Source organism: Rosa chinensis, chromosome 2, assembly GCF_002994745.2.
Source record: "Rosa chinensis cultivar Old Blush chromosome 2, RchiOBHm-V2, whole genome shotgun sequence".
NCBI lineage: Eukaryota > Viridiplantae > Streptophyta > Magnoliopsida > Rosales > Rosaceae > Rosa > Rosa chinensis.
The window spans coordinates 5,306,360-5,449,243 of NC_037089.1; the positions used below are offsets into that span (position 1 = coordinate 5,306,360).

At 37.5% G+C, this 142,884-nt stretch overlaps 9 protein-coding genes across 27 annotated transcripts; 7 read left to right on the forward strand and 2 right to left on the reverse strand.

Annotated features, from left to right (window-relative positions):
- The first annotated feature begins 10,759 nt into the window (after nt 1–10,759).
- LOC112190869 lies at nt 10,760–11,813 on the forward strand. Its single transcript, XM_024330378.2, has one exon. It carries the CDS (start codon nt 10,845–10,847, stop codon nt 11,502–11,504), a length of 660 nt encoding a protein of 219 aa, XP_024186146.1. The 5' UTR covers nt 10,760–10,844; the 3' UTR covers nt 11,505–11,813.
- A 12,208-nt stretch (nt 11,814–24,021) lies between these two features.
- On the forward strand, nt 24,022–31,302 carry LOC112187373 (golgin candidate 1). Of its 3 annotated transcripts, none has more exons than XM_040514752.1 (20): nt 24,022–24,301; nt 24,930–25,010; nt 25,361–25,413; nt 25,500–26,177; nt 26,290–26,352; nt 26,566–26,643; nt 26,746–26,949; nt 27,231–27,287; nt 27,383–27,457; nt 27,557–27,628; nt 28,001–28,063; nt 28,164–28,262; nt 28,359–28,430; nt 28,554–28,622; nt 29,471–29,518; nt 29,613–29,785; nt 30,318–30,363; nt 30,440–30,538; nt 30,624–30,678; nt 30,783–31,302. In XM_040514752.1, the coding sequence occupies exons 1-20, from the start codon at nt 24,274–24,276 to the stop codon at nt 30,794–30,796; spliced, it is 2,127 nt and encodes a 708-aa protein (XP_040370686.1). In that variant the 5' UTR covers nt 24,022–24,273; the 3' UTR covers nt 30,797–31,302. The 3 variants fall into 3 exon arrangements, with proteins under 3 accessions (XP_040370686.1, XP_024181904.1, XP_024181905.1); XM_024326136.2 differs by having other exon boundaries at nt 30,634–30,678; XM_024326137.2 differs by having other exon boundaries at nt 25,364–25,413; nt 30,634–30,678.
- Nucleotides 31,303–37,680: 6,378 nt separating this feature from the next.
- LOC112187799 (probable RNA-dependent RNA polymerase 3) lies at nt 37,681–51,085 on the forward strand. 6 transcript variants are annotated; one of them, XM_040514634.1, is made up of 20 exons: nt 37,681–38,102; nt 38,186–38,237; nt 38,456–38,576; nt 38,655–38,784; nt 39,281–39,355; nt 39,930–40,122; nt 40,571–40,769; nt 40,856–40,943; nt 41,057–41,200; nt 41,773–41,838; nt 41,962–42,033; nt 43,122–43,228; nt 47,149–47,315; nt 47,491–47,719; nt 48,540–48,765; nt 49,190–49,338; nt 49,878–50,034; nt 50,175–50,322; nt 50,433–50,589; nt 50,665–51,085. In XM_040514634.1, the coding sequence occupies exons 2-19, from the start codon at nt 38,231–38,233 to the stop codon at nt 50,528–50,530; spliced, it is 2,376 nt and encodes a 791-aa protein (XP_040370568.1). In that variant the 5' UTR covers nt 37,681–38,102; nt 38,186–38,230; the 3' UTR covers nt 50,531–50,589; nt 50,665–51,085. The 6 variants fall into 6 exon arrangements, with proteins under 6 accessions (XP_040370568.1, XP_040370571.1, XP_040370569.1 ...); XM_040514637.1 differs by having other exon boundaries at nt 50,668–51,085; XM_040514635.1 differs by having other exon boundaries at nt 38,192–38,237.
- LOC112187800 (ATP-dependent zinc metalloprotease FTSH 2, chloroplastic-like) lies at nt 44,198–46,795 on the reverse strand. Of its 6 annotated transcripts, XR_005806485.1 has the most exons (6): nt 46,723–46,795; nt 46,436–46,595; nt 46,215–46,293; nt 45,461–45,587; nt 45,330–45,384; nt 44,198–44,717 (listed from the first exon to the last, which is right to left on the reverse strand). XR_005806485.1 is itself a non-coding variant. In XM_024326738.2 (5 exons), exons 3-5 carry the CDS (start codon nt 45,540–45,542, stop codon nt 44,447–44,449), a joined length of 408 nt encoding a protein of 135 aa, XP_024182506.1. In that variant the 5' UTR covers nt 45,543–45,587; nt 46,215–46,293; nt 46,436–46,783; the 3' UTR covers nt 44,198–44,446. The 6 variants fall into 6 exon arrangements, 4 of the variants coding, with proteins under 4 accessions (XP_024182506.1, XP_024182507.1, XP_024182508.1 ...); XM_024326738.2 differs by having other exon boundaries at nt 46,436–46,783; XM_024326739.2 differs by having other exon boundaries at nt 45,461–45,601; nt 46,436–46,783.
- A 14,644-nt stretch (nt 51,086–65,729) lies between the features above and the next one.
- On the forward strand, nt 65,730–76,843 carry LOC112187801 (probable RNA-dependent RNA polymerase 5). 5 transcript variants are annotated; one of them, XM_040514641.1, is made up of 29 exons: nt 65,730–66,335; nt 66,538–66,669; nt 66,753–66,884; nt 66,965–67,090; nt 67,176–67,304; nt 67,378–67,518; nt 67,590–67,745; nt 67,830–67,952; nt 68,036–68,164; nt 68,240–68,365; nt 68,446–68,586; nt 68,703–68,823; nt 68,930–69,059; nt 69,532–69,606; nt 70,182–70,374; nt 71,183–71,381; nt 71,484–71,571; nt 71,686–71,826; nt 72,473–72,547; nt 72,674–72,745; nt 73,013–73,119; nt 73,344–73,492; nt 73,695–73,782; nt 74,364–74,589; nt 75,021–75,169; nt 75,710–75,872; nt 76,001–76,139; nt 76,238–76,407; nt 76,502–76,843. In XM_040514641.1, the coding sequence occupies exons 1-29, from the start codon at nt 65,993–65,995 to the stop codon at nt 76,733–76,735; spliced, it is 4,197 nt and encodes a 1,398-aa protein (XP_040370575.1). In that variant the 5' UTR covers nt 65,730–65,992; the 3' UTR covers nt 76,736–76,843. The 5 variants fall into 5 exon arrangements, with proteins under 5 accessions (XP_040370575.1, XP_040370574.1, XP_024182512.1 ...); XM_040514640.1 differs by having other exon boundaries at nt 65,735–66,335; nt 73,695–73,920; XM_024326744.2 differs by having other exon boundaries at nt 65,736–66,335; nt 67,390–67,518; nt 73,695–73,920.
- Nucleotides 76,844–94,600: 17,757 nt separating this feature from the next.
- On the forward strand, nt 94,601–96,442 carry LOC112189884 (uncharacterized protein DDB_G0271670-like). The gene is made up of 5 exons (XM_024329262.2): nt 94,601–95,129; nt 95,385–95,534; nt 95,631–95,756; nt 95,994–96,295; nt 96,415–96,442. Exons 1-4 carry the CDS (start codon nt 94,796–94,798, stop codon nt 96,131–96,133), a joined length of 750 nt encoding a protein of 249 aa, XP_024185030.1. The 5' UTR covers nt 94,601–94,795; the 3' UTR covers nt 96,134–96,295; nt 96,415–96,442.
- Nucleotides 96,443–98,195: 1,753 nt separating this feature from the next.
- Nucleotides 98,196–111,616, forward strand: LOC112189880 (probable RNA-dependent RNA polymerase 3). Its single transcript, XM_024329258.2, has 14 exons — nt 98,196–98,330; nt 98,424–98,509; nt 98,668–98,808; nt 99,437–99,514; nt 99,613–99,684; nt 107,098–107,204; nt 108,031–108,179; nt 108,354–108,579; nt 109,138–109,366; nt 109,743–109,888; nt 110,398–110,560; nt 110,670–110,814; nt 110,909–111,075; nt 111,157–111,616. Exons 2-14 carry the CDS (start codon nt 98,474–98,476, stop codon nt 111,415–111,417), a joined length of 1,920 nt encoding a protein of 639 aa, XP_024185026.1. The 5' UTR covers nt 98,196–98,330; nt 98,424–98,473; the 3' UTR covers nt 111,418–111,616.
- Nucleotides 111,617–112,414: 798 nt separating this feature from the next.
- On the forward strand, nt 112,415–118,264 carry LOC112189881 (NADP-dependent malic enzyme). The gene is made up of 19 exons (XM_024329259.2): nt 112,415–112,788; nt 113,178–113,298; nt 113,479–113,553; nt 113,673–113,824; nt 113,912–114,017; nt 114,128–114,193; nt 114,325–114,420; nt 114,513–114,584; nt 116,156–116,239; nt 116,325–116,423; nt 116,553–116,600; nt 116,691–116,744; nt 116,838–116,936; nt 117,015–117,104; nt 117,204–117,281; nt 117,386–117,460; nt 117,548–117,638; nt 117,747–117,875; nt 117,967–118,264. Exons 1-19 carry the CDS (start codon nt 112,637–112,639, stop codon nt 118,053–118,055), a joined length of 1,776 nt encoding a protein of 591 aa, XP_024185027.1. The 5' UTR covers nt 112,415–112,636; the 3' UTR covers nt 118,056–118,264.
- A 393-nt stretch (nt 118,265–118,657) lies between these two features.
- LOC112189882 (2-oxoglutarate-Fe(II) type oxidoreductase hxnY) lies at nt 118,658–121,596 on the reverse strand. 3 transcript variants are annotated; one of them, XM_040514288.1, is made up of 12 exons: nt 121,326–121,596; nt 121,053–121,248; nt 120,844–120,945; nt 120,666–120,717; nt 120,290–120,411; nt 120,105–120,205; nt 119,940–119,998; nt 119,634–119,690; nt 119,418–119,463; nt 119,117–119,196; nt 118,942–119,032; nt 118,658–118,821 (listed from the first exon to the last, which is right to left on the reverse strand). In XM_040514288.1, exons 1-11 carry the CDS (start codon nt 121,578–121,580, stop codon nt 118,942–118,944), a joined length of 1,161 nt encoding a protein of 386 aa, XP_040370222.1. In that variant the 5' UTR covers nt 121,581–121,596; the 3' UTR covers nt 118,658–118,821. The 3 variants fall into 3 exon arrangements, with proteins under 3 accessions (XP_040370222.1, XP_024185028.1, XP_024185029.1); XM_024329260.2 differs by having other exon boundaries at nt 118,717–119,032; nt 121,326–121,595; XM_024329261.2 differs by having other exon boundaries at nt 118,717–119,032; nt 120,844–120,942; nt 121,326–121,593.
- Nucleotides 121,597–142,884: the final 21,288 nt, after the last annotated feature.

Consider the following 142,884-nt stretch of genomic DNA (forward strand, 5'->3'; position numbering starts at 1 on the left):
CCTTTGGACCAACTTGTTTTCTTAATCAATTTCATGTCGTCTTTTGTCTTTTTTTTCGTTTTCCATATGTTTTGAAAAGCCGCTAATATCTCAATGAATTATATGAGAGTGTGTCCTTGCCGTCTTGATAATGTTGTTGATCTATCTGGTTGTCAAGTTTATCTCTATTCATGTTTTTAATTCTTAAATTTGTAAATTAAATATACGTGAATAACTTATATTAAAATCTTAAATGACATGATACACGTACATAAGTAGAAGTTAAAGAACTATATCGAATCTTAAAATATTAATACTTACAATCATTTGAGTGACTCATAGATACTCTGACTCAATACCGCTAATCCAATTTCTTAGAAAATAATTGCATACAATTATTAAGTGCTTAATTGCGAGTACTTTATTAAGTGCTTATCAGAACTCTTTTTCTTGTTTAATTTTTATTTTTTAGATGGTATGTTGCAAAGACATTATTAGTATTAGACCATTTATGTTAGGTCAGCTAATTTTCCCACACAATAAGGTATCCTCGTCGAAAGCCAAAAAGCATTTCAAGCCAATCCTAATTCCCAAGTCTCTTCAGACAAAAAACAAAAATAAATAATTCCCAAGTCCCCACATAAAGGGCTCTATTTGAATAAAACACTCCTTGTTCTGCAATTCCACTAGCAGCAAAGCCGAAAAGTGAGGCACCCAAATGGATATATTAATAGTAGTAAACATGCATTGCCCTACTGATGTAAACCCCGACTTTGTTTTTCCTGAATGCTAGATATGTATTGATTATTGGAGTACAAAATAATTATGAATTAGTCATGCTTGTCTGACCCAATCAAATGGAGACCAATTTGATGTGCTTACTCAAATTAATTAATCTTGAACTAAGAAAATTAAATCAAATCACACTTTTCTACCACCCTCAAACCCTTTTATTTTCTTTCCGGAAAAAGGAGCAACCAAGAGATAGCAGTAATACTATATTGGAAACCAAGGACAATTGCACGCTTCCACGTTAACATATAAGCAAGCAACATGGCGGATGCAATGGCGGACGGCCGGTGAAGGTGGCGGTTAGACTAAATTTGTAAGTATATGGGACTATTACCATTCAACACATACTTTCCCAAGGCTACTAGGAGATCGGAGGCTGCAAAGGACTAGGAGAAGACTTCTCCAACTTTCCCGGTAGTTCAAGGCAAATAAAGAGAAGTGGAAAACATGAAGAGAAAATCAAGGAGAATCAAGGAGAATCACTATCATTGATTTTGGGTTAAAGGTGGGATTCATCTCATATCATTTTATATGATTTAAATTGATTTGCATATAGGTTAAGTTGATTCGAGATACTTATCTGCATTAAAAGGTTTTTGAAATGCATATCAAATAGAGATTGGATTTGCAAACAGTTAGAAAGTATTGAGTGTTTATCAAAACCAGTTTTAAAAAGCTTTCTTTGTTTATCTTGATTGATATGAAAAAGAGATTTGATTGAGGGGGAGTCTTGCTTCTCTATAAAAGGTTTCGGAACTGATTTTATCATGTAGAGTTTTTTGTGCATCAAAACTTGTCGTATTAGTGCTGCATATGTTCACTAAAATCATTTTCTGAAAAACTCTCTTTACATGTTATATGTTTCTTTTCCTTGCATACTGTCACTAGCATAGTTCGTTCTCAAGATCAGTGAGACGTTGAGTGCAAGGAAGAATGGAAGATTGACTCGTTTGAATAGGGTGATAATTGAGTTAGGAGTTAGAACAGTTGCAAAACAAATTAGCTATTTGCTAAGTGAAAGTGATTGTTGTGAACAACACTACTTGTATACTGTAAACTCAGTTGATTCATAGTGGATTGATTTTCTCGTGTTTGCTACGTTAAAAGCCACGCAGTGAAGTTTCCTCAGTGGAGAGGTTTACACTGCGTTAGCAATCTAGGTGTTGACTTGAAAGTTCATATTACAATTGCAAAGCAGTTTTCTTAATCATTTTGTTCTATATGGTATTTACAAAATTAACTTAGGTCAGTATTTCAGTTAATTCATAATTGTACTAATATGCACTATTATCAAGAAAACTCACTTTATTAGTCAAACTGAGCATAAAAAAAATGAAAACCTCTCACACCATATATTAATTTTAAATAAATTTTAATATTTGAAGGTTATTACAGTAAATAACAAAATACTGACAAAATAATTTTTAAAGATAGTGATGTTATTTACACACTCAATTTACTTTTCTATTACTTTAATTCAATTTTTTTTATCATTTTACAAATTACCATAACTACTCTCTCTTATCATAATTACAAGAAATCAAGAAAAAAGGAGTGAAACCCTAGGTTTCGAGTCTAAAGCGGCACTGCCTTTCTAGTTGGATTATGTCGTAGCTTAGCGACGTCGACCGTCGAGTCTTTTGTCAGAGAGTGCGACGTGGTCTGCTAGGTCGAGATTTCCTTTGCCATTTCGTGAGGAGTGGTGGAATCGGGTCCAGGTGCTAATCGATCGGCGTTAGTGTGTTTGGGCGGTGCATCGGTCGGTGATCGGACTCGACCTTTGAAATTTGGTTGGCTGCTTTGTGGTACCTTACAGTTTTGGTGGTCGGCCGCGTCGTTGGTTGCAACGGCTTCATCAAAGGTTGAGTGATGGCGGTGATGGCAGCCTAGGGTGGACGTCCACCGGATAGCGAGCGCAACGGTGCGGCAGTCTCTGGTGGCGCGAGATGCATCAGCACCGCATTTGGGCTTGGGCTTTCTAGGGGCATCTTTCGGGCCCTTGTGGGTTGGTTTGATTCTTCAAAGAATTGGGCCATGTGGGAGGGTATCTTGCCATCCTCATATGTTACTAAGTGGGCTGGGCTGGCTTGACCCGAGAATGACCTACTTGGGCGGTTGGGCTTGTTTACAGTCATAAAGTGCCAGTTTAATTCAGATCATGATTATGGTGGAATTGGTAATTATCTCTAGTTTGACTGGAGAAAGCGGCTTATGGATAAGGGTTGGCTCCTATTTGTTTGCTAGGAAGTGGCTCTCTGTTGGTACCACAATTGCGCGCCTGGCTAATGGGGATGCTAATCAATGATTTTACCCTAGAAGACACGGAGTTGTTCTTTGTCTATGGGTTCTCTTTCCGAAGTGGACTCAAAATTGAGTTGTAATGAGTTTACATTACTTAGATAGGAGTGTGGTTGTTACCCCGCCATTTTTCTGTCTTTAAGTGTATGTTAGGCTCTGGATTTTTGGCTGGTCATCTAATGCAATGAACCTTTGTTTCAAAAAAAAAAAAAAAACTACCTTCTCTTGCAATTTTTTTTTTTTTAACATTAGGCTGGAAAAAAAAATCTTCCAGTATGTAACAAGTAGATTATATGCAATAATATCTCAAATGTTGCAAAATAGCACTAACCAGCATAAAATGATCAAAGCATCTTATAGTCTACTAGCCAAAAATCCACAGTATACAATGTCATAGTGATGAATATGTGATTGCTAATCTCGCAATCAAAAAATTAAGAATATATTATGCAAGGCCAGAATAATCAAAATAAGATAACATACAATTGTCAACAATGTTAGTCAGCATCTTCTAAATCATGTAGAATGATAACCTCAGCAAAATTTCATGATAGCACCAGTATGTACTTTATACTACAACACTATAGTTACTCTAGTTTACAATATCCTGATGAATCTCAAAAAAGACTTTGGAACCTTTATTTCCAATCTCAAAAGAACATGAAAAAATAATACATATATATATATATATAATTGTTGATTGCAAAACTGTAGCAATCTTGCAAATATAAAAAGTTACAAATAAATAAGACTATAGTTCATTTCATGTCTCCATTACAAATCAGATGTAACATTTTCTCCAAAAATGGGTCTAAATTTGCTTGTTCTGCCATGATTGAACGTCAAAGCGTCACATTAGAGAGATAGAATGACTATGCTAGATAAATTTTTTATGGAAAAGAAAAGACGGAATTGAAAAGAGTCATAAAGTCCTATATGTCTGCGGGAAAATAAGGGTTTAGGATTTTGGGACGATTGACTTGCCAAATAGAATTAAGAAAAGAAAAAAAATGAAAGATAATAGCAAAGGAGGGTAGTTAGAATAATTTGTTTATAAAAAAATTTAAATTAAAGTAATAGAAAAATAAAGAGGGTGTGTGAATAGAGAAGAGGGGTGTGTGAATAACACCACCCAAAACTTGCGGAGCGACCCGGTAAAGCGAAATTCCTATTTCATGATGGCAACGGTGAGTCTTGTGCTTTCCAGACCATGCAGAGGCGAGATGGCAGCGGCTTGGGCGTGGAGAGACCGTAGTCTCTTATGCAACAACACTGGGATCAAAATCAAGGTTCTCAAAGGCTCTGGTTAAGGCGATTCTCAGCTGAGGGTGGTGTTTTTGGACGTGGTCTAGCGGATCATGTCAAAGTTGCGATGTCAGTGTCGGCGCTTGAAGCTTTCGAGGCACTCTGGCTCTGAGTAGTGGGGCGGTGTCGATTGATTGAGTTTAGGGTCAGGTCTGGGTGGCTGGAAAGGCCGGTGGTGGAGTTGCGCGGGCTGTAGTGAAGCAGGTTTCCAGAGATATGTGACGGCGACAAAAGGGCTGAAATAGATCACTGTAGCATCGACGGTGGCTGGGTTGGGGCTAGGATTGGCTGGGACTAATTTAGCAGCGCTGGTGATGAGTGCGCGGTGGCAAGTTGCGAGTAAGAAGCACTTCCGGAAAAACTAAGGTTTCCCGCTGGTTTGACCTAGCTGGAAGCAGCTTATGGGCCAGAGGTGGATGGGCTTGAGGCTGCTTTCTATGGGCCACAGGCGACAAATGGGCTTGAGGGGCTGCAGATCTTCAAGAAGAGCCCTAAGAGCAACCTGTTGCTGAGGTTGTTGGCTAATGAGGAGGCTGAAAATGGTGTTGGTTCCAACCCTAAGGGGGAGGGACTAGTGCTTTCTTAAGTTCTCTAGGCTTTTAGACATTTTGGAGTCAAGCCTTTTGGGGTAGGGGTAATTTCTATAGGCTTTTCTAAGATATTTCTAGTTAATATTTGTACCACATTTGTGTGATTGATAGATTAGACTAGATGAATATATTTTTTTTAGAGAGGAATATTATTCTTGCTTAGTTTAGGCTTGTTGTTCAGCGAGCGTCTCTTTAGATTCTAATAAGTTTAGTTTTGGCATAGATAGATTACCCGGTTCGTCTCCTGATTACTTATGTAAGTAATGTTAGGCTCTGACATGTTTATCATGGCTTGATTACTAATAAAATCAATTATTATTATAAAAAATATAAAAAAATAAAATAAAATAAAAACACCACCAAAAAAATATTTGATTACTACTTATTTGCATATATTTATCCCCTAACTCTATATGTACATAGATAACCTCCCACTATCATCATCTTTGGATGACTTCCAATTATTCTCATATGTAACTTCCCATATTTATCTATTTTCAAATAACTAGCGAGATATAAATATTATATTCATAATTTATAAATTTTAAAAAAGAAAAACATTAAAACTATAAATGTGCTTTGCGGGCAAGACATGATGAATATGACATTGACGGATTGACCTGTCCCCAAGTTTGTCCAAACCCCACCATGAACAGAAGACATTTCAAAACGAAATACTGAATATGCATGCATGATGATCAAGCATGAGAAAAATCAAAAGCCTTCAAATTAGGGAGAGCAGTAGCAGCTAGGCAAGTTATTAAGGTAGTAGTTGACTGATGGCAACAGGTCCCCGCGCCTTCGGATTCCATTCTGGCTAACTAGCACCTACCGATTGGTTTAGAAGTTTGATGTCGATGAAAAGCAAGTTAATTCATATCATATGGCCCAACCATAAAGCTGCCGCGGAGATTTTTCAGCTTCCTTTCCTAAAGTTCTAGAGCTGAGTGCATCCATGATTGACAAGTAAGAAAACTCATTATGGAAGATCGATCACTCACCACCTCATTCGCCTTAACAGAAAGTGGTATATATGTGGCTTCCGGAAAGCACCTGATTTTTCCTAGACTCCTAGTTCCATAGTGTGTGCCTAATCAAGCTTCAATCATTTTCACAAGTCAATAATTGCGTGAATCGCCGGCGCTTTCAGTTCTAAGAACGCGGCAGACACGTGCCCAGAGTATGCATGCAGTACTAGAACACACTGAGATGGAAACAACTAAATAAATCACGCTAAACATACACACAATGTAAAGTTTCCCTGAAAATTACCCACATAGACCACATTTTCCTTGTTTGATCGTGATTTCTTTACAGTAAGAGTCCTTTAGCATAATTACTGGCTAAGCTACATCTCTTTCTTACATTTTAACATGGGTCTTCTACATCTAAGAGGATTGGGAAATCATATCATTTTTTTAACAAATTTAACATTTGAACATAAACTATAGAACAATCGCGCATCTTTACTAGCAACACTCTTGAATAAAACATGAATCGATCATATGTGGGCACTTAGTTTACTAATATGTAAATCACAGACTATCAATAATTAATTAATAATCTAACATTTTTTTTAACAAACATATCGTTATCAAAATAGCTATCGCCATACATCGTTCACACAAAAGAAAATACAAATTGATTTTCAACATTACATTTCTTGACACCCATACGATTACTAAACAATGATCGATAATAATCTTGTAGATTAATAGTTAACAATTGTGTATGAGTTGATACGATTATTCTTAGTCTCCTCCATCAGCAAAATAATAATATGTAACACCCACACGCAAATCAAAGGTATTGTTGCACAACTGCATTTCCTAGCGAGCACGGTCGGTGGAGTTGGTAAAAGGAAAAGCACTCGTACGTTTGGGGTTGAAATGAAGGAAAAGCAATGGCACCATTTGTGCTTTTCTTGATCAAGTTGACAAAGTTTTCTCAAGCATTTCCACCTTGAAGCATTAAAACATCAATATTCTAATGGGTTAGCTACTTCGTGTTGCGTTAAAGATCTAATTTATTGACCCAATGTCCTTAGAGGAGAAGGAAGAACAAGACAGTGGAATATAACTAGGAACATAATTGGGGTTAGAGGTCCCAGCTGGGTCTCTTGCGTTTTTCAACAGAATTGGGTACAGTACACTCGAAGGCTGGTTTTCGTATATAAGGGTGTTCGGTGAAAGATTCAGAAGATGGCCACGTGTTCAGAGTTGGTGCACTCATTGAAGCCTGTCAACCTTGTCAGGCTGGCTGGCTGGGTCACTCTCACTCCATCCATCGCTCTCTCCATGGGAGGGCTGTTACTTGTTAGCTGTAGCAAGCAGGATTTCCACATGACTATTGAGTCTATTGTAGTGCCCTCGAGAAACTCCTCCAATCCTGTCACACAAAAGAAAAAGAAAAAAATAATCCTTAATCAATTTTATGATCGTAACTCACATATAAGAGTAATTATGAACCGATTAGCACTATAATGGGAAGCTAACTATAAATTTATAACATATCACATATAATTTGAGTTATTCGTCGATCTTTTAGATCGATCGGTCTTTCATTAATATTTTAATAAAAAAAGAGTAGACAACTAAAATTCAGTATGATCAAGTAAGTTAAAAGTAAATTGAACAACTTAATTTGTTGACAATTAATAGCAGAAGTAATCTATGAAAGGGGATCAAAATATGAACTAAACGATTCAAATTATAATTTCATATCAACTAACAAGCTCAAATGATTAGATAATTTCTGGATCCGGCTCCTCTAAAGTGAGGAAAGTGTGAATTTACTTCAATTTCATAAAATCTAGATGCTCCATATAATCTAAAGGCTAGATAGGTGACACATCACTCTACCACAATTTTTGGGATTTTAGTCTAAACAATGTTAACTTGCTGTTAACTCCAAAAAAAAAAAGATTTGACGTGAACTTCCTATGTATCACTAGTGCGTTTGCTATTTCTCTATGCTTCTATGGAAACAAACTCGTCAATTGTTGAAGAAAAAAATCTCTGAAAAATCTTTGATGTGCAGATATTATAGAATTGTAATGATAAATTCGATCGAGGTATAGTTTGATAACTTTGAATTCTCTCATTCATATTACAATTTAAGAAGAATACTAAATCGATCTTGGTTAATGGTTTTTGGCTTTTTTCTTTATCTAAAATATCCAGAATTTCTAAAGGCTGTTTTTTATTGAATCCAATTGTACAGAAAAGTGAAATACATAAGCAAAATTGGTTGTTCGCGACCTTTGGTGCTTTCGTTCAAATTCGCTATTTGGTATTACACCAATCAGAACCAGGTATTACACCAATCTGATTTGGTATTGGTTGAAACACTTTTGTTTGTTTCAAGTTATTGATGGCATTGTGAATTGGCAAACTGAGAAATCATATTTTGTGCTGCTAAACTATATATGAGATATAAGAGTACATGAATAGTTTTAGGGTTTATGGGTCTAGGGATGGATATAACAAAATACCAGTTCTACATACTGGCTTTATTTTTCTTACGTTATAGGCTTGATTGTGTTCTATACATCATTATATCCAAGTAACGGAAGCAACTGAAGGCATAGTTGTGAGCCCTATTTGTTCACGCGACCATAAGGATGGAAAGTACATGAGTTATCAACAATGGACGAGTTTCCATGGAAGAAAGTCTAAACGTAGCAGTGATACACAGGAGAAAGATCACGTTAATTTTTTTTTTTTTTTAAATTTTGGGAGTTAACGGCAAGTTAACATTGTTTAGACTAAAATCCCAAAAATTTGAGGTGGAGTGATGTGTCATCTATTAAAGCCTTTAGATTATATGGAGCATCTAGATTTTATGAAATTGAAGTAAATTCACACCCTCCTCACTTTAGAGGAGCCGGATCTATAATTTCTTATTATGAAGCTGACACCAGTTTATTCCCAAGTGTACGTTTTTAGGTCCATATTTGAAGATTTTACCTTTAACATCAACATAATTTGATAGTAATAACCTTGTTTCTTTATAATTTAATGATCAGCTGATTGGGTGAAGATTTAATATAAATGTCAATTTACTTATAAATTCCCGTTAAATATATCATATAACGCAAGTAGTTTTTTAAATGTAATTATCTTTGACACAATTTGTGAATTTTTAGGTTTCTTTGCATGGACAAGATATTCCTTTTTAATATCAGTGGTATTACTCGGTGTTTGAAAAATCGCGTTACCTGATTTTATGCATGCTAATTATGACACTGAATTAGTTTTATGCTAAACCCTACAACTTTAATTGTCTTGGTACATAAACTCGAGAATTAAATTTTGATTGGACTTCTTGAGATGAATGAAAGAGAACTACGCGCAAATCAACGTGTGAAAATGATTTGAAGAAAATCGTACAAGTTGATTGAACACCACCGGCCTATACGAAACAATAACAGCAAGCTTTGGATCGATATCCCACCCGGGTCTAATTGGCTGATTTCATCGAGTTTCGATCTGCTACTTGCTAGCCACCCAGCCTCTCTATTGTGCCCAACTTGTAGCCACCTCTCTATATTCATTTATTTTTTTCACTCAAATTTAAGTATTCATTTTGAAATAGTTTGTGTCGGGATGGATTTGGTTGCGTATATAAGCATAAAATAGACATAGATTTATCATTTTATCCCATTTCTACCTAAATTTTTTGCATTAAAAACATTGATTTTAAAAATAAACGATTATCCTTCTCCGATTCTTACTATCAATCGAAATTCGGATGATATCGTTTTTTCTTCGTTCGGTCTTCATACATATATGTAATATAGTGTTATAATTCATATAGCTCGATTTGTTTCAGCTGGATTCTACTATGATTTATACATTCTTGTATCAACTAGAGCCTTGACTGATGGGGATAGAGTAACCCTTGATCATTTACATTGCTTTAATTCGTTATAAAAATAACTACATTAATACTAGCCTATTTGTCTAGTCTCAGTCTCTAACAACTCAGCGATTTTCTAGCTAGTTATGAGCAGTTTAATAACGTTTGGCTAAGTGGAAATTATTCTATACACCGACTGTGCAAATGACCCAACACTTATAAGATGCTCTCAATCCTTGTATTTATAATTAATAACGTAAGAGTGTATTTAATATAATCTACCATCCATTTATGTCGGTGCACTAAATCCTCCCCTTTGGCTAAGATCGATTAAAATATTTTTTGAGACTATGGACCAACAAAAATTAATTTAGGTATAATCACTATTTGGAAATAAATTTTGTTTTCCCAATTATCCCTACTTTCATCTTCTCCTTTCCAACTCCATTTTTGATCACATTGTATGATGTAGTTACCCTTCCAAGAAGGGTAAAAGAGATTGCAAGTACCTTACTATGTAGAGCAAAACTCTTTATTTGACATTTGGGACCTTCCCAAATATCTTTAATCATTGAATGTGATGGCATCCTTAGGTAATTTGGCTCTCCTCTAGGGACCTTCTAGTAATCCTTCATACCCCTCCATTATACAAACCACTACCAAAAGAAAAATTCAAACCTAAATTATAATTCACAAACCCTCCGAATTCCTATCACTTAGGAACCCTAATCACCTTCCTCACACACAACGCGTGAGAAACAACTTCCTCTTGCATTGAATCTCTTCCGACAAAATTGTATCCACGCGCTATAGGAGAGACTGGAACGTGTCTCCACCATTACATAATTTGAGAATTAAACGTTATTAATAAAATAATTATTTCAAAGGCCTTTATATACCTCTCCCCCCTCCCCTCACAAGCTCGTACCAACAAAACCCCTCTAATTAATCTTCTCTCTCTACCCCTCCCCTCCCTCCCCCTCTCTCTACAAAACAAAACTCTCTCTCTCTCTCTAAAAAATGGAAGTGGAACCAAGCCCGCCTGTGGTGGCCAAGAAGCTATGGAACCTAGTACGGATAGTGTTCTTCATGTTGCGAAAGGGCTTGACGAAAAGCAAGTTATTAGTCGACCTCCATTTGATGCTCAAGCGCGGCAAGCTAGCCAGCAAAGCCATCGCAAACAACCTCATCATGCTCCACCACTCCTCCAACTCCGCCTTCAGCTGCCGCTCTAACGACGCCGTTTCGTTCGTCACCCCCCGTGAATATGAGTTCAGCTGCAGCAACAGCCCTGCCACCCACAACCCTTTCCTTTTCCACCACAAGCGCAACAAGCACCACCACCACCACGGATACTTTGCGAAAAATACTTCTGCCACAGCCGCCGCGTATCAATACGATGATGTGACCACCGCGGCGGCGGTGCAGAGGGTTCTTGAGATGCTGAACAATGAGATGGTGGCGGAGGCGTCGCCAATGGTGACGCTGCCAGGGTTCGGGAAGAGCCCGATGGTGAGGCAGCTGAGGATAACGGACTCGCCGTTTCCGATGAAGGAAGAGGGAGATAGCCAGGTAGACAAGGAAGCTGAGGAATTTATTAAGAAGTTCTATAAAGACCTCAAGTTGCAGAAAAGGACATCTGCTCTTGAATCACCATACCGTGCTTTGCGAAGTCGATGAGATCGACCTTGAAAAACTTACCACCTGGGTTGAGTCTTAAATCTAATATTCCATGGGATGATCAAGCAGCTAGGGCTTCACGCACCTGCTTTGACTGCATGGTTAATTTATTTTCGCTTTTATGATTTGCACATAAGAGTACTCACACACGCAAGGAATTTTTGTATGTGCCAGATATATGTATCTTTTGTAATGTTTCCTTTTTTCAGAAGAACATGTATGTGAATTTCAGTTATTTACTTAACGGTGAATTCAATATACATGTTGCAAGAAGAAAGTTTAACTACAAAAAAAAAAAAAAAAAAAAAACTGGCGGATACAATAATCTCTTACACACGGATCGATAAAATTTTCCTTTACTAATATGGCGTTAATTTATGAATTAGATGAATTTAACCTGAAACCCAGGCTCTTGAATTGAGCAATAAGTGTGATTAATTTTTGTATTTTGGCAACGTGTTAGCAAGTAAATTTGTTCCTATCAATCACTTTATGTCTTGTGGTGTTTGTAACTTTGCATGGTGAAAGAGAAAAAGGAAAAGGCGACCTCTCGTCTTTTCATAAAGCTAAACCAATATTGTACCTACTGCGACTAATTGCATGGGTTAAAGGGACTTTAAAGGGATCGTTGTGTTTGGCATGGCTTGATATGGGGGGCGGAATTTTAATGTATTGCCTTTCGAGTTTGGTGAGTAGGAGCTTTGGATTTATTAGGGTTTAGGGTTTTGTCTGTGTAGTGTTGTTTTGAAAGTGACACTAGTGGTTCTGGTCCATTTTTCCATTGCGTTGTTGAAGGGTCACTACCATTGCATAAAGGGCGCCACAAAATTTTCACTTACAAGTTATATATAAGGGCCTTTTTCATCTATATGGTGGCCAACATTGGACAGATTGATTAAAATTTGGTTAACTACAGTCCTCTTGTTATTTTCTTTTTGTGGGTTCGTAAACAAGTTAAGCAAGAGAGTCTGTTATATATGTTAATCAAACATGGTTTGTCTTGTAATATCAATAAACTGATTGGCCGGCAACAATTTTGTCTTGAGCTAGTGATGTTGCGTTTTCATTCTTATGAACTAATAATAGGCCTAACTTACAACTTGGAGCACGTTGTAATTAACGCAAAGTGTGTATAATTAGATATCTCCTTAATTTTTTGGTAAAAGAGTAGACATCGCGCGATCCATTTGTTTACATGCATGAAGAAAAATATTGAAATTATTTTCGATAGAAACAGAAATAATTAACACTAATTAAAATGTACGTGTATACATAGACATTTATAATTAGTACGTATATGTACATGTGTATATATACTTTAGTTTAGTTGAACAGCGCAATGGAATTATAGAACCACAACATGCACTTTTCAAATATAATGATCATCGTGTGATATGAAAATAAAATATCATTAATTGTCTTGCACAAAAAAAGAAGAAAAAATCATTCTGGTCAGGGTCCTAAACTTTCTTTTCCTTCGCATTTATTCGTCTCTGCCTTTTTTTATTACAATTCCTCTTTGCCTTTCATTTCAACTATATTTAAGATTGTGAGGTGGCAGCTGAAGTGTTCATCTCACCGTTCCTGTATTTCATATTTTGACTTCCAGAAACTAAAAACCAGAAAGCACACCTTTACCAATATAGAATGAAGTAACTCTGCAATTAATTGACTGTGAAATCAAAACCCTATATACAGGTAGCTGTTGATGAACATGACTAACTGAACAAATCCAGCACCATTTAAAACTTAAACAGAGAAATCGAATTCGTTGAATGATAAGAAACCAGAAACGAAGAGAAAAAGAAAAAAAGAAAAAAATACGAAATGAATCTGATTCCAAGTTATATACAGACGGGAGCTTATTACTTATAATCATTGCGGGCTTTATAGATCTAGAGGGGTTAAAAAAAGGTGGTAAATAAAAATTAAAGAAGCAAAGAAAATGACTAAGAATTATAAAGAGTAGGTGAGACTGTGAGAGATTGTGATGTTGTGTTGCATGATTCTTGAAGAGTCTCCCTCAAGCACTAATGAGGCGCCTCTCGATCTTAGTAGTCTCTCTCCGCCCTTGAATGCATCAATTGCATTTCTGATCAAACTTCATGAATTCAAGCTCATCTTGCATTATTTGCAAACAAACTATCTACATAGAGTGATCATCTATTCATCATAAGGATATTAAGAATTCTATTCTTGATTGACTACTTTTATTTTTATTTTCATTTTGTTATATAATGATTATGAACTTCTGGAAATCTGTAGAGCCAATTGGCATGCATGCCAGCCTTGTAGACGCGTGCCATGCATGATTGCTTGATATGGACGGTTTGATTTCGACACAAAATTAATTATCAAGCACAACTTTCTCTTTCAGTTTTCAATTTTTATTCGACTAATATTGAATTGTACGTGACTTATCATTCAATCAGTAAAGTTTTCTTTTCATTTGTTTTTCCAAATTACAAAACATCATAAGTTTTTGGTTCGATTCCAAATTTTGAGTGTTCAATTTAGTGAAAGCGAATATAATGTCAATGTTAACAACATGTATGCTTTTATGTGCGAGGTGATTTTTTTTTTTTTGCTTGGGTCGATTTTGGCGGTGAAGTCTTTCGGAAGTAACCAACCACTAAATCAATGCATCCTTCAAAAACTCAAACCACGACGGGTGGTTGCAACCCATAAAGGCATCTCCAATAGACTAGCTAAATTCAATTTTTAGCTATATATAATTATTTTTAAAACAAAATTCAACTCCAACAGACTAGCTATAGCTAAGTTAATAGCTTTAGCTAAAATGGCTAGCTATATTTAGCTAGAGAATCCTACATAGCTAAAGGAAAAGGAACAATTCTTAAGTTCACCCCTAGGGACTAGCATATTCACCCCCATTGTTGACTAACATAGTTTTGCTTAATAAATTTATAATCCAACGGTCAGGGGTGGAACTAGGATTCGTAACGTAATATGGAGAGTTTAAAAGTCTTATTATGTTTACTTTAAAAAATCTGTTAATTAGAGATGTTTTTAAGTTAAAATATTATTGATTTGTTAAGTTAACTCTTTCCTTTTCTCATTTAAATGCATCTCACTGTACTGTATTGTGAGTGGACCAAGGACTGGGGGGGGTCTAGTTAATTGAATATGTTCATATCCAATTTGATTAGCTACTTTTTGCTCTATGAAATTGAATCTGCAAAAATATCTGGGGGGGGGGGGGGGGGGGGGCCGGACCCTTGCATCCATTAAACATGGTTCCGCCCCTGCCAACCGTCCATATCTTAAATTAGTATTTAAATATCATATTTGTAAAAAATCAATCAAATCAGAAATCGTTTAATTATCTAATTGAACCAAACAAATGGATGGTTCTAACAACACTTACTACTATTATGATGAACCGTCCATGTATTTCATAGAAATGAATAACTAAAAGGTCTTCAATTTGATTGATTTTTTACAGAGCTAATCTTTGTATTACGTTATACAACATGAATAGTTGGATTATAAATTTATTAAATAAAAGTATATTAATTGACAATGAGGGTAAATATGCTAGTTCACCCTAGGGGTGAACCTAAGAATTGTCCAAGCAAAAGTTATATTTTTCTCTCTTCTTTTGTCAACATGTCAGTTTACGATTTGGTAAAATATAGTTATTATTTACAAATAGCTACTATTACTGGAGCAACATTGCTGAATCAATAGCTATATTTCACAACTTTACCTAAATTTAACTAAAAAACAATTTTTACTGTTGGAGATACTCTAAGTTGGCTAGTGTAGTTCGACACAAGTTTCTATATCAGCTGTCAAGATCGACCGATGAAGAAGAACCGATCGACCTCTTCAGTTTCAATAAAAGTATTATTGGTACATCACGTACATGTAAGGCGGTTTGTTGATAATTGGTGGGAGAAATGTAACCCCCAAGGTTTTTGTCCATTTTGAAAGGAAATGTGAACTCATATTTAAACAATATTGACTCTTTTGATTGAGTCTGATATGTTGTTTCTTCTCAACGGAATTTTGGTATTACGACAATTTGTTTTTCTTTTCATTAAATAACAAATGTGTTGATTTAGCTTCCTGTCGCATTATTAACCACAAAAGTAATAAAGAAAAGGGTGATCCTTTTATTATTATTTTTTTTTTTTTTTTATGAAAAGAGCTCAGCCCATTATATAGATTCAGCAAGCAGTACAAAAATAAAACACCCCTAAGCGGTCGACATAAATAATCATTCCTCTCACCCAAAGACCCTACTCTAACACAGAATAGGAACCCAACATACCCCTAATACACCCACCTTTTAGAAAGCTCATGCACTTTTATTATAACAAACACCTACTACTCTGTAACTTGGATAAAATGTCCCTCAGAGTTACAAGATTTTTGCGATATCTTTCCTAGAAAAAAGAAAAAATAAAGCCCATCATCTTTTCGTGAGAGAAGCTGTGAACTCAAACCTATCTTAAAAAATAAAGAACTAACAATTCTATGAAACCAGTCAGACCAGGCCCACACTACTAAGGCCCAAAATCGAGAAACCCTAGCACAACAGACTCAAGCCCAATTGAGTCCAGCCCCAATAAGAGCTCCAGTTCGCCCTAGGAGCACCATCTCTGTCACCACCACCACCTGCACTGCCTCTATCGTGTTCAGAGGTGCCGCCGGTGGCCATGCCACCTTTACCACCACCAAAGCAGAAGCAACCCACGATCCCGGCAAAAAGTTGAGTTGCCAAAGTCGTCCTCGAGCAAAGTTGAGCTGCTAGCATCGCCTAATCCAGTATCCCACTTCTACTAAAACCGGTTGTGCTAGACGAGAGAGTAATCATACCAACACGAGAGTTTCCAATCTCAGGTCCAACTAGCCCTAAATCAACCCCTGGATCTCCATCACATCCATCAAATGGTAAATCCCCATATGATGGTTGAATACCAAACCAGTCGTCTTTGCTACCAAACCAGCCACCACTGCAGGGCGAGACGATCCCTGCCCTCATTCCAAAATACCTCTGATCCCAAATCTGATCGGCCACACGCCTATCACTGCTATCACATCCAACAGCTATAGCAATGAGAAAAAGCCAAAAGCTTACGTTTAGGGGATACCGACGAATAAGCCCTCCCCCGCCACCGCAAATTAGACGAGAGAAAGGAGAAAGGACCCCCTTTCCCTGTTAAAGAAACAAAGCCGCCACTAGTCGAAACCAACCGCTGTGGAAAAGCCTCTCTTGCGAGAGTCAGAGAAGAGAGCATTTTTTTTTATTCAAAATTGTCTGTTAAGACTAAAGAGTATCTCTAATAGTTTTAGAAAATAGTGATTCTAGTTAAACCTCCAAATTTAATATTTTGATCTCTCATATTCACTAAATCTCTAATTCACTTTTTTGAATACTTAAAAAGCTAAGTATATCTCCTTCATTTTACCAAAAAACCATTGACTATTTAAATATGTATCTTTAATTAACAATTTGTTGTTCCTTTTTTTTATTTTTTTATTTCTATCAATTCAGCCACGAAGGATTTTGTAAGGGATTGAAATTACATACATCTTTGATGCATTTTCATCCAGCGGAGGAACAAAAATTGATTCTTGGAGGGGCCAAATAAGTAGACAATTATAAAAAAAACATAGGTGAATCCAAATAATAGTTTTTTTTTTTGCAATATGAATGGTTCTAAAAAAAAACTTCGGTTCTCATATTGATTAAATCTTAATTTTTTTTTAAACCCTTAGCCCACTCTATCCTTACATATGTCAGTGAGAATTGAACCTATGACCTTTACAATGTTGGAATTATAAAGTACCAACATGTCACCTTGGATATTAAATTTTTTTTTGAAATAAAGATTTATTGCATTAGATGAGCAGCCAAAAAGCCAGAGTCTAATATACACTTAAAGACAGAAAAAATGGTGAGGTACCAACCAAGCTCCTATCAAAGTAATATAAACTCATTACAAGTCAAATTGAGCATGCTTTATAAAGCGAACCCATAGATAAAGACCAACTCCGTGTCTTCTGAGGAAAAATCATCTTCTAGCCCTCCATTGGCCAGGCATGCAATTGTGGTACGAACAGAAAGCTACTTCCCAGCAAACAAATAGGAGTCAATTCCTCCTCCACAAGCCGCTTTCTCCAGTCCAACTCGAGATAATTACCAATTCCGTAGAACCATGATCCGAATTATGACTGGCACTTGACCGACCATAAAGGCCCAACTTCGCCTAAGTAGGTCAAACTCTCAGGCCAGGCCAGCCCAAAGCACTAAGTAATAAATAAGGGTGTTAAGGCACCCTCCAACTTGGTCAAATTATGCAAAGAATCAGACCTACTCAAATGGGCCCATAAGAGATTAAGCCCACATAGTCCAAACCCAGAGGCCCAAATCCAATCAGTGGCTAGAGCACCACTCTCCCGCTGACCGCCTACCGCCGTCGCCAAGCCCTCTGGCGGCAGACCCTTCCAGCTTCCCATGGTGAACCCGCGCCTATCCACCACCAGCCACACCCAACGTGAGTCCAAAATTACAAGAACTCCGTTCAAATGCTGCCCAAGATCTATTCCGATCCTTGAGCTTGTACGCAATGTCGTCAACTGATCAGAAGCGGACCAACCCCACCTCACTCCTAGATCGAAACAATCCTTTTTCGATTCGAGATCAAATCTATCTCCACCCCTAAGGAGAAACCCAGAGACGAAAGCGTACGGCCTGGCCGAGATCGACGCCGAACTTCTACGTCGCCGTCCACTTTGAACAACTTCCGCTCTGAATCGGAACTTGCTCCCTCTCCAGACTCACCGGTCACCTTTGTTGCCGTGACCCACATTGAGAATCCTCGCCGTTGCTTGAACAGACAGCAACGGGAAAAGGCTTCCGCCGTCGCCCACTACTAAACCTTAGGGTTTCTGTGCTCTTCAGATTTTCATTTCTCTATCGATAAGAGTTTATTAAGTTTTGATACCTTGGATATTAATTAATAATAACTACACCAAAATATTCAATGAATTTAGTTTAAGGAAATTACAAATTAAATCGTTTTGAATTTTCTTTTGTATAAAAAAAGGAGGCCATGTATAAAAATTAATTATTTTTACTTGATTGTTTTAGGTAGCTTATATTAATGGGGGATGTAAGAAGAGTACTTGTTTTTGTTTTTGTTTTTTTTTTTTTTTTTCTATTTGTCTTTATTTGTCTTTTTATATGAATTGACAAAATCTAATAACAATTGAAAAAATATGAAGGTCCAAATATTAAATAACAATTTCCATATAAGTTATTGACAAAATATGACTCAACAAATACATCATCTAAAGATTGAATTAAACATATAAGGACTAAATCTTACAAATAAGGACAATATGCTCTCCACTTGTCACATGCATGTCATGAGTTAATTTAATTTTTTACCCTTAACTACTTATTTTAACTTCTAATCCCTTTATAAGGATCAAATCTTACAAATAAGGACAATCTGCTCTTCACTTGTCACATGTCATGAGTTAATTTATTTTTTTACCCTTAATTGTTTCTTTTGACTTCTAATCCCCTTATGTTACTTTTTTTTTTCCTTGAGAATAATCTTTTTATGTTACTTCACAAAATCTCACTCTCCTACTACTCTCATCTCATTATCTAATCCTGCTACTGCACTCATCCAATCCTGCTACTGCACTCATACTCGTCTAGTTCTGCTACTATACTTGTATTTGTGTTCTGCTATTGCACTTGTCCAATCCTGCTACTGCTCTCGCTACACTCATACTCGTTCAGTTCTGCTACTACACTTGTACTCGTGTTTTGCCACTACACTCATTATCACCTAATCTTGCTACTGCACTCATCCAATCTTGCTACTGCACTCATCCAATCCTGCTATTGCACTCATACTTGTCCAGTCCTGCTACTGCACTTGTACTTGTGTGTTGCTACTGCACTCGTCATCGCCTAATCCTTCTACAGCACTAGTCCAATCCTGCTACAATAATGGCATGTTTACTTACTTGGAATGGAGAACAATCATGAATCAGAGACAAGTGGAATGTGAGAAGAAAGGAATCGGTATTGATTCCGGAGGAATGATTCCTAAACCCATCTCCCCCCTTCGTAATCGAATTTCTGAGTATTCAGGAATCGATTCCTGATAAGGAGGTGAGACCTACATCCATTCTGATTCTTTCATGTGTTAGTAAACGCATAAATTCTTTTACCCGGAATCATTCCGATTCCTTTATATGTTAGTAAACGCAGGAATGTTTTTACCCCGTAATCATTCATTTTCATTCCAAGTAAGTAAACGTGCCCTAATACTCACGATCTGCATTGTGTAGCCAATATATTAGTCTTAGACACACATAAGCAGCAAACGTAAAATTTCAGAACGATGCATTTGAATTATAACACATATGTTCCACAAACTTAACACAATGTTAGCCCATCAACAGAGATGAAGAACACAACACATCAAAGCTCATCACAAGACTTCTATCCACTAAGCTATTCCGTCAAATTTCAAAACATCACAGAAAAAATTCGATCATTATTCATTTCCAAAACTAAGCTCAAAGATCAAGATCATAATAAAGCTAGCTTCCATTACTCGAAACCGAAAAGATCAAACGATCACACATAATTCTATGCATGTAATTCATTCACATAACAAGAACACCACGCAACACAAATTTCCTAAATCCATAGTCCGCAACCTCAATCTAATTTCTCAGCAAGATAAATCCAAATCCTCATTCAGTCAATCAGATTGAAAAAAAAAACTCACAAAAAACATAAAGAAAATGCGAAAATAAAAAAGAATGAGAAAGATAAAGATTAAAGAGGAAAGGGGAAAGAGAGAAAGTGATTGACCTACATAATCACCCATGAAAAGGTAATTAGTATTAGGAGCATTGCCTTCTATCCAGAAAAAGGCTCAATGAGGTCGTAGAACTGGCCATCTCACAGAGTATGATAGAGGGGTCGAGACTCGACCCAACCTCAAAACGACTCATTTTGGTCTCCCGATCCGCAGCAACGCTTAGATCTTTGTCTGGCCGGCGTGAGCATCGCTGCGCAACCGTCAGATCTACTCAGAATCGACGGTGGTTTGAGATATGAGGAAAGCGCGGGACGAGGAGGTGAAACGTTGTCGTCTCACGGGGATCTGGATTGTCAGATCGAGCATCTGATGGAGTGCAAGACGTTGCCGGAGGCGGAGGTGAAGACGTTGTGCGAGCAAAAGGTTCAGTCAAAGTAGTAATGAGTTTTTGTTTTAGGGGGTTGTTATTGGGTCAGTGGCATACGTGTAAATATTTCATCAAACTGAACATTTTGGTCATTTTTCATTAAAATTAGGAGTCAGGCTTGCATTATTTAATTTTTGGGCCTGAGCTCATGTCCTTATTTATATAAATCTTATTGAAAGTGGGTTTTCTGTGTTTACATCTTTGGTCTTGTGCTATTATGTAATTTTCTATATAACTAACAAATGGGTGCGACTATTTCCATGCACCCTACTGAATGCTTTGTTCACCCTACAATCAAATTTTTCCTTTAAAATTCCAAAATTGTCCTCAAGTACAACTATTAACAGAAAAAATAATTGTAGTTAAGGACAATTTTATGGATAAATAAAATTTTACCCAACAGACATCTCAATTAGGGTGGTTCTAGTTGGACATCCAAATTTGCTATTTGGACCTCTCATACTTAGTACACCTCTATTTTACTTTTTAGAATACTTGAAAAACTAAGTAGATCTCCTTATCTTTACCAAAACACCATGAACATGAGATACGGCAATCTGTTACTCTATTTTTTATCTGTATCTTTAACCACGAGAAAAAGAATGAATTAAAATCATATGATATTGCTCTCTTATAAGTAGGTCTCTCCTCCATCAAAATTAATCAGAGAGTTGGTTCTCGATCTTGATATGTTGCTGGAATCCCTTTGAATTTGCTAAAAGAAGGATTTCAAGGGTTTTGGGTTAGAAGATCGAGTAATGACTATATCACAATATTGAATGAATTTAGTTTAACGAAATTTTATATCAAATTGTTTTGAATTTACTTTTATATTAAATGATAATTAATTATTATTTTTACTTAATTATTTATGGTAAAAAAAAAATTATCATCTCAGCTTATTCATCGCTAATCTACCAAACAATTAGTTAGATGAAATTTTCAAGCTATAGTAGCAAGTGAAAAGAATTGTTGGTTAGTATTATTTTGTTATACTTGATGTGACTCGTATTTGATTGTACGTCACAGTAGCTGATGAAGGGATATGATAGAGAAGAGGGAAAAAAGCGAAAAAGTACAAAAAAAAAAAAAAAAAACTAAAAGGCATGGGGTTGCACCACGATGGTGTGCTTATTTTCTTTTTATTTTTTCTTTCCAGTTTTACAGTTTCAATAGTGATATCTTTTTTTTATTTTCTAAATTATTTGAGGGTGAAATTGGAAGTTTCAGGGTAAAGTTTAATTGTAGGGTGAACAAAACATTTGGTAGGGTGGAAATAGCCTCACTCATATTAAATTTAGAGGTCCAACTAAAACCACCTTAAAGAAAAAAGTTTTTCCATTCAATATCCTTAGGGCAACTCCAACCTTGGGACTAAAAATCAGAATTTGATCAAGTTTGAGACTTCTCATCTCCAACCTTGATTTTTAGGGGGGTCTGGTCTCATAAAAATGAGACTTGGGGCCATTTGAAGTCTCAAAATTGAGACTTTTCCAGGACTGAGACCCATGAACAGTGGTCTGGGACCACAAGCCCGCCTGACCCAGCCCAAGAGAGAGAGAGACGCGCTGGAGATTGAAGAGGAGAAGGACGCGCGGAAAAAAGAAGGGGGGAGGAAGAGAACGCGCGCAGACGCGCTGGAGAGAGAAAAGTAAGATTTTATGCTTTCTGCTCCAGTGGGCCCGCCATGCTGGGCTGTCTGCTGCCTACCGTTGGGAGATGCAACGGTCAAAACATGAACGGCTGAGATCGCTCCATTTTGAAAATGGACGGTCTGATGTGCCTTGAATTTTTTTTTTTTTTTATTCAAACGGATCTATTTTCAATCTGATGGCTCAGATTTGGGGGAAAAAAAATTTATCAACGGCTCTTATTAAATGAAAGGTTATTGTGGCCTATTTGTTCCAAAAAAAATTAAAAAAATGACTAGAAAATTGTGGGAAAAAAATATATCCGTTGGAACAGTAAATTGTAGAAAATTCTATAAATACCAACCCATTCTTTTCTATTTCCTCACACCAAATATACTCCATCTCCTTTACAATTTTCCATTCATAAACACATCTTCTTGTTCTTAAATATATCTATATATTTTTTTTTTGTCTTGTGAAAAATGGCTCCAAGAGGGGATTCATGGAGACACAATGAAGAAGTTATTCTTTGCCGAGCTTGGATCACCGTTGGGGGTGATGGTGCTGTCGGAAAAGATCATCAGTTATTCTTTGCCGAGCTTGGATCACCTTTGAGTCGAAGATCCATCAGCTCTCGATCCCTGGCCTTATAGGTACGACCTTCTGAAGAACCACCCCATTGTGAATCCTCATCTTCCAGAATTTGGATTTGCAAGGCAGCGGCAGACATCATCAAGGCTCGTCGACGGCTTCTCTTGACGGCCTCTTCTTGATCTTTCTGCAACCATTTCGTCAAACGATTCATTGCATAAATGGTTTGACAAAATCAAAACGAAAAAGAAAGAAAGATTTGTGTGATTTGGATATGAGAAGTGTTTGTGAATTTGTGAGAGATGAGGATGACAATGACCCCATATTTATGGACGGTTTGAGTTCATATCATTAGATCAGATATGACACGTGGCGGACAAAGACTCAACCGTAATTTGGACAGCCAATTAGAAATTGACACGTGGCGCTGAAATCACATCGAAATTCGGCTGTTTGGCATATATGCCGACACAAAACATCAAAATATCTTCTCAATAGTTAGATTCTTTGTCGTATATGCCGACACTTTTGTCGTATATGCCGACACAAAAAAAAAAATTCAAAACTTTTTTTAAATTCATTAAATAATAAAAATAATTTTTAAATATTATGATAAAATGTTAAATTATTTTTTTTACCTTATTTAATTAAATTAACATATTTTTAATATAATATTCATCAAAATTATACTCATATTATATTTTAGTCAAGAATAGTGAAAATAGCACCCCCATATAGCACCTCATGGTTGGAGATGAGAATTGAGTCCTATATGAATAGTGCAACAAAGGGGTGCTAAAATGAGAATAGCACCCCCAAATGGTGCCCATGGTTGGAGTTGCCCTTAGAGTTTCTTGAAAAAAAAAAAAAAACAACCTCTACACTTGGGCCTTTGGTTTGAACATGGGACTAGCTTTGAACTCCATGTATATGTTTCTGATCATTTGCAAAACTTGGGCCAAGACCCAATTAATCCAGCCCAAAGAATTGTCCGTACATCTTTACCACGTGGCAAACAAAATTCCCCGGGGTACGTCATGAACACCAACAACCATCTCTCTCTCTCCGTTTTTCTTCAGTTTTACTCGTTAACGCCCAAACCTTCCCCCAACTAACGAACTCCCCTTCACCTCCTTCACACCTGTGGTGAAATCGGCGGACTCAATTCGGAGCTAAATCGGACTTCAAACGCCGTCGTTTTCTGATCCCGCGCATTAGAGAATGGAAGCTCCATTCGTCGGTCGCTAGGCCACCGTCGTCGTCGTCGTCGCAGATCCGAATTCGGTTCGCCTCTAATGGCTTCGTGGCTCAAAGCTGCTGAAGGTTCGATATATTTTCTACTGTTTTTGAAATCCTATCTGTTTGTTTTGTTGCTGTTTGATTTGATTTGGTTGCCGCTCGGATTTGAAATGTGTTTAGATTTGATTATTGTGCTTGAAATGCTCCGGAATTTTGTGGATGATGCAATGTGTGATGATGTTTGGGATTAATGATCTTGTAATAGGATGATCGGGTTAGGTTGGTTAACTTGGTTTTGAATGCAATACTGGTGGAATTAGTGTTCAATGAAGGAACAAGATTAGTAGAGTTGATGATTCGGAAGAATAGTCTTTGGAGTTCGTATGAGACATTAGCAAGAGTTGGAATCTCAGTGTAGCTATATAATTAGTAGTTGCCAGTGCTTTTGTACAATTCACAAATTTCGTGAAATGAGCTAGAGAAATTTGGTGTTATTTGGTTTTAGGACGTGTTCTATTATGGCGATATTCCAACGAGGCTGCACTACTGCTTTCCACTTACCAAAAAACTCAAATCACAAAAGAAAATAAGTTATATAACAATCATAATTCTAATACCTGCACCACCAGATTCTACTACTCATGATTATTCATCCTCTTTATCAGTCCTCAGATAAGAATTCTGTACATTATGATGCTTTCTTTGGCCTCAGATTTGTTTGAAGTTGTTGATCGAAGGGCAAAGCTTGTTGTCAATGAGTTGTCAGATGAGCAGTTGGCTGCCCAAGCACTAGGTATTAACTTTGATTTGTTTTAGCAACTTTTATATACATTTTTTTTCTCTTTCGCTTCATTCGAATCATTGCACATATGCGTTAGATAACGGCTCTTTAAATCCTTATAAAAGGCACCAGCCCTTTCCTACGTCCTTGGGAATGGGGATGGCTTTAAGTGACTTTACCCACCAAACTAGCTGGTGCCTTCTCATCTGTTATCAACATTGTACTGTTAAGATGAACTCTAGAGCCTTGATAGTCTCCCCTAGAAGATTCATCCTTTAGCAGTTACTTTATCAATTTATGTCTGTCTGTTAACTTGAAGACCATCATCCGTTGCTAACTGTTGTTTGTGTCTTCCTTATAAGAAGCTTCTAATGGGCAAGGACCTCAAGCCAAGCGGGCAAAGAAGAAGACCAAGGTATTGCCATTTTACTTAATTAGATAGCTTGTTCACACAGAAACATAGATATCTTTCAACTATTGTCTCACATGTGGTATTTTCAGGCTCAGAAGAGACAGTCAATAAATGAAACTTCAGAAACAAGTTCTCATAACAAAACAGAGTCTCTAGAAACAAGTGATTCTGCACATGCACAGATTAATATACTAACTCCACAAGTAGATTCCACACCTGAAAAAGCTAGTGATGTTCATTTAAATGACAATGGTGGGACGCCCTCTGAAAATCCTGTGATCCAAACAATTAACGAGCAGCAACAGGATCTTGAGAAAGACTCCACAGCTAGCATTCCTATAACAGAGACACCAGGAATTGGAGTCAGTGAAACGGATGCTGGTCAACTGGAAGCTTCACCAATTCTTACTGATAGGGAATCTGCCACATCAACTTCAAATGGTGAGCTTGTGAATGAGAATGCCGCAGTTGGTCGGGAAGAACATCCTTTGCCGTTAATTGTCAGAGAAGTTGAGGTTGTGGATGAAAATAATCAAGTTCAGTCGGTTGATGTTGGCCAGGATAAAAGATCCAAAGATGCAGATGTTCCTCCAACCCTTGTCCAAGAGAGATCACAGTCTATAGCTACTGATGTCCCCAGTAACAGAAAAAATCAGTCGGAAGTTGCTGATGGCAACGAGGAACCAGTCCTTGAGAGAAGTAAGCAACTTGAGCATAAAGCTGGTAGCTCTCCCTCAAAAGTACCGGAACAGGATCAACTTGAGGAGGTAAGTTATTTATTATGGGGAGAACATTCATATACTTCATTATTTTTGGATTTGAATCTTGTTACCTTACCATTTAGGCTATTATTGACTAGTTTCTTTAGTTGGTTTGCAGGCTCAAGGATTGCTTAAAACGGCTGTTTCCACTGGTCAGTCTAAAGAAGCAAGGTTAGCGAGGGTAAGCTCTACTAATACATGCTTATCTTTGCTACTTTTGTAAGTTTCAATTCAATGAAGTAGGAATGCCACTTTCTTTCAGTAGTCTCTAATAAAGGTCACCTTAAATTGATATTTTAGACATGAAGTTTTCTGACCCTCGAGAAATTCTTACTGATTAAGTTGAAAGTCTTCTCTTTAGATGCTTTGTTAATCCTTTGCTTTCCATGGTTAGGTTTGTGCCGGACTTTCATCCCGTCTTCAAGAATACAAATCTGAGAATGCACAGCTAGAGGAGCTTCTTGTGTCAGAGGTGAGATACTTTCCAGTTTCTAGTTCAGGTATTATGTGAACTTAAACATGAATAAACATGATATACAGCTATTGATATCACATGGATTGCCCGTTTTGATAGAGGGAGCTGAGCAAGTCATATGAGGCTCGCATAAAGCAGCTACAAAAAGATTTGTCAGCATCCAAAAGCGAGGTGACAAGAATAGAGTCAAATATGGTTGAGGCCTTGGCAGCAAAAAATTCTGAAATCGAGGCACTTGTCAGTTCCATGGATGCACTTAAGAAACAGGCTGCTATATCTGAAGGAAATCTGGCTTCGCTGCAGGTTCGTTACACTAACCTAATATCATTATTCATGCACAGTCTTCCTTTCACTTTCACTCTCTCCCCTCCCTGCCACTGCAACTGTCAGTGGCACGTAGACTTTAGGAATACTTGGGGCTGGTTCATGTGAAGCACCTTGTCATTTTTTCTTTTTCTTTTTTCATTCTACTCCTTTGATCTACTCTTTATAGCACTCAATGCAATTATGGATGCTCTAAACTTGAATTTTTGTCTAGTTGATGATTTGGTAATAGTTGGTTTATTATTTGTATTTTTAATCAGGCAAACATGGAATCTATAATGAGAAATCGGGAACTGACGGAGACAAGAATGATGCAGGTTAGATTTTATGATGCTTCCTTGCATGTATTTGGATTTGTAGCTTATACTGTTTTTATGATTAGATTCTGAAATAGTGAGACTGTATTCTTCAGGCTGTACGGGAGGAGTTGTCTTCTGTAGAACGGAGAGCCGAAGAAGAGCGTGCTGCACACAATGCTACCAAAATGGTTTGCACCCAGAACAATTTGTACAATTAATAATTAATAATTATCTCTTTTTTCTGGTTGTTTTCTTGTGCTGGTGCTGATCATTTTATGGTAAAACAGGCTGCTATGGAAAGGGAAGTAGAATTGGAACATAGAGCCCTTGAGGCATCCACAGCCCTCGCAAGGACTCAGGTGAAGTAGCCCTTTCCAAATTTATAACTGATTGCCTCAAGTAGCAGCATTTTCATTAATGAGAGCAGTTTTCTGTTCTTTCTTATTTCTGTGGATATTTAAGACTACTGAATTCTTAGGCTTCGATAACAAGCAAGTGCATATATATATTTATCTCAAATGTGTAAGATCTTTTGGTTTCTTGCAACTTTTTTTTTTCGTTGTCGAGCTTTACTTACATGGTGATTTTTACTTTGCATACCCACCTCAGAAGCTACGTCTATGTCTACTGAGGAGTGTCCCACTTTTCTGTTTTTTCTTTTCTTTAAATGATTTTTCACAATTTTGAGTTTGAGCATAGTTTACTGAATATTTTAAGGGCTTCTCATTTAGAGAATAGCTGATGAGAGGACTGCAAAGGCATCAGAACTTGAGCAGAAGATGGCATTGCTTGAGGTAGAAGAGACATTTACATTATTTTTACCACAATTTCTGTTGAATTGCAGAAACAATACTGTCTTAAGCTTCTTTTATAATTAGAACTATGTGGTATCAGGTTGAGTGTGCCAACTTAAACCAAGAGCTGCAAGATATGGAAGCTCGTGCTCGGCGCGGGCAAAAGAAGCCACCAGAAGAGGCGAATCAAATGATTCAGGTATTCCTTGACTCAGTTTTACATTTGACCCCTGGTCTCATCACCATAGTATAATTGTACTTACAGCTGTATACTATGATGTATACTATGATGCAGGTGTGGCAGGAAGAAGTGGAACGTGCACGCCAAGGTCAGAGGGATGCAGAGGGAAAGCTTTCTTCCTTGGAGGTAAGTGTCCTTTGTTTCTTGCATAATACCGGTGCTATGCTTCATTTGTATCTTTGAGTCCTGAATTTCTTTGCTTCTTTGATCTACTTGCTTTCTGAGTTCTAACACTTGCTAAAATTTTAGGCTGAAGTTCAAAAAATGAGAGTTGAAATGGCTGCCATGAAGAGGGATGCTGAGCACTACTCACGTCAGGTAATCTGATTCTAAAGCTCAGTTTTTCAATACCAACCTATCACAAATTTGATATCATTTCTATTTTTGACAGGGGTGCAACCTTCTATTCAATCCATGTTAGGTGTCGAGTAGAATTTATAACATCGTAAGCCTGTAAAATATAGTTGATCTTTATTTCCTCTGGTCCTAGATCCGCTGGAATCGATCCGGGAACTTTTATCTCAAAGACAAAAAATTGTTCAAACCTTTGATTTTTCACCCAAAACTGTGAACACATTTTTTTTCGGCTAAAACAGCACGTTCTTAGATTCTCACCAAAATCTTCCCACCCCTAATTTATGATTTTTGAGCAATTGTCGAAGTGACAGAACTCAAAAGTTCCGACAGGATATTTTTTTATGATTTTCTCGGTTTTGGGTGGGAAATCATGGTCTCAGACTTTTTTTTTTTGGTGGTAAATATGGAGAAGACCAAACTTCCAGCTCTATATAGGTGGCTGCATACATCATATAATCTTTGTTGTTTTTGTTTTGCCGTTCTCTTATTTCAATATTTTCACAAGCCTTAATTATGGGTCTTGATCAGTTAAATATAAATTACTGTGTTATAGTGCTGGTAGATAATTTAGACAAAATAAAGCGTTGTTCAGTTGCTAGCATTGGCTACACATTGTCTATTTTTGATTCAGCATTACAGTGCCATGTAAACTGTCGGCTGTTGTTCGCATTTTCTTAACCTTCTTCTGACCAACCCTTCTCTGTCTCTCTCTCTCTCTGTAGTTATCTTCACCATATGCATCTTCATCCTATAATGAATTCTGGTACTTAGTCATATGTTAATTCTTGGTTATATTTGCCATTTTGCAGGAACACATGGAACTAGAGAAACGCTACCGTGAACTAACTGATTTACTGGTAATCTCAAGTCTCAACTCAGAAATACAAATTTTACATTGCCAGTTACATATCAAGCCGTTTTGATAAGTAGTTTATTCCATGTATTATTCAGTACTACAAGCAAACACAATTAGAAACCATGGCCAGTGAAAAAGCTGCTGCAGAGTTCCAATTGGAGAAGGAATTGAAGCGTCTCCAGGAAGCACAGGTAGAGGCAGAAAGAAGTAGAGTTTCCCGCCGGGCATCAGCGTCCTGGGAAGAAGACACTGAAATGAAGGCACTTGAGTATGTTTTTATTTTGTTTTTTGTGATAACCATTACTTTAATCCTTGTAATGCCTTATGCTTGGAGCTGCCCCTCCTTTCTTCTTTGATACAACAAAGAACAAGCAAAGCTGCCCCTCTTTTACCAGTGTGCAACCCTCTCCTTAACAAGATTGAGACTATGCTTTAGCTATCATCACCAAATCTTACTACCTTTCCTAAGCCCTTGGACGCTTAGGCTAATAGATAAGAGAACATCGGTGTGTAGCCTTCATTTTACAATGCTCCAAAAAAAATGCCTCAGACAGGATGGGAATGCCATTTAATTTGACTTTCTTCATCTAGTTCCTACTCTCCATAACTTTAATTAACAAGGAGCACATGTTTACTTTATAATTAGCCCTCATATATCCGCACATCTTGACTTGGGTGCATTCGTATACCGTCTAAGTTTATTGCATCTGTTATGTGGCTTTATCTCCATATAACATATGTGGCTTTATCTCCTTATAGTTATATAATCTTCAGAAAGTAACTAAAACTAATTTCTGCAGGCCTCTTCCCTTGTATCACCGCCATATGGTTGGGGCAACCATGCAGGTAACCTAACTTATAATTCACTATCATTGTCACCCTTTGTTGTGCTCAACTCTAAGTTTCCCCTTGTCTGATGCAGTTGCAGAAGGCAGCAAAACTATTAGATTCAGGAGCTGTCCGGGCCACAAAATTTCTCTGGCGGTATCCAACTGCTCGGATTATCTTGCTATTCTACATGGTAAAACAGTTGAATACTTGTTTGAAGAGTTTAATTAATCAGACAAACTTTGTGGAGTGAATTATCACAAAATAACTTTAATAAGCCATCCGCAGGTATTTGTGCATCTGTTCTTGATGTATTTGCTGCATCGCCTTCAGGTACGGATATCTTCGCAATTTGTATGAAAAGCCAGTATTCAGCCTATACAATGTGTATAATATACATAGCTAATTAGCTATTCTGAATGTGTACCTTTGTGCAGGCACAAGCAGATGACTTTTCCGCTAGAGAAGTTGCAGAGTCGATGGGACTTGCTAACACCAACTTACCATGATTCAGGAGTTGCTCCATGTGAGAAACTGCTGCAACAAAAAAACCTTCAAAGTTCGACAAAGCATAGAATATGCCTCGAATGATGCATTTAATTATGAGAAGTAAAGAATCATTGGGTGAAGGTACATATAATTTGTTTTATCTCCATTTTTTGTCGAGGATGTGCACAGAAAGTGTTGGTGTGTTGTTGCAATTAATAGACAAGGAGCCAGCCTCTTTCATCCTAACAACGAGTGAGGCACTGCCTAGTACGTCCAAAACTTGCATCTGCCTTGCAGATGTGAATTTTTCATATACATACTTAGCGACCGCCGATTCTTTCATTATATTGTTGTTTTGAATTTGGTCAGGAATTGCTTATGTGACTTGTAAGTGTGAAATACATGTGCATATTCGTCACTACCAGCTACAAAGGTTCATAACTTGTCATTATCACTCCTTTTGAACTGATATATAGAACCTTATTATGACAACATAAGCAGTTTCACATGCTTTTGAGGAACTAATAACTTGAACAGACGGTGTACGGAAACAGCACCAAAGGTTCATACATTGTTCAACGAAGGGTGAGGGAGAGAGATTTGAAGATCCTAATATCAAGTGCGAGAGATTCAACTGCAATTGAATCAAATGGAGAATAAGTTGGCCATTTTCGCTGGTCCGGTGCTCGATCAGATCAGTCAACTAAATTTAGAAAACAGAAAGTGCTTGTTCAGAGCAACGGTTGTGTATGATTTTCACGGTTTGAATCCGGTGGCCGGTGGACGCCCCCCTACAAGTGTGTGCCCAAATTGGTCGTCTTCCAAAACCAAATGCGACAATGTTTATATTTGGGCGGAAAACATGCCTGATCGATTTTTGAATCGTGTTTTGCCGCCTATCTTCAGAGGTCAATAACCAAGTCAGTAAGTAGGCCCCAAAACCACAATACCCCTTTCATGTGATTAGATTAGACAAGACTAGAAAAGCTTTTGCTTTGCTTTCTCTCTTTGGAAAAAAGATATAGACCAAGATTTTCTGATAATGTGCTATATAGACCTCGCACGTAACGGCTCTGTTAGCAGTAAAGTTGCTTCTGCCGTCATGGAAAAAATGAATGTTCACCAAATGAGAAATTCTTGCATAGGGGCTTCCGCACCACGTGGCGGTGCGGCCCTCTAATAAAAATAAGAAACTTTTATCTCTTTTTTAAAACTGTCCCTACTTATTAAAATAAAATACTCAAAATATCCCTCTGCTAAGTCCTTATAGGTCAGCCCTAAAGCCACGTGGTGCGAGTGTCCCACGGAAGAATCTCTTTTACCAAATAAGCCATGTCACCTTGACACTCAAATCATTTCTCAATAAGCCATGTCACCTTGGCACTCTTGAAAAATTCTTAGGTAGGGGATTTCCCATCACGTGGATATAGGACAAGCCAATCAGATATTAGAAATTTTTTTCCCTTGTTTTGAAACTGCCCTTGCTTTTTAAAAGTGCAATACCCAAAAGACTCCACTGCTGGGAGTTGATTGGTCTGCCCTATATCCACGTGGTGCGGCTGCCCCACGCAAGTCTCTCTCGGTACTCTTACCAAAATCAGGCTTTGGAAACAAACAGAGGATTGATGTTATCCTATCCAAGGGCGGTTTTTCTTTGTCATCGTAGAAGAACTTTAAAGTGGAGTTGAGGCCCTTTAAAAAACTGAATCTTCAAATACCGTTCTTCTCATGTCTTTATAACACTCTTAGGTGGTGTTTGTTACACGGGATTGGACATCCTTATCTAGTCTAATCCCAATTATCCCATATTTGGCAGCAAGGATGACTCTTTTTAATGAGACTCCACAGTCCTAAAGACACCTCCAACACCTTCTACCACAAACCCACCAAAAACTATGGGATTATGGAAGCCACTCTCACTCGATCTACTCTTCCCTTCTGTTTGTCGTTCTCACATCATTCTCAACCTGCAATTCAACCCCCCCCCCCCCCCCCCCCCCCCATCTATTACACTGAAAGAATCTAAAACACAAGAAACAAAATCACAAATGACTCCAAAACCACCACTTTAAAATTGTCTCTCATCTCCCAAATCGACCAAATCCATGACGCGAGGCTCAATTTTCAGAGGCAGAAAGTTCAGACTTCGCCGGAATTTGAAAGTGAATCTTGATCGGATGTGAAGAGTGGGTCGGAAAACATGAGCATCTCCTCCACCGTGAGCATCGGAAATAGCAGATCGTAGAATGATTGGGTCGGAGTTCGCCGACAAGCTTATGCAAATTGAAAGTTGAGAAGAAACCAAACTGAATGATTGGGAATCAGATGATTGCAAAGGTAATGAATCAATGAAAGATCGTATTTTGAGAATTGAGTATTGGATGTTTTGTTGTTTGCTTAGATCGGTATTGGTTGGAATTGCATAATTTTGGATTTGGGTGAAGGATTTCGATTCTGGAAGTTGAATTTGTCTGGGAAGAACTATAGGCACCTTGGCTTGACTGGAAACCCATATCCCTTGATGAAGAATGCGGGCACCTTGGCTTGACTGGAAGAGAAATTGGGTATGGCTTTGATCTGAGAAGTCTGAGAGAAATTGTTGATGATGTTGTATGTCTGTGGTGTCGATGGAGTCTAGGTCTTCGTGTTAGTGTTATTAGTCCCTCCAGCACCAAACATGAGTCAGGACACAGTAAAGCATAAGCCCATAGGGGTGGGTTCGCGAAACCGAAAACCGAAAAAAACCGCACCGAAACCCGAACCGCAGCTGAAAAAAACCGCACCGAAAAAAACCGCACCGAACTGGAAAAAACCGCACCGCACCGAATCTGTTCGGTTCGGTTTTCGGTTTTGCCACTGAAGAAACCGAACCGAACCGAAAAACCGAACCGCAAACCGCCCCGCAAAAACCGCACCGCAACCTCAAAACGTCGTCGTTTTTGAATAGGGTTTAACTTACCCTAAAGTCCTAAACCTAATCCTCTCGGTCTCGCACTCTCGCCTATTCCGCCTAACCCTCGGTCCCTCGCAGTCTCACACTCTCGCCTATTCCGCCTAACCTCTCGCTCCGTCGCTCGGTCGCTCCTCAGTCTCGTTAGCGATCTCTGTCTCCGGCTCGCACTCTCAGTCTCCTCAGGCTCGCACTCTAACCCAGTCAACCCACCCTCTAACTCTCTCAGATCGGCGACCTCTCTCTCTCAGACCGACTCGGCGACTAACGACCTGTCTCTCAGACCGACTAACACCCATCGTTCTCCTCCACAGCAGCAAGCGAGCAAGCCACCTCCGGTCCTCCACCTCCGGTCCCCTCATCCGATTCTTTACGCCGGTAAGGTGACTGGGACACTCGGTTTGGGTTTTCAAAATTTGGGTTTTCAACATCATGCAGTTAGGCTGTTAATCATGAGTCGATTTGCTGATCTGCCTCGTTTAAGTTATATGTAGTCCATGATTTTAGCATCCATAGTTGCAGCTCGAAACCTTTGGAAGCAGATAGGACTGTGTTGTGTGTACATGAGTTCTTGTACTTTGTCATTCGGTGGTGTAATTGTTCAGTATCATCAGCTTCCATGTTACATGTGTTGTCTGTTTTAAGCTCCCATTTTGTTGGTTTTTTCCATCATGTTTAAAGAAAGTGCTTTGCTGGGTTTGCAGAACTATTCTATTCTATTTTCTCTTGGTAGCCACAGAATTACTCTATCAGTTAGGCTGTTAATCATGAGTTGAATGGAGGATAAAGAAAATGTGTTGTCTGTTTTCTTCTCTGTGATGTTCTGATGTGATTTTTCATAGTTTCATACTCTTATTCATGTTCTATAGTGATGTTCTGATGTGATTTTGCAATTTTTATACTAGACTATATATTACTGTTTATATATGCAGTAAGCTAATTGCAGTTTGCAACTCCTTGAATTTGAGTAGGAATGATCAGTAGCAAACATTATGAAGAGGCAATCAAAATCTGCTGCTACTAGTTCCGGTGCTAATCCGAAATCAACTTCTTCATCTCAGGTACCAATCTAAATCTCTGCAGTTTGTTTTTCTGTAACTATCAACTATGTAGTGCTATTGGTTATGGTTATTTGTTTTTCTGGTGCGGTCTTGGTTTCAGGTACTTTGATTTGCAATGGTACTTCGAATCTATGACAACTCCAATAACAAATAACCATGACCCTTTTGCATTTTCTTGAACCTGTGACCAGTTCCTCTTATTCTGTTTATGTTTATACTTAAAAAACATAAGGGTTAATATGTGTGGAAGTAAAAAACTGATGTTAATATATTTGTTAATGAGTTGTACTTCTTGTGTGTTCTGCGAGTCACTGCAACCTTAACCTCCCTTCCTCACTGAACTAAACTTAGAACATAAACATTTCTGTGTTCTTTGATCTTCTCCCACTTATCACCATGTCTGTTGGTTTTCGATCAGTTTGTCACAGTTACTTTGGTAGTGCAAATATTTCATATATGTTGCTGTTGATGTTAATATATTTGTTAATGAGTTGTACTTCGATCTTTTCACTATATCCAGCAAATATTTCATATATGTTGCTGTTGATGATCCTGTTTTCATAATTCGATATCTTTTCAGTTTTAAGATGTCATGTTGTAATAGCTAGACTAGTCACTGTTTTTGCAGTATGTAAGCATGGGATATTAGTATCATGTATATATGTCTTGTTGGACTTGAGATTGCAAAGTAGAGTACTAGAGTAGTGCTATTGTTATTCACTTTTGATGTTATTCACTAGAGTAGTGCTATTGCTATTCACTAGAGTAGTGCTATTGCTATTGTTGTTCCTCTATGCGTATGTTTTCTGCTTTCTGTTTTTCTGTTCTGTTTTGTTTTCTGCTGATGTTTGTGCAGTTTCTGTTTGTGCAGTTTCTGTTTTGTTTTCTGCTTTCTGTTTTTCTGTTCTGTTTTGTTTCTTATTGCAGTTTCTGTTCTGTTTTGTTTCTTATTGTAGAGATGCTTAAGATGTCATGTGGAGCTGCAGTGGGGAGTAGTCGGAGCGGAATGTTACCTCCAAAGTCGAAGCCTTCAAAGTCGAAGACTTCATCTTTCCGAGCTTGAGATTATGCTGTTGCCCTCATTCATGTAATGATGGACTTTTATAATGATGGACTTTTATAAACTTTGGACTCTATAATGTAGTGTTGATGTAATGATGGACTTTTATAAACTTTGGACTCTATATTTTTTGACAATTTCATATATTGATGTTAGAATTTGATGGACTATATGAATTGAATTATATGGACTATGGAGTATTGAATTAGAGATTATTGTCTAGTGAATTACAAAACATGCATTAGTAAACTTGTAAACTTTTTGTTATAGATTATAATTACAGGTTTGTAGAAACAAAAATTTCTTGAGTTACAATACCAAATGAGTATATTAGGTAAAAATCTGTTAAAAAAAAAAAAAAAAAAAAAAAAAACCAAACCGGGCCGAACGGACCCGAACCGTTTGGTTCGGTTCGGTTTTCGGTGCCAACATTCCAAAACACAAAAACCGCACCGAACCGCACCGAATGTCATTTCGGTTCGGTTTTCGGTTTAGGCTCGGAACCGAACCGATCGGAACCGAACCCACCCCTATAAGCCCAGCTTGAGGAGTCTTGAACAGTTATAGAAATTAAGGCAGGGTATGACAATCTCAGGAAACAAACATCACCTTAATATGAGTAATGTACTGCACTTAAACCAACAATGACCTACATGAGTGTTAGTCCACCTGTTAGCTGGATTGTTACATCATCATCAACCACTTCAATCGGTCTTGCTCACGAGAGTCAGAATAAATCATTGATAAACGAGGTTGTAAATTGTAATCCCCCCTTGGATGTTTTTGAAGGTTTTCTTTCAGCCTGTTTGACTTTGGATAGATCTATGTATTTTCTTCTTGTTAGGGAATTTAATCCCTCAACCACGCAAGTGCTAGAAATAAAGACAGAAAGAAGAAATAATCAAGCCAAGAAGACAACAAAATTTAACGAGGTTCGGCCAATATCCTTGCCTAAGTCCTCGGAGAGTTTCACCTTCATTAATGAGAGAATTACACAAGTAGAAGATTACACCGCTCAAGTTTATGCCCAACCCAGCCCTTGTATCCAATAGGATACCCCTTATACACTCTCTCTCAACCTAGAAGATCACTATATCCCAAGAGCTATTCACACTTTCAAACACAACTCACTTTGCTTCTATACACGAAGACCCTTAGAGTTGCTCTTTTCTTTTCCTTACTTGCATCCACACAAGTTTCATCTATTTATACCATTGATAGAAGTCTCTAGACTTATTTCATCAATGCTCATACATGAATCAACTACCAATCTCCCACATTAACTCCCTAGGAAGACTAGAGAGGTCAAAATATGAATTTAACTATGCATTTATTCCTAATGCATCAACTTGATCATGCATTTATACCCAATGCATGCACTTGATCATGCATCAATTTTTCATGCATAAGTTGTCAGCTTCACAAATAATTAATACCATGTATTCATGCCGTGCAAAATATCTCTACCATAGACACCAAACCCAACACTTCTTTATGGGTATGGCTGCAAACAAGAGAGGACGAGAGTTTCGCTTTGTAACAAGCACGTGCACGTAGACGGAAAAAACGTAACCCCGTCTGGCCGGGGTGTTTGTTTTATTTAGGGTGCATGGTGCAATGCTGACTCAACCTTGGAAAAGCACCATAAAGAATGACGAAGCTATCAATAATTGCATGTCTCACAGTTCACAGTGTACGAACCTATCAATATTATCAATCCCAATCAATCAACTCTACTCCTACTCTACACTGACGAAGCTTACACAACACGCCATTCACCATTTATTAATCATTACCCTCTGAAGATTTCGTAGCCATATTTTGCTTTCGGCACTAAAACAGTAAAAACCTCACTAAAAAGGAAAGAACAGCAACTGAACTCTATGGAAGAAGTGAGATTACCTCCCGCCGGTGTAGGAGTTGCTCCGTAGAATCTGTACTAAGAAAAAGCTACCATGGCCGGACGCCGGGGTCCGGCGGGAGCTGGCCTCTATCAGCCAGGAACGTGCACATGAGGTCCTGGTTAAAGTCTTCAACAAACAAGATATCATAAGTCTCGGCGGTTTCATCAAGCACTTGATCCGTAACCTCCCTGCTTCTCCTCCTCCTTCGACAGCTGTCCGCGCTTATTATGATCAAAGCCCCTCCACTTGTCCAGTTACGCCACCTTGTTCTCAACTTCAGTACAGCTCCGCAGGTAGTTGATGATGCTTGCTTCTCATTGTGGTGTCCATTGGTGGTTTGATCATATTCGAAACTCTATATAGCCTCCATGTGTAGTTGCAGGTCAGGCATTCAGTGATCGGACCGAGCAGCCTGTGATTAATGGACGGTAAGGACCATCACCATATTCTTCTGGTTGTAAAGCCATCAGCTCTTTCTTGTATCCAACAATACCGCTGGCTTGTAACATTGCTCCAGTGCAACTTGATCATAGGTTTCAAGGTCATATTCTACTTGTTTACTTCATGCATTTCATTAATCTGTGATGAATGGTGTTTCATGTTTGTATTGAAGTCGTTTCGGGCTATATTTGAGTTGGTGGTGCAGGTGAGGTTGTAACCAAGTCGCCAGATCTAGAGAAATATGGAGGCCATGGACAAGCACACTTGGCAGCTCTTGGTACTCTTGAATTCAGAAAACAATTTCTGATCTTGAGCTACATTAGAGAGTATGGAAGTGTTTTTTGCCTTATGTTTTCCTTTGCCTATTTGGTTTTGTTGCTCATCTTGATTACATGATTTGTCAGGGAAAAGTTAAAGAATGTTATAGTCGCAGAGGATATTAAGCATTTGAAAGATTTGCCAATGGCAGAGTTTGAGTCGAAAGTTTGGCTACTCTTCGGACATAAATATATCAGCAATGGAGACCGACAGTTGGTGATTATCACTCTCTCAATCTTGCTCATTTGTAAATTAGTTCTATAAAACACTGAGTGATTGTGACTGCTTTTCTGCTCTGCTTATTATTCACGTCTTATGAAAGACCGAAAGTGTCCCATGAAAGAGTATGTAATTAAAGGAATCCACTTCCATATGAAATCAAGCATTTCCATTATTTTTTATTTTTTAGAAAAGATCCCTGGTAGTTAGTTATGGAATATCTTTGCATCAAACAGATCATTTCAGCTACAGCTTACACATTTTCAAACTCTTCTGCTAAATAGTTTTATCCTTGTAAGACTCAGATTGTATGAAGTAGTTCTAAACTTGGCCAGACTTACTCCTTAGGTTAAACTTTTGATGATAACTTACATAGTTTTCCCTCTTTCTCTTTCATCTTAAGCTTCATTTTTAGCACCTATAATACAAGCATAAGCTGACCTTGTATCCATTATCTGCTTGATGTCCCTTTTATGGTTTTCTTGCATTGTAGAATTTCGATTGGGATGGCAGACGCACACATTTCTATGAGTGCCATGTTACCAGAGATGGGAGTTACACATTCAAGGTTTGTATGTCTACCCACCACAGTATATGCTTAATCATACAGACAAGGAGCAAACTTTGATAAGTAGCTTAGAGAAGCGGTAATGTAGGTAATTATACCAATCATGAAATGTGGTATCAGTAACACCATGCATTTACTGAAAGAATCAATGAGATTGAGTATTCGGGTCAGGCCTTGTTTCAAGTTCGAAACTTATTCACCAAAAGTAATTAGAAAACTTGTAACTTTTGGATTTAATTATGTGAGTGGCATTGTTCATTTCAATGCACATTAAACGAGTTTAGTAGTGGCAACCTGGAATCTGCCTGTTACATGTATAAAGTTACAATGCTTTCCTTTTTCTCCTTTTTCAAGGGGAAAGCTTGTCTGGATACTTAGTTGTCTGCAATTCTGTCGCGGAAGACAAAATTTTATATCTTACTTGTTTTACTCTAAGACTTCTCCTCAGTTTACACTGAATACATGCATTTATTTTCTTTCTGTTGTATTCGTGTTGCTGTTGCTATGGTTGATTGCTCAGTTGTAGAAGTTGTATAAGAAATTCACTGTCATTTCATTTGATTCTTTTTTTCAGGGCCCCTATCTACAAAATGAAAGAAGAACTCTCCTACAGAAACTATGTCAAGATGACAATGTTTTGATTGTGAAGTTTGATGAAGAAGGGACTCAGACAGGTTCTAGGACTTCTTATGATAATGACTATTCTACGTATATGAAGGTTGAGAGACAAGGGATTTTTGTTGGCTTGCGGCGCTATCGTTTCTTTGGTATGCTTTCAAAGCCTTCACATGTTGAATTTCAATTTCCACTTTTTGAGATGTTTTAACTGCCCTATCATTTCTTTGGTCCATAACTGCAACCAGGGATCAACCAAGATTAACAATCCTAAGGTTTTTGAGGATATTTTTTGTTCTCTTCATTCTTCTCCTATCGCAAAACACACATTCAGATATGAATTTGCATACTGACTGTCTTGTTTTGTTGATTAGATAATTTTTTTAGGATTACCTATCCTTGAATGCTCCGCATACTTATAGTTGGATAGTAAAACATAATTATTCGTAAACGGCTTTTAAAGCTATTTTTGCTGTCTTGAGGTCAACCTACTTTTTGATCCTTGAACATCTGTGTTTACTTTTTAGTATTGAGTTGTTGAGAATCATAGTAAGATTGATTATCGTTCTTTTCTGTCTACCTTCAATGGTTATGAATCAGGTTTTAAAGATGGTGGTAAAAGAGATAAAATCAGAAGTCCCACGTCATCACCCGTAAAATGTTATTTTGTTCGTGTGAGCTCTGATGCAGCAGTAGACAGGGATGTAGGTTATTGGTTATCTAACAGAACAATTCATGAAGGAAGACGTCTAATTATGCATGTTGATACTCTGCCAAGTGTGGACAAGGTCATGGCTAGGTATCTACTTTTATGGCACAAAAATTTCTTTCCAGCTTCTTTATAAATCTTTTTTCCTATGGTTCTTAAGTTTGTTGGCGAATCAGGTTGCCACTCATTTTTTTTAAGACAACGACCTTGGACGTAGATTGGTCACTAGTGAAAGTTGAAGAAATTGTTGACGTCAACTGTTGCGTTTGGTCCTTGAACTATTTTTTCAAATGAAACTTCTTGCATTGATGCTTATGTTTACTTTCTTTGGTTGTTTTTTCCATTTGAAATGCGGTTTGTTCTTCTTTGAAATGCAGGATGAATCTGGTAACTGTGTTTATAATGAAGATGGAAAACCTCTTCTACATACAGATGGAACTGGATTCATATCTGAGGATTTGGCTTTGCTTTGTCCAAAGATAGAAGCCAAAAGAAAGTTTATGAGTGAGGAACACATGGAGGTCCTCATTCTAATTTATAGTTTATGTTTACTATATGAAGCATAGCGATAAATGACAATTAAAATCTACTATGATCATAGTTGAACTGTCCTCAATATTAGTGGCATTTGACTTATCAAGATAGATATTTCAAAATGATTTCTTCCGAGAAACTAAATCTTCAGTTATGTGGTAGTATTTGAAATTATAAGGTTCTCGCAATATACTGTCATTTTCTGTTTTAAAAACGGGCCTCTTAATAATTTGAGAATGGGTACAGCTAAATAGTATGCTGTTAGACTACTTAGAAACTTGGTATGCAAGACTAATATGTATGATTGGCTTTTGTGCCTTCCACCAGTATGAATTTTCACTTTTGCTTCAAAGTTCCCCGGAACTGGACTATTTATTTTCTTCCTATGTCTTGGTGGTGGAGCTAATCTGACTTTGTGACTTACAACTCCATGTCATCTTCTTATGTTGTTTTTCCTGATTCAAAAATGCCGTTCTTATCTTCTGTTTTTTCGGAATCTAAAGATGAAAATGTCTTCTGTTCCTCTCTGGACATGCTTATCCTTTGATTTGTGATTCAGGGACTTCCGGATCCTGATGAACTTGAGATTGAAATGAAAAAATCAGATCTCCGAACTCAAGAACCGGTATGTGTTTGCATTATTGCAATTTCAATTCTCGTTTTGAGACTGTTGACCTGCATGAGTTCGTTTGTGGGATTCCAATATATTCTCACTTCCCTTTCTTTTGTTTTCATCCTCATCTTGTAGCCATTGCTCATACAGTGCTGCCTATTTCACGAAGGCAATGCTTATAAAGGAACTTTGCTTGTCAATAAGCGGGTATGCAATCAATCATTTTCTTATGGAAGGACATCTTATAAATTACTTTTCATGTTGGTTTTATGATTTGTCATTGCAGCAAATTTCCAATATCCATTACATTGATTTTTGGACTGTTATGAATACAGTATGCATTTGTCTGTTTGTCTCTGTGTGAGTGAGTGAGTGTGAGAGGGTAGAAAGGAGCTGTTATTGTTCTTCATTTATGAATCAATGATTTCTTTTTGATAGATAGAAAACCACACAGAGACAATAATTGAATAAAATAATAACAGGTTCATGTGGAAGGATTTCAAAGGAGATTCGGAATTGATTTTCTAAGCATACTGCTAAATTGAACTTAAGAAATAATTTTATTTCATGATGAAATCATACAGTGTATAGTTTTAACTAAATTGAGACAGGAGGAATTTGAAATAACACTCTCTCGATTATTTGAAAAACATTATTAACACAGCTCTCTGAAATTTATTAACCGAAGAAATTAGTGTTTTTCAAAGTTCATAAGAAGGTACTTACACTGAAAACTCATTCAAATTCCAACTTTCACATCATTCCATACAAATGAGACTCAAGGAAATCATCATTTCAATTATTTATATTTTAAGCCAAAGGATTCGTCTCCGAATTGTTCACTAAAGGAGTTTTTGCATGCACATGGCAAGATACCAATTCTGAACTGAATACAATCTCAACTGTTGTCCAGAAACATTTTCTGTTGGGTTTAATTAGTACCGGTTACAGAATGCTCTTATTGAAAGGGATCAGTCTGACCTTTGTCAGGTCATCTGGAGATAGAAAATTACAGACATGAACTTGCCTGTACAATGAAAAGAAGCTTACTGTTAATCAAATTGTCTCAGTTGAAACATTCTTTTTTTCTGTATAGTTCTGGTGGAGGTAACACTCCACTTTTAATTCAATTCTGGCTTCATTACTGAAGTAAATTGACCTAATACAACCTAGCATGTTCATGCTTGATAGCAGTGCAATTTTAGGGAATAGTCCTTGTTCTGGTTACTAGTCATTTCTTTATTCTCGAACTCTTTTGCATTGTAAATAATTTTCTTCTATATCAAAATTTGCAGCTTCCCCCGAAAACACTGCAGATTCGACCGTCAATGTGTAAAGTTGAGAAGGACCCTAAGATTTCAGATAATGAAACCATCAATTCTTTGGAAATAGTTTGCACAAGGTAAATCCATCATCTCACACTTTTATTTGCATGAAATTTCATTCCTTTTGTTACCTGCTATGGACTTGAAGTTCTCCTGTTTCTCCTGTATCAACTTTAGCATATATTGGATACATTCTCTCAATCACAGATTTCAAGTGTTGAATCTTGAAATGCTTTCAGGGTTAACAATTGAACAAAATAATTTATATTTGATTGTCTATAGCTTGTGGTAATAGGATATTTTTAAATATTTTTGCTCATAAATTACCATCAGCGTTGGAAAATTTGTGGTATTGTGTATACTTAAATTATTCCATATGAAGTATACTCAAATTTTATGGTATGAATTTTGCTTGTTGTTGAGAATATATGTCATCCCACATGGGAAAAATGGGACCTTGCCTCTTATGAGTTTATAAGGGTTTGGGCCACTCCATCAATTGCCAATTGGTTTTGGATGTGAATCCCAGATTCCTTTATCATGGTATCAGAGCGGGTTACCCACGTGTGCATGCCTAACGGCCACACGAGCTCCAAGTCATCCAAAGTTGTCCACGTGTTTGGCTTGAAAATTCGCCACACGTGCGGGGGCGTGTTGAGAATATATGTCATCCCACATGGGAAAAATGGGATCTTGCCTCTTATGGGTTTATAAGAGCATCTCCAATGGCTTTGTTATTTGGCTTTGGTCAAATTTGAATTTGACATATGACATGGCAAATTTGATATAGCAACATTTTGACAATTTCTAGCTCCAATGGAGATGTCAAATTTGAATATTACTTTAACATATAAAATTCTATTTATGTTGTTTTTCCTTTTTTTTTTTTTACTTGTAATCTAAGATCATACAATGAATGGTTCCATTTAAGAGATGCATGAAGAGATTATGAGAAAAGATATGCAATTGAGATTATGAGAATACATCAAGATGGGAATACATAGTAGAAAACAGAAACTGAAACAGCAAAAAAACTAGCAGTCAACTAGCAACAAACAGAAACAGCTTGAATTTGATAGCAACAAACTGATACAAACTGATATATAGCAACAAACTGATACAAACTCGAGATCCCAGCAACAAACTGATACAAACTGATATATACTGATATATAGCAACAAAAATGAGCTACACTAAAGAGCAATATAGTCAGAGTTATAGGATTCATTTCATATGTAAATCCCACAAGATATGAAATCTCTTTCAGGAAAGTAAGGATCATAGTGCTGGACAGTTTAAATTCCTATGTGCAGATAGTCATGGCGGATATTGGTTACCTGTTTGGCTAAACCAGTGATCTGCTGCAAATCACCAGCTGCACCTGTTGTCACCTCTGGCTCACCAAAGATCACTTCCTCTGCTGCTCTACCACCAAGCCCACCAACAATTCTTGCAAATAGTTGCTGCTTGGAGATCAAGGTAGGATTATCTGCAGGAATGAACCATGTAAGACCACGTGGAACTAGGGTCACTTTCTGAACGGCATCGTGCCCTGGAGTCAATGTCCTGTATTGAAGAGAAAATGAGAACAATAGGTGGGTTATTAACTTTCCTTGAGAGTTATTAGAGCCACCAGCAGAACCAAAAAAGAAAACTAAGATGAGTTTGGATATATTGGATGAAAGCATGGGTGAGCGAGTGTATAACCGAGTTTAAGATGAACTTGAGCATCATCATTGTTAGAAAACCCATAAAAGATTGAAGAACCATAGAATTTGACTACAATTTAAAGCCACAAAATTATTTATTGATTCAACTTCATCAACTAACATTTGATAATAATGCATTTAACTGTGAAGGTTCATGATTCAGTTGAATGTTTTAGGCTCACTAGCTCAGTGATAGTCAGAATGAGTTCAAACTTAAAAATACCAAATCTGTTTAAAATTCTAATGCAATTAGTAATATTATACTCAACAAAATTCAGACAGTTAAATAATTTATATCAATATAAATTTACCTGAACAATAAAGTAACAAGGCAAACTCACCAACAAAATAATCATTGGTGCAATATGAAGAAAAAACTAGTACAAAGAATGTACCATGGTTTGCTGAAAACTAGCACATAGAGAATTCTAAAAATAAATGAAAAGTCAAAGACTAAAATGTGACTTACCCACAGATGGCGTGCCCAACTTCATGGTATGCTACCAGACTTTTGCTCTTTCCGTCTGTCATTACAACATATCAATCCCCTCATATTAAAACCCCATATGCAGAAAACTTTTTATGCTGCGAGAAAAGTACCTCTGTGCTGCTCTTTTGGTAAACTGTGAAACGTTTGGTCATGCTTCATCCGCAAATGATAAATCAGGCTGCATCTTTTCATATCAAGACACACACAGATAGCCCTCCTAACTTATGTTGAACAAACCTGCCATATCGAAACTGATCACATACACAGGTTTAAGATTGAGCAACAATGTGGAATGAGATATTAGGAAGATAACCCAAAACTGTGAATGAAATCAAAGCTAACATCTCAGATGCAACATGTATTGAAGTGACTCAGAATTGATATATTGCGCATTTCAAGTAACCATATATGTCAAAAATGTGCCTTTTGTAAGTTAAAAGAAAAATTGAAAACGTTAACAGCATTATCTTCACATAGCAAAAGTGGGTAGAAAGTTTTTACTTGTTACTTTTTTCTCTGCCAATTCAAGTAATGATTGCAGGAAACTCATAAAAGAAAAGCATCAATAACAAAGATCAAGTAATGATTAGAGTGAATATATAAGGAACATACTGTATAATAAGATACTTGTTGCCAGGACTAAGATCAAGAAAAAACCAAGCCCACTTCATCTAGGAGACTTTGCTATACTCATCAGTTGAAGAGTGTGCTAACTTTAACGTGTAACATGTAAATCTATATTACATACCCTCCACGACTCCAATGTGTAATTCAAATCATCAATGACTCCCACTTTTATTTCAGAATTGTCCCTTTGTATATGGAATATGATAAGATGAGATTAATGAGGGGACTAGGAAATACCTGCTGCAACAGTTAAAACAACAATATTTGGATGAGGGTTCTTGCATATCTGATATATCAGCTTCTCTACCACATCACCCTGTAAAGCCACCAAACCTTACATTCAACTGAACAGTCATCAAATTAATCAGAACACAGAGCCGAATAAGCACACTCGAGGAAGCCATGAACAATCAGCACATCCCTAACAACTCAGCATTTCAGCTAAAAGAAAACCATACCTCTCCAAACTCTCCAAGCTCACTATCAAATAACAAGTCACCCAAAATCCTAATTCCCTCCAACACCAAAAAAGTTCCTTCCTTTAAGCACAAATAAACTGACCCACTTCCGTCTTGCTCCCCACAAAATCACAATTCGAAGCATTGATTCCAGCAGCAACTGAAATAAATAGCGAGAAAAAGACATTAGCAATTGCTTTCTTGTTTTCTTCACAAGAGCACCACAACTGTTATTTGATCTTCCTAATTGTTCCGGTAATTCAAGAAGAGAGAAGAAATTTGCAGACATGCAAAGTGGCTGCAGGTTCTGGGTGAGATGAAGGAAGAAAAACGGTGAAAGGGGAGAGAGAGTCGACGCACCGAGAGAAAGTAAGAAACAATAAAAAATTAAATGACAGAAAGAGAACAGAGGAGAGAGTTTGGTCTAATCCACGTGTAAAAAACAGACGGGTTGGAGAAGGGTTTGGGCTGTCAAATATTAACGTTGGGCTTCCACATCGCAATTGACATCTCCGTTGGAGATGGTCTAAGGGTTTGGGCCACTCCATCCATTGCCAATTGGTTTTGGATGTGAACCCCAGATTACTTTATCTCTTGTCTTGACTCTTGATGGTGAGTTTGGTAATACTAATTAGTCATGAATAAGAATATCATACAGTTCAGTTACATTTTTGTTGTTGTTTATTAATCTGATAAGATTCTTTTAACTTCAGTTTTTCATCATCCTCCAGTGCTCCTCCTAGGAAAGCTTATTTGTCAAGGATTATAATTGCACTTCTAGTGTATGGAGGTGTACCGAAAGACTTCTTTATGAAGATACTTGAAAATGCTTTAGAAGATGCTCATCGTGTTATCGGGAAGACACGTGCAGCGCTCAAAGGTGGTTGATCTGAGAGTGCTTACAAGTTAGAGCTGATATATTTTCATCTCTTTTTTCTTTCCTTTTGAACAGTTATGGATCAAATTGGCAGCTAATTTCTTGTTTTGGTTAAATAAAATTGTAGCAATTTCGTAATTTTTATGTTCCACATTTTTTGTGGATTTTGTGCCTACAGTTGCTGAGAAGTATGGTGAGATTGATGACAATTTCTTGGGAGCAACAATGATCAGACTTGGTATTCCTCTAGAAGAATCATATTTGCAATATCGTCTGTCACACTTAATGCGTGTGCAGGAAAGCACTGGTCTTAGAAAAGGTAGACTTCATATTCCTGACTCTTATGTGTTGATGGGGACAGCTGATCCAACAGGGATTCTGGAAAGAGATGAAGTCTGCGTTATCCTGTATGTATAATTTCTGTTGCGTTTTCCCTCCCCCTGTTAAATGATATCTGTTGCAATATAGATAGATTAGATTGAGATATTCCTTTGGCTGTACTTCACATTTGTCTTTTTACTTTTGATTGGATGTGCCATTAGCTATAAAATTTCTTAAGTTACATGTTGTGTGATAGAAGAAATAGATTGATTCAGTTATCTTTCAATGAGACCCAGTACTTTGCAACGTTCCTGCATAAAGTTTATCAGAACAATTTTGAAAACTGACAGACCTAATTCTTGGTCCATGTCACAAGTGTTAGCGTGAAATGCATTGTTGGCCTGAAAATATATGAAATTATGGACACATCAGGTATCATTTCCTTGGTTTGTAGGAAGTCATGAGTTTGAAATCCTCAATCCTCAGTGTTAACATTTTTTTTTTCTTTGTAAGGTGTACGGTTGGGCTGCATGCCTCCACCCTTTTGTTTCTGGTCCTCTCTCTCTCTCTCAACTTGATCCGTGTTGCATGTCAGGGAATATGTTAGCTTATTATACAATGTTGGTCTATTCTGTAACAACCTTGGCTTATTCATCTCTAATAGTATAGTTCTTGTTAGATCCTTGCTTTGTGGAACTATTTATTTTATGTTCTTTGAATTGTCAACTAATTGTTTCTAGCAAATGATTGTATCTGCTCTCTTTTTTTGCATATCAAAATTGCTTTTGTTACATTTTTGCTGTCTTGATAATCGCATGTTGTTTTTCCTCTTCTATATGGAGTAGTGTCAGAAAATAACGTTCGCTGATCCTATCACGACCTCTTTTGGCCTATTGATATATGTAGTAAGGACGGACAAATGTCGGGGAAGGTACTTGTGTACCGGTATCCTGGTTTACACTTCGGGGATATTAAAGTTTTGAAGGCCACCTATGTGAAGGAGTTAGAATCCATTGTGGGAGATGCCAGATATGCTATATTCTTCTCTTGCAAGGGACCACGTAATGTTGCTGATGAAATTGGTGGTGGAGATTTTGATGGTGATCTTTACTGGGTCTCAAGAAACCCTCAGGTTGACATTAACCTAAGCATTGTTAGTTATCACTATTATGAAAGTTCAACATGCATAGACTCCAGAAATACTTGGCCAATTTATGCATAGGATTGCAGTTTATTTTTTCATACTAAATAATTATCATTTGTTTTCTCACTTTTCTGTTACTCCATATTTTAATAATGTTCTTACTATCAATTAATTTTATGTTAAGAAAATAATGATGGTATTTGAAAAGATTGGGTTGTTAGAGAAACCCATACTCTAAATCTTTGTAGACATTAGTTTGAGTGGTTTGTAACTTTGTAAGGCTTTTAGATGGTTTCATATCTTGTCTATTTCTTTCTCTGGTAGTACACCAGAAAGGACAGTTCTCATTATATCAGTGATGTTATCCAATATAGTTTTTATATTTAATCACATATTATTGGAATTATTTCAGCTATTGGAATGGTACAAACCAAGTGAACCTTGGAACGAAGGATCAATATCAACTCAAAAGGTTGCCAGTAATAGACCAACTGAGCTTTCCACTGAAGATCTTGAAGCTGATATGTTTAGATTGTTCTTGAAAAATAGGTTTCAACCAAGGTAGGCAAATAAACTATCTATTCACAATTATTTGGGTTATATTGCTCTGGTTCTAATTAGGTTCTTAAAGTGTTGTAGCTTATTTTTGCTCAATCTTTTAGTATCTTTAAAACCTTTTGATATACTTTCTAGTTAGCATGCGATGGAGCAATGTGCATATTGACAAAAAGAAACTTCAAATGGTGATTCCTTTTATTTATTCTAAGAGCTGGTGACCATTAATTTCAAGTAATTTGTTGAACATCAAGTTAACAGGTTTACTGGTGTAATTACTATGCATATAAACCGGGCTAATTTAAAAATTTTGTTTAGAAGTTACATAAATGAATTGAAAGTAATCTACCCTGCTTCGTATGGTGCAGAATATAGGGTGGATCTCTATGTCTTTTTTTTTGTGGATACCGAGAGTACGAGCTATCATTATCTGGCTATAGTTCAGGGTTAACGTGCACTGTTCATTCTGTGTTATTAGAGTGTCAATTTTGTCTTGCAGATATAAATCCATTGTGTCTTACTGCACTAAATTTCTGCTGTTTCAGTTTTGCTATGAGTGAGGCAGCTAATAACTGGCTAGCTTGGATAGATTGGTTCTTGACTTTGGGAGATAGTAATGAGAAGAAGGACGTAATGGACAAGATACTGAGGTTGGTTGATATATACTACATCGCTCTAGATGCAGCGAAGAAAGGTGTAAAGGTAAGTTCAAGCATTAGAAAGGGAAATGAATGGTAGTTTTTATATTTTTAGGCTGCTTTGCATGATCCTTGATCTTCTTTTTTCTTCTTTACAAAGTGATTGGTTGCGTCTTAAAACTGGGTTTTGTCTTTTATCTACAGGTTGAAGTTCCAAAAGATTTGAAGGTGTCACTTTTCCCTCATTACATGGACAAGAAAAAAGAAGAAGAAACTTACATTTCATCTTCGATTTTGGGAGAAATTTATGATGAAGTTGATAAATGTCAAGCAAAAATAATTCTTCTCAAAGGTGATAGAAGAAGCGTACTCTAGTATTAGCCTGTCATCAACGTAAAAATTAAGATAAAACATGATTTGTTTAAACTTTTTAACGTGCTGATTTCCCTCTGTATCCTTCAGAAATCAAGAAACTTCCTATTTTTTTGATATTAATCAAGTCCCCGAACTCTGCTTGGCCAAATGGAAGAAACGTTATGGACGGTACAGGACTGAAATGAGCTCGGCCATGGATGAGGATGGAGATCAGGCTGCCATTGTCATAAGAAAGTATAAAAAGGTGATGGTTGAAACATTGCAGTTTGAGACTAGTAATATTTCATGTTCATGTTTGCTTACTGCTTTTCATTTGTAGAAGCTGTGTATAAGGCTGATGACTTTGAGCACAGTTCAAGGCCGATGGATGAAATACTGGACGAGGCACACGCTATATATCATGTATGTTATGACCATGCTATGGATAAAAGAGATGTGAAAAAATGTTCCTTCGCATGGAGAGTTGCAGGTAAAGCTCAGTGCGAGCTTCACGCTAGGAAAAAGGATGAGAAGTGGTTAAACATTGCCCCTTCTGTTTTGAAAGAGCTCTTGTAATGAAAATGAGACGTACGTGACTATTGTAGAAGTATGTCGTATGTATTTATGTGTAATATATGTATGAATTTCCCATTTCCAACCCAAGACATAGCCTTTTCCCATTGGGCGTTCACTACTGTGTAGACCGAAATGAACTTCTTTAGACTGCAAAACTTAGATACCTGGCTCTCCTGAGTCCTCTCCACTCTACTGTTGAGAATAAACTTATTTTGTCTGACATATCGTTTGCATGGTCTCAACTCTTTTTGTCTTGATTGCCAAAAAAAAAAAAAAAACTCTTTTTGCCTTATCCCCATCCGTTCCCTTGCTCTCCGTTTTGACAGTTTCCAAATGCCATCTGCCATTCTGCCTTCACCTACTATGCTCGTTGATTGCCTCTTCAAGTTTCCTTCAACTATGTTTCTGTGGTCTTGGTTGCTGATTGTTATTGATCATTGTCTTCGGGAGTTTGGGTTCTGGACTTCTGGGTTTGATAATGCTACAGTTATTCTTGTTCCCCACTTGTTTGCAATTTATGTGATTATCCAAAATTTTTAGAGAGATTATTTAGAGCACCGCCGTCGTGCACTTGCACCAACATAAATGCATGGTTAGATTGCATTAAATACACTTTTTGTTTATTAAAAATAAAGTTAATAATAAATATCAAGGGTTGAGATTATTTTATAAGTGTTGGGTCACTTACACCGTCGGTGCATAGAATAATTTTCAAAAATTTTAATCATGCTTTGGGGTTGTATTTGCCACGTACCTCTTTCCCTTGCCATGTGTAGTCGTTTCTAATGTTTTTGCAGTACCCAAGATCAACCTCTGTCATTTCAATGGGCTCAACCTGGACTTTTTTTTTTCCCTTAGTCATAGTTTAAACTCTAAAAAGTATAATGGTTTGATTGGTTTCCTCCATTGGTTTATGAGAGCGGTTACCAAACTGACGTCTCCAAGTAAAAAAAAAAAAAAAGCACATAACAAAATCCAGCTAATATAACAAAAGTCAGCTCGACAAGAAAAGAAGAACAGAAGTCAACACTGAATCCATATTATTGTTTTTTTTAAAAAAACTGCTATTGGGCTGATCTCAAACCTTGATTAATGAAAGTGTAGAATACCGAGGGGGTGACATGGTGCCTAAACTATAGATTATAATGAATGTCTCAAGATATTAAGAGGACCCAATGCTAAACCTATATATTTTAAAATGCACTAATTAGAATTGGCTGCATCATTGACAACATCATTTTTTTTTTAATAAACTAACGAGGATTAGGTGATATTAGCTCATATGCAATGGTCTGAAAGGGGTGCCGAAGCACCCACACAACCCCGAAGGGGACCACTATAACCGGGGGCCCACCGCTCTTCCCTCGCTAGGAATCTTATTAATAAAAGGTAGCCGAAAGGCCAAAGTACATGAGGAGGGGGACTAGGCCAAAACCACCTCAAAAAAGAAAAGCTACAAATATGAAGGTACTGCACTAGGCCACTCGCTAACTTGAACAAGAAATTAACAACCCGTTTAAGCAAACCGGTAATCTGTTTTAGCAGTAAAGTCATGACCAAAAGAACTCATTAAAAATTGGGGAATTATGCTCCACCAATGTGTACCAATATTCAGGGCACCGTAATTTGCAAGCTTATCAGCAACACGATTACCTTCCCTATATGTATGAGAGATATAAACCTGCTGTTGGTCAAAGAGTTCATGGAATTCCTCCAACGGGTGCGGAGACGCCATGGGACCATGCTATGATGCCTGAAATAATGCAAAACCAACATGGAATCTGTCTCAATCCACAAAGGAAACCAGTTCCTCCCACGAGCCACCTTAATTACCTCAATAACTGCTAGCATCTCAGCATCAATAGCCCAAGAGACAGATGCTTTACAAGAGAAGGCACCCAAGAATGTTGCATCGCTGTTTCTAAAAACTCCACCATATCTAGCATGGTCAGTATCATGAAAGGAACCATCTGAGTTTGCTTTGAACCAACCTACTGGTGGAGGGTTCCAGACCACTGGGATGTACCTAGGCGCAAAAGATAGCAAAGGAGATAGGCCCAAGAAAGAAAAAATAGGCAGTATTGATGAGGTGGTGGAAGAAGATGCAAAAGCCAAGCCTGCAGATTCTCTTAGAGATAATACAAAGAATTGCTTTAATCTGACAGGATTGATTTCTCCATTGTCAAACTTCCTTTTATTCCTTTCAAGCCAGAGGCACCATAGCAAGTTACACCCCGATATGTACCACAGTAATTTTGAGGAGCTATTAAGAGAAGAAAGGAAAGGAGCTTGGAATAAGTCAAGTAGGGACACACCTGGAGGAGGATGTAACCGAAATAATTGCAGAAGCCAAGCCCATAGTGCCGCAGCAATGTCACATGTAAGGAAGAGGTGCTGTGTGGTTTCTAGACTTTTACTACAAAATAAGCACCGTGAGCATAGACTAGTGCCACGTGTTTGAAGGAAATCATCAGTAGGAATCTTGTTTATCAGAATTTTCCACGTTGTAAGACTTTTCCTAGGCTGGATTGCAGCATGCCAAGTGTACTTACACCACAAGGGCCCAGGTAAAGGAGGAGCAAGGGTGTTGTAAGCTTCTCTAGTTGTCAGAGAACCAGATGTTGTGGCTGACCAGACCACTTGATCCGCCGTAGGCGCAGTTGGGACTTCCGCCGAATGAATTGAATGAGCTGCTTCTGGAAATGTGAGACAAAAACTTGCAGGAAGACACCATTGCCCATTATTAATAAAATCGCAAACTTTGTCATTGAGAAGCTCTTGGACCTCCAAAGCATAATTGGCAGAATTTACTAGAACCTCCCCGAACCAATTATCTCTCCAAAATCTAATTGAAGTGCCATCCCCTACTAACCACTGAACTCCTTTGAGAAGTGATGGCCACAGCTTCTTGAGCCCTAGCCAAATTTAAGATTTTTTATAATATGAACAAGGCTGCAGACCCCCTTTAACAAATCTGTCATAAAGATACTTGGCTGAGCTCGATGCGCAAGACACCACATCCCAACATCTCTTCAGTAATAAGGCTTTATTCAAAGTAAAAATATTTTTTAGTCCTAACCCCCCTTGTTCTTTTGGGGTGCAGACCTTGCTCCATGTGATAAGCGCGGAGCCGTCCTTGAGAGGATCCCCATTCCAAAAGAAATTTCTAATCCATCTTTGGACTTTCTTCAACAATGCTTTGGGCCACTCATACACTTGGAAACTATAGGTCAAAATGCCATGGACCACAGAGGAAATAAGCTGCAATCTACCAGCCTGAGATAATTGTTTCCCCTTCCAAGAACTCAATTTACACCGCACTTTGTCTGCAATCGATACCAGGTGCGCAGATTTTGGGTGCCCAGAGAAGATTGGGACTCCCAAATACATAAAAGGCATATGATGAACTTGGATCCCAAGAACTCTGCAGATTCTATTCTGTCTCAGCGCAGCATACTTCCCCAAGAATAGATGGGACTTTGCCTTATTTATCTCCTGACCTGAATTCAAGGCATATTCATCCATGAAAGAAAGTAAATTACGCAAGTGAGAAACTTTACCTTGAAGGAACACCATGATGTCGTCTGCGAAAAGCACATGAGAGGGTGGTGAGATGCCCAATGGTGATGCAATATTCTTCATCTTGTTACCGACGATCAAAGATGAAAGGCCACGACTTAGAACTTCCTCAGCAAGACAAAATAATAATGGGGACAGAGGGTCACCCTGTCTAACCCCTCTAGAACAAGTGAAATAGCCACATGCTTGCCCATTGACATTAACTGAGATATGTGCAGATTTCAGAATATTATGAATATAAGTTACAAAGTCCTCGCTGAACCCAAAGGCCATTAGAACCCGAAGCAAGAATTTCCAATCTAGTGTGTCGAAAGCTTTGCGGATGTCAAATTTAACTGCCAAATTCCAGTATTTGCACTTGTGGTCCAATAGATTGACACACTCGGAAGTGAGAACGATAGGATCAATGATGGAGCGGCCTCTGACAAATGCACTCTGATTAGGAGAGATAATCCTTGAGCCAATGGGACCAAGTCTATCTGCCACAATTCTAGTGATGATTTTAAAAACGAAATTAGCAAGAGCAATTGGCCGGAAATCCGAAATGGCCTCAGAATCTTGCAGCTTGGGAATAAGGACTAGAACATTGGAATTGAAGTGCGGCATAATAAACCCATTACTAAAGAAACTTTGAACTGCAAGGATCACATCTTGCGCCACCACTGACCAACAGAAAGTGAAAAACTCCCCCCCAAAACCGTCGGGCCCAGGAGCACTCTTCCCATCCATGCTTTGTACCGTAGTGAAGACTTCCTCAGGAGAGGGAATAGCTAAAAGTGTTGCATTGTCCTCTGCAGTGACTAATGTAGGTATAACTCTGTCAACTAAACCTGTGTCTAAGATGTGCGGATCACTAGTGAAGCAACTTTGAAAATGTTGCATAGTATGGGCAGCGATTGCGGATTGATCAGTGATTACCACATTATCTACTAGTAAAGAAGATATTGAGTTGTGAAGACGCCGAAGCTTAATCATGTTATGCAGGAAAGCAGTGTTTCTATCCCCATTCTTTAACCAACGAATTCTAGACTTGTCCCGTAGTAGAGTTGCTTGAAGAGATAAGTCCAACAGATACTTGGTGTGAGCAGCATTTTCAATAGCAGACCTCTCAGTCGTTTGCCCGTGTAAGGATATCTCAGCCTGAATGGTATCCAAAGCTGCTCTGGAATTAGCGACCTGAACATGCACATCACCAACGTGCTCTTTGCTCCAGGATTGCAACATGCCTTTCAGTGCACGCAACTTTGCCGCCAAAACAAATTGCGGGCAACCATAGTATTGCAGAGAGCACCAAAATGTCCGGACTAGTGTAACGAAATCTGGTTTGTGTAGCCATAAGCTTTGGAATCTGAAGGGAGACCGTGGAACAACAGCGAGCTTGGAACATGATAGCAAAATAGGACAATGATCTGATGTAGCTTTTGTGAGGGTGCAGCAGTCCATTGAGTGCCAAGAATTCAACCACTCCAGATTACCTAAAGCACGGTCTAACCTTACCTCAGTGTACTTATTGGACTCTGGTCACAAGAATCCGAAGACTGATCGCCCGATAAAATCGAATTTCAGCAACCGGAGTCCCGCGAAGTCTCCAATGACTTCTCTAGAATAAGTTCACCATTTTTGATTTTTTGTTTTGTTTGGTCTTTTGGTCTAGTGCTCAATGAGATCACTCAACCAAATTGAGAAAAAAAAAAACTTAAAGTACTTATTCAGAACAACGGTTGTGTATGATTTTCACACTTCAATCTGGTGGCCAGAGGAGACACCTTACAAGTATATGCCCAAATTGGTCGTCTCCCAAAACCAAATGTGACAATGTCTAAGGAGACCTGATCAATTTTTGAATGGTATATTATGATTTATTCAAAGGGTAAATAACCAGTTAGACAGTAGGCCGGCCTCACAACCCCAATACTATTTTCATGTGATTAGACAAGACGAGAAAAATTTAGGGATTCTCTGACCTCCACAACCGGCAGCTTTTTCTTGCTTCCTCTCTCTAGAAAAAAACCATAAAAATGGCGTTGCTTGCTTCATAGTGTACAACCTATCAATATTAATTTATGAACATGATGGTGAACTTAATTGTGACGCGGTTACATGTATGAGTAACTGTATATAATTTTAAGTTAGGTTGGAAGGTTCTTGCTGAACCCTTTAATTGGTGGGTTAAATTAGTTACCTATATAGGCAGTGGCGGATCCAAGATTTTGAACGTACTGGGGCACAAAATTAAGAACACTAATAATAATATCAAAATATTAATTTTTTAAAATAAAATTTATATCAATTACATAAGTAAATGTCCTTGATGAGATTTCATATTTGGAAATCGTCCATATTAGTCTCATCTTCTATACTAGTAAAAGCATCTTTCTCAATATATAAAATCAAACAGATATTTTTTATAGGAGAACTATATTTTTATACATGAATGAAGAAAATAGATGCAGTGCCAAAAAGAAAGAGAAAAGAAACAGCTATGATTGATAATACAGAAAGAAAAAAAAAAAAAAAGGACCCCTATTATATAAACACTAGCAGGACCCACCCACTATATGTGTGGAGATAAGTTAAAGGTAGTGAAAAAACTCTTCATACAACTACCACATTTTATGCTTTTTTTATTCTTTTATTTTTTATTTTACAATTTACCATATTATCCCTATTGATCAATTATATTTTATAGTTTTTTAATATATAAAGGTTAAATTGGTAAAAAAAATCAGTTTTGAATAGCAAACTCTCTTCTCTTAATAATAGTATAGATATATAGACATAAATTACTAATATTATATTATATTTTAACATCATTAGACAATTGCACAACTTAGTGAGCACTAGAAACTTCCAGTTATTTTTTTTCTTTTTCTTAGAGAATAGAAGCCCTTAGTGTTAATGAACGAGACGAAAAGTATATTAATTAGTCTGCATGTTAAGTAGGAAGTGTATATGTTTAATTAATATAATATATATATAGGTTAAACAGTTGATTGGGGCAAGGGACCCACTAGGACTCTTAGTGGCTCCGCCCCTGGGTACCTTCAAAATCATCATTTCTTAACTTCTCCAAAAAAGTCTTCTTGCTCCCTGACTTGAATCATATACTTTCGCAAACGTACGAATTGTATCAAGTAAGGGAAGTATTTAGATCTTAGTTATCGTACCTCGGGGATTAGGTGGGGGACATGGTGCCTAAACTCTAGATTATAATGAATGTTTCAAGATACTAAGAGGACACTATGCTAAACCTATACATTTTAAAATGCACTAATTAGCAATGGCTGCATCATTGACAACATCGTTTGCTTTACAATAGGAGTGACATAGTGGAAAGATGACACTTACATAGAGCAATTAATACAATTTTTTCATTGTGTTGCAGACCTGACTTTCCTACCATGAAATAAAGAAAAAGAAGTGCAAAACGCCAAAAGCACTTTGTCGCCTAGTCGGTAAAGTTTTGATTTTATTTGACACTATCTGCATCTCTAAAGGATTCTCATAAAAGTTGATGTTATTAGACAAAAGAAAAGAGAAGAAAAAAAGAAGATGAGGCCCATCAATGGAGGCTTTGGTATAAAAGGCAAGTAGGGGTGGACGTTTTGAAATCGAAAATCGATATTTCGCATCGAACCAACGCTTGCAGTGCGATTTTTAGTTACAAAGGCTCTTGACCAAATGCCCAAATTTGTCTCAAGAAATGTCCACTTACTCCACTTAAAAGATTTGTGTGCCCACTTACCCAATTTAAAGGTAACACTTACCCAATTTAAAGGTAAAAAAACAAGTTTGCCCTTCAAATAATTAAAAAGTTATTAGAGACTTCGCCGTAATCCGGTCACCAGTCGCCAGACTCTGGTCACTAGCCGAAAGTTGCCAGAGGTCCCCAAAGAGGTGGTCGGAGATCTTATAGGTCACTCGAGAGGTCACCGGAGACTTTTATTACCCCCCAATAAAAGCCAATAATTTTTATCGAGGGCCAATAAAACCAGAAGCCGGAATTCGGTCACTGATCCGGAGGTTGCCGGAGATTTTTATTATTACTAATAAAACCTAATAAATTTTTATTGGGGGGCAATAAAAGTTTATTGGGTATTATCAAGAGGCAATAAAACCAGACCCCAGACTCTGGTCACGGGAATCTGAAGACTGATCGCCCGATAAAATCGAATTTCAACAACCGGAGTCCCGCGAAGTCTCCAATGACTTCTCTAGAATAAGTTCACCATTTTTGATTTTTTTTGTTTGGTCTTTTGGTCTAGTGCTCAATGAGATCACTCAACCAAATTGAGGAAAAAAAAAAAAAACTTAAAGTACTTATTCAGAACAATGGTTGTGTATGATATAATTTATAATTCACTGCGTGTATGATTTAAATTATAATTTATAATTTATACTCATGACTTATAATAAGGAAAAGAGGGGAGAGTTAGCTTGGTCACTCCTAGTTATGAGCTAGTATAAACTAAGAATTTCTTCACCCAACTACCTAAAATAAGATGTGCTCTTAATGATTTCCTTAAAGCCTTGAGTGTCCAATCCCAAAAATATGAAATTAAAAATGAAGAAGGGAAAATGAGAGAGTGTGAGGTGATGTGGGTAGTGGACGAGAGAATGGGAAAGATGGAAGTGTGGATTGTGGACGTGTGGTGGTGTGCGGCTATCCTCTGTAGAGTGAGAATAATATGGTTTTTATAATTGGGTCTCTAAGGGTCTCGGTGTTGGTAAGAGAGAGAACAGTGATGGGTTTAATCATGTGTGGCCACCGTGAGAGCAAATGAAATTTGGTGATGGATGAGGTGTCAGAACCTGATTGGTGTGGTGAAGAAAGAAAGAAAGAAAATGGTGGCTGATGATGCATGGCACGTGCATGCAGCTCCCACATAATTAAACTAAAGTTTAATTAAACCAAAGTTTAATTAAAACAAAGCTTAACCGTAACTTCTTTCTATATATACATTTTTATTTTTATTTTGTTTTTTTTTCTTTCTTCATAATCTTCTTCCCATCAAGATATAATTTATAATTGCACACACTATTTTCGGGTTTTCGGGTCCGCTTTCTCGTTGATGTTGACTAAGGTTGACTTTTCGTCCTTTTGTTGGAAACGGGAAACCCCATTTTCCTCTAATTTCGCACAACTTCTTCCAAAATCCACAACTTCGCTTATTTACTACAATATAAATAAAAATCGATTAATTACATAATAATTACTCTGGAGATTAGCTTAATTATAGTGTTTAGAACGTAATTACGCATTTACGCGCATAAAAATGCATGTAATCACTCCCTTTTACTTGGAAAGATACTTTGGATTCAAGAGAGCTCTTACTAGATGATATGAGATGGATTGTAGGTAATGGTTAAGGTATTTATTTCTGGTCTTTAATTGAGTTTTACCCTTTTCTTTATATATTATAATTCATGAACAAGATAGGAATTCTTTAAATTGATCTTTAACTGATGCTGATTTTATTGATAATTTTACATGGAACACAAATGCTCTTCCTTATCTGTCACCTAAGGATATTGTTCAAAAAATTACTACTCAGAATAATAAATGGAAGGTAGCCCAAATGACTAAGGTTGACTTTTCGTCCTTTTGTCAGCAACCTTATCCTCGAGCTCTGGTAAGTTAACTATTAACAGTGCAACTTGGCTCAAGCTCATAATATTCCTTCTCATTCTAGAGCCTCCTCATTATCCAAAATTTGGAAGCTAAAGATTCCTCCTATAATAAAGATACTAAGTTAGATTCTTATTAGAAATCGTCTTAGAACTCGAGATAAACTTTTTGTTTATAATAATAATATTTCTCCTAACCGTCCCTTCTGTCATTCTCAGATTGAAACTATTGATCATATTTTTCAGAACTATTCCTTTGCCTCACAAGTTTGGCATCTTACTCATTCATTTACTCCTTTAAACTAGCATGGTAGTTTTATAGATTGGCTTCAGCATTTGTTTCAAATATCTGATATTTTCCTTGATATCATACCTCATATTTTGTTCATTACTTGGTATATTTGGAATTCTAAGAACAAGTTGGTCTTTCGGCTGCTAGTTACTTCCCCTCATTAAACCTTTTATGGGGCTGTTTGTTTTGAATAGTTACTATCAGGCTAATCCTCATGTTCCTGAAAAGAAATTTTCAAAATCCTTTCATATTAAATGGTAATCTCTTGATTCCTTAATGGTTAAACTGAATTTTGATGGCTCTGAGAAATGGTGTGGCTTCTATTGATTTTGTGATTAGAAATGAAGATGGTAATCCTTTACTTGTTGCTTCCAAGAAGATTGGTCAGACATGTGTTTTGATAGCAAAGGCAACTGCTCTTTGTGCTGGACTTAGTTATGCTCTCCTCAATCATTTTTCTCACATATGGGTAGAGGGATACTCTAAAGTTCTTATTGATAGTATTCTTAACAGAACTACAACAACTTGGAGAATTAAGCTACTTGTTCGGGATATTAAGCTCTTAGCTAGCTAATTCCAATTTGTTCAATTCATGCATATTTTTCGGGAAGTGAATCTTATAGCTGACAAGTTGGCGAGTCTTGGCCATGACAGAACTCTTCTTGCAGTTTGATTTTTGTCTCCTTGTTACTATGTCCCCAGTGTTCCACTTGGATCATATAGGTGGAGGTTGTCTCCATGGTTTTTCATTGTAGTTTTTAATTTTCTTCTATAAAAAAAGAATGTACATAATTTTGCTTTACTCGTAGTATTAAGATGGTGAACTTAACTGGGACTCCGTTAAGACAGTAAACTTATTAGTTATTATTAGAGCAACTCCAACCCTTTAGTCAAAAGCCAAAATGACTACCCTAGCTATTTTTTAGCTGGTCCAACCCAAAGAATTGTAGAGTCAAAACTTGAGTCATTTTGACTAAGAAACGAGGGATGAAAGTCATATTGGCTGGGTGAGACAAGTGATGGGTCCCAGATGGCAGCTACATAAAAGGAGACACGAGCTCTTATAGGCCAGGTGAAGAAGACTTCAACTATCGTGCTACGCGACAAAATAACAGTCCAAATCTTCACACGCGCTGGAGATGCATCATAAATGTGGCTGACATTGGGCCCAGCTAGTGCAGGAGCCATTGTGGGCTTCCAACGGTCAAAAAACAAGTGGCCAAGATTCACTCTACATTGATTCAATTCAAAATGGAGAGCCTAGATTAATTGGTATAGAAAGTAAAAAAATAAATATAAAATTACTTAATTTCTAATCTGACGGCCAAAAAAGTGCAATGGGTAAATATAATAAAGTAAAAGATTTTTTGAACAAAAATAATAAGAAAAAATAAAAGAAAAATTTATGAAAACTTAGAAAAATATTTTATTATGATGATATATTATATATAGTAGTTATATATGATATATAAATTTAGAAAGCCCTTCTAATGAGAACCACTAAAATGAGGACTGATTGATGACTTTTTTTTTAGACTCACTTTTCGATCACATTTTCGCAAATAAACATTTACATGTTTAGATATTTATGTGTAGATCATTTATGCAATATTTCAATCAAATCAAAAATCGTTAAAGCATTCATATTATGATTTATTAGTTATGAACATGAACATTTCATGTTTGACAGATTTGATTCGTCCATTGATTTGATCTAGTTCGGTACCTTAACTATTAACAATTTGGAATAAAATTTTCAGAAGTGTTCTACTCATGCATACATAAACATCTAAAGGTTGATTTGCTGTAATGTAATCAAAAAGTGGGTCTCCTAAATAGTTGATTAGCAAGTCTTAAACTAGTTCTCATTTTAGTAGTCCTCATTAGAAGGGCACCCTGTAAACTCATATTGTAGTTAAATAATTGTCTAAAATGATTAAATTTTGAAATGACTTGAAAGGGCTATTTACCAATAAGGTAAAGTCTCGCGGTCAAAAATCCATGCGGATGAAGAATTCAAATATGTACCATGCGGCCAATGCATACATAAGACACGCTAGAATAAACATCAAAGTTTCTAATAATTTCGTAACTGCCATTGTATCTTCAAACGGGCTTTGAGAGCTTGTAATTACCAAATTAACCCTTAAAAGATTCCCAATACTATATATGTATGTCATTGTTCGCCAAACCATTTTTCAATCTTACAAAAACCATCAACTATTCACAGCTTGGTCTTTTATGGTTTATAACAAGGCAAGTAAAGTATTACAAATCTGACTCCAAATAATTACAAGCCATCTATATATAGCAACCCAAAACATCTCTGCAGCCACACTTCTTTCGCAATGATATCTCAATGTTATTGATCTTCAATATTAATAGTCATTGAAGACATACGAAATAATGATGTTATTTTCATTTCAATGTAAACTGAGAAAGCCTGTTAAAAAACATAACAAGATAATTGTTAGCGATAAAAGATTAAAAGATATGCAAACAGCACTGCAAAATAACTCTTGACACTTAATAACAAATAATACTACCGAGATTCAATAGAAAATAATACTACTGCGGTTTAGTAGAAATGCTACTGCGGTTTAGTAATAATCCTACTAAGGTTCAATAGTAAATAATGCTACTGAGGTTCAGTGGTAAATAATGATATTGCATATTTAAAAGTCAATACACGAATTGCTTTCTCAAAACAAGCAAAGCAATAGTTGTGTGTTGTATTTATTTTTTTTAACAAGATAAGATTTGTAATTGTTGCTAATAATCATGACAAATATGCAACTTATGGTCAGTCAAATAACAAGTGATGTTATTGATGGTCAGTAGCAAATAATACCATTGAAAGTCAGTAACATAAAGGCTCACAATCCATAACAAATAATGCTATAAAATGTTAATGATAGTTAGTAGCAAATTTCATATTTAGTAGCAAATCATGTTCAAACCATCAGACAAACAAAAGTAAATTCGCTATAATATCTATGACATCTATATTTTCTAATAGAGAGCAAGAAACACTTTCTTGGTATGATCTTATTTACATATTCTATAAATCAACTCTAATGAAAGTGTGAAAACAAACGAAAGAATCAAATCAAAAGCATGTAGCCACTGCTGCTTCTACCTCCGAATATGATTTAAAGGATTTTAAATACATTCACTTCTAATCAGCTATAGTAGTAGTAAAAACCCTAGCTACATAATAGAACACGCCTCACGCGTGAGAGAAAAAAGACAGGAAACCCGAAGGCGTGCTTTCTCTCCTGGCCAAACGCCGATGGCTCCTCCGTCTATGCGTTCCGGTCCGGGAGGGGAGGCTGTGGAGGGGTTCCAAGGCTAAGGTGTGGCTCTAGGTTGGTGGCTGGGTTGTCGTTCCAGTGTTGGCGAATCGATCTCGATCGGCCTTCTCGGTTTGTGGGTGATGGTAGCAGTTGGTGTAGCGGCGGATCTCGGGCTCCGGCGGTGTTTCTTAATGTCATCGTCCCGGCTGGTTGGGTTGTGGCTGTCCAGATCTAATTGCGGCGGTGCCGATCCCGGAGGGATCTAATGTCGATCTCGCATTTGGACCTAGATGGGATTGTCAGCTTGGTGCTGGGCTGTTTGTGGCGTGTCCGGGCGGAGCATCGGCTATGGGTTTCGGCGAGGTGATGTTATGGCGCGTGGCGATGGCGTGATGGCGTTGGGGCTCGGTGGTTGCTGGAGGTTTTGCTTGCTGCGCTTGCCCTCTACTGGGGGTGGTGGTCTTTGGGCTGGGCCTGATTCTTGGGCCTCTCTGATGTTGTTTTTTTGTAGTTTGTTTTCGGTGGTTGTTTTGGTGAGAATAAGTCCCTCCTCTTGTGAGCGAGGGTTAGGGTTTTGGTCTGGTCTGCTGGTGGTGCTTTATGGCTACAACTTGACGGTGAATCACCCTTACACGTGGTCTGGCTGTTTTGGACATGGTGTCCGAACGGGTGAAAACAGTTCATCGTTTATGTTAATGGCGAGGCTGTACCGCCATAGTTAGGTTTGGTTAAGGGTTAAATTTGGTTAGGGGTTGAGTCTTTTTGGCTCATGTAAGTCACTGGTGGCGATGGTCCCGTAACTTTGGTTTCGTTGATGCTGTAACCTGTATGGTTATTTGGTTATTAATGGAATGCGGTACTTTTCTAAAAAAAAAAAAAGAATCAGCTATAGTAGTAATAGCTATTAAGGTCTAATCGATGAAGGGAATTAAGATCTTCAAAATTCCAAAACAAATTTGAATAATACAAATACAAAAATTCAAAAAGTATTTACATGCAGTACAATCCATGGAGAATTTGATACAAATGGAACTAAGAAATTGAAATACAAAACCACATACCTCCACGCATCAATTGAAAATCAAACCAAACTCCATGTTTGTTTGTCTAACGAATTTCAAGTTCATTGGTCTTGATCTATCAAGATTTCAATCTCTCTCTTTATTTGGATCTGGATCTGGATCTTGGCCTCTATATCTCTATCTCGCTTCGACTCACTCTCTGGTATGTCAATCTTCCTCTTTAGATATTAGATAGTTAGGATATTTTCGTCAATTCTCATCTAATATAAAAATAAAAAGAATACCTGCATGGGCTCTAATTGTCCGCTTGGGCCTTCCGGCCTATCGCACGGGAAATAGGCGCCTTGGGCTCTGCGCATGGAAAAAATAGAGATGGTTTTGTAGATTTTGCTAATTTGCTAAATTTTGAAATGGCTATAACTTTTGACTAAAGGGAGTTGAAGATTCAAAATCTGAATGAATAGTAATAATACTATATGTGTCAAATTTTGAAATGACTATAGATTATGACTAAGGGGGTTGGTTGGAGATGCCCTTACATTTGATTTAGTAACTCTATGACGATTTTAAGGTTACCATATCCAAGTTGGCGGTCTGTTTTTATCACATTTCATCGTTAAATATTGGTCACAAACCAAGCCTTCATGCTAACAATGTAACAATGGTGAGAATTCACTACGCAGAAATCAAGGGATAATCCAGCCAAAAGAAGAAGAAAAAGTCAACGACAACGAAGAGAAAGGAAAAGAAGTCCAACAGTGAAGTGAGATTCTGAGAACGTGCAAAGCAATATTATTATTAAAAAAGGGGAAGAATAGAAATGAAGAAAAGAAAATGAAGTGCAAGACGCCAAAAGGCACCCTGGTTCAATAATTCTAGTTTCAGTTTGAACAAAGTCTGTCGTCTATAGCCACTAAAGTTTTGATCCAACTTGATACTATCTGCAAAGATTCTCATCAATATTGATGTGATTACACAAAAGAAAAAGATGAGAGCCTTGTCATCAATGGAGGCTTTGGTATAGAAAGCAAGTACTCATTTTAGTGTTGAAAAGGAGCATTAATTAAGACCTTTGGTCACTAATCTAGCCTAGTCTAGTAAAAAAAATCATGGGTACCAGTAGTACTCCATTGCCCTTGACTACAATAATTTTTCCTTACTTAGAAAGGAACGTCTTTCTCTCACTGAAACCATATAATCTCACTGACACACCACTCCATCAAGCCCTTCTAACCACCGGGAATCGCGCAAAATTCCGATCAGAATCGAAACTTGATGATGAAGCAGAGTTGGGATGAGCAAGAAGAGGTGCCGCGTCTACCTCAGAAAGTGGAGGTATTGCCCCGGCAAATCTGTGAGGACAAAAAGCAACCTTGGCCGGACGCTGACGCCATAAAGCAGCTCGCGACTCAGAGCGAGGAGTCGGCAATGGAGACCCCGAAGAAAATCTCCTCCAGCAGCAAAAGCATCAGAACCACCCTCGGCCGTTACATCAAGTGGATGATCGGGCAATGTAGCTCTGCTTCTCCGTCGCCGTCCAAAACGGTGCGTTCCGCTCACGTTCAAAGCCCTGGTGCTACCTCACTCACTCCTCAGAGACTTCACTTCAGCCCTCCAGGTAATGCAGAAAGCAATTTGAATGTAAAGGTTGAAGCTTTTTGGTGCCTACCATGTGTTTGATGATATGGCTGAGTTAAAGGTTGAAGCTTTTTGTGTGTGGGATGGTGTCATGCTTTCGTTTTCGAAATTTTGATGCATTGCATTGCATTGTGGTTTATATGTGTTTTTGTGGTTATATATGTTGAGAGCTTTTGGTGCAGGTGAGGCAGTTAGTGACAGGTCACCTGTTGTTGGGCAATTACCTTATTGCTCTGGTTCTCCATCGAAAGCCGCGGGGACTTGTTCTTGTCCAAGATTGTCTGCTCATGCACAAGTTGATGAGAGGTCTCGAGGTTCGTCATTACTTTCACTTTCTCAAGTTTGATCCATTTGGCTGTGGTGACCGCTGTTATATGAATTGATCTTTTTGGTGCAGGCGAGGCATTTAATCAGCTGTCACCTGTTATTGGTCAATCACCTTATTCCTCTGGTTCTCCTTTGAAAACCGCAGACACTTCTTCTTATCAAAGACGGTCTGCTCCTGTACAACTGGATGAGAGATTTCAAGGTCTACTTTCACTTTCTCAAGTTGATTCATTTTGTTGTGGTCAGCGGTGTTATCTGACTGTGTTAAAGCTTTTGGTGCAGGTGATGCATTTAGTCATCGGTCACCTGTTGGACAACCACCTTATTCCTCTGCTTCTCCATCAAAAGCTGCAGGCACTACTAATCAAAGATTGTCTCCTCCTGTACAACTTGATGATACGTTTCAAGGTTTGTCATATTCCACTTTCTCCAAGTTGATTCCTTTTGTTGTGGTCAGCGCTGTTGTGTGACCATGTTAAACCTTGTGGTGCAGGTGAGGCATTTAATCACTGGTCACCTGTTATTGAACAATCACCTTATTCCTCTGGTTCTCCATTGAAAGCTGCAGGCACTTCTTATCAAAGACTGTCTGCTCCTGTCCAACATGATGAGAGGTTTCAAGGTTTGTCACTACTTTCACTTTCTCAATTGATTCATTTTGTTGTGGTCAGCGGTGTTATCTGACTGTGTTAAAGCTTTTGGTGCAGGTGATGTATTTAGTCATCGGTCATCTATTGGACAACCACCTTATTCCTCTGCTTCTCCATCAAAAGCTGCAGGCACTACTTCTTACCAAAGATTGTCTCCTCCTGTACAACTTGATGATACGTTTCAAGGTAGTCTCAAGTTGATTCATTTTGTTGTGGTCACCACTGTTATATGACCATGTTAAAGCTTTTTGGTGCAGGGGAGGCATTTACTGTTCGAGAGCAACCAGGAAACATCAATAATGGACAATCACCTTATTATTCTTCTGGTTCTCCATTGAAAGTGGCATACACTTGTTCTTGTCAAAGCCCATCTGCGTTGGTTGCTCCTATACAACTTGATAAGAAGTTTCAAGGTCTGTCATGCTCTCATTTTCTCAGTTTCATGCATTGCTTTGTGGTTAACTGTGTTTTTTGATAATGTTAAAACTTTGGTGCAGGTGACGCATTTACTGACAGGTCACTTGTTCAACAAGTACCTTGTTCCTCTGGTTCTCCATTAAAAGCCACTGGTTCTTATGAAAGATTGTCTACTCCTGCACAAGCTGATGAGCGGTTTCATGGTTCGTCATACTTCACTTTCTCAATTTGATTCATTTCATTTTGGTCAGCTGTGTTTTGTGACTATGTTAAAGCTTTGGTTCAGGTGAGGGATTTAGTGCCCGGTCAGCTGTTGGACAATTGCCTTGTTCCTCTGTTTCTCCATTAAAATCCGCAGTCACTTCTTCTTATCAAAGATTGTCTGCTCCTGTACAGCTTGATGAGAGGTTTCAAGGTTGGTCATATTTCACACACTATTTGATTCATTTGATTCTGATCAGCTTATGACTATGTTTAAGTTTTGGTGTAGTTGAGGCATTTAATGACCGGTCACCTGTTATTGGACAATCACCTTACTCTGGTTCTCCATTGAAAGCCGCAAGCACTTCTTATCAAAGACTGACTGCTCCTCTACAACTTGATGAGAGGGTTCAAGGTCCATCGTGCTTCCATTTTCTCAGTTTCATGCTTTTTGTTGGGGTGGGCGGTGTTTTATAATGAAAGCTTTTGGTGCAGGTGGGGTATTTGCTGATCAGACACCTGTTCAAGGACAATCACCATATGCCTCTTGTTCTCCATCAAAAGCCTTCTGCATTTCTCCTTATCAGAGAATGTCTGCTGATGTTGTTCCTGTACAACTTCATGAAAGGTTTCAAGGTTCGTCATACTTTCACTCTCTCAGTTTCAAGCATTTCATTGTGGTTGGTAGTTATTATGATTATAATGTTATATTAAAGTCATTGCTGGCTTAGTGTGAGTGTGCTCTGCTGCAGGTGAGGGTATTACTAGGTCCTCAGCTATAGACAAACCTGGAGATCATGGAGAAGCACACTTAGTAGCTCTGGGTGAACTAGAATTCCGTAAACAATTTCTGATTTTAAGTTATGCTGGAGGGTAAGGAACATTTTTTTCCTTTGTGTTTTCCTTTGCTTATTTGGCAGCTAGTCTTGGTTAAATTGTTTACCTGCTTTTGGGTGGTCATTTTACTTTTATTTGTTAGAACGAAGTTGAGAGATCTTATAGCGGCAGAGGACATTAGGGATTGGAAATATTTGCCAATGGTAATGTTTGAGAGCAAAATTTGGGAGTATCTAGGTCGAAAATGCATCAGCCTCGAAGACCGTCGATTGGTAATATAGATTCTCTGATTCTTGCTCAACTGTTGTTATTGATTACCCTAATCTGTATACAACTCTTATGCAAGAATATTGTTATTTAGGTATACACAGCCATTATGAATTTTTTCAAGAAGATGTAAATATTATTAACATCATATACAAGTGCATTGGATATAAGTACATTGGAAAGCCATTGGCTATGTCCTTGCATCAAACTGATCATTTGAGCCATTGCTCAGCTAATTTTTAACTAACCATTTAGTTTTAAGATGCAAATCTTATTGATTAGTTTTAAACTTTAATCAGTTACTTCAGATGTTAAAATATTAATTGTTACCTTCATAATTTACCCCATAGATGTTAGCTTCTTTCTCTTTTGATTTTAAGGAATCATTGTTAAGTTCTTTAATAAAAGCACAAGCCTACCTTCGTATCCATTATAATATCTGCCTGATGACCTTTTTATATTTTTGATGTATTGTAGAATTTTGATTGGGATTCTGGACGCACACACGTCTATCATTGTTACGTCAACGTGGATGGGAGTTACATATTTAAGGTTTATCCGTTTCCCTCTCTGTTGTAAGTTTAATGCTTGTGTTTACATGTTTGCATATGCATACACAAGAGGAGCGGAAGTTGATAACTTACTAAGAGAAGCAGTAATGTAGATATTATATCATGAAATGTGCTATCAGTAAGACGATTGATATACAGAAGGAATCAGGTGGGATCCAGGTATTCCATTAGATATTGTGGAGGTTTCAAGTTTGAATCTTACCCATAAAGTAAACTCTTCACGAATGGCATTATTCATTTTGATACATGTAAGAGGTGAATTTAATAGTGGCAAACTGGAACTTGCTTGTTGTAATTCCCATTCTATCTAAGGTAAAAGATCCCTCTGGCCATGTGTAATTACCATCTGCAGTTCTTTTGTGGAAGTTGATATATTTGTATTACTTGTTTATGTCTTAAGCAGCTCAGCAACATAGGGCACTTGATAGTATAAAATGAGCAATTTCCACTGAATTCTATGCGTTCATTTCCTTTTCAGTAATAATTTCATGGTGCTGTCATCATTGTTGACTGCTTGCAGATGTTTTATAAGTGTTTTCTTGACCTTTAATCCAGGGCCCATATTTATATAAAATAAGAAGAACGCTTCTACAGAAAAAATTAGGAGATGACAATGTTTTAATGGTGAAGTTTGCCAAAGAAGAGGTGCAGAGAGGTCAAAGTATTGCCTGCCATCATAATTATTCTATGTATATGAAGGTTGCAAGAGAAGGGATTCTTGTTGGTTTGCGGCGATATCGTTTCTTTGGTACGTTTTTAATGCCTTCACATGGTGAATTTGAACCTCCAGTTTTTGAGATGTTTTACTTCCCACACCACTTTTGAGATATTCTCTTCTGTATCATTTTTTTATTATTTTCATAAAATATATTTACCTCATATGAAATAATAGGTCATTTGAGGTCCTTCGTGCCCATTTCTTTAGTTGAGATTCTGAATATTTTGATTTCAGGGGTTAGGTCCTTTGGAATCACTGGTTCATAGCTTGGGTATAGGTTGTGGGGTTTTGGCTAAACACTAAGCATTAAAGGCACTACACCTTAAACTAGTCATACTTGATAGGGAAAGGAGCAGAAATGTTTAAATAGGCATGAACCTTAAAGCCAGCAAATAAAAAGGATAACTCGCTATTTTTCAAAGAACTGAATCTGTGAAAATAAACAATTCAAGATTTTAATACAAAAAATTGTAATGGAGGACTTAACCCATACTTTCCTATGAAACAATGTTTGATATAACACATGTTTGGGTAAACAAATAACTGATTGTTATGTCATAATAGTTTATTCTTTCCATGTCATGTCGTGTATGTGTCTGCACCGGTCTATAATAGCAATCAGCCATAATATCAATCTTAAGGGTTTTAAGGATTTTCTCTCCATACTTCTATGCCCAAAACACTTTTCATATATTCAAATTTTCAGACCATTTTTCCTTGGTGAAGTTTTTAAACCTATATATCAATCCTTGAACTTGTTGTGTTCTTGGTATTGAATTGTAGAGAATCCTATCAGCATTGATTATCATCTTTCTGTCTTCATATGGTTATGAATCAGTGTTCAAAGATGGTGGTAATGAGGAGAAGAAAAAAAACCCAACTTCATCACCTGTGAAGTGTTACTTTGTTCGAGTGACCTCTGATGCAGCCATAGACAAAGGTGTCAGTTATATATTATCTAACAGAACGATGTATGAAGCCAGATGTCTTTTCATGCATGCACATACTCTGGCTAGAATCGATAACTACATGGTTAGGTATGTAACTTTTGTAGCATGAACATTTATTTCCAAATGCTGTTTAGAAGCATTTTTTTTTTACTTCATGATTCCAAAGTACCATCCTTGTTGGGGATCCAGGTTCTCACTCATTTTGTCCAAGACAACGAGCTTAAAAGTAGATTGGTCAGTTGTCAAGGTTGAAATCATCGGTGAAGAATACTGTCTCGTATGATCCTTAACTGTATTTCGTGAACTCTCTTACCTTTCCTTTTCTTTGGTTCGCTTTTCAATCTTAAATGCAGTTTATTCTTAATCTATTTTCCTTTCTTGTGAACTGCAGGATGAATCTGGTAATCGTATCCATAGAGATGAAAAACCACTTATACATACAGATGGAACTGGATTCATATCCGAGGATTTGGCTTTAATTTGTCCAAAGATAGAAGCCAAAGGACAATGTATAAGTGATGAACACATGAAGGTTTGTAATTCTAAGTTTTAGTTAGTTTTTATGTTTGTTTTAACTAATAACTATATTTACTAAGATCATAGTTTAATTATCTTCAACATTGGTGGCATCTGACTTATCAAGATGGATGTTTTAAAATGAGTGCTTGCAAACGAGTAAATCCTGAGTTTGTAGGATTATATTTGATATTAGAAGGTTAATACTTCTATTTTGGGTTTTGAACACTGCATTTTAGAAATATAAAAATGGGTCAGGGAAAGATCGGTTGCTATAATACTTCTTTTGATATTGCCTCTGGGACCCAATGTTATTGATACTACATATGTATTTTAATAAAAATCAAGCGGAAATGTTACTGTATGGATCTGCTGTCACACAGCCAAAAACTTGTTATTCGAGACAGTCATATAATGTGCAAGTCATGTTATGCCCTATACGTATTACTTTTTGCTTTATGCAATTAAATTCTCTTCCCTGCTTCATAGTTTCCTGCAATTGACTGGATATTTTGTTTTTTTCTCTCTTCTCTCTGTCTCTATGGTTAACTCCAGTCTGAATATAATGCTTACAGCTTCATGTTGTCTTCTTATCTTCTGTAAAGATGCAAATGTCTTCTACTCTTCTCTCTGCATAGCTTATCTTATGATTTATGCTTTAGGGACTTCCTGATCCTGATGAACTTGAGGATAATGATATGGGAAAGAAAAGGCCAGTTCTTAGAACAGAAGAACCGGTATGCAAATTTAGAACTGTTGTTGTTGTTCTCTTTTCATGACTTGTTGAGCTTCACGAGTTCATTTATTGGCTTGCAATATATTCTCATATCCTTTTTTCTTTTGTTTTCACTTTCCTCTTGTAGCCTTTGCTCACACAGTGCCGACTTTTTCACAATGGCAGTGCTTCTAAAGGAACGTTTCTTGTCAATAAAAAGGTATGGAACCTGTCATTTTCTTTTGAAACGACTTTACCTGGTGGAGGTAACGCTCCACATACCGTTTCTCCTTTTAACTTTTTCTTTTAATAATTTTTTTAGATTGTGGTTTCATTGCTAAAGTAAATTGAAGTAATACTATCTATCAGAGTAGGCTTGATGACAATGCAAAACTTAGGGAATATTTCTTAGTACTAGTCGCTTCTTCATTTTCTTCTTTTAGTATTAATTGTACACCATTTTCAACTTTTGTATCAAAATTTGCAGCTCCATCCGAACACAATCCAGATTCGACCATCCATGCTCAAAGTTAAGACAGATCCAACGATTTCCAATAATCAAACAATAAACTCATTGGAAATAGTTGGCACAAGGTATATCAGGATTTCGTCGTTATCTTTGCATAACTCATTGCTTTTTGCTCCATGCAGTTGATATGAATAGTTGGTCATTAGCATATGTCGAACACATGTTCGAAATTAGTTTACATATTTCACTTGTTGAACAATGAAGTGTTACAACCTTATATATTTAACAAGATAAGAAAAGGAGAAATAATTTTATACATCAACAGAAACTTATATTTTTCTTTTTCCAGCACTCCTCCTAGGAATACGCACTTATCGAGGATTTTAATTGCACTTCTAATGCATGGAGGGGTACCGGAAGAATTTTTCATGCAGATACTTGACCAAGCTTTGGAAGATGCTCATGGTGTTTTCTGCAAGACACGTGCAGCACTCAAAGGTGGTGATCTTATAGTACTTAGAAGTTAGAGCTGATAGATTTCCATCACTTTTTTTTTCCCCTTATGTTTTGGATTGCTTGGGTTCAAATTGACAGACAATTTCATTCTTTGATATCTATTCTCAGTTAAACATTCTAGCAATTTCCAATTCTTCCTTTTCACTTATTATTTATTTATTTATTTCCATCATTTGTTTCACAGTTGCTGAGAAGTATGGTGAGATTGATGACAATTTCTTGGGGAAATTAATGATCTCATTTGGAATACCTCTAGAAGAATCATACTTGCGGTATCGTCTCTCAGTCCTAATGAAAGAGGAAAACAACAGTCTTAGAAAAGGGAAACTTTATATTCCTGATTCCTATAATTTGATGGGGACAGCTGATCCAACAGGGACTTTAAAAAAAGATGAAGTCTGTGTTATCCTGTATGTAACATTTTCTGGCTCCCTTCCCTGTTATATGAATTATGAAACCCATTCCAGAATTCGAGACCATATCTGATATCTATTATGCTATAGCTAGATAAAATTGAGATATTCCTTTGGTTATACTTCACATATGTATTTTAATGAATAGCTCTACAGTAGCTCTGTGTGTGTGTGTTTTTTTTTCTTGATCAGAACAAATAACGGTTTCTTGAGTTACATGTAGTATGATAGAAGAAATAAGTTATTTTGATTATCCATGCAACGAGACCTATTCTTACAGATGTAGAGTTATCAAATTGTATTTGAAGCAATCTTTTATTGTAATATTTTCTATGTTGTGTGTTTGCTTTATTGGTTGTAGGTCAGTTTTCATCATCATAGTGTCAACAACATTTTTTTTTTTCTGATACTGTGAGGGGCTCTGTTTTGGTCTGATGTAGGAAGGATGGACAACTGTCGGGGAAGGTACTAGTCTACAGATATCCGGGTTTACACTTTGGGGATATTCATGTTCTAAAGGCGACCTATGTGAAGGAGTTAGAATCTTTTGTTGGAAATGCCAAATACGGTATATTCTTCTCTTGCAAAGGTCCACGTTCCATTGCTGATGAAATGGGTGGTGGAGATTTTGATGGTGATCTATACTGGGTCTCAAGAAACCCTCAGGTTGGCATTAACATGAAGCATAATTGGTTTTTTAAAAGCTCAACATGCATGGATACTCCAGAAATGCTTAGCCAATCTATGAAATTGCAAATTTTGTTCTTCATACCTCTTAACTATCATCTGTTTTCTTTTACACCATATTTCATAAGTGTTCTTATGTACTATCCATTTCATGCTAGGAAAGTGAAAAAGTATTTGATAGATTGGGTCATTGGAAAAACCCATACTGTTGTGTGAATTTTATTGACATTAATTTGAGTGGTTTGCATAGCACCTATGTGGTTTTCATACTCTTTTCTATATTCTTTTCCTAGGTCATGATGTGGTATGACACTGAAAAGAACTTTGTTCTTATCATTATTTTCATTATTATTTGATGTTATCCCATTTTTGTTTTTATATTTGACACATAATATTGGGTATTACTTCAGCTATTGGAGTGGTACAAACCAAGTGAACCTTGGATTGAAGCTTCAATACCAACCCAAAAAGTTCCCAGTAGGAGTCCATCTGACTATTCGCCTGAAGATCTAGAAGATCTTCTGTTTAGATCATTCTTGACAACGAGGTTTGAACCAAGGTATGCAGCTGACTGTATTTATAATCATTTGGGTTGTATTACCTTAACATTTTAGTTTTCATTAGGTTCCTACAGTGGAGAGGCTTATTATTTGCTGAATATTACTACTTTGTAGTCTAAATAAAACCTTATGATATTGCTTTGAGTGGGATGTGATGAAGCATTGTTCATATTGGAAAAGAAGAACTTCAAACAATGATTTTCTTATTAACTCCTAAACGCTGGCGACCATGTAAGTTGTTAAACCTCAACTTGACAAGGTTGCTGATATAAATTGTTATTACTAAGCCCATAAATCAGGCCAAACCAAAAAAAAAAAAAAAAAAAAATTAGTTTACAATTACAACATATGAAAAATCAAATTCAATGGTGTACATTGTGCTTGATATTGTATTGGATTGTGGATCTCTCTCTCTCTCTTGTCGTTACTGAGAGTCTCTGGCTATAGTTCACTGTTTCTTCTGGTTGCAAATTTGTCTTACAAATGTGAATCCATTATGAGTTATGATTTGATTCACAAAACAATTTCTGCTGTTTCAGTTTCGCTATGAGTGAGGCAGCTGATAATTGGCTAGCCTGGATGGATCGTTTCTTGACGTTGGGAGAGAGTGACATTGACGAAAAGAATAATATGAAGAAAAAGATACTGCAACTAATTAACTTATACTACACAGCTCTAGATGCACCGAAGAAAGGTGTAAAGGTCAGCTATCTTTAAGTTCAAGAATTGGAAATGGAAATTAATAGCTAGGTTTTAATTATTTAGAGTCTTCGATGTGCTTTGGAGTGATTTGCTCTGAGTTGAAACTAGGTATACCTTCTATGTAACAGGTTGTAGTCCCAAAAGAATTGAAGGCCCCATGTTTTCCCCATTACATGGGAAAGAACAATTCTTACCCTTCAACTTCCGTTTTGGGATTAATTTATAACAGGGTGGATGAGCATCAAACAGAAGACTGTTCTCTCAAAGGTGATACACGTAATAGTTGAGTTGGTTGTCAAAGTTCTTGTCCATTAAAAGATGCAGAGAGTTTTAACATGCTGATCATCCTCCATATCTGTATGCAGAAGTCGAGAAACTTCCTGCTTTTGATGTTAATGAAGTCCCTGATGCCTGCTTGGACAAATGGGAGGAACTACACCGACAGTACAGGAGTGAGATGGCCTCTGCTATGGACGATGCTGATAAACAGAGCAAAAATCAGTCTGCCGATGTGGTCATAAGGAAATATAAAAAGGCAAATTTTTGACATTTCTACATTCTATGCTTCTTAATTATGAGAAGATTGTAGTTTGCTTCTGTTTTGCTAACTGCCTTACCTTCATCTGTAGATTCTTTACGAGGCTAATGACTTTGAGGAGAGTAGAAGGCCAATCGATGAGATATATAACGAGGCACAAGCTATATATCATGTGTGTTATGACCATGCGAGGAGGATAGGAAGTGTGAAGGCGTGTTCCTTTGCATGGAGAGTTGCAGGTAAAGCTCTGTGCCAGCTTCACGCCAAGAACACGAATGAAAGGTGTTGTACGATAGTATCCTCTGTTTTGAAGGAGATTTTGTAATTACTACCGTCATTTACTTGATTATGGTCGAGGAAATGTGGTATACGGTGTAACATTTTATGTATATATGTAAAGGTCTTCGCAGGCTTCCGCATTGATGGTGATCAACTCGTAAGAAAACACTAGTGTTGAAACCAAAATGATTTCTTATAAGAAAAAGGACCAAACTGAATTAAAATCCATAAACGAAGTACGGATTTTTAAAATGAATTTACTTTTTTTTTTTTGAAAGGTCATTATAAAAAAAAAAATTAAGAGAGGATTTCAGTATTGTGTTAATTGGAACACATTTAAAAATCTTACTGTACTAATGGTTAATCAACAAACACGACACTTTGAACAAATATGAGATTTTGCATGGTTTAGCTAGGGGTAGGCGCGGTTCGGTGTTAGGCCAAAACCGCAACCGAACAGTTTCATTCGGTTGTGCTATATTTAAAACTGCAATCGCATTTTTAAAACCTACACCGTTTACTTCGGTTACACCGTTTTGCAGTGCGGTGTGGATCGGTTTCGGTTGTGTTCGACTTTCTATTTTTTTGCATATCTTTGACCAAAGTCAACAAATTTAGCTGTCCTAAAATGAGTAACCATTATTATCAAAATATCAACAAAATAAACCACTCATAATCTGTTCACTAAATCATGTAATGAACATTTCAAATAACCTGTTCATGACATCAACATCTCAACTAGACAACTAGACAAATAACATTAACACTGTCAAACCTGCAGATCAACTATCAAACATTCAAACATCAACAATTTGCTCCAACTGTTCAACATTTCAAACCAAAAAGCAATTTCCAAAACTAAATCAAAGTTCCAACAGTCTAACAATCTGTTTCCAAACCAAATAGCTAACATGCAGCACAAACATAAATCAAAGTTCCAGTAGTAAATCAAAGTTCTAGCAGCACAAACATCAAGTTCCCTGACAATGAAATCAGACACATAAGTTAGCACTTAGCAGAAAATAAACAAAAGGTTAACTTTCTCAGTTTTATTATGCTGAGATCGGTTAGAATGTGACGAAGCTCATAAGTTAGCACTCAACCTACCAATCTCATCAAGAAGAACATACTTGTAGTGAACAAGCAACTCTCTAATTAGCAACATCAAATAATTTGTCAAACTCGAAGAAGAAAAAGCAAGTAAGAAGCAGACTTAAGAAGCAGCAAGTAAGAAATTGTCAAAATTGAAGAAGCAACACAATAAGACGTCAAGCAAGTCAAGTCTCTCATGGTCAAAATTAGGGCTGTCACTCGGTCGGTTCGAATCGGTTATAGGTATTACCAACTTCAAAACCAAAGTTTTTGGTTTCAAAACTGAGCTACCAATTACCAACCAAAATTTTCGGTTTTTAATTATATCTACCAAATTTGGTATTTCGGTTTTCGGTATTACCAACTTTAGAACAACTAATTCTTTATAATATAAATTAGAATGAACAAAACTAGGGTTTTGAATTTTATAGTCATAAATGTTGTATTCATCTACTAATTATAACTTTCTTTTGTATATATGACATCAAGTTTTAGCAATTTTCACTAAAACAAGGTTATTTAACCATCTTTGACTAGGTTACTTAAAATACATGTACTATTAATGTAGTATATATAGTAATATTCATACTATTATAAAAGTTTTTATGTTTATTTCTTAATATACATGTATGTGTATTGAAAACTGTAGTGTATAAATCAACCAAATCGGTAGATTCGGTATTTATCAAAACCAAATCAACTTTTTCGATAATTTTCGATTTCGGTTTTATCGGTCTCGGTTACCAAAAAGCCGGTTTACCAAATTTAAAACATCGGTTGGTATTTGGTCGGTTTGGTAATTACCAAACCAAGTGGCAGCTCTAGTCAAAATCGAAGAACCAAGCAAGTCAAGGCGTCAAGCAAGTTATGTGTCTCATGGTCAAAATCAAAGAAGCAAGCAAGTCAACATCAAAACAGAATCAGAAATTCAAAATCGAACAAGAGCCTACCGATTCCATCAAGAGATGGGATCAGAAGACGTCCTCGGCGGCGTTGCTCGGAGTCTTCGGTCGGTGTTTATCGGCGTCTTCTATCTGAGTTCGAAGCGTCCTCAGTCGGCGTTGCTCGGCGTCCTCGGTCGGCTGAGAAGACGGAGTCGAGAGAGAGATTTGAGGGTCGAGAGAGATGAGGTGGAGTTGAAGTCTCGAGAAAGAGATCTGAGGGTTGAGAGAAATGAGCGTAGACCTGTAAATGGATCGGATTTGGATCGGATCGACCTAAATCCAAACCCGTTTACTTAAAAAAAAAAATTGATCCAAACCCGCTCCGTTAACCCGGCAGATCATTGATAGCTCGATCCAAATCCGTATCCGCCAGATTAACGGATACCCGATCCGCTAATCCGACCCGTTTATAATTTCAAATATTTTAAAATTTTAAATAGTAATATTAAATTTATATCATGATACCTCATATATAAGATATTAATAAAATATTAAAACAACATGAAAAGTATCATCAAAAGTAGAATTACATTATCAAAATTCTTAATGCTTCTTGGAATCTTGGGTGATGGACTGTCCCTTAGATTTCTGCAAAAAATTGTATTAGAAATTCTACATATTTTATATTTTAAAAAAATAATAATATATTAATAAAAAATAATATTTTATTATTACAAAAACGGGCCGGATCATTAACGGATCGGATTGACCTAAATCCGTATTTGATCCGTTAAATAAACGGGTTAACGGATTCGGATCATTAACGGATCAAAATTTTCGATCCAAACCCGTCCAATAGCCACGGATTTGGAGCGGGTACGGATCAAAATCCGATCCATTTACAGGTCTAAAAAGTCAGCTAGGTTTTCTCTCATTGATAGTAATTAGGTGCATCAGGTTTCACATACTTCCTGATTTCAACCAATAACAATTTGACAACCATTTAAAAATAATATTAATTTAAGTAAAATAATATTTATTTAAATAATTATTAAATTTGCAGGCGGTCCGGTTTTTTTCGGTCGGTTCACAACCTGAACCCGGTCCGGTGCGGTGAAGTGATTTTTTCCGACTTGTTTCATCCGATTCGGTCCCCAAGCCGGTTTTCCGGGCCGGTTCGGCTGATTTTGGCCCTCCGGTTCGGTTTCTGCCCGCCCCTAGGTTTAGCACGTTAAGAGGTGTCATAGGTACATTTGCTTTAAGGACATGAGTCAACTATTATCCGGCCGCTTGTCCTCCAAGTAAGCTATATGTATCAAACAAACTAAAGCCAACACTAGTAGGTATTAACTGGTCATTAACACTTGTGGATATTCCATAACTCATAAAATGAAGCCACTTTTGGGTCTGAATATGCTTATATGCTATGAGCTTTGAGGCCGAACTAAAAAAAAAAAAAACTCAAATTTCTTCATATGTGGTCTCTTTTTTTTTCTTTTTTTGGTAAAGAGTATTTGAACGGGGGAGGCATCATGGATCCCCCTTTCATTGCTTCGCTTTGTAATGAGGACCGTTTGGGTCATCCGAAATTTCGTTTTCAATAGTTAGTATCTTTTTTAGGGAGTTCTTGGCTTGATCGATATGTCCCCTCCCTTGTACTCTTTTTCTCTTCTTTAATATATTATGGGATGCTAGGAATCTCCTCTTCATCCCGTTTCATCAAAAGAAAAAAAGGCATCATGGATCATCCGAGACTTTTTTTTTTTTTTTTTTTGTAGCAACAAAGAATGCATTTAGTTGCTAATAATTCCACATAACCACACAATAGGCTAACAATTAGTATATAGTCGTCTAACAAGCCTAGCTAGCTAGTTTGAGAACCCTGCTACCTTAGAGTCAAGCATGTCAAATTAAATATCCTTGATCTCCGAACTCTCAACAAGATGTAAATGCGAGAGATCAAGCAAAATATCTAAATATCCTTGATATCCAAACAAAACACACATAATACGAGAGATCCGTTCGCATTGCTTAAACAAGTAAACCACGGCTGCTATTGTCCTTTGATCACACATATGACTTGGTGTGGTTGTGTGGGACACCAGGTGCTGGAAATGCTTCACAACACTCAGGTATCTTTGGTTAAAATGTGGTCAGGAGAAAAGACCGAATGATTATATCTACCGGCAATAATCGCATTTGCATAGCCGTTGAACAGAGTATCTTTTAGTCCTTTTAGCTCGTGACACAATCGACGAATCACTCCCTTTCTGTCTAGCTGTGCCAAATTATGGATCCGGGCACGGTCCCAGTAATGCTCCATTGCATTGGAACAGAACAAAGGAATGTCAACCTTGCGGTAACTAGAGTTATGGTAATTATAAACATCTGAAAGAACAAGATCTCTAGCCACAGTGACTTGCTAGTCTTCAATTGATGAATGTTGGATGTGTTTATCAAATTGAGCGTTCGAACCCAAACACAGAACATAATGTTTGTGCTCAGCTGCTATGCGGCCCAGATTGTTGAAAAGTTAACTCTGCGCCCTCTTTCCAGAAAATTGGATGACAAAGAACAAAGAGCTCCAACAATTGACGTTGTGGAGGATATCTACTCAGCCAACATTTGTAGCGACGTACAAAAGATATGAACTCATTTAACCGGTTTATTTCATCCTTAGCCCCCCCAATATGCCATAAACAACCTGATAGAATTTGCGCAATGTTCTCCAAACTTCTGACATTTCAGTCAAAAACATTTCTTCCACCTGGGGAAGGGACGTCCACAATAGCCGCCTGGTTATCGTCGGTGATACAGATTGCGTTCTTGAGATTAGGGAAACGTGGCTGCTCGTTCATGAATTGGGTCTTCACCGCATTTCCAATTTGACAGAAGCATGGATCATCCGAGACTTGCATGAACCTAAATAACATTTTATTTTGTTTTTCTACAAATTGAATTAGTGAGAAGAACTAGATTTAATGTTAAGGGAAGATCAATAAATACCCTTTCTTAATTACACAGTAAACTTGCTTCAAAAACATGAGTTCACTTAGGAAATCTTGAGTCAGAAAATCTCGACTCAAGGATTCCATATATCTTTAGAAAAAGAAAGCATCCAAGCACAACACCATTGGAAAGTTCGTTCTCCGAGAAGGAACTGTGATAAACTCGAATAATGACTTTTTAAGTTCCTTTTTTTCATGTTCATAATTGATAAATCATGATTATGAATCCCTAATAATTTTTAATTTGGTTGAAAAATTGCATAAATGGTATACACATAAATATCTAAACATCTAATTTGGTTGAAAATGTGATCGAAAAGTGGGTCTCACAAATCGTCAACAAGTTCTCGTTTTTTTTTTCCTTAAATAAAAAAAGGGGTGGTTCTAGTTGGACCTCCAAATTTATTATTTGGACATTTATCTTTTTTCAAATAGTTTTTGGATTTTCTAAACTCATATGAAAAGACAGATAAGGACACATACAGAAAGAGAAAAAAAAAAATACTCTCTTACATCCCATGACAAATTGACGACGTTTTTCTTTATACTTTCAAAGTATATTCTCTCTTCAATCTCTCATCCTCGGATGCGAGAGATACCTTTGTAGAAAGTTTTAAATTTTTATTGTTTTCGATTAAAGTCCCACGTTTTCATAAACATTTAACTTGATGCTCATCTTCTTTAATGTTAAACCCTAAAATAGCATTCAAATTATTGTAACCCTAAGATAGCATTCTACGTTAAACACTACGGAAGAAGTGAAGATGCACTAATCGAAAGTCAAATCATCTTGATTGAGCCTCAGTATGAGATATGGCTAAGAATTTTTCAGATTTTAGAGAAACTTATCTCCAAATGTTTTGAGTAGACGATAAGCTATTTCTATACACCTAAATAGATGCACAAAAATGTCTATAATTTAACCCTACAAGAATGTCGAAAATAGTATAGGTAAGTAGGGATCGTTCCCGCAAGAGATTGTGGTCTAATCACTAATCTAAAGACTCAAAACAAAATAAACCTAAACTGTTCAGTTAGAAAGATCTGACTAGCAGACGACTCTAAACTATTCTAAATGTCACGAAAATTTACAGACAGACTCTAGACATGATAAACTAACTACTGACAAAGTTTGATAATTTTTGAAGGTGTTTTGGTTGACGAACTAATTAAATAAAAACGAAACACTGAACGACTCCGAAAATAAAAAGACTTGATTCAAGGTTTTGAAAATCAAAGATAAAACAAGTTAATTAGAGGAATTGCATCCACCACCAATCAATCAAGTAAACTAATCATGTTCAACCTAATTTCCTTTATCTATGGATGAAGATGCTCAAGTTAACCCAACGCCTGAATTAACCTGTTGTTCTTCCTTACTTGTATGCTAGGTGAGAGACGCTCAACACCTAACCTATTTTCTAAAATGCAACCTAGGTTGACGCAACTCTAGATTTAACACATAGAAATCATTACGCAATAGAAAAACGAGACATCACAAGGCATCTTGAGTACGACGCGTCTCAATTAACCTAGGAACCTAATCACTCGCCTTATAGACAATTTACTACTCTAGAACTCTCAACGGAACCCTCGAAACAAGGCACAGGCAATGATCATTCTTAGCAATAGAATCCTAAACATGCAATCTAAGTTGCGCACCAAAGAAAACATGCAAAGGAATCATCAATGTGAAGATAGAAATTAGGTTCTCATCCAATAGATAAACAAAACTAATTGAAAGTCATAACAAGTTTACAATCATGATTTGGGGCTTCAACAACCCCTAACAAAAGAGTTAGTTTCTCATAGAAAGAAAAACAAAAACAAGCTAAAGAGAAAAATAAGAAGTTGCAGCAGAGAGAGGGAGAGAACAGCGGCTGCAGATTGATCTCCTTTTATATGCTTAGAGGTTGCCTTCGTCTTTCTTGTTGTGTAGGAAATCCAAAACCTAAAAGAATTAGGGTGCGTTCACGTGCTTAGGTGGAATTTTCCTATTGGCTCTTGAACTTGATGACTTATTCCAACCATTCACATCATGCCAATTTTCCATTATAAGTCGGAATATGAAGCACAAAATCGTCCTTGGGCTTCTCAGTGTGATTTGGGCTTCGAAACATAAATTCCCGTCCAACCTCAGATTCACGTGCAGCCTGACCTTCTTGTACTAAATCGGCCATAACTTCTTCTAGAAAAATGATATTGACGAGCTGTAAAAAGAACTGGAAACTAGACATCTGAAGCTTTCCATCAATATAAAGATCAACATCTGGTTCATTGTGAGCTGGTCTCAGTGATCTGTCGAAGTTGACTGATCTGCACAGGCAGATTTACCGATTTTGCCTTTCAATCCCTCTTTTACTTCTTTTCTCATTCTTTGCTCAAAATACCTATAAAACAAGTAAACAACGTAAATAAAGAGAAAATACACTAACTAACAAAGAAAGTATAGAGGTTAACGTTATTAATATCGCATAATTATGCTCCTATCAGTAGATAAGATCATTTGATACAGAAAATGGTCAATCATGTGTTCAGTCAAGTTTGAAATTGCTCCCTCTTACACAACAAATTGTTAATGAAGGGTGGAAACTTGAGTTTAAAGAAACATAACCATGAATTTGAAGCACTCTGGAGAACTTATTAATTTGTTATTTTTGGTCAATGAGTAGTAAAAGTATTGTGAGAAAGGAGCAAGAATGGTGGAAGATTAAAATCTTGTACTAAGAACCTTAAACCAAAGATACCACCATAATTCATGAATAGATTTATGCACATGATTGAAATTCTGAAGATGGAATTAAATAACTTTGGCCTTTATACTTGTACCAAGAAAAACTACTTATTTATTTCAACGTTAGAAAGGAATAGATGAATGCAATAGTGACATAAAATAGAACAAAAGATTGCTGAAGAATAAATTTAATTGTTTAAGGATATTTTAGTAAAATTAAGGAGGTGTACTTAGCTATTTAAGTAGGAGAGGTCTTAATAGCAAATTTAGAGGTCCAACTAGAACCATCCAAAAAAATAAGGACATCACTTAGTATTACGCAACAAAATGTAACAAGAGTAAAAACAGCTCTTGAGATTATAAACTACACCAAAAATCAAACGGCAAATAGCCTGGACTTTGTCAAGAATTAGCATGCCAACAACAGAAGCAAGCCTCTATGACTTTTTTTTTTATCTACCACTTTAAGCAACGAGCACATTCTTTATCATTATCAGTATCAATATCATCATCACCATAATCACCTTCATCCTTCTCTGAAAATGTAGACAAGGGTACAAAAAGCAATGTAGCATGCGGAATGATCTTGTCTCGGAACTTGGTACCAATTTCATAATCTTCTAGAATGTCGCCTTTGGGTTCATCAGCTTCCATGTCAAAAGAAAGAGGATCGACAGTAGCATATGACTTGAAGAAATTGAAGAAAAACTTTTACTGCATTTACCACACTTGATGAAACGCAGCTCCTAATTGTATTAACCGAGATTCATCTGAGACTGCTATAATCCGAGCTGAACCTCTCCAACCAACTGACAAGTTCCAACAAACAGAGCCTAGCATGTCTTCTTCATCCATAAGAGTTCCTCCTGGGTTCCAAAAAATTCACCCACTGCAGCAGGAGAATGCAGTCTACAGTGACAACTCCTCTCCACCATACTACGGCTAATAATTGTAAAGAAACTGAGGCGTGCCTGCATCCTGAGACTGAGAAAGAAGAAGGTGAATTTACCCCCGTTCTTTCTAAAAAGACTAAGAAGCTTCAGAAGCACGAAATCAAACAAAAAAGCAAACCTTTGCTTTGTAAACCAATGTTAGTTCGTGCTGCCCTACAAAAAGGGGCAAAGCACAAGCATTATTGATGAATGTTATCTTTTGGAATGCCCGTGGCCTTGCAAACGAGGACACACAATGGGCTTTGAGGAAATTGGTATTGACAAACAAGCCGATGTTAGTATGTATTTCAGAACCTTTTGTCTTATCTTCAGTAATTCCAGTTGCTTTCTGGCCTTCTATGAATCTCTGTTTATTTGCTACTAATAATAGGGGTGAACAAGACCCCAATATGTGGTTTTTGTGCCATAGGAGTCTCAAGCCAAGTATTGTTTCTTCCACGGATCAGTAAATTACGATCTCCTGCCAACTTGATGGTATCTCTTGTTTGATCACAATGGTATATGCAAAGACTACTATTGTGGGTCGTCATATATTATGGAGTGATCTTCTGACCATTCACTTGTCCACTTCAAATAAACCTTGGCTGGTACGTGGTGATTTTAACTGTGTTCTTGGTGATCATGAAAAGTAGGGAGGTAATATTCCCAATACAGTTTCTTGCCGAGACTTCCAGCAAATGTGCAGTGATTGTGAGCTGCTTAACATTGATACGAAAGGGGTTTTTTATACATGGACAAATCGTAGAACTGAATTACACTTGGATAGAGCCTTCGCCAACGAGAAGTGGTTTGATGCCTGGACAAACTTTGAATGTCGCACCCTTACTCGTGCCAGTTCTGATCATTACCCCATTATGGTCACCTGTAGATGGATTCAACAGTCATATAGGGCTCTATTCAGATTCCAGAGCATGTGGCTAAAGCATAAAGCCTCTTGTGCATGATTTTTGGACAAGTTTAGCGTAATATGGATGTCCTATGTTTGTTCTTTCATCTAAACTACGAGCTCTCAAATTTATGTTGAAACATTGGAACAAATCAGTATTTGGAGATGTCCACAACAATATGTTAAATACGAAAGCAGATCTTGACAGGGTTCAAAGTGAAATTGATATGCTGGGACCTTTTGTTGAGTGTTTCAAGCAAGAGGATTAGGCCAATGTTGCTTATCAAATGGCGTTATCAGTGCAAGAGACTTTTCTTAGAAGTAAATTAAGAGTTCGTTGGTTAGCTGAGGGAGATAGAAATACTTCTTTCTTGCATAACATGGTGAAAGTTCAGCGAATTCGTAACTCAATGGCATCTCTTAGAGAGGGTACATAGGTCCTTAATACTTATGACCAGATTGCCACGCATGCAGTAAATCATTTCAGTTCTCTGTTTACTAGAGATAATGATCTTATTGACACTGGTCTGGTTGAGCGGGTTATACCCGCATTGGTCACAGAGGAGGAAAATTTAGCTCTTACTTTGCTTCCCTCTACGGACGAAATCCGAGGTGCAGTCATGAGCTTGGATGGATTTAGTGCCCCAGGCCCAAATGGCTTTAGCGGTGATTTTTTCTAAGCCTGTTGGGAAACAGTGGCTATTGATGTAGTTGGGGCAGTTTGCAGCTTCTTTGAGAATAATTTTATTCTTCCCAATTTTAATTCAAGCACGATTATTCTCATTCCAAAAAAGGAAGAGGCAGAGGTAGTTTCAGATTTGTCTTCAAAGTCATTACTAAAATACTTGTAGACAGGCTTGGGCAGATAGTTTCAAGAATAATCTCTCCAAATCAAAGCGGCTTTGTTAAAGGCCGAACTATTGTCGATCCAATAATCCTCACTTCAGAGCGCATTAATCTATTGGATAGAGAAAGTCGTTGGGGTAATATAGCTATTAAATTTGATGTATCCAAGGCATTTGATACTTTGGATTGGGAATTCTTGTTAAGAGTTCTTAAAGCTTTTGGCTTCAGCTCAGTGTTTATTGACTGGATTCATGTAATACTCAAGTCTGCAAGGCTATCTGTAAAGGTGAACGGGCAAGCTTGCGGATTTTTTGAATGCTCGTGTGGTGTTAGGCAAGGTGACCTTTATCACCATTATTATTCTGCCTTGCTGAAGAAGTGCTTAGTAGGGGTTTGAGCTGTCTTGTTTCAAAGAAGAAATTCTCTTGCATTACAGCTCCCAAAAAGTTGTCACCTCCATCTCATGTTCTATTTACTGATGACATAATGGTTTTTATGCAGAGTACATCTCGAGGTATGAAGGCTTTAATGAATTTCATGAGTGAATATGCTTGCAATTCAAGGCAGGTAGTGAATAGGCAAAAGTCCTCCATTTTTCTGGGGAAATATACAATTCAAAGAAGAAATATTATTGATAGGAGCATTTTTATGCGAAGTTTTAACGGTTATTTCCTCATATTTACTTAGTTATTTCCTTAAATGAATCATTTTAGTTTAGGAAAGTTTCTTTTTTATGTTTTTAGCAAGTTTCCATTTTAGTTTATGAAAGTTTCCATTTCTTACTTTTAGGAAGTTTCTATTTTTCATTTTTGGAAAGTTTCTATTTTCAGGTCCTTGGAGCAAACAAGTGGAAATGAACTCAAGAAAGGAAAGAGGAGCTAGCCAACGTTGAGAAAGTTTCTTTTTTTTGTTTTTAGCAAGTTTCCATTTTAGTTTAGGAAAGTTTCCATTTCTTACTTTTAGGAAGTTTCTATTTTTCATTTTTGGAAAGTTTCTATTTTCAGGTCCTTGGAGCAAACAAGTGGAAATGAACTCATGAAAGGAAAGAGGAGCTGGCCAACATTGAGAGGAGTTAAGACAAGAGGCAAAGGGCTGCACCAAATGAGCAGAAATGAAGCTTTCTTGTTCCAACCAGGAAACCCTATTCAAAAGAGGAAAGTGTACCAAGCAAGATTCCGGAGCCAACCAAGAAACTTGATCGAAATAATGAAGGAAATGACGTTGGAGACAACATGGCTTGAAAATGACGCAAGATGGCCCAAGAATTCTCTAGATTAACTTGGATTTTCGGCAAAATGGATAAAAGCCCATTGGATTTTAGGGTTTGTGACGCAAAGAGACATGTTTGGAGGGTTTTGCCGTGAAACACCAAGATGGATTCAAGAAAGCAACGTGAAAATCAAGCAATATATTAAAAGTGACGTTTGGAGATTTTCTTGGGAGAGTTTTAAGGAAAGAAGAAGTGTGGACAACAAGAAAAGGTTCAAAACAAGTCTAGATACGCTCCCTATTTTCTCTAAAGATATTGTTGCCGAAAATTGATGAAGAAAATAAGAAAATCTTTATATAATTTTGGCAATAATATATTCTAAGAGATTTAGACTTATTTTTGGAGAGTTTTGATTGGTTGGATGACACACAAGGGCTCACATGGCGCTACATGATTGGTTAAAGCTATGTGGAATTACAAAATAATTCTTTAGAAAAATAAAAGAAGATTCATGAAGCTTGGAGACTAAGGCCAACGTCCCCTATAGATACTCCCCTTCTTTGACGTTATAACACACCCTTGAATTTAGAAAATATTCCATAACGTGAAAGCTCTCTCCATTCTCTAGTTCATCTTCTGCGATCTCAAGCAAGGGAGGAAGAAGGAAGAAGAAGCCGTGAACATCCCTCCATAATCCACCTTGAAGACGTGAGTTTTGAAGCTTGCTTTCAATATTCAATAGTTCATCGTTCAAGTTCTTCATCACCATCTCCATTCACGGTGTAATTCAACATTTTTCCTTGTAACCTCTTTCGGTTTTCCTTGCTTGAATTAGTATGATTTTGTTCTAGTTAACATATAACGTTTAGGGCAAAGTTAAAGCCCAATTTCCATGATTAAATAAAGTTTTTGATTCCTATACTTGTGATTCTAAGTTGCTTTTGTGAGATTGTTCGATTGAATTTAATTGATTGATATCTTTTATATGTTTGTTCTAATTGGTTCGAAACTTTTAGGGTTTGCATATAATTGATGCTAGATTTAAGTTAATGATTCACCTAATAGTTTTGTGAACTTGAATCAAAAGTAGTAAAGGTTTTGGACAAAAATCGAATTCAATTGAAAAGGATTGCCAATAGATGAACTTATTCATACTAGGTTGTGCACTTAAGTTGATAACCTTTCTCTATGTGTTTTGCGTTGAACATGTCTTGATTTGCTAGCTTTCTAGACTTTGATTGCATGTTTGATAGGATTGATCTATGTGCTTTCACTTAGATTAATTAGTAAAGGAAAGTAAAATATGGAAAATCATTTGCTTCAAATGTTTTACATGATCAACTTTTTTCTCATGACTTGGGAGAACAATTGTAGGGTTTAAATCGAAATTGATGTTTGGAATGGGTTTTGATCTTTGTTCTTGCGTTCCACTTGTATACATGTGTTTTTGTATTTTAAATTTACTTATTTTAATTTTCAGAATCCTAAAACCTAAAACCCCCCTTATTTTCGTGACTTGTATATATTTTTTGTAAATATTATACTTTGCTTTTATTTTAATTCTTTAATTATTTTATAATGACAGGTGTACCCTCAATCCCCAGAATAAAACGATCCCTACTTATTATATACTAACGATGACATTTCTAGGGTTAAATTATATGCTTGCTTTTAGCGTATCAATTATCAAACGTACTTTGGGCATCAGAGAAAGTTCTCTTCCTTTCAATTACTTGGGTGTGCCAATTTTTCAAGGATGCCCAAAACCTTGCTATTTTCGGGTGCTAGCTGACAAGGTACGTTGCAAACTTTCTTCTTGGAAAGGATTACAGTTGTCTCAAGCTTCTAGACTCCAATTAATTAATTCAGTCGTGCAAAGTCTTCTCACTCATAGTTTTTAAGTCTATGAATGACCTACCTCTCTGCTAAAGAAAGTTCAAGCTTGGACTAGAAATTTTTTATGGTCTGGGGACCCCTTGAAGAGGGGTAGTCTGTTGATTGCTTGGAAGCTTTGTTGTATGCCTACTGACATCGGAGGATTGGGGTTGAAGAACTTATTTACTCTTAATAAATCTCTTCTGTTCAAACGATGTTGGGACATTGTTCAAGTCTCTTCCACATCTGCAAATTTCCTCCGAACTCGATTTTTCAATTCTTCATTACAGGTCAAAAAGTGCTATCAGAGATCTTCAATGTGGCTTGGTTTGAAGAAACTTTGGAGGTCTTTTTATCCTGGTGTGCAGTGGGTTGTGGGTAATGGCAAGAGTGTTCTCTTCTGGTCTGATAATTGGCTTGGCCCTCCTATTGTAGAAACCCTGAATATAAATAATGAAGTGGTGGACTTTCTTAATGAAAAGGTGAGTGATTATATTGTTGACCAGACTTGGTCTTTACCCTCCCAAATGCAAGTTTTGTTCCCAGATGTTGCTGTGCAGGTTTTGCAAACCCATCTGCCAACTTCAGATACAGATGATACTGTTGTTTGGGCACAGGCTTCTTCCGGGCTGTTAACTGCCAATGAGGCTTATTCATATCTCTCTTCTTTTCCTCCTTGTTTGGATTGGTGTAAACTAATTTGGCACAAAGCCATTCAACTGCGCAAGAGCATAATTACATGGAAAGTGATGCATGGGAAACTCCTTTCAGATTTTGGTTTGTAACATAGAGGGTATTCCTTATGTTCCAGGTGTGAATTTTGTCATAATTAATGGTACAGAGAACATTGAGCACATCTTCCTCAGTTGCAGATTGGTCAATGAGTTTTGGGTCTGGGTTTTTCATTTGTTTCGGATCAATATTCAAGCTCCCGATCCATGCATTATTATCAGCAACTTTAATTGAGAGTTTAACGTCGGCAGTAAGAAAGCTATGGATATTTGCCTTCTGTAATGCAATATGGTGTTTATGGACAAAAAGAAACAATCTAAGGTATGATGGTGGTTCTTTTCAACTAAACCTTTTCAAGCATTTCTTTCTACTTTCTTTAAAAGATTATGCTTCCCTCTACTTCTCTCACTTCACAACCTCAGCTGGAGCGCTGCCAATTTTTAATTTACTTGGTCTTTCGCCTTTGAGGTTAACAGCTCCAAGGTTTATCCAAGTTAACTGGCGTCCTCCTTCAGGGGATTGGTTAAAAGTTAATACTGATGGTTCTTTCAAAGGACCTCAAGCAGCAGGTTTTGGTGAAGTATTCAGGGATTCAGAGGGCTTGTTCAGGGGTGCTTTTGCACATAGAATTATTGTTTCCAGTGCAATTGAGGCTGAACTTTCGGCGGTTATGGAAGCTATAAAGGTGGCCTCAAAAAGGGGCTGGCAGAAGCTTTGGCTAGAAACAGACTCTGCTCTAGTACTCCACTACTTCAAGGCACCTCAGTTGGTTCCTTGGAAGTTAAGGGTGGCATGGACTAATTGCATGCAATGTGTGCAACTCATGCAATTTAAAGTAAGTCACATCTACAGGGAAGGAAATGCATTGGCTGACTTTGGAGCCACCAATATGGGTTCTATTTGGTACATTAAAGTCCCTTCTTTTGTTACAGGTCTCTACGGACGTGATTTGACATCAGGCACTAACTACCCTTTTACGTAGTTGATTAGTTTTTCCTTTATCTATTGTAATTGTTTTCTTCAGTTGTTTTTCCTCTGTACTAGTAATTGTTACATTCAGTTGTACTTGTTTAGCTTGTATTTTCTTATGGCAAGGTATTGGCATAGGGACCCTTGCTATGTACCTTTTGTTTCTTTATCAATAAATTCGGGTAAGAGCGCTGAGTTAGCTCTTATTCCGCTTCTTTAAAAAAAAAAAAAAAAAAAAAAAAAAACTCTCTTGATCAATAAATACTTTTATTTGTTTTTATTTTTATAATTACACAATAGACTTGCTTCAAAAGCATGAGTCAACGACTCAGAAATTCCGTCTTTAGAAAAAGAAAGCTTCCGAGCACACAACACCATTGGAAAGTTTGTTCTCCGAGAAGGAACTATGATGGACTCGAATAATGTCTTTTTTGAAAATTTCCTTGTCATTTTCATGTTCATAATTAATAAATCATGATTATGAATGTCTTAATGATTTTCAATTTGGTTAAAAAATTACATAAATGATTTACACATGAATATGTAAACATCTAATGGTTGATTTGCGAAAATTTGATCAAAAAGTGGGTCTCACAAAAAAATCTTAAACTAGCCCCCATTAGAAGCTCTCCTGATCAATAAATACTTCTATTTGTTTTTATTTTTACAATTACACAGTAGACTTCAAAAGCATGAGTCAACTTAGAAAATATGAGACAAGATTCCATCTTTAGAAAAAGTTAGCTTCCCAAGCACACAACACCATTGGAAAGTTCCTTCTCCGAGAAGGAGTGGTGATGGACTCGAATAATGTCTTTTTTGGAAAGTTCTTTGTCATTTTCATGTTCATAATTGATAAACCATGATTATGAGTACCTTAATGATTTTCAATTTGGTTGAAAAATTGCATAAATGATCTACACATGAAAATCTAAACATCTAATGGTTGATTTGCACAAATGTGATTTAAAAGTGGGTCTCACAAAAAAATCTTAAACTAGTCCCCATTAAAAGCTCTCCCGATGTTGCCTCTGATTTTCACCTCGGCCTATACAGCCGAGGGATCAAGGAACAAATGTCCTTCTCAATGAATAGAATCCGGAGCATGCCAGCACACGGCCAGAAGGCAAAGTGTGCAATTGTAGATGTAGTAGATGTAGTGCGTGTGTTCTGACTTCGTCGAGCGAATGAAAGCCGAGGAAGGAACAATCTTGACTGAGGGTTTGATGCCTTGGAGACAAGGACTTTCAAGTTGTTCAATGGGTGAAGCAAATAGTGATTAGTAACTGAACAATTACATTAAACTACTAATGCAAAAGCATAAACATGATAGTAAAAGAACAAGGAAGTAAACTCTAGATTAAGTGCAGAAAGGTAAAAAGCAATAAAGTAAATCGTAGGAAAGTAAATAGCGATAAAGTAAAGAGCAGAAAAAGAAAATAATAAATGGCTTGAAGAATAAAATTATCAACTATTATCAAAAAGTAACAAATGAAACAATTGAAATATCGATACTAGATTACAAGAAAAACGAAGGGAAATGACTTGAACTAGTAGAGCCAACAACTAAAGAATTGAAAAGACAATGAAATTAATCTGGAGCTAAGAAAAATAAAAGGAAACCTATGATGGAGTTTTGACTGGAGATGTGTGTGTCTCTTGATCTGTCGATTGCTTCTTTATATAGAGGCTGAAGTGGTTGAGTTCTTCTTCCATGCAGCTGCCTTTACTTCAATCCAATTGACGCCCTGGTTTAATTGATGCATTGGAATACTTCAACAAATAGAAGTGTGGTTCTCATGTGACAAGTGGCCTGTCAATTATCATGCATTAACCTTCCAACGTCTTATAATATTATACATGATTAATCAACATTGATCAATTAGTTAATTAGCACTACACCACGTCTTTGCTGAAGAGTCCTAACTGATCCATGAAGCCAATTAAAGTCCTTTATCTTTCATATCTCTCTCTTTGTTTCGATATGTATATACCACTGGCCAATTCTAACCCAAACTCCTAAATTGTTGCGTGGAGTTATCACATACGAGAGGTACTTCTAACATGCTTCCTCTAACCTCTTCAGATAAAGATGTTGACAATTAGAAGATTGCTAATAATTATCAGGAGTCTCTCTCCAACAGTTATGATTTGACGAAATAGAGGTTGATAAACCTAGTGTAAACACCCGATCAATAAATATTATTATTACAGTTACATGGTAGACTTACTTCAAAAGCATGAGTCAACTTAGAAAATCTTAGTCAAGATTCCATCTTTAGAAAAAGAAAGCTTCCCAAGCACACAACACCATTGGAAAGTTCGTTATATGAGGAGGAACAGTGGTGGGCTCGAATAATGTCTTTTTTGGAAAGTTTCTTGTCATTTTCATATTCATAATTGATAAATCATGATTATAAATGTCTTAATGATTTTCAATTTGGTTGAAAAATTACATAAATGATCTACACATGAATATCTAGCCATCTAATGGTTCATTTGTGGAATTGTGGTCGAAAAGTGGGTCTCACAAAAAAAATCATCAACTAGTCCTCCTTGTTTTTCGACGAGTCAACTAGTCATCCTTTAGAAGCTCTCCCGATCAATAATTTTTATTTTTTCAAAATTTTTTATTTTATTTTTAAATTACAAGGTAGACTTGTTTTAAACACATCAATCCGAGTCAAGATTCTATCTTTAGAAAAAGAAAGCTTTCCGAGCACACAGCACCATGGTTCCTTCTCGGAGAAGGAATGGTGATGGACTCGAATAATGTCGCGGAAACGCTGCTATATTTACAAACCTTGGAAGAGCAGGAAACCTCAACAACAGCCACCACTATACTTCTTGGGGCTTTTAAGTTTCTCACCACCACAATCAACCCAGAGCAGCAGTGTCCTTCAACCAAGAAGCAGCCATGTCAGGCGTGCAGCTACTTGACTCGGTGCAGCAATCGCTGGATCGAATATGCGACCTTAAAAACCAACCACAGCCGAACGACGGCATCAGAAGAAAGCTTGCATTGCTGACCGAGCAAGACGCCCTCTACGTGCTAAACCAAATTTACAACAGCAAAACTCCCATCAGAACCCTCAATGGATTCATCTCTTTCATGATCAAGGAACTAGAAAATGAATCTTCTTCGTCTTCTTCAAGAGCAGTGTGGACCCCTCAGAGTCCCTCTGCTTCTTCTTCTTCTTCTTCTTCTTCTTCTTCATTTACTAGTCCTCCACGGCCTGATCATTCTCAAGGTCTGGATTTTTACTGTTTTTTGCTTCCCTGCTTTACCTTGTAAACTTGGAAGCAATTTCTGTCCCCTGTCTCAATTTGAGTTTGAGGGTGTGGTAGTGTTGCAGTTGTAGACCAGTCTGGGGAGAATGGACTCTGTTCCTCTGTTTCTCAACGGCTATATTTAGTTATAGGGTTTTTCAATTTGATCAACTGCTGTTTCATGAAATTCCTAAATGAAGCCGATTGTGTTAATACTAGTGAGAGATTTGTTGCAGGTGAGAAAATCCAGTGTGGTTCTCCTGTTAATCGACAGCCACTCTATTCTTCAGCTTCTCCTTCTCAAGTTTCCCCGACTTCTTCTTATCAGAGCCATTCCTCTCCTACTATTACTGATGCATCATTTTATTCCAGTTCTCAGCCTCAGGGTTAGACTTTTATTCTCATTGATGCTTTTAGTGATCAACAGAGTCTTACTATGAAATTGAAGGTATTTGATGAGTTTGAGTGTTTGTTCGGTGCAGATGAGACTCCCAACCCATCCCCCGGGACAGTGTGCAATGGACAATCACCCTATTCCTTCCCTTCTCTCTATCAAATCCTATCTGCTCCTTTTAATACTCTTAGACAACTCTATGAGTGGTTCCGAGGTCAGACTTGCAGTACTTTATTTCATGTTTTTCACTGATAAATAATGTTCTATGTTGGTCATGAACTCATTTCTGTACAACTTTATGATAACTTTCTTTGATGTTTCCTTATCAAATCTTATCTGCTCCTTCTAGTATTCCTGTACAAAGTTATGATAGCTCTAAAGGTTATGTTATCTTAAAACCATTTCTGTCTACATATATGTAAGTCTGATTCCTCTCCTTATTTTTCTACAGGTATTTGTATTTCTCCTTTTCAAACCCTATCTGCCTCTCCTGTTACTCCTGTTCAACTTTATCAGAGCTTTCAAGATCAGACTTTCAATACTTTTTTCAATGCTTTGCGTTTTGATCAATGGTGGTTTATGTTACCTTAAACCAATTGTCTCCGTGAAAGTCTGAGTGCGTGTTGATACAGGTGAGACTGTCACTCACTCCCCAGTTCTTTACCATCCTGGAGACCATGGACCAGCACACTTAGAAGCTCTGGGAGAACTCGATTTCAGAAAGCAATTTCTGATTTTGAGTTATGCTGGAGGGTATGACAAAGTATTTTTCTTTATGTTTTTTTCCCTTTCCTTTTGTTGTTTATTTTGTTTTGAAGCTCATCTTGATTAAAATGTATACCTGCTGTCTTGACTCATTTATTTATTCTCAGAACGAAGTTAAAAGATGTAATAGAAGCGGAGGCTATCAGGAGCTGGAAAAGTTTGCCAATGGTAAAGTTCGAGACCACAGTTTGGCATGCTTTGGGTGAAAACAATGTTGGCAAGGCTGACCGACCATTGGTGATTATCACTCTCTCATTCTTGCTCTTTTGCATATTAATGCCTTACTCTTCATAATCTGCACCAAGTGATTTTAACCGATCCTGCTCTACTTGTTAGTTGTTATACAAGTCCCACAAAGTAATATTGGATGCCATATTTTGGTAAAAAGGAAGAGAGATGGTTTTCCTCGTAACTCTTCACAAATAACCTTGCATAAGATAATAAAATGATTTTGGACCACTCTGGTCAAAACCTTGCCTCATCAGGTTTTACACTTCTCAAGTAGTTCAGGGATAAAAATACTGATGTTAATGTGTCACGCAGTTTTCAAAGTCTTGAGATTCTGAAGTGAAATTTTAATCCATTAATTGTCAGCTTCTTTCTATTCCCCTTCTAAAGAATCATTGTTAGTCTTCTCTAACAGCTGCATAAGCCGCCCTAGCATCCCTTACTGTGTCTGACTCTTTCATGTTTTGGGTTTATTATAGTATTCTGATTGGGATTCTCAAAGAACACACCAGTACTATTGTTATGTTTCGGTGGATGGGAGTTACAGGTTCAAGGTTTTCTTCTCTACCCTTAGCTTGTTTAATCGCATACAAATGTGTTTCCATACTTGCATATGCATACACAGGAGGAGAAAGATTCTTATATTTCAGAGAGAAGCTGTAATGCAGGTAGTCATTGCTTAAAAGTCAATCAGGGTTTGTATCTAATATTACATACAACATTCCAATGTTTAAACAGGAAGTCTAAAGTTCCAAGGCTAAAGCTCCTATGGCGTTGTATAATTAACTGTCTGAAATTCTTTTCTGGAAATCATGTTTTTTTTTTTTTTTTTACTTGTCAAACCCGAGGCACTTTAAACATATATACTATGAAAGTAAGCAATTTCCATCTGATTCTCTGCTTTTATTTCGGTTAATGATCATCGTGTTGCTGCTACCATTATTGACATTTCATTTTGCAGACATTGGATGAATAACATCTTTGTTTTTTTTTTTTTATCTTTTGTTTTATAATAAACTCAGGGTCCCTTCCTAGAGAAACCAAGAACTCTCCTGCAGAAACAGTTAGGAGATGACAATGTTTTGGAGGTGAAATTTACCCCAGGGGAATGTTCCAGTGGTACATATAGCAAGTTAATGCGAGAAGGCATCCTTGTTGGTTTGCGGCGATATGCTTTCTTTGGTATGCTTTTCAAGCCTTCATATGTTGAATTTTGTATTTCCAGTTCTTGAAAAGTTTCTTCCCTAACCATTTTTGAAATTATTCTTCTATGTAGCTTTCTTGATTGAGTTCATATTTTTAATGACCACATTCTACTTAGTGCAATGCTTGTTTGAGTAAAAAAATAGAATACATTGCTAATTCATAATGTTTTATTCTTTTCCTGATACAATCATCAGGTAGACACATATATATTGCATGTATGCGTAAGTCGTCCATATTAGCTATATAGCAGAATTGGGATTCTATGTGTCGACACTTCTTATTGTCATTTAAACCCGAGTATTTGGATTGGTAGTATTGTGTTGTTAAGAATCCTAGCAGAACTTGTTATCATTTCTCTAATTCTTTCTTATCATGGTTATGAATCAGTGTTCCGTGCTGGTAACAAAGGAAAGAATATGTGGAAAGACCCAACTTCATCACCTGTGAAATGTTACTTCGTTCGTGGGAGCTCTGATGCAGTGATAGACAGGGGTATAGGCTATAAGTTATCTGGCAAAACGATGCATGAAGGAAGATCTCTTTTCACGCATGCACACACTCGGCCTAGTTTGGCCAGCTACATGGATAGGTATCTAATTATTTGTAGCAAAATTCTTTCCCGAGCTGTATACAGTCAATTTTATTTTCTGGTTCTAAAGTCCCATCTGTGTCGGAGATTCAGGTTATCTCTCATTTTGTCCAAGACAGTTACTTTAGAAATAAATTGGTCACATGTCAAGGTGGAATTCATCAAAGACAGACTGTCGCGTATGATCCTTATAACCATTTTTCCATGAACTTTCTCGCCTTTCCTAATTTTTTTTTCCATGGTCCTTATATTTCCTTTTCTTCGAATTTGTTTCTTTTCAATTTTAAAAGCAGAGTTATTTTTCTTCCTTTTTGTTTTTGTTTTTCCTAAATTGCAGGATGAGTCTGGTAATCCCATCTATGTAGATGGAAAACCTCGCATACATACTGATGGGACAGGATTTATATCTGAGGATCTGGCTTTACTTTGTCCTGAGATAGCACGCAAAGGAGAGCAGATCAATAGTGAACACATCGAGGTTTCTGATTCTATTTTAGTTTACTCTTAAGTTTATGTATATTATTTGAAGCAATAATAACTATATAGTACATACTAAGATCATAGTTGAATTACCGTCTACTACTGCAGTTTGACTTATGATAGAGCTTTTAAAATAAGTATTGCAGAAGATTTAGTTTTCAATGTGTGGATAATATTTGAAACTAGTAGGTTTTCCTTGTGCTGTATTGCCATATATATGTAGATATAGAAATCTTATAACCATGAATATGGATACAGAAGAAGAATATAAGACAGGGTAGTTCACCTGGTCACTTGGTATGACAGATTGACAGGGTAGTTTGTCACACAGCTGAAAAAAACTCGGTGTGCAAGGGCAACATGTATAACGTGCAAGGGTCATTTTTATGCCCCATCACTCTGTGCCTTCTGCAAGTATGCTTTTCTTTATATATTTGCACTCTGTCTCAATAGTTGAGCCAATCTGGAATGTGCTAGGCGCAATGGATTCTGTCTCCTGGAATTGAATGAACCTTTTCTTATCTTTGCACTTGTCTCAGTGGTTGAGCCAATCTGAATTTATGGACACAGCTCCATATTTCTCCTCTTCTTTTATGTGCATGACTTATCTTTGATTCATGCTTTAGGGACTTGATGATCCTGATGGTGAACTTGAGGACAAAATTCTGGAATGGAAACAGCCAGGCACTAGAACTCGGGAACTGGTATGCGGATGTAGTGTTGCAATTTCTGTTCTCTTTTAAGTTGTGGGCTTGCAATGGATTCTCATTTCATCTTTGTTTTTTTTCCCTCCACCCTGTAGCCTTTGCTCATGCAGTTCCGACTTTTTTACGAAGGCCGTGCTATCAAAGGAACTTTTCTTGTCAATAAAGAGGTATGTTTTCTGCCATTTTCTTAAAAATTACTTCTTATTGGAGCCAACTTGGCTGCATGTCATATCATTACATATTCTAATATTCACCACATTGTTCTATTATACTGTTATGAGCAGAGTATGGTCTGTTTGTCTTTCTGTATCAGTTAATAATGAATGAGTGCATGCGAGAGATGGAGGTAGGGGGAGCTGTTAACTCTCTCTATGTGTTCAACTGGAAGTTATTCATATCATTTTAATTAAAAATAAAATAAACAGAAACTAATCAAAAGAAAGTAAAAAAGAAACAACTAAATAACTCAACTTCTTATTCAAATAAAATCCATATAAAACTTTTGTTTTTGTAAGTGAAATATGTAACTTAAATTACTGAAAAAGGTATTTACTGTTGAAGGAATATCGATTTAGTGTGCCTTATCAAACTAGGAGTAGCAATAGGAGAGAAGGTTCTAGATTTCCCAATCCTACACGGATTGGTATTCCTTGTAACATTAGAACTAGCACTTTGTAATCCATATATATAGGGCTCCTATTCTCAATAATAAGATATACATCTCTCTCATCAATCTCTCTCAAATACATTATACTTAAACACGTTATCAGCACGACTCTAACCACAAAACAGAAAACCAAAACTCATTCACAAAGCAGCCCCTAGCCCGAGCTAGCCGAGCCTTCGCTGCAGCCCGAGCACCCGTGTGCTTGCAACCTTGCACAGCAGCCCCTGCTTCCCCCTCCCTGCAGCCCTGCGTTCCAGCCTGCTGCCACCGAAGCATCCCTGCTGCGCAAACAAGCCAACGCACACCCACTGCATCTTTTTCCCGTTCCTGTGCACATCCGTCTTCTTGCAAGCCTCGAAACGTCTAGTTCGGAAGCTCAGATCGAAAAACTTTCTTCATCAAAGTTGTTCGTCTCTGTCTCTTCCATATAACCTCCGAATTTCAGCCTTATCGGAGTCATATTGAGATCTGTACACCAATCGAGGTACAAGCTGTTCAGAACAGAATCTACTCGGATTACTTCGCTCCATCACGCCTGCATCGACACGCGCGTGATCCAAATACAAGTAAGTATTCAAAAGAGTAAGTTTTGAAGTTCCTATAATTTCAGAATTTATATTTCTTCTTCTTTTCTCGGGGACTTGAAAACCTCCCTTCTTCTACATCCCACTTTTCTTATAACGTAGGTTCGATCTTTGAGAAAAGCGGAATCGTGGGGATTCACGCAATTAACGAACTAAGAGCGTTCGTAAGACTTCGGACTAAGAGCGTCCGTAAGCATCGATTAACGAACTAAGAGCGTTCGTAAGACTTCGGACTAAGAGCGTCCGTAAGCATCGATTAACGACCATATAAACATCATTGTTTCGGTCTAATCCAATTATTCTTGGAAATCGATTTCTTGGTAGCATAGCTCGGAAATCTTATTATTTAGTTGTCGTGGAAGCATTGGCTCTGAAACTAACTTGTCCCTGTTTCATCTCTCGGGATGTCAAACACGAACAAACTCGATTTTGTTCCATTGGATTATGCAGGCAAAGGATATTTATACTGGGCCATTGACATTGCGACCCATCTTACTGCCCAAGATTTATTGCACACAATCCAAGAGCTTTGTCCTATAGAAACAGCTCCAGACCCTCAAACTGAGAAAGATAATTCCAAGGCACTTGCCTTTATGAAACGTCACATGGATAGTGACCTCCAGTTTGAGTTCATAAATGAGGATAGCGCTATAAAGCTTTGGCAAGCGCTTCACGAACGATATGGCAATATTCGTGACTCCATCCTTCCGAATACAGAAGCAGAATGGAACGATCTTCGCTTCTATGAATTTGACACTGTCATGCAATTTTATTCGGAAGCTCTCAGCATCAAAGCAATGATGCGTCTCTGTGGAAAAACAATCACAGAAGACCAATTGATTGAGAAAACCCTCAATACCTTCCCCGTCTATGCTATGAGGTCCTCTGACTTATTCCGGACTCATGTAAATGCAAGACGGATCACAAGTTTCCAACAGCTTATTGCAGCTATGGCCACTACTGAAAGACATGGCAATGAACTTGTGAAAAGAGAAATTGATAGGCTTCAAGATAGCTATCAAGAGCATCGTCCTATGGCTAGAGAAAGTCGCCATCGACGTCATGATCCATACGATCGAAATGCTCAAGAAGGTAATCGCTCAAGGCGACAATCCCACGACCGTAGGAGGCGTGATTTTGAGGGAAATAGGGTTGGAAACCATGGAGCCAACGTTGGCCATGGACACCACTTTCCAACGCCACCAGTCCTAGGGACTATGCATATTGCGCCAATGCGCCTCAATCAAGGGAGAATCCTCTTTATGGTGTATATTTCTGATATGGAACGTCTGATCAATGGACCTGAATTTGCAATGTACCTATGAAGGTAGTCGCATCATGGTGATCAAGACTTCGAGTTCACAAAGACTTTAAATCTGGCGATGAAGACAAAATACCGCAGATTTTTATTTATAGTCTTTTATTTTTCCAAGAATTATGTCATGACAATTATGCCTTATATCAATAAAATGACTTATTGTATTAACTCTTTCCCTCTAGGCGTACTCAAGAGTACTTGTGATGTCTAGGCAAGGTTTGATCTGAGAGAACGGTTTTTAAAAGTGAGCAACGCTCCACCAAAATCTCGCCTTACCTTACCTGGTCACAACTAAATTGAAATTGCCGAACGGATAGAGTGACTACGATTTGTCTACGATTTGATTTTTATATTAGATTAGATTATGGTCACGAAACTTTGGTGTCATCATTGGATATTATTAATAAAGTATCGATTTATTTTATCTCATGTCGTAGACATGTTTTTCGAACTTTATTATTTTAAAGATATAAGAGCCAATGGTTTTCATGCGGAAACGCATTGTGAGAATGGACAAGAGTTCCTTTGCATCACCTCTAATGACTACGGAAATAAACGAGTATTAGAGAAACTTATGTGTCGATCTAGTGGGTTGTATGCAACCACTATTCGAGTCATTGAATCCAACCATGTCATGAGAGATGATTTATGGGATTCCGACACATATAGGCTTTGGCACGACCGTTTGGGACACCCAGGTCGTGACATGATGATCCGCATATTAAAGACTTCACACGGACATCCCTTTTTCAGAACGAAAGGAAGTAAAACTCGAAATTTGGATCAAGGAGGAGCACCTGCGCCTCACGGCGCCTTTCCCCCTCAAGTCCGGCCATCCCCCTGCGGCCCAAGGGTGGCTTTGACGCCACCCCTGCTCCCTTGACTCCCATTTTTACTTCTAAGGTCCATTGTGATTTCATGGCTCAACCAAAATCCTCATTGGTTGTTTCCAAAGCCCATCATTCGTTCTGCAAAGCCTGCTCTTTAGCAAAGTTAGGATCGAGACCATCCTATGCAAAGGACACCAAAGAAAATATACCATTCTTGCAAAGAATCCAAGGTGATATTTGTGGACCTATTCAACCACCATGCGGACCATTTAGATGTTTTATGGTGTTGGTTGATGCATCGACACGCTGGTCACATGTCATGCTATTGTCTACAAGGAACGCTGCATTTGCTAAACTCCTAGCACAAATAATTAAGTTACGGGCTCACCACCCTGATCATCCCATTAAGTCTATAAGATTAGACAATACTGGGGAGTTTACATCAAAGACTTTTGATGATTATTGCATGTCCATTGGGATTGATGTTGAACATCCTGTTCCTCATGTTCATTCCCAAAATGGTCTCGCAGAAGCCACCATTAAACGACTACAAATGGTTGCTCGAGCATTGGTGATGCGCACCAATCTCCCTATTTCTGCTTGGGGCTATGCAATATTGCATGCAGCTGTGCTTATTCGTCTGAGGCCCACTGCCACTCAACCCTTCTCTGCGTCCCAGATGGTTACTGGGTATGAGCCTGATGTCTCACACTTACGCATATTTGGGTGTGCAGTCTATGTGCCTATTGCGCCGCCACAGCGCACCAAAATGGGTCCTCAAAGACGATTAGGCCTTTATGTTGGATATGATTCTCCAACGATTATCCGCTACATAGAACCCTTGACAGGCGATCTCTTTACCGCTAGATTTGCGGATTGTCACTTCGATGAGACAGTCTTCCCGTCGTTAGGGGGAGATAAGAACATCAATGTTCAACAGGAACGACAGGAATTGTCGTGGTCTGTCCCCACTCTGTCTCATCTTGATCCCCGAACCGCACAGTCAGAAATTGAAGTGCGGAGAATTCTCGATCTTCAGAACGTAGCAGATTCGATGCCTGATGCGTTTTTCTGATATCGCTAAAGTGACGAGATCACACATACCTGCTGCAAACGTGCCTGCAAGGATTGATGTCCCTAAAAGTAGAGGACATGACGCCAACTCAAGAATGCATGAGCATGGCGCCAACGTCCCATCTCTCAATGATGGTGACGTTGTGGCTAGGCCCACGGCTCCCGCCAAGAAGCGCGGGAGGCCCATAGGTTCGATGGATTCTCGCCCAAGAAAGAAAGCGAGTTCGGCACAAAATAATCCATTAATCATCGATGTAAATAATCCATCTCATGAGAATATTCCGGATTATGGTTATGTCCAAGAGACATCATTGGGGGACGCTCCAATGTCAGAACCAACTCCAGAGAATAGAGAGATCTCCATAAATTACACTAGTGTACATGAGATGATGGATAGAAATTCTATGGCGATTGATGATGCATTTGCATATCATATTGCAAAAGGAATTATAGAATATGATGATATCGAACCTCGCTCTGTTGAAGAATGTCAACAAAGAGCGGATTGGCCTAAATGGAAAGATGCAATCCAGGTTGAATTGGATTCACTAACAAAGAGACAGGTATTTGGGCCTGTAACGCAGACACCCCCAAGTGTAAAGCCTGTTGGCCATAAATGGGTCTTTGTTAGAAAGCGTAATGAGAAAAACGAGGTTGTTAGATACAAAGCCCGCCTTGTGGCGCAAGGTTTCTCACAACGCCCTGGAATTGACTACGAGGAGACATATTCTCCCGTAATGGACGTTATAACGTTCCGCTACCTCGTCAGTTTGGTAGTTTCCGAAAAACTTGACATGCAGCTTATGGATGTGGTTACAGCATATCTCTATGGGGATCTAGATTCAGAGATATATGTGAAGGTTCCAGATGGACTTCAATTACCCAAATCAAGTGGCTCTAAACCACGGAGCGCGTTTTCAATAAGATTAAAACGCTCACTATATGGATTAAAACAATCCGGACGGATGTGGTATAACCGTCTAAGTGACTACTTGATTGAGAAGGGATATATTAACAATGAAATATGCCCATGCGTGTTCATTAAAAGAATAAGTTCCGGATTTGCAATCGTAGCAGTTTATGTCGATGACATGAACCTAATTGGAACTCTAGATGAGTTGAAGGAAACTGCTAAATACTTGAAATCCGAATTTGAGATGAAAGATCTTGGGAAAACACGGTTTTGTCTCGGTTTAGAACTCGAGCACCGTAGTGATGGAATCTTGATCCATCAGTCTGCATATACTCAGAAAATCCTAAGGCGCTTTAATGAAGATAAAGCAAAGCCTACGAGTACTCCCATGATCGGCCGTAGTCTTGAGCCCGGAAAAGATCCGTTTCGTCCAAGGGATGAGGACGAAGAGCCATTAGAGGCCGAAGTGCCCTATTTGAGTGCAATAGGCACATTATTGTACTTAGCTCAATGCACAAGACCGGATATCTCATTCGCAGTGAACTTGTTAGCTCGACATAGCTCTGCGCCAACACGCCGCCATTGGATTGGTGTAAAGACAATCTTTCGATACCTAAGAGGTACGATTGATATGGGCCTATTCTATCCCTACAGAGAGAAAAGGAATGACGGAAAATTGGGATTGGACCCCAAAAGGCAAAACGCCCCCGTCCATGGAATGGCCGCCGGCCATGTTGCAGCCGCCGGCGCCGCCACCGCTCATGGTGGCCGGCGTTCTCCTATCTCCCTCCATCAAAACGACAATGATGTCTTGATGGGTTTTGCTGATGCAGGGTACCTCTCTGACCCTCACAAAGGTCGCTCCCAAACTGGTTATGTCTTTACCATGGGAAGCACTGCGATATCTTGGAGGTCTACAAAACAGACCCTTGTTGCTACTTCCTCAAATCATGCAGAGATTATTGCTCTACATGAAGCTGTACGTGAATGTGTATGGCTAAGGTCCGTAATTCGACACATTCGAGGAAGTTGTGGTTTGAAGTCTACCACAAATGAACCTACATGCATTTATGAGGATAATGCAGCTTGTATTGAACAAATGAAGTTAGGTTTCATCAAGGGCGACAACACCAAGCATATATCGCCTAAGTTCTTTTATAATCAGCAACAACAATCACTTCTAAAGATTGAAGTGAATCAAATCCGATCAGAGGATAATGTAGCGGACTTATTCACTAAGTCGTTACCTAAATCCACCTTCGAGAAACATGTGAAGAGCATCGGATTGAGAAAGTTATCCGAACTCCCACGATTATAGCAATCAGGGGGAGATATCGACATCAGGGGGAGTTATGATGTCTACATGTTCGATCTCGAAGAGTGAAGGACGTGTTGTGCTCTTTTTGTCCTTCGACCAGGGTTATTTTTATCCCACAGGGTTTTTGTTACCTGGCAAGGTTTTTAACGAGGCAACGGATGAAGCGTCACCACCAAGTTTGAAGCGGCACAAGGGGGAGTGTTGAAGGAATATCGATTTAGTGTGCCTTATCAAACTAGGAGTAGCAATAGGAGAGAAGGTTCTAGATTTCCCAATCCTACACGGATTGGTATTCCTTGTAACATTAGAACTAGCACTTTGTAATCCATATATATAGGGCTCCTATTCTCAATAATAAGATATACATCTCTCTCATCAATCTCTCTCAAATACATTATACTTAAACATTTACTTTATTTAACACTTCCCTCTTGTTTTTCTAATAATTCTGAGAGTGGTCATTACTCATGAGTTATGAATAACGAAATTTATACATTAAAGTCAGTTCATCTAGGTAACTGGAGTTTTCTTTTTATCCAAATCCCTCATTTTAAAATTTTCACTTAAATGGACCCTTGGAACGTTCATTACTTCATTTTAAGTTGATCAGTTTTCATTTTTCCAAAGAGATGTATACATATATGTAACATGTCCACTGAAGGAGTTTCTGTATGCTAACAAGGACCAGACAAGCTAGTATGAACTTAGTACAAGTGAAAAAAAAAAAATTATTGGTTTTCATGTCTGAAAATGCCTTCTTGGAAAGGATCAATTTGACCACTGGCAGCAATGCATTCTTCTAATTTATCTGAAGTAATACAATCTAAAAGGTTTATGATTGATGGAGTGCTTGAATTTCTATATCAAAATTTGCAGCTTCCACCAAGAACTTTGAAGATTCGATCATCAATGGTTAAAGTTGAGCCAGATCCAAAATTGTCAGATCCTCAAACAGTGAATTCACTGGAGATAGTAGGAACAAGGTAGATCCATCCTACAATAATTTCATTGCTTTTGCTCCCTGCAGTGAAATCACTTGCTTTGTATCAACTTGGTAATTATTGGCATATCTTGGACACAGTTTCTCATGTGTTGTGACTTGTGAGATTCTTTTGAGGTTAAAAATAAAACAGAGTAAGAAAAGGAGAGAGTTTTATAAGTTAACCAAAAATTGATATGTAATTATATATGAGTATGAGCTTCTTCGAGTAATGCTTTCTGGTAAATTTCCAACATTTTGGAATATAGCTTTATTTATTAAAAGCAAGAGGGAGGAAAGGAAAAACAAAATTCTTAAGAGACTGAGAAGGATCTCTACTCTGATTCCAGGTAAAATAGGTGATATACATTTATCTCTTAGAGAAGAGATTAAATAGGTAAAAAAATTAAACTGTTATGGTGAAGAAATAAACCTACAGCTGCTGAACATAAGGAACTACTGAATGTTTCAGCTATCATCTAGACTAGGTTGACGATTATGATATAATCATATAGACAATAATAATATGAAGGTGGGAATCCAACAATAATCAGTGATGTTCGAGTGTATTAGAGTGACAGACTTGTCACGCACACTCCATTTATCAAAAGTGAACCAATTATATTTGACATGAGAATCTTCTAATGCTTATGGAAGATTTAGATCACAATAGTAATTAGAATAGTTATGCTAAAATTTTATGATGGCAGTTTTGCTCCTCGCAATGATGTTAGTTGTGAATGAGAATTTCAGATACAGGGCGAGCATTACCTGTTTCTATTATCTATTATTTAAGGCATAAATTTCACCTTAAACTTTTGATCTTGCAGTAAACTTAATAAGAGAACGTATTTGTCGAGGAACTTAATTGCACTTTTGTACCATGGAGGGGTGCCAAAAAAATACTTCATCGAGTTACTTATGAAAGCTTTAGAAGAGACTCGTGACGTTTTTAGCAATCCACGCGCAGCATTCAGAGGTAAAGAAACTTTTTCCCATTCCTTTTCTTCTGTTTGGGGTCAAATTGGTCGCCAATTTTTTCTGTTTCTTTTCATTGGTTAAGTAGCGTTGTCTTACTTCTTATATGTTCCACCTGTATTTTGTCCAGCATGACTAGTTCTTTGATTGGTTCCATTACTGTCTGTATTTGCAGTTGCCCTTAGATATGGCGAGATCGATGACAACCGTACTGTTGCGAAAATGATCTCCTGTGGTATTCCTCTTGAAGAACCATATGTGCAATATCGTCTTTCAACCCTTATGGACATGGAAAAGATCAATCTCAAAAAAGGGAAAATTTGTATTCCTGAATCATACTATTTGATGGGGACAGCTGACCCAACAGGAAAACTTGAAAAAGATGAAGTTTGCATTATCCTGTATGTATGATTTCTGGCATGTTCCTCCTCTGTTATATAAAGTGTGTTCCTGAATTTGATAAATATGTTTAATATCTGTTACACTATAGCTAGATTTAATTGAGTTATTCCTTTGGTTCTACTTCTTAATGTTTTTTTGTTTTATAGCAACACATTGTCCTTACTTTTCGGGTCCATGCCCTGCCATTAGCTATGAAATACGGTCTCTGGAATTAATGTTAATGATGTATAGATGTGCGATATGCTTTTGTTTGTAAGCTTTGGAATATCATTCTCTTACTAATGCATTGTATTACTTTTTCTTTATTTTTGATGGGATACTGCTAAAGCAAAAATTCTGATACATTTTAGGTTGTATTGACTAATTGTTCTAGTACGTTTACATTTAGGATTTTTCTAATTATTCCAGTAGAGCTGTTCTAGAAAACTGTGTTTGCTTCCTTCAATTATATCATTATATCAATGTTTTTGTTGTACATTCTTGTTTTCTTGATATCCTATGCCAGAATTCTGCATGATATTTAGTGTTGTACATTCTTCTTGTCAATGATTATGTAGAGAAAATGGACAACTACTGTCGGGAGATTTTCTAGTGTACCGGAATCCTGGTTTACACTTTGGTGATATTCATGTCCTAAAGGCCAGATATGTCAAGGAACTAGAATCTGTTGTTGGCAAGGCCAAGTACGGTATATTCTTCTCTAGTAAAGGTCCACGTTCCGTTGCTGATGAAATGGCTGGTGGAGATTTTGATGGTGATCTATACTGGATCTCAAGAAACCCTCAGGTTGGCAATTACATAAGTCATGCTCATTTTGTTTTGAATTCAGCATGCAGACTCACTTTAGAAATACTTTAATAGATCTGCATGTAATTGCAAATAGTTTTGTTTTCCATACCACTTAACTACCATGTTGTTTTTCTTTTTTCTTTGATCAATACTCCATGCTTTGTTAACTGATCTTATATTATTCATTCCATCTAAGAAATAAAATATGGGATTTGAAAAGTTTGAATCATTAGACAGTCCATCCTCTGGATTCTTTTCTAATTTTCATTGGAATTGATTTAAGTGGCTTGTATTGCTCTTACCTCTTCTCCACACTCTTGATGATATCTGGTTTGCTTTTAATATTTAACACTCATTATTGGAAGTACCTCAGCTATTAAAATCGTTTAAACCAAGTGAACCATGGATTGGAAAGTCATCTGCCCAAAAAGTTCATGGTAAAAGACCAACCGAGCTTTCAAAGGATGATCTAGAAGATGAGCTCATCAAACTATTCTTGAAGACTAGGTTTGAACCAAGGTATGCTTTGTATTTTTAATCTTTTAGTTGGTACTACATTCAAATTCCTAGTTTCAATTAGGATCCCACTGTGTTGTGGCTATTATTTGGTCAATCTTTTAAGACTTTAATCTTATACAGAACCTTTTAACCTTTTGATATCATTTTAATTACATAAGACAAAGCATCATTCATTGATCATATTAGTAAAGAGATCAGTAAGGAGTACGTACTGCATATGAAACATTAATTTTACCTACTCTAAAAGTTGGTGACCATTATGTTTCAAGTAATTTGTTGAACCTCAGTTTTATTGATTTTTTGCTATAAATAATGACCACTATTTATATAAATCAGGTTGAATACAAGTTCTACAAATCAGTTTGATTGGTTTCTAACTTTCTACCCTACTCTGCTATATAGTTCTCACTTTACGGTTATTCTTGTCTTATTCTTAGTACAAGATTTTTTATGAAGATCCTAATGTTTGATAATTCTTCATTCCTGTGTTGCAAATTCTGCTATTTCAGCTTCGCATTGTATGAGGCAGCTCAAAACTGGATGGCTTTGATGGATAAATTTTTGACTCTAGGAGATACGAGTATTGATGTGAAAAAAAAACTGAAGGACAAGATACTGCGATTAATTGATATTTACTATGAAGCTCTCGATGCACCAAAAAAAGGTTTTGAGGTCAGTTATATTTGACGTTCAAGCATTGAGTGATCCTTACTTGATGATTTTAGTGTGCTTTCAAGTTACTGGTTGTGCTTTGATACGAAGCTTACCTTCTGTGTAACAGGTTGTAGTTCCAAAAGAATTGAAGGTGCGAGAGTTCCCACATTTCATGGAGAAGAAAAACCAAGAATCCTACCATTCAAGTTCCATTTTGGGATCCATTTATGATAAGGTGGAGGAATTTAAAACAGAAGACAGATCTCTCAAAGGTGATACAATCCTTTATTGTTGGCCTGTTCTTAAGTCCCTTTCCATTAATAAAACAACAGTTTTAGGCTTTTAGCACTCTCTTCCTCTGTGCAGAAATTCGGAAACTTCCTCTTTTTGAAGACGACGTTCCTGAGGACCGCTTGAAAGAATGGGAGAAACGATACAAAGAGTACCGGAAGAAGATGACCTCTGCCATGGGAAATGAAGATAAAGAGAGCAAGAATCAGGCAGCCAATATCGTCATAAGAGAGTATAAAGAGGTACTTGGAGTATATTTCATCACTTTCATGCTTCTTAATAATGAATGGCGTTAAGATTTCTAACTGCACTTTCCATCTTAGATCCTATTCGAGGCTGAGGAGTTTGAGGAAAGTAAAAGGGACAGACAACAAATATATAACGACGCACTCGCTATTTATCATGTTTGTTATGACTATGCCAGGAGTGTGAGGACTGAAACTGGGGCACAAGATGTCGGGAAATGTGGCTTTGTCTGGAAAGTTGCAGGTGCAGCTCTATGCCAGCTTCATGAGGACCGGAGTTTGAAACCTGGTGAAAAGGTTTTCAGGATCTTACCCTCTGTTTTGAAGGATATTATGTAGTCCAATGAAACAGATAATCTTGATTTTAATCAAGGAATGCTGTATGTAATATTAGATACTGTAGTATTTGTATGTAATGTGTAGATTATAATGTATATAGGTCAATGAAAAGCTAGTGCACGTCTCTGTTTTTGGCCAAAATGAAAACGACCCAGCATGAAATATTTCGAGAGAGAATGACCAGAAATGTTTGCGACTCCATGCCCCAAGTGAGCCATACGTACACGTGTATAACACCAACACTTGTGGATCTTCCATGACTCATACAATGATGCTTCTTGGGGTCTGACTGTCTGAATATGCTTATATGCTTTGGGACCATACTCAAACCAAGACACCCAAACAAAAGCTTGACTTTCTTGATTTTTGGTCACTTGGACAAAAGCTCAGAATACTGTGCTCTCAGCCAAAAAAAGTGGAGAAGTTCGTAGTTATCTTCTTTATATTGAATCATTTTGGTTCTGACATTTCAATAATAAATTTTCGGATTATTACATAATTTTCAATTATTATATAATGCATCTGATTCTCCTTGCATGATTAACCGACAGCACCGTGTATTATCTCATTATCCAACATCAATAAGTATACTACTTCCCCTTCTCTCTTCAGCCGAACACAGACAAAAGCCCATGTCTTTGTTACTCTGTCACTCTGTCTTAGTCTTACTTCCACTTTTCCAATAATTGTTGCGCAATAATCGGGTGTTCTACTACTCCAGTATATTAAATTTCGGAAAATATAAGTCGGTAGATTGGCTCATTGTGTGTAAATAGTGCCGGAACATCATACAATTCTCGACGAACGTCTCTCTCGCTCCCAAGTCTCAAACATTGTACACCCCACTCAACCATAAAATCAGTCATGACATACGTGACCACCTCCACTAGATATTTATATATATATATATATATAGTGCACAAAAAAGCTCCTTTTTCTGGTCTCTTCTTTTTTCCTGGATTATTATAGAAAAGAAGACCAGTTAAATCGAAAAAGACTCCACCTTTCTATCTTCACCAGCATTGGCCACCTTCCCATTTGACTTTAAATAATAAAATGGGATAGAACTTTGTTCTGATGTGGTGTGCATGTGTCGTTGAGTTGTTCTCTTATTAGAGCAACGCAGAGCCAGAACTCCCCTGCATCATCTGTAACCAGTAGCTTTGAACTCAAACGATCGCTGTCTGGTCAGAGAAAAGAGCGAGTTGAGTCGGTGAGAATGGAGAGCGCACTCAAGGAGGTGAGGGATGGTGTTTCTGTGCTTGACCTGGACCCCACAGCCGCCGTCGGTGGCGGCGTTGAGGACGTCTACGGTGAGGATGCTGCCACCGAGGACCAACTCGTCACTCCGTGGACTTTCTCTGTAGCCAGGTGAGAAATCACTAGAACTTGATCATGGTTTGTTTTATTTTTTTTATTTTTTAATCTGAATTCAATCTAGAGCATCTAAGTATTGCTCTGTATGATCATTCATGGAGTTAGTACTATGAGGAAGTAGTTCTGATATCGGATTCTGATTCTCCCCTTTTGGTATCTGAAAAGTTCAGATTTTGATTTTTGATTTTTTTTTTTTTACCTTCTTTCTATTTTCGGAAATATGCAAAAGTTTCAGGCTGCATGACATTGATTCTGATTCTCTATCGCTGTTATGTATGATACCTTTATTCAGTTTTCCCTTTCTATGAACTTTGTTGTGGATCATGTACAAAAAAGGTACTTTCTTTGATATCAGTAACTGATTAGTTTCTGGGATTTTGAAGTGGGTACTCTCTGCTGAGAGATCCTCAATACAACAAAGGGCTAGCATTTACCGAGAAAGAGAGGGATGCTCATTACTTGCGCGGTCTTCTGCCTCCGGCTACTTCCACTCAACAACTTCAGGTTTCATTACTATTCCTGATTAAGATTTTGGGTTGTTTTAGCATGGCATGTTAGCTTGTATGACATTCGTAGCTCGTTTTCTAAATTAAGCTTTTGGGCTTTTTTCTTTGATAACATTCTTTGAAGTTTAGGTAAATGTTGACATCTTGCTGTTTCTCTTTGTTTTCCCAAATTAACCAGGAGAAGAAGCTGATGCACAATATCAGACAATACCAAGTGCCGCTGCAAAAATATATGGCACTGACCGAACTCCAGGTAGTTATTCTTTTACAAGTATCTTCTTACTCTGTAGTGTGTTACAAGTATCGTGAAGGCGGTTTGCTTTATGCTGGAACAAGGGTGCAGAGGATTATTCTATTTGTTTTGGTTAACAGGAGAGGAATGAGAGGCTGTTCTACAAACTTCTCATTGATAATGTCGAGGAATTGCTCCCGATTGTATATACTCCAACTGTTGGTGAGGCTTGCCAGAAATATGGAAGCATTTTCAGACGCCCTCAGGGTCTTTACATAAGTCTGAAAGAGAAGTATGACTGGATGTACAATTTTCACCTGTGATTTTTCAGTTTTCACAAGATAAAGTTCTGATCACATGAAAATCCTTCGACTTGCAGAGGTAGAATTCTCGAGGTATTGAAGAACTGGCCTGAAAGGACTATTCAAGTTATTGTTGTCACTGATGGTGAGCGTATATTGGGACTTGGTGACCTTGGTTGTCAGGTAAGGAGTCCGGTATCATAATCTTCAAATTATAAGCATATATCTTTGGTCAAATGACCACAAGATGGAAAGTTACTTGCCCTCACATGGCATTGGTGGACATGTTTCAGGGGATGGGAATTCCTGTAGGGAAGTTGGCGTTGTACACAGCTCTTGGAGGAGTTCGTCCCTCAGCAGTAGGCCTTTTCCAATGTGCTAATTAATATACATCTTTTTTTTACCGTTACACAATAGGCTTGCTTCAAAACCATGAGTCCACTGTTATCTGTAAGTTGTGAACAAAATTTCCTTGCACTTTCTTCTGCAGTGTTTGCCTATAACCATTGATGTTGGGACAAATAATGAGCAGTTGCTGAAGGATGAGTTCTACATTGGGCTCAGACAAAAGAGAGCAACTGGAAAGGTTTTGTAGCTTCTTGATCATGCTAGGTGCATAATCTATGCATCATATTATTTACCTGAATCATGATGAGAGAGTTTTAACATCACTTGCAGGAATATGCTGAGCTTTTACATGAGTTCATGGGTGCTGTGAAGCAGAACTATGGCGAAAAAGTTGTTGTACAGGTTGTGTTATCTAAAGGGCTGCTTGTAAGTTTAATTCCTCTTTTGTTGAGCAGTATAGTGTAAATACAGCAGATATTACTAATATGTGTGTGTGTGTGTGTAGTTTTCTTTTAACTCTTTTTGTTGGCATGAAACTGCTTTATTGTCAAACACATATATAAGAAGCAAACATATATCTCTACTTATTCCTAAAAGCTTACAGAACTTGCAGAAACTTGACACATCTTTAGTACATACTGACCTGATTATCATAATTGTACAACTATCAGAACTTAGTATGTTCAAAACAAGTTGTCAGTACCCTTTATTCTGCTCTACCATTTCACTCATGATTTCTACTCAAGGTTCTATAGTATTAAGATAAAAGGGTGTAGTATAGCTGGAGTTTCATTCAAGCGTGGGTAGTTTGTTGAATCTATCGACTCAGCACAGAGGAATAGGTTTGGTAGATTGGCTCCATTATTAATTCCAGCTGCTGATATTGGTATTGGTGCAGGTATAGTTGATGCAGCCATCGTTGGTGTCTGCACTTGAGGTGCTTGTACCGTGTTTCCCACCACAATATTCATCGCATAGTTTTAGTCAGTATCATCTTCTTCTAAGTTCATTGCAGCAATCACAATATCCATATGAGCCCTATTAAACGGTATCTAACCAACTCCCTTTGCGATGCCAAGGTGTAACGCTGCCTTGTACTGTTGCTTGGTCAGCAGATATTGCAATCTCATAAGCTCCCTGATTTAGAGGTCGCGCCCCATTAGGTCCAAGACGAAATCCTCCCCAGCTATCAAGACTTTCAGTTTTTTGAATTTAGATGCATCCTACTGAAAGTGTTGATAGTTGGGGAGGATTCCGTCTTATGCCTAATGGGGCGCAACCTAAATCAGGGAGCTTATGAGGTTGCAATATCTGTTAACTCAAGCAACTTTTTGGCTGCAATGTTTCACCAAGTACAAGGCAGCGTTACACATTGGTATCACAAAGGGAGTTGGTTAGATACCGATTAAGGGCACATATGGATATTGTGATTGCTGCAATGAACTCAGAAGAAGATGATACCGACTATGTGAGGAGTGATCTGGTGGGAAACACGGTACAAGGACCTCAAGTGCAGACACCAAATATAGCTGCACAAATACCAATATCAACAGCTAGAATAAGGAGAATAAAGGGTACTGACAACTTGCAAAGTTCAGTTAGTTATATAGTTATGATAATAAGGTCAGCAGAACTAAAGGTGTGTTAAGGTTCTGCAAGTTATGTAAGCTTTTATGAATAAGTAGAGATATATGTTTGCTTCTTATAAATGTGTTTGACAATAAAGCAGTTTTGTGCCAACTGAAAAAGAGTTAAAAAAAAAAAGTGAATATATATATATATACACATATTATTAATATTTGCTGTATTTACACTATAAAGCTCAACAAAAGAGGAATTGAACTTACAGCAGCCCTTTAGACCACCATTTATCTCAATAGTTACATGTTCCATTATATAGTGACATGATTTCTGGAGTATGAATTTGTACATGAAGTTCTGATGTTGTCTATGCCTTAAACTGATATGTGCAGTTTGAAGATTTCGCTAACCACAATGCCTTTGAGCTGCTGGCAAAATATCGAAATACTCATCTCGTCTTCAATGATGACATACAGGTGCAAAAAGTATATTGAGAATGGAACTATTTAGGGCTTGTACAATTAGGTCTTTAACTCGTAAACTATTGTTTCTTTGTGTCAGGGGACTGCTGCTGTAGTTCTTGCTGGAGTTGTGGCGGCACTAAAGTTGATAGGTGGTACCCTGTCTGAGCACAAGTTTTTGTTCCTCGGTGCTGGGGAAGTAAGACTTTTTTTCGTCAATTTTTTTCTTCACTATCTCATATGATGGCTTTTTATGTCAACCAAGTAGAAGTAGGCAACTGCAACCATGAAATATAATTCTTATCCTACTTTTGTGGCTTCATTGTAGGCTGGGACAGGTATAGCAGAGCTAATAGCTCTTGAGATCTCAAAAAAGGTAAAAGAAATTTGTACAAACTGAGATGTAAAAGACTTCTCATAATTGATCAACGATCTTCATTTGTTGAGTATTGTTTGTCTCTTGTAGACAAATGTTCCTGTGGAAGAGGCGCGCAAAAAGATCTGGCTTGTTGATTCAAAGGTGTGGTAACTGTTCAAGCAAGATTCTGCTTTCCACTCTCTTTTAAAGTTTTCTTCCTATCACACTTTACAAAGCTCATGAATTATCTTTCAGGGCCTAATTGTTAGCTCTCGTAAAGAATCTCTTCAAAATTTTAAGAAGCCTTGGGCTCATGAACATGAACCCGTTAAGGATCTCATTGATGCTGTCAAGGTATGAACCATATGATCGTATATGTTTCTTTTTTTGAATTTGAAGATTATTTTGATAATTCTTGCCATACTCCATCAGGCAATTAAACCAACAGTTCTTATTGGAACATCTGGTATTGGAAAAACATTCACAAAAGAAGTGATTGAGGCACTAGCTTCCTTCAATGAGGTGCTCTCCTTCCTTCCTTGCCCCAATTCCTGCCTATCTATAATTCTGTACAACTTTTTGTGTGCCTGTTTTATTGACATTTAGATAGGAATGATGCAGAAACCTCTCATTTTGGCTCTTTCCAACCCAACATCACAGTCAGAATGTACAGCTGAAGAAGCTTATACTTGGACTAAGGTATAACAATTAATTCATTGAGGATTTTCTTTGAATGAGAAATTCCATTTAGTAAATGAAACTTAATTCTTTGTCATGTTTCTTGTCCTTCTTTCATTTCCTAGGGTCGTGCAATTTTTGCTAGTGGAAGTCCTTTCGATCCTTTTGAATATGATGGCAAAGTTTATATTCCTGGCCAGGTAAATTACATACTAACACTCGTGCTCCTGTATTATAATGACCGAATTTGAAAACATGGGTTGATTCTGCTTTCCTTGTTGATTCAGTCCAACAATGCTTACATTTTCCCTGGATTTGGTCTTGGCTTGGTCATCTCTGGAGCAATTCGGGTGCATGATGATATGCTTCTAGCAGCTTGTAAGTAGACAGCATGTTCGGAATGATGAAATCTTTCATAAAAGCTCTAGAATAAGATGCTTACAGTTTTCATTAATTCCAACTTTTTGGTGCATCTCCCATAAACAGCTGAGGCCCTGGCGGGACAAGTTTCAAAGGAGAATTTCGATAAAGGACTTATTTATCCACCATTCTCTAAAATCAGAAAGATTTCAGCTGAAATAGCTGCTAATGTAGCTGCCAAGGCATATGAACTTGGTGAGTTTAATTCATATTCAGCAGATAACCTGACAAAAAGAATTAGTACTTCCATTCATTTTTAATTTTCACCTTATATTTGCTTCTGTAGGTGTTGCTACACGACTCCCTCGTCCAGAAAATCTTGTGAAGTATGCTGAGAGTTGCATGTATAGTCCTCTCTACAGAAGCTACCGGTAAACAGTCTGCCACCCCGAAAGCTTATTATCAAGCTTGCTGAAAAAGTTGTCTTCTGAGTGATGCTGTGCTATGTCACTTGGTGAAGATGGCGTTTGTAAAATTATTGAAAGACGTTGCTTGTATTCAGTTTCTTTATATATCAAATAAAGATGGGGATGATGGATCTGATGGACCAGTTTTTATTAATGAATTTTCTCATTGCGGCTGTTTGTCATGTTTTCAACAAATTCTATTTTGACTCGGATGTTTGCTCATCACACCCCATCAGAGACCAATTCAGATTAGAGTCTGCAACAGCTTATGTCATTTTGATATAATTGTTTCCTGAAGGACATCTCTATAAAAGTGGGACGATACCAATCCAGAACATCGTATTGAATTTAGAGAGGAATAAAATTGACTCCATTTAACTAGTTCAGTAATTCTGAGATTCATAATAAGGTTCCACAACCATTCTTTTGAAGCAAAGGTGGTGCTGGTGCTGGTTCTCCCACAATCTTATCCCTCATTCTTTATCAATCATCGACCTTTTCCACTTCCCAGCATTATTGTAAAGCAAAAGTGATAAAGAGGAGATTCCAATTCCACCATCGTTATCTCACTAAAAGAGGTAAAGGCTCATTATTGTTTTTCATATAGTAACCTCCTTTTCATTTTAGTATACATGAAAGAATGCAACAGCTAATTTCCTTTATTGTTTCCTGAAGTTGCAGAACATATAACAATCTTCGACCGGAAGAATACCAAAGCGGAGCACTTTATGAATCTACAAAGGAATCTTGAATACTGATTAACATTGTCAAGTACAACACTTGTGCCTATCCGAAAAATTATGTTAGCTATCTTAGAAAGGAGATTCATCTTCAATTGCGGACGAGTTGCATACCTAGTTTTTATTTTCTCCGTAGGTAGTCAGATCAGCATGAGTATCACTATAGCGCTGGCTCAGGTAAGTTTGACACAAGATTGGAGGAAACCTGGCAAAGTAGACAAATGCAGATTCACAGTTCAGCTAACTCGGTTGCTGAAGTAACTATAATTGTGCAAGAATGAACACTCACTTGGGAGGGTTATTTTCTGACTTGCAGGAAGGCAAGCACTCGACAAGACAATCATGACTAGGTTCTATAAAGTATGCAATCTGCCAAAGAAAAGAAGAAAAATCAGATATATCTCCATTAGAGTCGAAAGCAGTAGATATAATAAAGCCCATATCCAAACATAAAGTCGAGGAATCGAGCCAAAGCAGAATTCAGATGCAGATAAAACCATTGACATTGCAGGCAACCTCATGTAAATGATTCTGAAAGTTAATACAGTTAAAGTGAAAGAAAAGGAGAAAAAAGAAGAAGAGGGTCATACAGAGTATCTCTCTCGACCGTTCCCTACAACTCTATGCAATGTGGACCTGAAAGCAGGAACAAGTGTCACACAATAGTTGAATACATGAATTCCAAAAGGAGAAAGCAAATATGAGCCAAACGAATTGCACAGCGGCTGAAATTGCTAGCATTCATTTTCTAGGAGCACATGAATGCACTGTGGACTATAGTTACAACTAAGAAACATGTACAGTACTTGAAAATACAGTTACTCCAGCGTTCCAGCATGTCACCAAGATTCACTATAAATGCTCTGCAAAGAGAAAAAGAGAAAAAGAGAAACAATGTCACCCCTCTGAATCAAAATGGTGTTTTTGCAATATATGTTATTTTCACTCTTTTATACAGAGAAGCTTCACAATATATCACCAGCTAAAGGAGTGCAATTAAGAAAGTGTTAAAAGTGGTAATTAATGGGCATATAACCGTAGCACATCTGAATTAACCAGACTTAAACTACTCTGGTTTTTATCAATCTCCAATCATTGGTTGAATAACTAACCCTTTAACCGGAGCTACGTATTCCCACAACTGAGGTTTGGCATCCTTATCCTTGCATATCTGCAATGAAATATTGATATTGAAATAACAGATTCAATGATGCAAAGTTATCGGTTATGCCAGTCTTTAGTAGAAGTATAGCTAAATCTCAGATCAGCCTTCTTACTTGGAGACCTAAGACATCATCAGTTGCCAAAAGGGTAATGAGACCGAAGTCAGAATGCGCTCCAGCTCCGAAAATTCCATTTGATGGATCAGATATTTTTCCTATATATAAGAAGAAAAGAAGAACATTTTCTTAGATAAGTGAACTGGAAGATACTTCATAAGATTCCAAAGGTTCCAACAGACCTTCATAGTGTAGTAAGCGCAACGTCGCAATAGCCTCACCAAGCATTTCTTGCTTATCAAAGAAATGAACATCAAGGTCAAGAGCAAGGGCTATGAGCCTAGCAACTGCTTTAGCCACCTCTCTGAAACAATGTACACCAAAACAGCTCATAACATCTACTTTTGAAACCAGCATATATCAATCATTCTAGGAAGTAGTAATCTAAACGAAATACTTATTCGAATGATCTCAGAAAGTTTCAAACAAAATTGCAAAGTCGGCTTGCAGACATGAAATTTAATCAGACTTCTCACGCCGGAGAAACACTGTATCACAAGCTTGCATGCCCTCATCCATCCTATGAAGCATATGCCTAGTAAAGAATGTACAACTTACAAGGCTTGTCTATGAAATTCTTCCATGGTCTCCCTCCACCCAGGCAAGATATCTACCAGGACAACAAAAAGGTGATCAATAACATACTTTTACATGCTCAAAGACCCAAAACACAAAAGCGAGTCGAATTAAATGAAACAGCACATTGGCAACATTTCTAACTCTATTTGTCGATTACCTGGTGCAGGCCAAACATTAGGACCATAAAATGGCTTTTCCGCTTTTGGGTCGTCTTCAGCTACCTCAACTCCTATGTAATACCCCTCCTTGTAATCTCCTACTAATCAAGAACCAACTTTTATTTCAGAACAAGAACAAAGACCCAGAAAACACAAACTAGCAAAGGTATGAGAGTTTTTGTAAGTGATATAAATATAAAGAACCAACCATGAACTTGGTTTTCATGGTCCAGATGCTCATCAAGAAGAGGGGTATATCCCCTGTGCTTCTTGTTCCTCAAAAGCTTCATTTTTTCACTCAACGGTAAACTGAACATCTTCCTGCTCTGTGAAAACACCTCGTCCATGAATTGCTCGGTTATTCCATGATTTACCACGTAGAAGAAACCGCAATCCAAACAGGCCTAAAAACCCGGAATTAGATTAACTTTCTTTACAAGGCAGATAGAATGAAACATGAAAGTTCGGAACTTTTATGAACCTGTTTGAGTAGAGAGACGGATTGGTGAGTATCTGTGGTTGAGAGATCAATACAATTGAGAGCCGAGACTGTTATGGCTTCAGCACCGTTCTTGATTCCGTTATCCATTTTGAGATGAATTGAGCTGCCAGGAATAATTGGTTTTTCTGTACAAGAAATTGGTGATGGAGAATGGAGTATATATAGCTTTTCACTTTTTCTGTTTTTCAACACGCCGTCCGAAATGAACAAATATGCCACGAACTCCATCTTCATGAGTTCATGTCGAATCTACCACATGGGTCACTTGGCCCAGTTTTCGTTCAGTCAGTCATCTTCGTACGGTTCCAATGACATTCTTTATTTTGGGCCTAACCAACCCCTTAAGCCCTATGATTTATGGCTAGTTAAAGATTGCTGTGACTTTAAAAAAAAAAAACTGTTGTTGATGTGTTGTGAAAATAATCAGCTATGAATTAAAACAATTTCGTGTTTGGTAAATGAGAGTTTCTATTGGGACCTCCAAATCTGCTCACTTGACCTCACTATATTATGAATTATTAAATGACATATATAACCTACTATAAAACGACTATTAAGGACAATAATTATACCAAAAAAATTATTATATTTATTTTCTCTAGACTTTCCAATTCAATAATATTAGATTGCATTCTTTATTATTTTCCCTATCTATTTTCATTTTCCAATTTCACTATATACTCATTAAAGCATTCATATATATTTAATAAGAAATAAAACTATGATTAAGATAAAAATGTATGATATGCATATTGAACTCATATTGGTCAGGGAGAACAAAATAAATTGTATTATGACCTAAATCTATATCTATCCATTATATTTGCAGAAAGAAAAAGAAAAAAAACAGAGCTAGCAAATAAAAATAAATAAATAAATAAATATTTAAATAATTAATCATGAGGTACAGAGAAACATTAAGAAAAAATTATTAATCTTTTTTTTTTCACAGCTAAAAAAGAAAAAGTAAATAAAAAAAATCACATAATATTTCATGTTATTTTATTTTTATTAATTTTTAAAACTCAATACTTTGTGTTTGATTTTTTTTATTGGATAAGAGATCTGATTAAGGAATGAAGATGTAATTAAGATTTATAGAGTAATTAAATCATTGAAACGACTAAAGTTTTTTATTATAAAGATCTTAGTTTGTTTGTAAATTATATGAGTGAGGTTATTTGGGGAACTTTAGTGAGGTTTCATGAGTAAATTTAGTATTTAAAAATTTGATAGGGAGGTGTAAAAAGCATAGAGGTCAAGTGAGTAAATTTGGAGGTTCCAATAGAAAAACTCTTGGTAAATAATATTTTTAAAAGTGTTGTCAGTATATAAAACAACTGCAGAGTGTGTTTTGATCCACAACGGCTTCTAAAAACAACATCTGAGAAAATCTGCTCCCAGTGACCTATAACTTTCAATTAAAGCTACTTTTTATTTATTTATCAAACATAATAAAATTTAAAATTTGGAACAAAAGCTAATTTTTTTTAAAAGCAAAGCAATCTCAAACGAAGCCTTAGTGTGTTAGAGAACTTCGAGCAATATTGCTCAAAATTTTCTTATTTTGTTGAGAAAGATCGAAAACTCTATCATACATTCATGTACCAAATAACTTTATATACCTACATATGAAACATGAAAATATAAAATATCAGATTTGTTTAAGTAAATCTAAATTGTGTCTGGCCTAAACTCTAGGTTATTTAACCTAGTGGTAATAGGGTTTTAATTAGAGATAATCTCGGGGAATATCTTAGAGATATCCATTCATTGTATGATTATCTTTCCTTGTACAATATTGTATGATTATCTTTCCTTGTACAATTCAGATTCTATGCATTGTAATCCTCTATATAAAGAGACCCCTATTATCAATGGGAATACACAACAATTTTCTCTCAATTCTCGTTTCTCTAAAACACGTTATTAGCACGAAGCTCTAACCCTGAAACCCTAAATTCGTAGCCTTCAAATTTCAGAAACCATCGCCGCCCACCTTGAAGCTCTCAACTCCAGAAGTACAAAACCGGCGTCGCCACCACCAGAACCGGCCGGAAAAACACTGAACCGGCCTCTGGAAGTGACAGAAGTTCCTCTGCCCAGTTCAAGGCCTTCCCCTCCGCCTCCAATAGCCATACTTCACCACCAACAGCGCCTCGTTCCCAGAATCCGGGAACCGAAAAAACTTTCTCCATAACCGGCCTACAAATACGTGAATCGGCCACCTTATTGGTCTGCAACTTGAACCGGAAGAAAGGAGGAAAAAAAAAAACAAGGAGGCCCAAGCCGCAGCCGCAACCCAAGTTGCTAACGTCATCTCAGCCACGTTAGAAACTCCTATGCCACGTCAGCAGTTTCCGTTTTTAGAGTTTTTACATTCAATTTCTCTTCTTTTTTGGGGACTTGCAACCTCCCTTCTTTTACCCTCCCCCTTTCTTTATCATAGAGGAGACCAAATTAAGCCAAACTGTGGCGGTTCGTGCTCACTCCAAGCTTGGAGCTTGTAAAGTCCTCCAAACTTAGAGTTTGTTGAGATAAAACGATCGACAACAAACATTATTATTTCGATCTAATCCAACCCCTCTTGGAATCGAATTTCTTGGAAGCGACTACGCTCAGAAATTTTTATTGTTTTCCTGGTAGCCTTTTTCGCTCCGAAACTAACCCTAATTTTTTGTTGTTTTTCAAGATGAGTAACCTGAACAAGGTGAGCTTCGCTCTACTAGAGACAACAGACGCATGATACCACAAGTGGGTCCGTGATGTGATCCAGCATCTTAAGGCTGATGGGATCCTAAGTACAATCCAAGAGCCAATTTAAAACATGCTTACTCCTCAACAAGCTACCGCTTTTGAAGTGAATAGAGCTACGAGAGAGGCCAATGAAGCTAAAGCCATAATTCTCATGACAAGGCATATGAATGACGCGCTCTAAAATGAGTACCTCAATAAGGAAGACCCCAAAAAGCTATGGGTAGAACTCGAGCAGCGTTTTGGCAACTTTCGTGACTCTCTGCTTCCTGATTTAGAAGTGAGATGGCATAGCCTCCGCTTTAGTGATTTCAAGTCTGTACTTGACTACAATTCGGAACCACTTCGTATCAAGTCTTTGATGGAATTCTGTGGGCAGAAAATCACTGATACAATGTTGATCAAGAAGACACTCCCTACCTTCCCCGTCTCTGCATTGATGATAGCCAAGAACTATAGGATTGATGTTAATGTTGGACGCATCACAAGATTTCATGATCTTATTGGTGCCATGAACGTAGTTGAAAAGCATGACAACATACTTGTGAAGAACCATAACTCTAGACCCGTGGGAGAAAAGCCAATTCCGGAGTCTAATTATAGTTGTGCCCCTAAGGGAGGGTGCCAGGAGTGAAACCCTAAGGAAAGGGATTATTCTGGACTTTCTAGTCCATATTCTCGCCCCAAAGAGGAAGGAAACCGCCAAGATATTCGTGCACGAAACCGTAGAGGTCAACGTGTGAAGAGAGAGAGAGGCAGAGCCTCCGGCTATGGTGGTGGCGCCACCAAGGATCATAGCGTCCCCAACACGCTCTAAGTTCACCTCGATCAAGGGAGCCTTACCATGATGATGCTTGTCTTCGGTGTGGAGCGTCCGGACATTGGGCTAAAGCATGTAATGCACCCCAAAATGTTGCTAACGTGTACAGGACGTATCGTAAAGCAAAGGAAGCAAATTACATGGAGCAAGACGATCAAGATGACGATCTCGCTCTAAGGGTTGAAGACTTCAATGTGATGCCCTAGAAATTCGTATTTATTTTCCGAGGATTTTCCAAAATTTAAATTATGGGTATTGGACGGTTTCGTGGCTCATGGACAAAGCGGAAGTGTTTCGGACGAATTAATTAATTGAAAGGTATGACTTTAGGGGGTTCAAGGTTGACTTTTGATACGTTGGGATTCTCTAAAAACTTCCTTCACGAAAGTAGAGCGCGTCATTACGAGTTCGTGGACATGCGGAATGCGAGAATCGGAGTTCGTATGAAGAAGTTATGGGCTTCGGAAAAACTTTCCATTTTGGTATAAAAGGACAAAAAATTCCGGAAATTGCAAAAAAGGCCAGGTTTCCATTTTGGGAAACCTGGAATGGAAACCTGGCTCGGTTTTCTCTCTCCCCGAGCCCGAATCGCCTCTCCATTTTCGCCGGCTTCGTTCTCCCTCCTTCGGCCACCATAGGATGCGATTCAAAGTGGGTTCTCTTCGCCTCAATCCCCTCTTGAGGATTGTGGAAGAATTGGAGCATGAAAGTTTGGCGGCGGCGATGCTTCGAACCCAGATCGGAACTTCCGATTCCGGCCACCTTTGCTGGTGTTTCTTGAGGTCTTTTGAAACCCATAAGACGTTGATGCTTCTCCCAAAGCGGCTTGGGACGATTTCACTTGTGGAGGACGAATCGAAGCTTTGAAATTCTAGGGTTCATCGAATTTCAGATGTTGCGAGGTAAATTCCGGCCAAACGGCTATGATTTAGACTTTGTGTTAGTTATGAAAGTTTAAATTGGAGTTGAGATGAAGAACTTTGGTGTTGGGAGTTTTGTCAAATTCGGACTTTGGTCCGGCGGCGGTGCCGCCATTGTGGGGGTGTTTTCCGGCTGTTTTCGGCCACCTCAAGGATAGTTTCTGTTCCTGAGTTCAATCTACTCGTCGATACGAGCATTTCAATATATTATTTGTAATTTTTGGAGATCGTATGAGCATGTTGTGATTTTTACGGTTTCGGACCGTTCGATGTTTCGATCCGTGAGGATTCGAGCTTCCGATCGACTTGTGGTTTTGGCATATCGATTGTAGAAGTATTCCGGAGACATTGGGTGGTCTCAGATGTGGTTTCGCCTCGATTGGCGTCACTTTGGGAATTTTAGTTCAAAACGGGGGTTTCGGACTTAAATCGTTTGTGGATTGTTGCTAAGTTGAAACCGTATGTGATTAGGTGCTTGACGAGGTATCCTTGGACGGTTGTTTTGTGGTGTGGCTGCCTTGTTCAGTATTGAAGACGCAGCGGGAGTTTCGAGGTGAGTAATCTCACAAGGTTCATTATGAACAGAATTACCATTATTGTTTTGGCGTTAATTATTTAACTGCAAACTATAGTTGGTATTAATAGGCATTCCTGAGCGAATGACTACGTATATATATATATATATATATTTACGTGAAATATATATATATATATATATATATATTCTTGTGGATGATGTGTGATGAATAATATGCATGATGGGTTCATATTATTGTTGAATAGGACTTTTCATAGAAACAATATTGTGGAAAAAGATGTTTTCTATTGTTTGAAAAGCATTGAGTTTGACCTTACATTTTGGAGTCAAGCGTGACTCATTTTAAATGTATTAGTCTTTGTACCAAGGGTCACAGATGGTGAGCAGGGATGGGAAAAGCCGGAACTAGATGGTCGTAACGTTTTTAGGTCAGGTGTGACTTACTTAACGTTGACTTGAGACCAGATGGGGTCTGAAAAGCATGGGTCGCAGATGGTGACCAACAGTTGGTTCTAAGACCAGACGAGGTATGAAAATCAAGAGTCACAGACGGTGATAGGTTGCAGATGGTGACCAATGATTTATCTGTGTTATGAGCCTAGTTATCATGTTGTCTTAGAGTTATGGAATTAACTGTGACTATAGATGTATTGTGGCATTTCTTAGTGAATGATTGATTATGTGTGTACATATATATATTATGGGATATATATATATATATATATATATATACATATGTATTCATGTATTGGTTGCATTTCTGAGTGAATGACTATGTGTGTACATATATATATATTATGGGATATATATATATACATACGTATTCATGTATTAGTGGCCTCGTGGTGAATCTGTATTGATGTGTTGTGTGTCTAGGTTGGACTGATTTGTTGTTGGTACATCATGGGGTTAGTGGAGAGCTATCTGATGCTCATGAGTACGTGTTTCTTTAAAAGAGAGTTTCGGGGATTCTTTCTTTTAAATGTCCTGGGAGGACTTGTGAATCATATTCTATATGTCACATATGGTGATAAGTCGCAGATGGTGACTAATGGTTGATCTGAGACCAAATGGGGTCTGAAGATCATATGTCACAGATGGTGACAGGTCGCTGATAGTGACCAAGGCAAGAAATAAGGAATCACGTAGTTAGCCGGGCGAGTGGTTACGATAAGCTAGAGCGCTAGTATGTCTGCCATGGTAACTCATGGATCTAAGTAGGTTACTTATGACTCCTGGGTACGTATTTTGTCTAGGTTGGACTAAGAATCATATGCTATTTGTTGGGTTAACGATAGGTATGATTGATGTTCGTATGTGTTTTATCCAAGTTGGATCGATTAATCATATTTGAATTGTTATGTTAACGATTTATATGATTTTGTCACGGTGTGACTTTTGTGATTTCCTTTTTGGGAAAGAGTATTGTTTTGGGAAGCATGGTATGTTTTCCTTATTCTCGAGTCGAAAGGTTTTCCTCGTGTTGGTGTGAGTTGTGCGGGCTTTTATCCCGTAATTTGGTGTGAGTTATTTTGAGTTACTCATACGGGCTTGCAAAAGCTTACCGGGTTTGTTGTGTGACAACCCGATGCACTATTCAAACGGTGTAGGGGTTAACCTTGCAGGTCAGGGAAATCGTGGTTGAAGCTAAGATATCTTGTTGGCAGCAGAATTGGTAGGAAGCAAATTTGATCTGGCTTTGCCATTGTTATGACTTCCGTTTTGTAGTGAACTCTGAGGAGTATTTACGTTTTATTTTGTGATGGCAATTTAATTCGTAAGCTTATGTAATATATAACTCTGTTGAGCGAGTGTATATTAACTTGGATTAGTTCAGGGCATCAGTATGTACTTATTTTAAGGGAAAGATGTTCCAGGTATTTGTATTGATGACTGAACGTTCACGCATATATAATTATGGGGTTATATATATCGATTTTTATTTGTGTAAAAATCAGGGGCGTGACATTCAAAGGACAAGATCTAAAGACTGGCAATTTTGATTAAGTCTTTTTATTTTCCAAGAGATGTAATAGGCAATTGTCATATATGTTTGTAGTAGATGCCAATGGTTTAGTATTTCTTCAAAGTAGGCTCACCCAAAGTAAGTGTGATGTTTAGGAAGGTTCTGAAATTAGTAGTACTTAATCGAGCTTTGCTCCACCGACATCTCTCTACTCACATGGTCACATTTATTTTAGAATTACCGAAAGAAGTTAGACGACTACCATTGTTTTGCATTACCTAGCATTTTGGATTAGATTTTCTTTCGTCAAAGAGACAATGATGTAACTTTGTTGGCTTATGAATAAAATTTCGAGTTCTTTTCATTATGACTCCATTTTGATTATGAGCATATTATTTTGTGACTACGATGGCTGGGCCATCAGTATTAATTCAAGGATATGGAATAGTCCAAGTTCCACTTGCCAAATGGCACCTTAATTATTGTCACAGAAACTCTCTACGCTCCTAGGGCCAATCGCACCCATGAATAGCCAACAGATTTCATGTAAAAACACATGTAGAGAACGAAAATAAGTTCCTTTGCAATACCTCTAAGGATTGCGAACAAATGAGTATCTTAGAGAAATTTATGTGTCTCTCTAGTGGACTCTATTTGAGCTATTAAATCCAATAAAGTCATGAGAGAAGATCTCTTGGATTTAGACACATATTGACTTTGTCACGACAGGATGGGTCATCTTGGTCATAATATGATGATCTGTCTACCAAAGACTTCACATGGACATCATTTCCTTCTAGCGAAACGAAGCATGAATCGAAAGTTGATTCCTGGACTAAGTGTGACCGTCGCCGCCGTCAACCAACAGCCTAAGGCTGGCATAGTCCTTATCCATGACGCCATGGATAGCGTACATCATGGTGATGACGCCCCAGGTGATGCTGCAATCACCAACTTTGCTTCAAATAGTGTTTCAGACGCTCAGGCCTAACTAAAATCCTCATTGGTTGCTTCTAAAGTCTCTCACTTGTTTACAAAGCTTATTCATTAGGGAAATTAGGACTGAGACCATCCTATGCAAAGGATATGAAAATACTTGTTCTGTTCTTACATAGAATCCATAAGGATTCTGTGGATTGATTCAACCAACCTGGGGACGTTTAAATATCTTATGATGTTGGTTAACATGCAAATACGCTAGTCATGTGTTGTGCCATTGTCAACTTGTAATATGGTTATGCTACACTCCTAGCCCATATCATATAACAACGGACTCACTCCCCGAATCATCCTATTCAGTCAATTAGACTTGACAATGCTAGAGAGTTTACATCAAAAACTTTTGATGGTTATTGCATTGGGACTGATATTGGACATCATATTCTCATGAACACAACCAAATGGTCTTGCGAAAACGACTACAATGGTAGTCAGAACATTGGTAATGTGCATCAATCTCCTTATATCCGCTTGGGGTGATGCAATATCGCATGTAGCTATGTTAATTCGTCTACGACCCACCGCCACTCAATTTATCTCTGCGTTACAGCTAGTGACTGGGTACAAGTATCGTACTTATGCATCTTTGACTGTGTCATTTATGTGCTAATTGCGCTGCCACAACGCTCTATAATGGATCCTTACAGACGAATGGGCAACTACGTTGGATTTGAGACTCTAACAATCGTCTGCCACTTAATGCCCTTACAAGGCGATCTCTTTACCGCTAGATTTGCGGGTTATCATTTTGATGAGACATTATTCCCCTCATTAGGGGGAGATAAGAACATGGATGTTCCGCATAAACGACATGAATTGTCGTGGTCTGTTCCCACCATGTCTCATTTGATCCCCGTTAAAGTGACGAGATCACACAAATATGCTGCAAACATGCCAGCAAGGATGGATGTCCCTACGAGAGGACGTAGCGCCATCTTACATGAGGTAGGCATGGCGGCGTTAACGCTAAAGAGAGTGGCACTCTGACGTTATAGGCCATGGCCCCAGCTAGGATGCGTGGGAAGCCCGTGGGTTCGAATGATACTTTGGCACATTCCAATCCTTTGATCATCTAGACTCAAAATCCGTCTCATTAGAATCTTTCGGACTATGGTTATCGTTGAGGGACGCCTCGACGTTAAAACTTATTCCTGAGAATATAGAGCTCTATGAAAATTACACTAGTGTACATGAGATGTGGGATAGATACTTCATCATAATTGATGATGTAGTCACGCATTTCGTTGCACATGAGTTTGTTGAGTCTGATGAAATCGAACCATGCTCCGTTGATAAATGAATGCCAACGTAGAGAAATCTGGCCTAAATAGAAAGATGCGATCCAGGTTGAGTTGGATTCTCTAACAAAGAGGAAGGTTTTTGAGCCAGTGATGCCAACACCTCTTGACATAAAACCTGTTGACTAATGGGTCTTCGTTAGAAAGCGTGATGAGAAAAAGAGATGGAATCTCACCTTTTAGCGCAAGGCTTCTCACAAAACGCCCTGGAATCGACTACGATGAGACATATTCTCTTGTAATGGATGTCATTGCACTCCACTACCCTGTCAGTTTGGTAGTTTCCAAATAACTGATCATGCGGCTTACGAATGTGGTCACCACGTATCTCTATGGGGATCTAGATAAGGAATATACATGAAGGTTCATGGTGGACTTCATTTATCCAAGTCAAGTAGCTCTAGACCACAGAGCGCATTTATAATAATATTGAAACGCTCACTAAAGTGACTACTTGATTGGGAAGGGATATGACTGCGCGTTTCCATAACAAGTTTTGAATTCTATAACTGTTCATGTTGGACATGATCTTCATTGGAAGCCCTTAAAGAGTTAAGGGGAATCGCTGAACACTTGAAATCCGATTTTGAGATGAAGGATTTTGGGAGAACACGATTATGTCTCGGTTTGGAACTTGAGCATCATGTTGATAGATGCTTAGGCATTTTGACAAGGTCAAAACTTCAAGCACCTCCATGATCGTCTGTAGTCTTGATCCTGAAAATAGTCCTCTTCTTCCGAAGGATGATGACGAAGATGTGCTAGAGGCAGAAGTACCCTACTTAAGTATAATAGGCGTATTATTGTACTCAGATCAATGCACAAGACCGGACATCTCATATGTTGTGAACTTGTTAGCTAGGTATAGCTGTGCGCCAACGCGACACCATTGGATTAGTGGAAAAAGATATCTTTCGATATTAGAGATGTATGACTGATGGGGGCATACTTTATCCCTACAGAGAGATGATGGATTCAGAACCATCACACACTAGGAATACCGCCAACACTGGCCTGCGTCCACTATCCCCATCCCAAAAAGATAAGCGTTTTGGAAGGTTTTGCTGATATTGGGTATCTCTCTGACCCACACAAAAGGTCATTCCCAAACTGGTTAAATGTTCACCATGGGTAAAGACCATGATATCTTGGAGGTCTACAGAACATACCCTAATCGCTATATCTTCGAACAATGCAGAGTCATTGCTCTTCACGAAGTGGTTCTTGAATGTCTATGGATTAGATCCATAATTACGCATGTTTGAAAAATTGTGGTTTGAAGTCTACCACAGATGAGCCTGCGAGCATTTAGGATAATGCTGCTTGTTTTGAACAAATGAAGCAAGACTACATCAAAAGTGACAACACCAAGGATAATCAGCAACAACAAACTCTCCTCAAGATCAAAGTGAACTAGGTTCAATCCGAGGACAGTGTGGCAGGCTTGCTCACTAAGTCATTGCCTAAATTCCACTTTCGAGGAACATGTTGGTATCATCGTTTGCTGAAGTTATCCGAACTCCCATGACCGTAGTCATTAGGGGGAGATGCAGACATCAGGGGGAGATGTCTACATGTATGGTCTCAAAACGTGAAGGATGTGTTGTGCTCTTTTTCCCCTTCGACTGAGGTTATTTTTATCCCACAGGGTTTTTGTTACTCGGCAAGATTTTTACCAAAGCAACAAGAGAAGCACCACATTTAGGCTACACAAGGGGGAGTGTTTAAGTAAATCCAAATTTTGTTTGGCCCAAACTCTAGGTTACTTGACCTAGTGGTAATAGGGTTTTAATTAGAGATAATCACGGGGAATATCTTAGAGATATCCATTCATTGTATGATTATGTTTCCTTGTACAATTCAGATTCTATGCATTGTAATCCGCTATATAAAAAGGTCCCTATTATCAATGAGAATACACAACAATTTTCTCTCAATTCTCGTTTCTCTAAAACAAGATTGAGTTTTTTTGAGGTCTGTCATTTAGAGAAACTTCTACAAATCATGTTTTACCATAGTAACATTGTGGCCCATATATAAGAACGTCATCTACTCATCTACTATCTCTTCGATAAGGACGTCATCTACTATCCCATTGTCAATTTCCTCATAAATTGAACTGCCATCAGTAATATTCACTACAAAATTAAGAATAGATCGGGTATACCCCGTGATTCCCAAAACACAATCTAAACAAGCATACTGAACCAGAAATAAAAACTTAATTATACAAACAATTGTAGAAAAAGTCATGCATGTGATTGAAGTGGGAAAAAAAACTATAATCCTACTACAATACGATAAGTAAATAATCCATATGGCACTACTACAAAAAGGTCATCAGACGACGGTGGATTTGTGTTGTGTGATGACCAAGCTCACCGTGGTCTAAGTGAGTGTTGTGTGATTGAAACATCAGACAACGTTGATTTCACCGTTGTGTGATAGTACTTTGCTCAACAGAATACTAGTTTCCGTTGTGTGAATTCTGCGCAGGCATGTGCCTGGAATGGCATGCGCAGGGATGCCGCGGCATAGTTAGACAATAGAAAAGAAAATTTACCATTGTCTGAGATTCATAACACACAACAGATATAACTCATTCTTTGTTGTCTGATATTCATAACACACAACGGATATAACTCATTCTTTGTTGTCTGAGACTAATAACAGACAACGGATATAACTCATTCTTTGTTGTCTGAGACTAATAACAGACAGTGGAAATAACTTAATATTTGTTGTCTGAGGTAAGTAACACACAACTGAAGTAAAATTATCTCCCTTGTCTGTTGATTACTCAGACAACTGTGATCATTTTATTTCTGTTGTGTGTTATGAATCTCACACAATAGAATTTTGTTTTCTTTTGTTGTTGGTTGTTAGTTCACACAACAACTATATTTGGTTATCCGTTGTGTGAATATTGTAATCAAATTGGGTACCAACCAGTGACTGTTGTAAGAGAAGCCTCAATTTTGAACTCTTTTATCATCATGCAACACATGGTTTTGTATTGTGTTGTATGACTTAACCTTGGACAACTTGGATTGCCTTAACAAATTGTGTGAGAAGAACTCAGACAACATATTATTTTTATTAACCATTGTGTGAGCATTATAAACCATTCAGAAAACATAGAAAATTGAGTCTGTACTTGTAAAATGTTCTAGTTAGGAAGACCTAAAATACATAGATTACTGGCGCTTTCCTTTAATGCACCTTTATTTGTTCTTGCTGAAGCTCTCTTGTAGGCAAAGATGATAAGCACCCTCTCGATCTTTTACGTCATCGATCCTACACATGATGGACAAGGACCTTGTAGAAGCTCTAGTATTGACTCTAGTTCTGCTCACCCAAAGATCTTACCCTTTGAACACATTGAAGACTCTCTAGCTGATTGAAACATTTTTCAACAAGTCCTAAATGCTTTGCCCACAGTGCCACTCTACCCATATATCTGCACGTCTGCAACCATGCAGGTTATAATAATTTTTTACATTAGTTTCTTGTGGCCATGCATTTAAAATGCCATTAATTGCTTGCTGCTATTGAACACAAGTTCTGAGTGAGTACCTAGCAGGTTACCAAAGAAATTAACAATTGAAATATGCTAGAAAACATAGGTACTGGAAAAGAGACCAACTAAATATGCTCAAAAGAAATGTAAGGGAACTTACTTTAGGAGTGTTCGCTGTATTTGATAATACACAAACACATATTCCGAGTAGATTGACGAGTACAATGGAAAGCTGATCTATTTCACATTTAGAGTAGACAATACCTTTTGAAAAGATTTGTTCTCAGCAATGAAACATTCACCATAACGATCATCAATGACTCCTTCGTAGACCCACCTATAAGAAGTTTCATTTCCAAACATTGAGATCAAACTCACCACATATCAAATGTACCACATACAGAGCACAGAGAAGGTAAAGGTTGATAGAAGAAATTCTCAATTTGTTTAATTTAAACAATAACAAGAATAAGATAGCAATTAATTGTCTAACCTGCAAATCCTCGGAAAGAGCCTCTAAAACTGCAAGTGTAGCAAACGGTTTAACCAAGTAGAAATTAGAGAATAGAACTGTACAAGTGTTAATAGAATCATAAGAAACTAAAGATTGAGATATTTGACAAGACAAACAAAGCATATAGTAAATAAATAAATAAAAAGAAAACAGATTGTTTGATGTAGATAATTGTTTACTTAACTAACTTTCTATCATAAAACTGTAAATTGGATGTGTTTGACTAGTTGCAAATCTATGAATTTAAGAAGTTTGGAACATATACACAATTACTGAGATACGGGGAATAACAAAAAGCAATATCACGGAGTTTCGGCTATCTGCCTCTTTTTAAATTATCTCAAATGAACCATATTTATCTTGCAAGTAGAAACCAGAAATCACAAGGTTATGATGACGCTTCATTCAACACTTCTAGCAAATTCAAACGGAAAAGTTCAGAATCTTGCTCATATAGTACTATAGTCAAGAACAGAAACATCTAACTTCATTTATTCGCAAACAATCAATCATATAATGCTGGAAACAAATTATTCACTAGGACATCTAATAAAAACAACATCAAAACAAAAGTCATTTCCAATTAATCTTGGACTTGGACTATTTTCAAGAGCTGCCCAGCCACCAAATCAAAAGTCAAGTTCATTGGAGCTCATTTCGCAGCTTGGTAAAATGCCTAAGCCAACACCCAAATATGCTTAACACCTCAAACAACCAATTATTCAAACTTTGCAAACAAATCCCAGCTAAGAACAAGAACATGTTCAAGAATTAGTACTACCTTGACATTAGTGTTTCTGAGCCTAATTGCTTCCTCAGCATCAGTAAGAGCATGTCTGTAATTACCAAGCTCCTTTGATAACATCAACACATAATAGGAAGTCAGGAACCACGCTACAATAACACAACCAAGTGGAACACACCCAGATAATAGTAGTCAATCACTGGAACAATCACTTCACCAAACACCATACAACTGTTCTAAGACAAAGTCAACTCAAATACACAAGCAAACCACATGGGAGACGCATGGTCAGACCCAACAAAGCATCTCAGTAATTCAAATCTCGATACGAAAACCCAGAAATACAAACATGAAATAAAGAACATTACCTTGATGGAGACCTTGCTCTTCACTTGGGTTTCCAGAGCCTCACTCATAGTCTAACGCAAACCCCCCACAACCCCATCAGAAACAAAATTAATACACAAATAAAATATCAATTAATTCAAAAGGGCAAACCCAGTTCCGTAACTCAACCAAATTCACATTCAACTCGTGTACTAACAATATGCCATTCAACTCTAAGTCAATCAAACTTAGGACATAATTAAATCAGAGAACAATTCCACCCAGAACCTCTAATTTTACCTTTGATGCTTGTCAAAAACCCAACTGAGTCTACAGCTTCTTCGACATCAAATTAACTCAATTTGAGCTAACAGAGATCTTGAACAAGCATAACTTGCAGCTACTATGCACTGTGATCCTCGAGCAGAGCCCATCCAATTCCTCTTATTCAGTTCGGTATCCGAGCTCACCACTTTAGTCAATTCAATGAATTGAACTCTACTAGCCATCAATCGGTGTTCCACGACTTCAGAAACGATTGGAGTTGGTTCATTGTTCAAAGATGTACACAACTGGGCATTAACTTACTTGGAGTTCTATGGATACAAGTTATTCAATATTACTAGCGGCATTGATATTCAAGATGGGGCCATCTGGTATCTTGTTTTTACTATGAAACTACCATAAATAAAGTTCATGGATTGAAACTATATATAGTAAAGGGAGAAGAAGAAGGAAAAGAAAGTTGCCTTACATAAGCATAAAATGCCCAAGAGTTCAGCAATTTTTACAATCCAGCAGTCCTAGCAGCATTCAAAACAAAAAATAGAATTGACACATTCAAACCCAGCACTGCATAAATTCAGTAACTATTTCACTGCCTTAACTAAACCCCATCCAATTTTACACACTATCTTCCAAAAAATAACTACACTCTCATGATCATCATCTTCTTTTAGTAATGGTTATATGCGCAAATCCAATAACTTAACGAATCGTGGCATACAAACCCGACATTGAACAAATTCAGTAACTATTTGACTGGCTCAACTAAACCCCATATTCATTTTACACACTATCCTATCCTCCAAAAAAAGTTGCTAAATTCACAATCATGATCATTTCAAGTATAAGCTTTACCTCCTCTCGAATCTTCGCAGAGCTGTTCTCAACTTGGCTAGCCATTGGCCAAGCTCTCAATCTTCACAAGCATCTTCTCATACAACTCCTCCACTCCACACAAATGTAATTCACAGCCTCCGAACCCATCAGCCTACTCAGGCCATTCACCTCTAACCCCTTGGCGCACATATCCAACTCACTCTGGGCCTTCAACCCCTGCTTTTTTCATTGATTTGTTAATTAGGAAACATGTTATAGATTATATGTATCCATAGAATGAAGTGAAAACTTACCCTTTCATTATTGAAATTTCTATCAGCTGAGCCTTTTTCTACCATTAGAAATAACATAACCCTGGCTACTAACTAAGGTCACAAAAGTAAGCATACAACAGATAACAAAACATAAGCATAGTTCATTGTACGAGAGGAACCTCTAAGACAATTGCTTCAATTCAAATCACACAGAAACATAACAAAATGGAAGAAATTAAGGGAAAACATCAAAACAGCACCCAAACTCATTTCATCAAAATCATGGTACTAAACCCAAACCCAAATTTCTCATAAGCATTTCAAACTAGAATCAGAAACAACTAACCCAAAACCCCAATTCATACCAATTACCCTAATTTCTCAAAAACCCAAGTCACCAACGAAACCAAAATCATCAAAAAGAAAAGCAACTCAGTGGAGGACAAAATGGGAAACTGACGAGATGTTCATTTGGCAGAAGAGAAGGCTGAGGATGACTAGAGAGCGGAGGAGGACGATGAAGACATCGGAGACGATTGAAGAGGTCGTCGAGAGCTTGGTCATCGCTGATCTCGACTCAGACGGAACGATGGCCATGGAGATGGTTTCAACTGTAGGAGATTTCTTGCTTGACGGCTGAAACGATGAAGGCCATGGTTGCAGACATGCAGATCGAGATTGACAGAGCTTTCATGAGAAATAGGGGTTTCGAGCAGAGATAGAGAGAGAGGATGGTGAGAGAGATCCAAATAGGCCGCTTTAGGGTTTGTGAGAGAGGATTGAGAGCGGACTGAGATTTAGGGTGTGTCTGAGAGGACTGACTGGGAGTTTCATTTCGTTTTGTCGAGAGAGTTTCAAGAGTGTGGGAGGCATAATTAAACTTCAAATAAATTCTAAAGTGACTCACACAACACAAACCTAACAAACTGTTGTAAGAGTGCACTACAAAAATCAAAATGCCAAACACATGTAAGGAAATATACCGCGCCCATAGCATTTTGGCTTAAAATGTTACCGCCTATATTCCAACTTCACACAACAGAAAAGTATAATTTCTGTGTCTAATTTCTACAACTTGCACTAGGTTTACCTTGTGGAAGACATTCAAGCAAGCTTCCTCAAAATTTGGCATCCAGTTTTCAATCACACAACGAAAACCTCAAGAAGCAACCAAGACTCGAGAGTGGAGGGAAATCTGCCGCTCAATTTTTAAGGCTCAGACAACGGACCATGCTTAATTCCGTTGTGCAATGTAGTTCCGATAAAAAAGTTATCACTTTGTTGGCATTCACACAACAGAATATAATCAGCACCGTTGTATAATAAAACTGACTTCAACACACAACAGATGATTTGTGTTCCGTTGTGTGATTAGTGTTGTGTGATTAACTTTTTGTAGTAGTGTGGGTCCGCTCATTGACAACAATTCTAACTCTTCTTCTTCTACTCAGTTTCAAAAACTTGCAAACCAAGCCCTAGTTCGTAAAACCCAAACATACATGTGAATTCTGAAGAAGAATCCACACACACACACACAACCTTGGTCAGGTACGGATATTCGAACCTAAGCAAAAAGGTATGGATTTCCATATTTGACCCACTTTTCAATCATATTTTCAAATCTTAACCGTTTAGTTTAGGTCCTAATGTATAAATCATCTCTACAAATTTTCAGCCAAATTGATGATCGTTAAGGCATTCAAAAATGCAATTTACACAAACGAACCGAATCTGTCGAACCGGAACCGTTCGTGTTTATAATGGTAAATTGCAGTTTTGAATGCCTTAACGATCATCAATTTGGATGAAAATTTGTAGAGATGATCTATACATTAGGACCTAAAAACTGAACAATTAAGATGTGAAAATATGATCGAACCGTGGGTAAAAACTGGAAATCTGTACCTAAGAAAAGCTGCGGATGTCTGCAATGGAGAAGCTCTATATATATATGTACACACACACACACACATATATATAGTTTATTGCATGCATAGGCCCTTCTAGTAAGGGATCTATTTTTTTTTTTTTCCATTTCAAAGGATCCCTTGCGAGACCCATTTTTCTATCACATATCGACATCTTTGCCATTTAGTTTTTAGGTCTCAATGTATATATCACTTCTACAAACTTTCAGCCAAATTGATGACCGTAAAGGTATCGAATTAGATTAAATCAACAGACGAACTAAATTTGTCCAACCTCAACCGTTCATGTTTATAATCATCAATTTAACTGAAAATTTGCATAATTGATCTATTCCTAGAGACCTAAAAACTGAATGATAGAGATGCCGATATGTGATCAAAAAATTGGTCTAATAAGTAATCCCTTAAAATGGCTAAAAAAAAAATCACTCACTAGAAGAGCCTAATTGCATACATATATACCGAAATATATATATATATATATATATATATATAGCTAGAATTATAAATGAGATAACGAACTTGTAGGCCAGTTGATTTGGATGGACAAATGTACTGCATTCATTAGTTGTTCCTAGATTATTTTACAGTGGCAATTAGGGCAAGATGATTTGGACCTGGAGAGCCACTCTGCTATGCAATTTTTGCGTTAAACATGGCCACCAAATAGGACTTGCTTAGCAGTACCATCATCTCGTAAAACTTCAACTTGAGAAATTTTTAGGTAGGGCAAACGTATCAGCCACGTGGTACGCCCCATCAATCATATTTATCTATTTTTTAATAAATTTCAAAACTATCCATGTTTAATTATAGGGAGCTTCTATTCATACCTCCAAAATTATTATGTAGACTTTTTCCAAGTAATAGTTGACTTTGTCAACTCATGTCAAATTACCAATAAAGACACAAATAAGGAAAAAAAAAATCTCGTCTTGTCTCTACGAACAGTAATAGTCTTCATCTTGGGAAAAATTTTCTCCTCCAATATAACTCTAAAATATATATCGCCAAATGTTATTTAACATTGAAGTCAAAATTTTCTGAATTTGACTTTGTCTTTGTAAAGTGATAGACTTCCTTGCTCACATAGTTGACAATTTACAAGATCTATCATTGCGCTATAAAAAAATAAAAAATAAAACGAGAGAAAATGGGAAATACAAAGACACCTCAGTTGATAAAACCCTACTCATTCTGAATGCAATCAAACATGTAAACGAGCGACGACAAAAAGCAGTACTCCAGCACGTTTATATGACAAATGCATCAATGGGTAGTTGTCCACAAGATCTTCCCGCACATCATCAGTGCATAGCAATTTTATGTGGAACTATTCTATAGATATGATGAAAAATTCAACCATCTGATATAAATCTATGGAGAATGCACTAGACTCATGATTGATTATTGTAATTTCCTCCACTATCCCATACATATCTAAAACAAAAAGACAATGTGATGAGTACCCTCAGAAATTAAAGAGAAGAAAATAAAGAAAAACTGAGAAAAGATAGACTTTTATATAGATATTTGATAGTTGAATTACAAAATGAAAGTAACAGAGTATATATAGGCTATAACAACCAAAACACTGCGTTTTACTAATAAGTTGGTATTCCTAATAAGTTGGTATCCCAACATCCCATCCTGCTGCAGAGACAACTACTCATCCTTGAAATCTGGATACAATCTCATAACTTCATCAGCTTCCATCCACGTTGCATCCTCCATAGAAGCTCCCACCCATTGTATAAGCCATTTGGTAACTGGTGCATTCTTTTTCTTGAAAATACCTCTTCCCAACACTTTAGCTGGGTACCACCTTGGATTCAAAGGGTTCAATGAAGGTGGCAGATGTGCCTGAACAGTTGTATTCGCACCAACTTTCTTTTTTAACAGTGACACATGAAAGACAGGGTGTACCCTTGAATCAGGAGGTAAGAGTAATTTATAAGCAACCTTGTTTACCTTAGCTATCACTTGGAATGGACCATAGAACCTAGTAGCCAACTTATTGGAGTGTCTGCGTTTCACTGACTGTTGCTTGTAAGATTGCAGCTTTAAGTAAACCCAGTCATTTATCTCAAACTCCCTTTCAGTTATGTGTTTATCCGCATAGGATTTCATTCTAGATCGAGCCTGCTCCAAATTAAGCTTCAATCTTGCCAAAATCTCATCCCTATCTCGTAGAGCAACATCAACATCATGAACATTAGTGGAATTGGGAAGATATGGGACAACCTTAGGAGGAGGATAACCATACAAAGCCTCAAATGGAGACATTTGGATTGCTGAATGATACGTGGAGTTGTACCAAAATTCAGCCCATGGAATCAATGAAACCCAACTACCATCTTTCTCAGTGATCATGCATCTCAAGTACTGCTCAACAGTTCTATTAAGATTTTCTGTTTGGCCATCAGACTCCGGATGGTAAGCTGTGCTCCTGTGTAGTTTAGTCCCCTGCATTTTGAAAAAAGCTTCCCAAAATTGGCTAAGAAAAATAGGATCTCTGTCTGTTACAATTGCTTCAGGCATACCATGCAATCTGAAAATCTCTTTCACAAATAATTCAGCAATTGTTTTAGCAGTATAAGGATGGCTAATTGGAACAAAGTGGGCATACTTGCCAAACCTGTCAACAATTACCCATAGTACTGATTTCCCCTGATCATTGAGTAGACCCTCTATAAAATCCATAGAGATGCCTTGCCAAGCTCCTTCAGGAATAGCCAAAGGTAAGAGTAAGCCTGGAGGATGAATGGCTTCATAGTGATTCCTTTGGCACACATCACATTCCGCTACCCATTTTTTAACAAATATTTTGACTCCAGGCCACATGAAGGTTCTTGTAACCCTCTTGTAAGTTCTCAGGTAACCAGAATGACCACCAACTAGGCCAGCATGACATTCATTCAACACTTTGTCTCTCCAAGAGTGAATCAAAGGTACAAACATTCTTCCTTTATAATACAGATTGTTATTATTAATGGAATATCCCTTTTTAGAGCACATACCTTGTTGAAGCTCATGAAACAGTTGTGCAGCCTCCGGATCTGCCAAAGTGTCATTCTGTAAATCAAACATGAATTGGGAAATGGGACTTGATACTCCCACAATAGTATTGAGCTCCCCTTGTCTAGAGAGTGCATCTGGAGCCACATTGTTTTTCCCTGCCCTATACTTCACTGTGTAATCATATCCGATCAACTTGATCAACCATTTTTGCTGTGTTGGGGTAGTGATTCTTTGGTGAAGAAAATGTTGAATTGTCCTATGGTCTGTAATGATGTTAAAATGATGTCCGAGTAGGTACGGCCTCCATTGTTGGACCGCAAACACCACTGCCATCATCTCTTTGTCATACACGGACAAAGCTCGATGCTTTGGAGCTAACACTTTGCTTAAGAAAGCAATGGGATGATTATCTTGAGATAGTATGGCTCCAATTCCCAAATCAGAGGCATCACATTCAATGGTGAAGTCTTTAGTAAAGTTAGGGAGGGCCAGAACTGGGGTTGTAGTCATAGCTACTTTAAGATCTTCAAAAGCTTTCTCACTTGCAGGAGACCATTTGAACCCATCCTTCTTGAGCATATATGTTAAAGGCTTAGCGATGATACCAAAGTCCTTCACATATTTTCTGTAGTATCCAGCAAGACCCAAAAATCCCCGTAATCCTTTCAAGGTTTTTGGCTTTACCCATTGCACAATGCTCTTGATTTTATTTGGGTCAACTGCCACTCCCTTTGCAGAAACTATATGCCCCAAATACTCAACACTATCAGCCCCAAAAGTGCATTTAGACATCTTAACTTTGAGATTGTGTT

Excerpts from the sequence above, each read along its gene's own strand:
- LOC112187799 (XM_040514634.1), top strand. Across the intron at positions 41,839-41,961 it reads ATCTCCGAACTCAAGAACCG|CCATTGCTCATACAGTGCTG; the intron begins GTATGTGTTTGC and ends CTCATCTTGTAG. Across the intron at positions 43,229-47,148 it reads TTGGAAATAGTTTGCACAAG|TTTTTCATCATCCTCCAGTG; the intron begins GTAAATCCATCA and ends TTTTAACTTCAG.
- LOC112189881 (XM_024329259.2), top strand. The coding sequence starts at position 112,637 with ATGGAGAGCGCACTCAAGGAGGTGAGGGATGGTGTTTCTGTGCTTGAC. Across the intron at positions 114,585-116,155 it reads GCGAAAAAGTTGTTGTACAG|TTTGAAGATTTCGCTAACCA; the intron begins GTTGTGTTATCT and ends TGATATGTGCAG. Across the intron at positions 117,461-117,547 it reads AAGTTTATATTCCTGGCCAG|TCCAACAATGCTTACATTTT; the intron begins GTAAATTACATA and ends TTGTTGATTCAG.
- LOC112187800 (XM_024326738.2), bottom strand. The coding sequence starts at position 45,542 with ATGAAAAGATGCAGCCTGATTTATCATTTGCGGATGAAGCATGACCAA. Across the intron at positions 45,385-45,460 it reads ACCAAAAGAGCAGCACAGAG|ACGGAAAGAGCAAAAGTCTG; the intron begins GTACTTTTCTCG and ends TTGTAATGACAG. Across the intron at positions 44,718-45,329 it reads GTTGGGCACGCCATCTGTGG|GACATTGACTCCAGGGCACG; the intron begins GTAAGTCACATT and ends TCTTCAATACAG.
- LOC112189884 (XM_024329262.2), top strand. The coding sequence starts at position 94,796 with ATGTCAGGCGTGCAGCTACTTGACTCGGTGCAGCAATCGCTGGATCGA. Across the intron at positions 95,535-95,630 it reads TTCCAGTTCTCAGCCTCAGG|ATGAGACTCCCAACCCATCC; the intron begins GTTAGACTTTTA and ends TGTTCGGTGCAG. Across the intron at positions 95,757-95,993 it reads ACTCTATGAGTGGTTCCGAG|GTATTTGTATTTCTCCTTTT; the intron begins GTCAGACTTGCA and ends ATTTTTCTACAG.
- LOC112189882 (XM_040514288.1), bottom strand. The coding sequence starts at position 121,580 with ATGAAGATGGAGTTCGTGGCATATTTGTTCATTTCGGACGGCGTGTTG. Across the intron at positions 120,718-120,843 it reads TAATGTTTGGCCTGCACCAG|ATATCTTGCCTGGGTGGAGG; the intron begins GTAATCGACAAA and ends TTGTCCTGGTAG. Across the intron at positions 120,412-120,665 it reads GAATTTCATAGACAAGCCTT|AGAGGTGGCTAAAGCAGTTG; the intron begins GTAAGTTGTACA and ends ACATTGTTTCAG.
- LOC112189880 (XM_024329258.2), top strand. The coding sequence starts at position 98,474 with ATGTCAAGGTGGAATTCATCAAAGACAGACTGTCGC. Across the intron at positions 109,889-110,397 it reads AAGACTAGGTTTGAACCAAG|CTTCGCATTGTATGAGGCAG; the intron begins GTATGCTTTGTA and ends CTGCTATTTCAG. Across the intron at positions 110,561-110,669 it reads CACCAAAAAAAGGTTTTGAG|GTTGTAGTTCCAAAAGAATT; the intron begins GTCAGTTATATT and ends TCTGTGTAACAG.
- LOC112190869 (XM_024330378.2), top strand. The coding sequence starts at position 10,845 with ATGGAAGTGGAACCAAGCCCGCCTGTGGTGGCCAAGAAGCTATGGAAC.
- LOC112187373 (XM_024326136.2), top strand. The coding sequence starts at position 24,274 with ATGGCTTCGTGGCTCAAAGCTGCTGAAG. Across the intron at positions 25,414-25,499 it reads GGGCAAAGAAGAAGACCAAG|GCTCAGAAGAGACAGTCAAT; the intron begins GTATTGCCATTT and ends TGGTATTTTCAG. Across the intron at positions 28,623-29,470 it reads CTGAGCACTACTCACGTCAG|GAACACATGGAACTAGAGAA; the intron begins GTAATCTGATTC and ends GCCATTTTGCAG.
- LOC112187801 (XM_040514640.1), top strand. The coding sequence starts at position 65,993 with ATGATGAAGCAGAGTTGGGATGAGCAAGAAGAGGTGCCGCGTCTACCT. Across the intron at positions 66,885-66,964 it reads ACTGGATGAGAGATTTCAAG|GTGATGCATTTAGTCATCGG; the intron begins GTCTACTTTCAC and ends CTTTTGGTGCAG. Across the intron at positions 67,519-67,589 it reads ACTTGATGATACGTTTCAAG|GGGAGGCATTTACTGTTCGA; the intron begins GTAGTCTCAAGT and ends TTTTTGGTGCAG.